Below are 117,455 nucleotides of genomic sequence, written 5' to 3' on the forward strand. Positions count from 1 at the left end.
TTGAATGGACAACAATGTGTCTTGTGTCCAGATTTGCAACAAAAGTTGCACTTGGTTTGGCGTTGAACGTGTAAGGTGGGGCCTTTTACAAAGGTAGTTGGATTTCGGTGAGGACTCCTCACAAATCCAATCCCACTTCTTTTGGGAGCATGACCCTTGTTTGTAAGGATCATGTTTAATGACTTGCTACCAACCTCGAATTTCTTCAAGGTGTCCTTAAGCAGCAAGTTTTCTTTTTGTATAGTTTCTAAATCATGACATTTGATACATGAGTTTAAACTATCATGATGTTCGACTTTTAACTTATCAAACTCACAAGTAAGATTATCATGTAGCTTTTTTAGCAACTTGTATTTCTTATTTATAACTTTGCATTCATCAAATAAATCATGGAAGGCATTTAGTAATTCATCGAAAGATAAATCAGCATCTAATAAATCCGTTACCTCCCCTTCGATGGCCATAAAGGCGTAATGAGCAACTTGCTCGGTGTTGGATTCTTCTTCCTCGGATGCGCTCGAATCATCCCATGTTGCTTGGAGCGCCTTCTTCTTTGTTGTTCTTTTCTTGACTTGGGGACAATCACTTTTGTAATGTCCCGGCTTTTTACATTCATAGCAGATCACCTGGTCCTTCTTAGGTTCAAGTTTATTTTTCACATCATTTTTAAACTTGTTTCTTTTGAAGAATTTTTTAAACTTTCTTGTCAAAAGTGCCAAGTCATCGTCACAATCCTCATCACTTGAGTTTTCTCTCAAGTGGCATTCAGAAGTCTTAAGTGCCATATCCTTCCTGTTCTTTGGAAGGATGTCTTCCTGCTCTTCATGAGCTTTGCAGGTCATTTCGTAGGTCATTAATGACCCGATTAGTTCTTCAAGAGGGAAATTTTGCAGATCTTTTGCCTCTTGAAAGGCGGTGACTTTAGGATCCCAACTCTTAGGAAGGGATCTTAGTATCTTATTAACAAGCTCAAAATCCGAAAAGCTCTTTCCGAGACCTTTTAAACCGTTGACGACATCCGTGAAACGGGTGAACATGTCGCCAATGGTTTCACTCGGTTTCATTCGAAAAAGTTCAAAAGAATGCAGCAACAGATTGATTTTTGACTCTTTCACTCTACTTGTGCCCTCGTGGGTCACTTCAAGTGTGTGCCAAATATCAAAAGCAGTTTCGCACGTTGAAACGCGATTAAACTCGTTTTTATCAAGAGCGCAAAATAAGGCATTCATAGCCTTTGCATTAAGAGCGAAAGTCTTCTTCTCCAAATCGTTCCAATCGATCATTGGAAGAGAAGGTTTTGAAAATCCATTTTCAACAAGGTTCCACAGTTCTAAATCCATAGAAATAAGAAAGATCCTCATTCGGGTCTTCCAGTAAGTGTAGTCCGTTCCACTGAACATGGGTGGACGTGTAATTGAATGCCCCTCTTGGTTTCCGGCGTATGCCATCTCTCTTGGGTTTTAATCCTTTAGAGAGTTAACCGAGCTCTGATACCAATTGTTAGGATCAAGAGCACTAAGAGGGGGGGGGTGAATTAGTGCAGCGGAAATTTTATAATAATTTAAAAAACAAAAAGCTGCGTTCGTTCAAAAACGATTATGATGCAAAAGCAAATTCTCAGTTTGTATCTAAGTGCAGTTTGCGTCTTAAGCGCAGATTGCGTCTAAGCGCAGTTTTGCGTCTAAGCGCAGATTGCGTCTAAGCACAGATTGCGTCTAAGCGCAGTTTTACGTCTAAACGTAGTTTTACGTCTAAACGCAGATTTACGTCTAAACGCAGTTTTACGTTTAAACGCAGTTTTACGTCTGAACGTAGTTTTACGTCTAAACGCAGATTTACGTCTAAACGCAGTTTTACGTTTAAACGCAGTTTTACGTCTAAACGCAGATTTGCGTCTAAACTTTGAAACTCGTTTGTATATTCGCAGAAGGCAGTATGCAGTTGAAATCAAGACGTAAACGTAAACTGAAATCTGATGATTGAGCGAAGAAAGCCGATTTACGTCCGAATGCAGTTTTACGTCTAAATGTTAAAACTCGTTCGTAAAATCGTAGAGGACAGATTGCAGTTATTAATAGGATTAAAATGCAAGCGTAAACTGCAAGGAAGCTCGTTCGTAAAAGCGCAGAAAACAGTTCTGCAGAATCAAACGTAAACGTAAACTGTAATGTACGAAAATGCGAGTTTACGTCTGAATCCAGATTTGGAAGAACAGCACTTAGAACTTGTTCGTGAAAGCGCAGAGAGCAGTAGTGATGAGGGAGGTTTGCAGTAATGATAAAGTGCTCGAAATTAAACGCAAACCAGAGATTTATAGTGGTTCGGTCAGCCTTGACCTACTCCACTTTTGGCTTCCTCCACCGATGAGGTTGCCGACGTCAACTAGCTGCCTTCCTTCAATGGACGAAGGCCAAACTTCCCTCTTACAGTTTCTCTCCTTTTGACAGGCTTAGGAGACAACCTTTACAGACCTTTCTCTCCTCACTTTACAGTTGAACACTTGAAGAACAGAAGGAGGAGACTCAAGGATTTACAACACTTTTGAGCTCTTTAGAATCACAGAAAAGATCACAATTTCGGTATAGGTCTGTGTCTTTTCAGTGCTGAATGGGTGGGGTATTTATAGGCCCCAACCCAGTTCAAAATTCGAGCTCAAAACGATCAAATCGATCTAATCCCAGAATTTCTGGGATCAGGCGGTTGCACCTCTCGACTGGAGAGGTGGCACCGCCTGGCAGAGCTCGAAGACTGAGCTCTGCCGATTGCTTCTTCTCTGCCAGAGCTCGAAGACTGAGCTCGATGGTTGCATCACCTGGCAGAGCTCGAAGACTGAGCTTGGTGGTTGCATCACCTGGCAGAGCTCGAAATCTGAGCTCGGTGGTTGCATCACTTGGCAGAGCTCCAAACTGAGCTCAAGCTGATGCACCATTCTGCCATAGCTCGAAGACTGAGCTTGGTGAATTCATCACCTTGCAAAGCTCGAGACTGAGCTCAGGCTGATGCACCACTCTGCCAAAGCTCGAAGACTGAGCTTGGTGGTTGCATCGCCTGGCAGAGCTCGGAACTTGAGCTCTGGCGGTGCAACCTCTTGGCTGGAGCGGTTGCACCTCCCAGCCGTGCAGCCCTGGCGGTTGCACCTCCTGGCTGGGGCGGTTGCACCTCCCAGCCCCTCAGCCCAGGCGGTTGCACCTCCTGGCTGGGGCGGTTGCACCTCTCAACCCCTCAGCCCAGGCGGTTGCACCTCCTGGCTGGGGCGGTTGCACCTCTCAACCCCTCAGCCCAGGCGGTTGCACCTCCTGGCTGGGGCGGTTGCACCTCCTGGTGCAATCAGGGTCCGAATGGTTCACTCCATTCGACCCACTTGAATCTTTTCAGGGGCCCAATTGCCCCAAGATTAAGCTAATGGGTTCACCTCCCATTTTCCTGCTTAATCATCGTGCTAACTACGATTATCTCTAAGACAACTTCTGCAGCTTGCTCCGATGCGTCAATCGCTTCTTCCGGCGAGTTTCCGGCCAACTTCCGTCGATCATCCGACAACCCTCGGTGATCCTTCTGCGGACATCCGGCATACTCCTGGACTTTGCGACGATCCACTTGGCGAGTTCCGACGAGCTTCGCTTGGCAAGATTCTGGACTTCTCGGATCTGTTCTCTCTGAACCTCCGACGACCGTCCGAACTTCCGTCGAACTCCCGAACTCCCAACGTGATCATGATCTTGACTCCGGGGCAACTCCTGCTGCTTGTCTTAATCTCATCGTAGTTAATCCTGCACACTTATCTCAACACATAGATTAGATAACAAATGACAATTGACTTCATCATCAAAATCCGAGATTCAACAGTATTGTATCCCTAGTGTCCCCACACGAGCAGTTATAAGACCAACTGCATCCATCATATAGACGAGTATACAATACATCAGTCTGTCCGATTATCATGGTGTCTCTCTTGAGTAACCTATGACCGGGATTATTTATGATCTATGTTTAAAGGTGAATCGATCTCATTATCATGATCTCATCATGATTCGATTCCCATTGCACAGATCCAAGAATATCACAATATATACATGTATATATGCAATAGTTAATATAAAGTGATAAATGTTAAAATATAATAAGCAAAAAAAGATTTTGTGTCAAGTCACACGTGTCATCACTCACGTGATTGGCTTGTTGGGCACCTATGACTAGCAGTGGTCTCATCCGCAGTTCTAAGGTACCATTCGGAGCTCTAGTTCTCTTCCAAAAGAAAAAAGATGGGAGCCTTCGACTATGCATCAATTATCGAGCCCTCAACAAAATAACGGTGAAGAACAAGTATCCAATCCCACTCATCATGGACTTGTTTGACCAATTGGACAAGGCCAAGTATTTCTCCAAACTTGACCTCCGGTCAAGGTACTAGCAAATACGCATTGCTAAAGGCGATGAAGCGAAGACTACATGTGTGACCAGGTATGAAGCGTTTGAGTTCTTAGTGATGCCTTTTGGCTTAACCAACGCTCACCAACGCTTCGGCCACATTATGTACTCTTATGAACCAATTATTCAAAGAATATTTGGATAAGTTTGTGGTCATCTACTTGGATGATATCGTCATCTACAGTCAAACGCTCGAGGAGCATGTCAAGTACTTTCGGACAATTTTCAAGGTTCTCAAGGAGAACACTTTATTCGTGAAGAGGGAGAAGTGCTACTTTGCTCAAACGAAGATCTTGTTTTTGGGGCATCGAATCAGTAGTGGCTCCATTCGGATGGACTAATCAAAGGTGCAAGCTATTGCGGAATGATGAACTCCAAAGAATGTGCTAGAGTTAAGATCCTTCATTGGTTTCGTCAACTACTATCGACGCTTCAAAGCGGGGTATTCAAACCGTGCAACTCTACTGATGGAGTTGCTGAAGAAGGAGTAGCCTTGGAGGTGGTCAGACAAATGCGAAACTGCATTCCTATATCTGAAGGTTACTGTGTTGGAAGAACTAGTGCTTAAATTACTGGACTATGGGGAGCCCTTCGAAGTCCATACAGATGCTTCAAACTTCGTTATTAGGGGAGTACTCATGCAGGAGGGTCATCCGGTGGCCTACGAGAGCCGCAAGTTCAACGAGACCGAGCGACGGTATCCGGTACACGAGAAGGAGATGACAACGGTGGTCCACTGCCTACAAGTTTGGCAACACTACCTTCTTGGATCACGATTTGTGCTGAGGATAAACAACATCGCTTTGCGCCATTTCCAAACTCAGAAAAAACTCTCTCCAAAGCAAGCACGATGGCAAGACTTCCTGGCTAAGTTTGATATGGAAATGGAGTATAATCTTGGAAAAGCAAATGTCGTGATCGATATATTGAGTCGGAAAGTGAAGCGAGTGAATGTCATACAGTTGGAGGGCAGAGGCCAAGCAAGTCAATTGCACTCCAACTTCCTTTCCAGGATCAGGGATGGATTGTATAGTGATCCCCAAGTAGTAATCTTGATGTAACTCATCAAAAAAGTTAAGACGTGATGATTTTGGGTCTAGGAGGGACTCGTTTACATTAAAGGGAATAGGGTTTATGTCCCTCGAGTGGATAATTTAAGGCGTGAGCTCTTAAGAGAGTCTTACGATTCCTTTTGGGCTGGACATTTGGGCATTCACAAAACTTTGGCTCTCGTGGAGAGGGCCTTCCATTGGCCGAAGATGGGGGCTGATGTGAAGAAATATGTTCGAACGTGCCTCACTTACCAACAAGACAAGGTGGAGCAACGGAAACCGGTGGGACTTTTGGGGTCATTGCCCATACCAGAAAGGCCGTGAGAGAGCATTTCCTTGGACTTCATATCAAGCCTACTGGCAGTCGGGAGACTCGAATCGATACTTGTGGTGATCGATTGATTTTCAAAGTATGCAACTTTCATTGCTGCACCCCTACACTGTTCAATAGAGGAGGCGACTAAGCTGATGATGAAGAATATGGTCAAGTATTAGAGAGTCCCACACAATATCATTAGTGGTCGAGATGCTCGGTTCCTAGGACGATTCTTGACCGAGCTATTCAAATTGTTGGGGTCTAAGTTATACTTCTCCATAAGCCTCCAACCCCAAACGGATGACCAAACCGAAAGGATAAACTCGCTCCTAGAGTAATATCTTCGGCACTACATGAGTGCCAACCAACGAGATTGGGTGAAGCTATTGTACATAGCTCAATTCTCCTACAACTTACAGTGGAGCTCTGCGTCCAACAAGAGCCCCTTCAAGATCATTATAGGACATCAACCGTCAACTCCTCACACCTTGGCTATTGGATATACTGGGAGTAGTGTGTCAGCATATCACTTTGCAAAAGAATGACATCGAAATGCAGATATTGCGTGGGCTTACTTGGAGAAGACAACCAAAAAGATGAAGAAGTGGGCTGACTTGGGAAGACGACCATAGGAGTTTAAAGTCGGCGATTTGGTATTGGTAAAGCTCCAACCAGCATCACTCCAATTCTTTAGGAACAAAGTACACAAAGGATTAGTGCACAAGTATGAAGGGCCCTTCCCAATTATCAATAGGGTAGGCAATGTCTCCTACAGGTTACAGCTGCCGGCATGGCTCATAATTCATAATGTTTTTCACGCCAGCAACTTGAAGGCCTACCACTCAAATCTGCAAGATGCTTCCCGAAGTGTTCCAACTCGGCTACCCCCCACTAGAGCCTCATATGAGAAGCAAGTTAAAACCATTTTAGCATATCGCAAGATAAAGTTACCAAATGGAGCCGAGCAGACCGAGTACTTGGTGAAGTGGCGAAAGCTTCCTTGAATCGAATTTAGTTGGGAGCCCAAAGACGCCCTTCAACATGCAGTCATCAACGACTACCAATAAGCGTCGATAAGGCCGTCGACAGTTTAAGTGGGGGAGAATGTCATGAACGGTCGGCACGCACCTGCAACAACTTCGTTCAACGAACTGTTCGTCGCTTTTGTTTACATGTACAGATGCTTGGCAGCATGTTTTGCCTTGGTTTTGTATTCTTTTGCTTGTAAAAATGCAAGTTCAAACGGGTTGCAGTGCTATAGTGCGACCGCCCACCGCACCAAGCAAAACAGCCCAAAATGGCTCCGTTTTTGCATGTCATAGGCTGTTTTCTACAGCCCGCTGTCGCGCGCAAAACGTTAGTCATCTCAGTACTCTGGAATCACCCGGGTGGCACCATGGGGGATAGGGCTTCGGTATAGCGTCGGGCGTTGAACAATCTTCACAAATTTGTACGTTTTCTTGACGGAAACTTGTATTCGCGTCCGGCACCCAGTGAGCAGCTGTTTGTGGACTTGCAGTTATTCGTTCGACCTTCTAAAGACCTTGTTTTCCTCCTTTCTTTGTTTTCTCTCATGCATTCAAGGTGCTCGCTGAATTGCTTGTAAAGCTTCCCTCTTCACGAGACGTCGGGACTTGTCTGTCGCTCGTTCTTCGAATTAATCAACTTTCTCTTTTACAGGTCCTTCGGGACCTGAGTGAGGTTGCAAATTAGCTAACATTTGCTGACGCACAACGCAAGGGCACGTCAAGACTTAGGCAATCCCAACTAAGTCCGAGAAGTTGGCGCACGGGTGCTTCGCGACTTAGGCAACGCAAGCTAAGTTCGCGTCTTGACCGCAATGATGCCTCACGGCTTAGACAATTCCAGCTAAATTCGTGACAATACGGTTCGTATTCGTTGGTCCAACAGAATATCGATATCAAAATATAAAGGTACTTAAATCTTTATTGTTCGATTCGATAGTACCAAGTGGTGTAAGTTTATTAATTCTATTGTACTCTACCAGTAATGTAAGCTTATCAAAATCGGTATCAGAAAGAGACTTAAAATCCTTAGTTGCAAGCAAAGGATAGTCAATAGACATAGGAAAATATGAATATGAATCAAGCTGCTAATTGAGACAAGTCATCAGATACGTATGCACTCTAACGCAACAGAATAGAGTTATCTGAGTTCTTGGGATCAACTAACTACTACACCAAGCAAATCTATTGCTCAAAAAGAGAATAAAGCCCTTAAAACAGATGAGAGTTCAAACTACACATCCACCAACCCAGATTTAATTATGAGAGAGGAGTTGAATTCTTCATACTGCAATGAATTTTCTCACTCCATCAAGCTTTTCCCCTACTGGAAGTTACTTTAGATCCACAATATCAAGCAAATCATCTTCACCAGTGACAAGAGAAAATACTAGGCAAACACTCATGATCACACAAAGAAAAATCTCACAAGGCACATTCAAACTAGGTGCCCTCGGATGACATGGAAGTGAGTTGAATGCTGTAAGCCTCCTTGAGCTCAGCCAGCACTTCTGCTATCGTTGGTCTATGTGATGCATCCCTCTCCACACATCTTATAGCAACAGAAGCAGCCTTTTTCATGCTTTCTGGATTGAAGGCTCCCTTTATGTTTTCATCCACAATCTCAAATGAATCAGCTTGCAAATAAGGCTTTGCCTGAAAGTCGCCAATGGAAAAAGGGAAAAAAAAAAGAAGAGGATATCATAAGAGTCAATATAAACTACAAAAATCTAAAAATTTCCTGTTGCTTTTCCATTTCAAAATATGAAAGTGAAAAAAAAAATCAGAATCACAGATTTGCAGCTCTAGTGAAAATTTGATGAAGAAAAAAAAAAGTGTTATGAATTACTAAAGTGAACTTCAACTCCATGGGAATATGAATGAGGCGATACATAATGAATGATTAATGATGTTAACTGCCAAAGCTACAATTTTAAAATTAACTCAAATTTGTAGCACCGGCTACTCCATTGTTGTTTGATTAGATGTGTTCAGTAGCTTTTCTTTATTGTTTTTACTTTTTATATTTGAGGCAGAACATATGTTGTGATTAGCTTTGACCGGTGCAAAATTTGTGCATGCCTCTATTCATTTTTGTTTTCTTAGAACCGATGCACTACTTCCACATTCTACCTCTGCAATCAACATATGAACTTCATGAACCTGCAATATTTGTAGAAATTGATAATTATATTTATAGCTCATCAAACTTTACGAGTTCATGGAATGAACCACCTGAAATTTTATTTGTGTTCGCGTTATACTCATCCCATCTATAGTATCATATACTACTTCATGCTCATTTTTTAAAATCCAGAAGTAGTGGAAGGTCTTAGTAGTACTCATCCCATCTATAGTATCATATACTACTTCATGCTCATTTTTTAAAATCCAGAACTAGTGGAAGGTCTTAGTAGACTGCCTTTTGGACATAATTCACTGAAGAACAGCATTTTCACACCTTCTCTACAAAGAATTTGCTACACATTCAACCTTGTTTTAGTACTATGTCAGTATCTGTTACTCAAATGGTTCCTTCTAAAAATCCAATTCAGCTATAACTCAACTTTATTACGTTCTCATTAATAAATGGAGGTAGAATCTGCATCCATTGGCCATCACAAGATCTCGCATTAGTGGAAGTCTCAAGTAATAGATGTGTCCTTTTTAATCAGAAATCATTTCTAGCCTAGCAGACTACCACAAGTTATCAAATTCCCATCTACTAGTTATTTGATGTAATACATAGGCCATCCAAGATGCTCAAGTATTATCATTAAAATCCTTCTTGTAGCAGTTATTTATAAAAAAAAAGTTACAATAACAACAAAGCCGTAAGTCCCAATCATATGGAATCAACTATATGTATCTCTTGCCACCTTTGAGATCAGTAAAAAGCCATATGTTTAATTAAGTTTATAGTACTTAAATTCTATAAAAGTCTTTTTATGCCTTCCTCTATCTCTTATTGTACCATTAACATTAATTATTTCACCTCTTCTAACTGTCGCATCCGAAGATCTCTTTAACATATGTCCATATCATTTTAAATAATTTTTCTTTCATCTTATCTTTTATCGAAACGATACTCAGTTGTTCATGAATGTATGCATCTCTTTTTCTATCTTTCCTAGTAACTCACACAACCATCTTAACATTCTTATCTTAGCGATACAAATTTTTTATATATATTGTTTCTTAATTGTCCAACACTCAGATTCTATCAAGAAAAAATCCTTTATAAATATATTTATACAATAATTATTATTTTTCTAATAACAACGTCATGTAAAACAAATGCAACTTCCCACTAGTATAACAATAAAAAAAAGGTTCAAGATGATAACATGTAACTTTTTATATAAAATCATATCCAACACATCCAAAAGTAATATAGTCAATTATCACTGTAAACCTAAGCAAATTTATCTATCTAAGCTTAGTTAAATTGACAAGAGTGAAGATAGAGTACCCATAACACCAAATTGTAAGTATCTGGAGGTCCAACATGACTTAAAGGTTCACGTCCACAAATCATTTCCAACAACACGACACCAAAGCTATAGACGTCACTTTTCTCAGTTAATTGCTGGGTGGCATAGTATCTGTGCAATAAACCAATTGTAAGGATTTCAATAGGAGTGAAAATGAAGTGCCAAGTCGGAGACTTACTCAGGATCTAGGTAACCAGCTGTGCCTTTGACAGCAGTAGTAACATGAGTGGCATCTACTTGAAGCACCTGCTTTGATAGCCCAAAGTCACTGACCTTCGCATTAATTTCTGCATCTAGAAGGATGTTGCTGCACTTTACATCACGATGAATTATTCGTGGATTGCTCCCATTGTGCAGATAATCCAATCCTTGGTCAAAAGAATGATGTGAAGATGAGGTTTATATAAATTTTTATGTCATACTCATTGGTTACAGTTTATAGGAACACCACTATACCATGGAAACAGCACAATGATATCTAAAAGAGAAGAATATTTTGCAATAGTAGCATGGATTTATCAGATATTTTTCTTCCAAAATTAAATTCTGCTATCAAATTGTAAATCCTATGGTGCATAAACATGTGCAGGCATGCACATGCTATAATTTAAAGAGACAAGGTTTTGCAGCTAATATCTAGCATTGAAATAACTGGTTATAATTCAGCTATTCTTTGCTAATGTCTTTTGTGTTCTGCATTGTCATAACTTATAACTCTCCTGATAAAAGATGTAATATTTGCTGAGCTAATCAACATTGTTCAACTAATACACCAAAGTTTAAACAAAAATAGTAAGAATGACTATAACCAGTATTAATTTTGATAAGAAAATTAATCTCAGAATATCATGTTCAAGCACTCTGTGTATATATGCTTGAGAACAAAGAAAACATGTCATTACTCAAATTTCACTAATGTACAGTTCTAAATATCGGTTCATACTAATTCTGTTTAATATGAAACAATCTGAAAGGTGGGCTACATGAACGCAATATGTTAATCACTTTACTTTTGAATTAAATACAGAACTTAATACGCATAGTTTAATAGGAAAATCTACATTTTCAAAATAAATTACCAGAAATAAAGTTGATTAAGAAAAGAAGACCTTCCAAGAGTACATGCAGTATATTACATGAGTTATACTGTTTAGGACATAATGAAACAATCTGAAGGGTGGGCTACAGGAATGCAAAATATTAATAAATTTTACTTTTGAATTAACTACAGAACTTGATATGCATAGTTTAATAGGATAATCTTCATTCAAAATAAATATACAGAAATAAAGTTGATTAAGAAAAGTAGACCTACCAAGAGTACATGCAGTATATTACATGAGTTATGCTGCCAACCAAAATCTTGTATAGAGGACATAATTCAACAAAGAAAAGCCAACAAAGGAACAAGTCCTACCAAAGTTGCAAAGGTAAGGTGTGCTTGATGAGAAAAATCTTCTACAAGAAACTAGGACTGCAAAGTTCCCTTAGGTATATCCAAAACAAGCTTAAGTTTTTATAACCAGAAAATGTACTTAAATAAATAACCCAACATTATGTATACAGAAAATGTTCCACAAGTGAAAAAATATATTAAATCCTCGGTTCCTCAAGTTCTTCAAAACAAAGTTATACCAAACAGGTCCATATTGATCCATGAGGGTTCAAACTTCAAACTAGTCAGGCACACACTAATATGGACCTTGGAGGAGTAAGTATTACTTGCACTTTTTTCCTGAAAAAATTGATCTAATGCACAGATTTTTTTGCTGCAAAAATATTACAAAAGCCAAAACCAGGTCTACTCATCAGAAGGTCGTTGCACACCAAGAGTCAGTAAGCATCAACCACAAATGAGTCAACAGGCTTGTTATATGGCACCCTTATACTTGCTCATATGCCTCTTTAATTTTCTAATTCCTCACAAAATATTCCTACTTTACCTTCTTGTATTAATTGTAGACATGACTTAAAATACTGGTCAGACTAGTATGTATCCACCGATACTTACTGGTCCGACTAAACACTAGTTGTCAATTATGCAAGTCAGCACTGCTTGGTAATAGTTCATTTTAATTTCTTTTATTACTTTTTCCCATGATACGAGGAAGTATAAGCCAGTATCTTGCTTGGTGTCGTGGTACCCTAAGAGTCCAACTTGGTTATTGAAACTGGTATGAAATCTTTATTTAAAAACCTCGCATGTACATATAGAATCATATTATCACACAATCATATTATTGCATGTACAAATAGTCCAACTTGCTAGATGTGTGACACACTAACCTACTGTTGGACCTTTTTTCCACTGGAGCAAAAGTTTGGTTGTGCACTAATGTACCTTCATGAATATTCCAAATGTGCCACTTATGCAATAAAAGTGGAGGAGAAAATGTATGTAAAATTATGTCAAACAAATAAGCAAAATAGTTCCCTTAAGGATACATAATTCAACAACACATGGATTAAGAGATTCAATACCTTTTGCAGCATCCACAGCAATCTTCAACCTGCGGGCCCAATTTAAGGTTGCCCTTTTACTGTTTGAACCTGAAACATGATGAGATAAATTGAATAAAGTTATAACTGAAAAAAATCTACAGAATAAGATTCTGTAGGTTTTTCACCAACTAACATCACATTATACCATATAAATTATCAGCCAATGATCCACCAGGTAAGTACTCATAAACTAGGATTTGCTGCTTCGACTCATGACAAAATCCTTCTAATGAGACAAGGTTTTGATGCCGTACTTGAGATAAAAGATGCACCTGTAGATCCAGTGAATAAAATTTCTTGATTAAGCATGAAAATTGAAGTCCAAGAAATCATTTCGATACAGAAAAGAAAACTAAACAGATGGTGGTTTACTGTTGTGAATTACGAAGAAATGAAATGTGAACTTAGAATAAAATAACACCAGTAGTTTGATCTCAATTTAACAGTATATAGAGATCTCTATTTGAATAATAGGAAAATATCAACAAGACCTTAGTTGTACATTATTAGGCTGGTCTATATTAGGCTGTTTGAAATTAAAACGTTCTACAGGGTAACAGCCCAACATAGTCCGCCTTTGATAGGCATAATGACATATTCTACTTAATGTTCGATAGGAAAACAACAGTAGTTTACCACCAATAGGTGTAATTAAATATTCTTGATAGACAACACCAGTGCACTTGAACCCGAGACTCCTGCCAATTTGGGATTTGGGGAGTATCAATATACACAATCTTGCTCCTACAAGTAGAGATATTTCCATGAATTCAAACCCTGATCACTTATATCATAAAGAAGCAACCTTATTGATGTACCAAGTACCAACTACCAAGATCCATCCTCTGACTTAAAATGGCCTAATGAATTCTAAATGTCATTGGTAATTCATTGGAATGATTATGTAAGCATCTAAACAGTGTTCACGCAAACATGGATTTAAAACATCATGTGATACTCGATTAAAAAGGGAAAAACAATAATACGAACAAAAAAGAAAAAGACTCATAATTGATAGCAATAGGAGATTTTAAAGTGATCATGCTCAAGATTTTATGAATATTGACCTCATTGAAGAATGAATCAGCACCAAGCTGTGTTTTGTCAAGGCGTACTTTCACAGCTACTAGTTTTCCATCTGATATCTTTCCAAGGTATACAGATCCAAATCCCCCACTGCCTATCACATCCCTGAAGTTGTTTGTTGCAGCCTTGATCTCTTTATATGAGAATATCCTTGCTGCACTCCATCGTTGCATCTCTCTTGCTGTATCTCAATTAAGATTGGCAAAACTTAATATCTTAATCATGTATGAAGTCAACAAATTGAATATAACATGCATACATGTTCTAGATATCACATCATCTTCTTTTCGCCGTCTCCTTTGCACAATCATAGCAAGTAAAATAAGCAATATTGCAAAGCATACACTTCCAATGGTGGCAATGGCAATTATTACTGTTTTGCGGTTGGAATGCAAAGGCCTCTCCATGTCAAAGACTGTCACTTGTGGAGTTGGAATGGAGGGGTGGTCCGAAAAGTTATTGCACATTGAAGAGAAGGAAAGGCACAAATTCCCTGATGTTCTGAAAGAGAGAAAGAACTTTAAAAAAATTCATTTTAATTCTTCAAATAACAGTATGAACTGTCATACCTAACTTCTAATCTTTCCTTTTTCAAAGACTGAGGTAGGACACCATGAAGCCTGTTGTTTTCCAAGTTCCTGCATAAATTGAACTTGAGACATATTGATTCAACAACAATAACAAGGGGAAAAAAGAGTTTACTTACAATAAGTGAAGGTAGTTTAAACTTCCCAAACCATCTGGTACTGCTCCCTCTAAACTATTGTTGTGCAAATCCCTTCAGAGAAAGACAAAGAAGGAGATCAACCAAGGTTACAATACCCTTTTGATTAAAACAAAAAATAGGTAAAACTTGTGCATGTTGAGTACAGACTAAAAGGATGAAAAATTCCCATTTGCACTTTTACATGTACAAAATAGAAAAACATTTAACAATTAAGTAGAAGTTTACAAGTATGGGAACTATCATTAAGGAGACCTTTGTGTAAAAATGGCCTAAAATGGTCCAGCAAATCAGCTTCCAGGAAGAACTCCTGTGCATCTCTGAAGTATTTGGTAGAATAAACAAACTACATGAAGAAAGAGTAATAGAAACATATATTATAATATATTGTATTGTCCAAAAACCAGAAATGTTGAAATTCATTTCACACAAATGGAATAATAGTTACTCCATAGACAGCTAGATGGAAATGACAGCCAATCCTTATAACATATGGCAATAGCAGAGAAAATGAGTTCCTCTTGACCCAAAAGCTTAGGAAATCTTGAGACCCTTTCTAGGACTGCTGATCCTGCATGAGCGGAACGCCATCAGGTGGTTATGTGACTAAATCCTCAGCATTAGACGAAACTTCATTAAAGAGCTCTTGATTCCTAGTTTTCCATACTTTCCAGCACAGTAGGGTATGAAACAATCCAAGATTCTTAAACGAGAAGAAAAGCATACCCATAAGCAACAAGAGAAAGATGCACCATCGGCTACAAATTCATGAAGTGTCAAACTGATACAAGTTGAAATGGGCTGAAAAGGTTTAATTGAGTTTCGAAGCAGAAGATTCAACTAAAGTACAAACCTTTTTTGAGCCATGCTTCTATCGCATTTGTTTCATGGCTCAAATCAGATGCCAATACTTCAAAAAAAAAAAAAGAGGACTAAAAGTATGTTTTCAAGCAATTGTTTCTCCCTACAAATTTCAGATCAATTTCTGGAGACATCTACTGCCACATATTGACAGATCTTATCTTATTCCTAGTCTAATATTTGATACAAGACTCGTGAGCCAAGACATAAACTCCTTTAACTGATGTACAACCAAAGCAGTGCAATATTCATGCCACTTTGACATTTCTGAAACAATCATGAATCAGTCAATATTCCAGCCACATAGGTTTAAGTAGCTTAAAGATCATACAGAGGTTCCTAAAAACCTCGAAGGGTCTCACCAATCTTAGGGAAAAATAATAATCAACAGCTGGAAAATATTATTTTAGCTTAAAATGGTATTTGAATAGCACGCAATCTATGCCATAGGAATACTAGTTAAGCTCAAGACATAATTCAGGTGGTGGCGTATTCTACTCGAATTGATCGCTTACGTGATCTATGATGTCTTCTAGATGAAAAGATTACCAAACTAACAATGTCCATAAAGTTACCTTCTCCAATCACATATGGTACAAAAAACTTACAGTATCTGAAGGCTGACCATGGTGTTGAAGTCAGAGCCAAATGAAGTTAGTTTGTTGAAGCTAAGGTTCCTGCAAACATGTTTCCTATATCATATTTTATATAATATAAAGATTAAAAGGCAGGAAATAGAACAAACAAAAATGTGTAGCTCAATCTGGAAGAAAAAAGAAATTACAAGATTTCCAGCTTCTGCAGGGTTCCCAAATTTGTAATTTCTCCAGCAATGGATGTGTTATGTAGATCTCTAGAATAATTTGTGACCAATTAGATAATAAAAAAGAAAAGAAAAGGACTGAAAATAGCAGGTTGATCAGTATGTTACAATATTTTAAGGTCAAGGAGATCCCCAAATGTTGGTGTGATTGCTCCCAAGTCCATATCAGAAAGCTTCCTGAACTCATCAGCAACAAGATTACAGATGAACAGGAAACTCAAGAAATTTCATAAGCTGGATATATAGATAACTCACAATGAAGTGACCAGGTTTCCGTCACAGCCCACATGCATCCATGGTTTCGGAGAGCACGGATCATCTTCCCAACCAAAGTCGAAACCAGTCGATTGCCTAATTACCTGAAGCGCAGAAACTGCGCTGCAGAAGCTGGAATTACATCCTCCATTACACATTCGTGATATAAACATAACAATCAGGTGCTTTTGAAACCACCTGTGGTTGTGGAGCATTCCACGGGCACCTCCAAAACTTCATATATTTCAATTCCATTCACTTGAGGGTAGAAGCTGTTGTTCCGAAATGTGATGTTCAAGCTTTCAATCTTCTTCCCCATGAAGAAGATGGAACCAACTTCCCCATGTTCGACTGTATAATCCGAGTGGACCACGTCTCCATTGATCAAAACATCAAACGAGGACGAAACAGGCATGATTCCGGCGAAGTATAGGGCGACATAGTAGTCACCGAGCTTGTCAAGTGGGAAATTGTAAGTCAAAGCAGTCTTTCTTGCCAAAACCCTTGCGGTCTGGAGAACAGAAGCAGGGGGGTTCTCCTTAATGCCTGTGAGATCGAAGGAAACTGGAATGTGGAAGGCTGCCGCCAAATGGGATGGCGAGAAGCCCTCATCAGCATCCCACAGCCGGTCATGGTAATCGAGTGGATACCTGTTTGTCCATGAAACAGCAGAAATTGACCTGAAGAGCACAGGAGGCCTAATCGTGGGCAAGCAACAGGGATCACATAAAGCGCCATGGAATTACCTCAATGGTTCATCGTCGACGTATCCACAATTTATCCTGAATCGCTTCCTCAATAGATTATCCCCAAATTCTTGCAATCGAGTTCCATAAGCACGCTCAGGAAGCGGGCGGACTTCCAGAGAAGAGATAACAGGGGAGCCGCCGCCAGCAACCGAGTGCAAACAGAACGGCAGAGCTGCACCCTTCTCCCTCCTCCACACGAACTCCTCCACCCACGGATCCGCTTGGCTGAGATTCACAAATCCGGCGATGGCCCTGCCGAGCGACACGGCGAACACCGGAGGCCGATGCATCCCGTCGTAGTTCCCGTAAACGAACCGAGGCCTGACCAGAACGAGGGGCAGATTGCCGACCGGCAGCCTGAAGCAGGCACGGCTTCCCGGACCGGAGTCGGCGAAGAAACGCAACGGCAGCTGGGACGTGGAGCCACCCTGCACAAAGTTGGCCGCGGTGGCGTTGCCGGCGGTCACGTAGGGGCCGTCGGGAACCCATGAGATGTTGTTGCCGGAGTCGACGAAGCTCGTCGATCCTCCGCAAGAAAGGCTCAAGAAACCTGGTCTCGTACAGGCAAGGTATGAACTTGTCAGCATCAGCCAAGAAGGCACAGTAAGAGATGGAGTTGGAGCTCACCGGGGGGATCAGCAGAGGCCAACAAGACAGAGACAGAGAGGCCATGGACGAGGAGCAAAGCAAGTGAAGGGGAACAGCGAGTCACTGTCATCGCTCACCACCTTGAGCAAGTCGGCAGTCGACTATCGACAGGCATGGAAGTACGAGTGAGAGGAGCGGGATATAAGAAGCAGGAGAAGAGTGGGATGCATTTCTTTCTTGCTTTTGGCTTGCTTTCCTTGAGGAGCAAGGGTTCAGGTGAGGGAGCGGAGAGAGGTGGTGGGCATAGCCGCCATGATGGCAAAGGAAGCAAGCAATCCATGCATGCGAGGAAAGGGAAGGACACGCGTGGTGGGAACGTGATAATATGAGGCGGAATAGACGGTGGCGAGATTGGAGGAGAGAAAGAAAGGTTCAGGGAATTGCAAGAATTCTTCCAAATCATCCATCGATCGCTCAATCCATTTCATTTCTTATCTGACCAACATCATCATCATCACTGCAAACACCCCCTTTCGATCGAAAGGACCATTAGACTGCAAACACCCCCTTTCGTATGGCCCATTCCATTGATAGTGCTGTCACTTGAACTATGGTCTTCACCCTAAACCTTCTGAAACTTCTCATCATCACCCTCTTCAATCCAGTATATGGTTCTGAGATCCAGTGCTGCAGTAGTTGAGGTGCCGAATGGGCTCATCAATCTCCTCCTGCTTGTTCGTCACAAAGCCCCCAAGACCGACTATTGGCTCCCCTAGTGGCTTCACGCCCACCAGCACAAAGCTCAGAGGCTTCGCCGACCAGTTCCACACGCTGAGACCGTAAGGGTCGCCGAAGCCGGGGTGATGGACTTGGGCACCGGGGATGAGCGTGAAGTCCAGGTACAACGTTGGAGCTCCGGTGTGCACCGGGGAGCTCATGCTACTCGGACGTCGACTCCGTCTTTCTGCACCCTGCTGTTGTCTTGGCTGTCTATCTTCTGGCATCGAGGTTCCGTCCTTGTAAATGTTCAGCACAAAGAGAAGATGAGAAGAAGGCGGAGAAGAGGGAGTAGTGAGGAAGGTGTTACAGTGTGTCTTTGAGGAGAGATTGATCGATCCACAGCGTGAGTCCAACGTTCCTCGCCTCTCCCATCGTTCCTCTTCCAGCAGACATCCACCGAGGAAGAAAACACAGCAGACATTTCGTCAAGCACAGAAGTGACATGGGCTAATGGCAGCCTGAGAGAGTCGTACGTGCACGTCGCCGGCTCTCACAATGGATTTGTGCCCGGTGAAACCTTGGAGATGCCATGCATGTTATATCCACATTTCACGTAAAGCTTTAATCCGATGAGTACACATATATAGCAAGCTTAAAACTTAATTAGCATAATAAGTGATTGATGAGAGGTTGATTAATCTTACCATGTTAAGTATTTAAAGATATTTTGAATTAGAATATAAAGATGCAGTAACCTATTAGGTGATAGTGGATATTTAAAATATTAATTAATATAAAGATGCAATAAAATATTATACACTATTATGTGTTCATTATTTGATAGTAAATAAAAATATATATACCAAAATTATTATTATTATTATTATTTAAGTTCAGTGTGTATGGAGAAAAACCTACTATGGAATTGAATTACTTCAATTGATGTCGGATCTCAAAGAGAAGAGATCTTTGAAAAACAAGTTCTAATGATCCAATATGTAATCAAACTTATTCAAAAGTTCATGCTTTTCTATATTTCCTTGAAAAGGAGATAAAACTATCTATGCCATTTTAAATAAGGCAAATTACATATAAAAATAAATATAACAAATATTATTTATATCTAGAGCAAAAAAAAAATCTAATATTAAATTTATAGAGAATTAGAAACAAAACAAATTAAACACGATACCATTAATATGTTAAATAATAAAATAATGTGTTTTATTAGAAATAATATACCATTATTTGCTATGAATAATATTTTTTTAGATAATATCGAGAGGCAGTGTAGAAAATAAGTTTTCGCGTGAAATAATATATTGCAAAAAGTTTAAATAACTATAGGCTTATTATTATTTTTAAGTTCCAATAATTACCGATATCCCTCTATATATATTTTCTATCACATAGGTGTTGTTATAGGTTTGACGTAAGCAGATCATCTCATGACATGTTATTGCTAGTGCTGCTGTTCTGAGACATCATCTCCACCAAGTCCATCTCCGGCTTCACGTCCTCGTACGACTGCGGTGTGGCGACGATGTCATCCCAGTACTCCATCTCCATCTCCAAGCTCTTGTCAACGCCTAGACCACAGCCGAGCTGGTCGAACAGGTGGCCGACATCGTACCCCTCAGCCGGGACCTTCTCCTCGTCCTCAAACAGCAGGCTGACCATGACGTCGCTGAAGTCGCAGGCAGGGACTAAGTGGTCGTCGCCGTCCCGGTAGGCATCTGCGGCCGTGCTGGGCTCCTCGGCGGGCATGGCGCTCACGGTGGATTTGGAGCTGTTGCCGGGCTTGCGCTTTCTTGTCGAGGGTGCGGGGCTGAGTGCCAGGCTTTTGATGTAGTTCTGCAGGAGCATGCCGGACTTGGGGTTCCTGGTGTTGCGGCACCGCCGTCTGGCGAACTGCCTACGCTTGGTTGCATTCCAGTGGTTCTTGATGGAGTTCTCAGTCCTGCCCGGGAGCCTCTTGGCGATCTCAGCCCACTTGTTGCCGATTTCGGAGTGAGCTTGGATCAGTATCTTGTCCTCCTCCTCGCACCATGTATCCTTCTGCATGAAGGAAGAAATAGTGCATTTTTAGGCACTGATACAGATTATTCAGTAAAAAGGTCCCAACTAGATCATAATTAATCCTCATTTAACTTAGATATAAAATATATTTTCTTGATTTTTTTAGGTTGATCTCTTTCATAGTTAAAGCTATTTAAAAATATCATCACAAATAGAAAAGCAAATTATGGCTTTTTTTTCTGTTGCCAAATAAAAAGAGTTTAGACATTATATTAACTAAACCTCTTAATTAGGGTGTGTGTAGTAGTTCTGGTGGAATATGAGAGAGAGAAGAGAGCTCACAAATGTACTTAAAGTTGAGTACTAAATACTATACCATTTTAATGAAGTCAACCATAAAGATGGGGGTTACAATAGCAATTTATGCTTGTTTGACCCAAAAATTGATGTCATTCATCAACACATTAACTCACTCCAACGTGAGAAAAATCCTTGTACTCTCTCCCTAGTTGGTAAAGCAACCTTAATTTAGACTCATTAATTCATTATAAATTGAGTAGAATCCTAATACTGTTCCTATGTACTAAAGCAAACTTATTTTAATATATTTAATATATATGAACAGGGAATATCATCTTTTTTTCCTTGAAAATAGCCTAGACCTCTTTGATGAAAAGAGTGAAGGTGATGAAATGTGTTGTTTTCATGACTAAACTATAAAAAGAGTAATATTAGTACAGCACCAAACCCATCCTCTACTTAATTTAATGTTTATAAAAAAATATTTTCAAATTACTATTCTACCAGAAGAATTGAAGTAACAATTTTGATTTATGAATTAAGTAATTTATATATAGATCATATATACAAAAAGGGAAAACAAGAAAGATACATAACACCACAAGTTTCTAATGATGCATACTAGAACAACTGGGACAAAAAAAATGCAGATGGGTAGTGAAAACCTTGATGTTAGGCCTCAGATGGTTGTGCCATCTCTCTCTGCACTGCTTTCCTATTCTTCCATGTAACATCTGAGCAATGTGAGACCACTTTTTCAGTCCATACTGTTCCACTAGTCTTATCAACAACCTGCAAGAAATATCCATGTTGTAATCTTTTACAAAAACAACGAGACATACTCTTTGAGAAAGAGAAAGGAGCAAAAAAGGAAGAAAGAATGCCTGCCTGTCTTCTTCGAGGGTCCATTGGCCTTTAACCACGTTGGTTTTCTTCTGTGCTTTACCACCATTTCTTCTTGCGGACATAGACTTCCTATTCATCTCGACTTCCATCTGAGGATGATGGTTGATGACACTGAGCTCGCCGGGGCATCTGCAAGCAATGGGAGGCTCAAAGGTGTGAGCCATCGAAGCTATGCTAAGATTAGGCTGTGTGACACAGAATGGCAACACCACATCCTGGATGTCTTCAGTTGGGACCCTGGACTCTATGCTGTCATATGGTGGAGACAACTTGTCAGGGAAGTAGCCATCAAAACCATAGGGGAAGCCATTAGCTACTTTGTCAAATGGATCAGCACAAGCTTCTGGGAAGAGTCCGTTGCTCATGTTGACTTTGAAGCTCCCAAAATCCATTGGAAAGAGAGAAAGAGAGCGAGGGAGAGATGTCTTCTAGGACATGGATAGCATGTATCCAAAGGACAATGAGATTAAAACTAATGCAAACATTTGTATGTGGTGTAATTAGGGTGCAGTCAATAAAGGATGTTACCTTATCTGGAGAACAAGGGAATTAAGCTGATTTAATAGCGTTGTTAATAGCACAAATTAGTTCATTAAGAAAGTTAGAAGACCGTGTTAATTAGTTGTCAGTTATCCAATTTACTCCAGAAAACATGAGAAACTGAGGGAGGATAGCTTTCATCTTGCTTGAGACGACATCAAAATATGCAGAGAGTAGTCTCTTGATAAGCAAGATGACTAAATCCAAGCATTTACAACCCTAAAAGGAAAGAAATCAAGTAATATTCCCTCCCTTCTTGTGAAGTCCTTCAAATGACAATTCAATTGCTTTATTCTTTTCAGCAGCATCGACAAACATGAACACAGGAGAAAGTTAAAGCATCATCTACACATCTTTTTTCTTTAGGTAAAAGGAAAATGTAAGATAATAAAACTTGATGGTAAGTGTCACACTCACAAAATATTAGAAAATCAATTTATTTTCTTATCAAAGAAAGATGAGTTCAAAAACAATATGACAATAACATCTGGTAATCTCAGCCAAAAAGTGATTAACTGTATCAGGCCAGCAACACTTCACTATACTTGCAAATTGTAACAAAGCTAATCAAAAGGTTTGGATAATCTCATGATAATCTATAAAAAGGAGAATTTTCCACAAAAACTTGCAATAGCTAGGATCAACACAGATAAGTGTCAGTATGACAATTAAGCTAGAGACAAGAAGGGGTCTTTACACAACAAAGGATAAATACACCAAACAAAGATTTACATCTGTGGTCTCTCAAATTAAATGAACAAATCACTTCCGGATATGAACAAATTCTGTAAGGATCATGTCTTAAAATTCAAGTCATAACATAATTAAGAATCTTTAGGTATATTTTTGGTCTACTAAATGCACTCAGAATATGAATGTATAATGTTATAGCTAGTGTTTTGCTATTTATGCACATGAAGGATTAAATATACTGAAACCATTATTAAATTTAAGCTCAAAATGGTCACTAATGTATATCAGAATTGGTTTTTAACCAAGGGTGGGGTCACATTGGATCCAATATTTTGTTGAAGAAAGTGAACCAAAGAAGTTCTATTATCCCACAATGACCTAGTTTTTATACTGAATTATATTTGAACATTCAAGAGCCATTAGACTCCTTTCTGCATATACCAACACTTCAGAAGATTGAAAATATAAACAAGTATAATTTACATAATATGGGTAATTTCATTCAACATCTTTAATCAAATAAAAAAAATGGAGTACCAACATAATTAAGAATCTTAAGGTATATTCTTGGTCTACTAAATGCACTCAGAATATGAATGTATAATGTTATAGCCGGTGTTTTACTATTTATGCATATGAAGGATTTGTCGAAGAAAATGAACCAAAGAAGTTCTATTATCCCACAATGACCTAATTTTTATACTGGATCATATTTAAGCATTCAAGGGCCATAAGACTCCTTTCTGAATATACCAACACTTCAAAAGAATGAAAATATAAACAAGTATCATTTACATAATATGGGTAATTTCATTCAACGTCTTTTATCAAATAAAACAAATGGAGTACAAACAAAACAAATGCAAAACCATCTATTACCATCTTAGATCTTTTTTTTCCTATTTCTAAAATTATCCTTTCTGAGCTATCAGTTTATAAGCAGACTTTCTTGTGGAAGATTATCCATTTTCTCATAAAAATTGAAAGTGGAGCAAAATATATATATTTACTCATACCTGAAATCAAAACCAAGCACCCAATGTTTAAAGAAAACAAATTGAACTAAACTGAACTCTCCAGTTCAGTTTGATTTCTTAATTTTTCATGTTGGTTGCATAAACCTAAACCATTCCCTGGAATAAATAATCCAACTTCATGGTCTAACAATTGACCAAGACCACATACAATGTCTGATCCTCTCCAATCTAAATGAGTGACATAAATAATGTATTGGGAAGGTGAAACTTATTGAGAATAATAAGGAATACCCTGTTTCATTGTCTTGCAACCTTCCTCATTTCAAAGGCTGCATGTAACATTTCATTCCTCATAGAATCAAGGTTTGATGGACTTGTTCATTCTTTCATCAACTAAATAAAAGGTTATGAGCAGCATCTACAGATTTCATGGACCAAAATTGCTCCATAAGTTCAACTATCATCCTTTTTTAAGTTGGATGCATCTGATTCTGCATAGCATTGCCATTCGTTTTTCACTACATGATGCTTAGGCTTGAGATAATGTCTTTAGCTAAGCAAATTATAACATATAAGTCTTTCTGTTAAATTTCATATTTACTTGTAATTTCATTTAAATCAAGCCAGTGTACTAGATAATTTCAGTATATAAATGTGTGCATATCCACATGTGTAATATAACATTTTTTGAATTGATGTGTATCTGTAGTATAGGCACAAATCAGATAAAAGTTCTAAAATTTTAGAATCCAGGGTTTTTACTGGGCATGATTTCTGAATTAAAAGAATAAACCATCTTTTTCATCCACTGAAACAAATGTAAGTGATTATTTACAGAATGATACCCTCACCTATGATTGTTGTGCACTACTAGCCTCATGACAATGTACCTGCAGAAGATTTCCAGTACCTTGAACTTAAATATCTATGATTGTTGTGCACTACTAGCCTCATGACAATGTACCTGCAGAAGATTTCCAGTACCTTAGAACTTAAATATCTTTGAAATATAACTTCAACTTATTTATCCCATATGAATTGCTTCCTATTATTACCCTGTCATATATATGCGCGCACGCACACACACACACACATAAGTTTAATGATGCATAGTGCTTTCTTTTCCCAAAGTGATCAACATTCTAGTTGATGTGACCCAATTTAGTCAGCTTTTCTTAGGCTGTCAAACCAAGTATATGGATAGACCAAATAGAACATTCCTCCAATTGTGAACTCTTTCAGTAGCTTCAAATCCAAGAAGACTGATTTAGAAGACTTTCCCTTGGGATCACCATTGCAAAAAGCATTTTGAACATCAAATGGTATTACTACCAGGAAAAGTAAACTGCTAACAGTAAGATAACTCTTTTAGTTTATTTTGACAATAAGAACAATGGTTTCCTTATATTCCATAGTAGATCAATCATAATCCAAGCTGGCTTTATACCTCAGAAAGAAAAATCATGGTATAGATCTATCGAGTCCCAGGTCTTGATGAACAGAAAGAAAACAAGATAGCCCATAAAAAAGAAGTGGAAAATATATAAGCATAACAGTTATATAAAGAAACATGATGCTTTGTGCATGTAATCTTCCTAAGAGTAAATATCTACAAAGTAAGAGAATTATACTCCCTGATAGAGGATTGTGTAACCTAACTAATCTGGCAAATAAATATTAGGTTGTTCAGAGGAATTCATAACCTAAATCTGGCAACTCAGCATTATGCTAAGATACATACAGCATCATCATCACCAATCTTCTTCTGGAAGACTGGAACACGCTAGGAATTTCCACTTTAGATGCAAGCACAACAGTACCAGTAGTATTTTCTGATGGATCACTTATAGCATTCTCATCTCTAGGCACATCTAGATTATGAACTAATGATGGTAATGAGACAACATGATGAAGAGAAGCTTGAAACCAGAGCTACCAATTGTTGTAGGAGAAGGAATGCATCCACAATCCTTCTCTCCTGAAAAGGACATGGAATTGAGGAAAAATCAAAACCCAATTAAAAAATTATGCCCTCAAAAGTTCTTGGATTAGGGTTAAGTGCCAGTATATACAAATGTAATTAACCATAATTGGCTATCTAAAGTTTGAGTTTGCTACTATAAAATTATACTGAGAAATTGGACACTTACTTGATTCTCCATCATTTATTATGTGAATATTTTAATACCAGCCATGTTGTGCAGTCAAATATACTCTAAAACAAAAACTTTGCAATTCCCTTATCAGTATTTGGTGCTTTCAGCATGTTACTCTTTCTAAAAGATAATGCATATTTTATGAACTAAAGGCTCGTCACTCCAATTCTTGTAACACTGATCTCAAAGTTTTATGCATACACAAGTCCAAGTTGTTTGCATTGTATCATTATCATCAATAAATTGTCTCATAAGTAATCCATTTGTCTAGAAGTGCTAATTGATTCCTCCAGAACTCTCTATTTAGTTTTACAGAACCTCTTAAAAATCAGTTATATATTTTATTAATGAAACATGTTCTGTTATTTAGTACTGCATCAATGTGTGTTCATGTCATGTTCAAATCAGTGTTATGAACAGAATTTACATATTAACTACAGGGAACATGCTTGGCAACTTCAGTAGCAAATATTAAATATGTGGAGAACATTGACTAGCGTGTAACTAGATGTGAAATTATCAATTCCTACAGTATCCTTCAGAGACAACAGATGTATTCATTAGCCACTATATCATAATACTTAAGAAATTGTGTATAAGGTAATACTTCTATTCTCATGATCAAAACATTTTTATGAATATACATTTCTTGCAGTTTTCATCTTGAAGTTACTACTTCAACGTACAAAAATAGGAAACCAAAACTAAGGTATAGATCACAAAGTCCATCCAAAACATGTTTGACATATGACATATGTAAAGTTTATTAGAAATATTAACCAGTACAAGCATAAAATTCTAGATTATCCAAAAAGAGTACAATCCAAAATAGTCTCATGGATTGTGAAGCTTGTATTTTTTGCAAAATAAAGATTAGACACTTGTGTTCATGTGATTTGCGTGCACAAAATATCTATGGACAGAAATAGGAAACCAAAACTAAGGCATAGATCACAAAGTTCATCCAAAACATGTTTGACATATGACATGTGTAACGTTTATTAGAAATATTAACCAGTGCAAGCATAAAATTCTAGATTATCCAAAAAGAGTACAATCCAAAATAGTCTCATGGATTGTGAAGCTTGTATTTTTTGCAAAATAAAGATTAGACACTTGTGTTCATGTAATTTGCATGCACAAAATATCTGTGGACAAAAGTACACACCTCCATCCATCAGAAAGAAAATTTATAGAATTATAGGAAAAACTTGGAAAAAAAAGTATGCCTCAAATGAGGATGCTAAAGAAGCAATAATTAACATGAAGAAACATTTTGACCATTTAATCGGAGCAAAAAGTACTAGATAGCTAAAGCCAAAGTAGTGCAACAGCAGAAAGTCATATACACAACACCACGGATTAGAGAAGACAAATTCAGTTACCTAACGGCACTAATAGAGGACTAGTACACATGCTATGAAGTGAGGATCCATATAAGAAGTTTGGATCAGATGTAGATTATCCTTGATGTTTAATTACCTAAAAAGTAGACACGGTTTCTTATTAAGTTCGTATGCATCGGATATTTCCCAAGCTTCTTTCACCATTATCCATTATCCATTATCCATTTCATTACATGACTTAGCTTCGATCTGAAAACAATAGATGGATCCTTGGCTCATATCCAAGCACTGATTCAATATACATCAATTACGCTTTCATCCATCTAAATATCTATGAAACCATGGAATTCCACAAACCTTATAAAAATAAATTGGCATATACTCTATAGAGAGAATGAAGCTCCAAACAATTTGGCAAGCTAAGTACTATCTTCAAAATAACCCATGTGGATCTCTATTAGAGCAATGATCCCGAAGTCCAAATCTTGGATGTTAGAAAGAAGGCCTGAAAGAATTCATGAGAAGCAAAAATCACATGGACGGACGTATAGAATGCAACCCTAAGGTCTCAACTGCCACTAACCAAACATCCTACCGCTCAAGTCACAGAAACCTAATAAGTCCAATTTAATAACGACAAATATAGACCGACAGCGGGAGATAGATAGCTGCAGAAAGGTGAATCACGAAGCATCATCGAATAGCTAAAGAAGAAAAACCTGGAGCAGAAGAGGTCTCATGGCGAGGGCAAGCCAGCTGGGTGACAACGAGAAAGAGCACGCTGGTACACACAGCCATGGCCGCCCGCATGATTGCGGACCGGCGTGCTCTCTCTCGTCGTCAGCCAACCATGCGCGCATCAACTCCCAACAGCAGGAACAAGCAAACGACAGCATGATCCTCTTGGGCGAGAATCAGAAACCAGCTACGGAAGACCGCTCAAAATCTGGAACCCTTGGGCCGCGAAACAACCGGAAGCCGATCGAAACCCTCGAAATTCTCAGTTGGAACCGACGAAGAATCGCAGATCGAATTCGAATCAAGATTCCGAGGAAAAAGACAACGACGACGACGATGATGAGATGGAGACGAAACGGAGAGGCTCCGCTAACGCACTTGTCGTCCTTTCAACGAGGGCCGGCGTTACGGAGACGGTAAAAGTAAAAGCGAGAACAACTAATTCCACATTACAGATCGCGACGAATAAAGAGCGAGGAAAAAGGCCATAAAACCAGAGGACAGAACAGTACGCGCGTCCGCCACGTGCCCATATGGCCCGCCGTGGGCCCCACGATCTCGAGAGGTACGAAAGTGAGTGCGTTCGATTGAGGTCCTTGGGTCTGAGGTAGCGATGCGGTGTCCCGCGAAGGCAGGACGGCACTGCGTCCGATCAAATGAGCGGTCGAAACGTGTCCCAACTCGCCTTGCGAAAGGTGGGCGACGGGGGTGGGGATTGACCTATACGTTGGCGATAACTACGGGAAAGCCACGGGGTGGGGCCATGGTGGTCGACTTGACGTGGTCCTCTCGGGTCACATCAGGACACGCTTTGTGCTGTTTTGATCACGGAAAAGCTCGTCGAGATGTACAAGCTCTTTTACTTCCCTTCCTTGGTATGCGGAGTGGGTCGATGCCGGGGGGCGTGGTCGAGTTCAAGGCTCCGAGACTGTCTACGGATCTGGTATGACCCGATCCGGTCAAAAGTTGTACCCGTCTGTGGCAGCTCCAAAGCTGTCTACGGATCCGGTATCACGAGATCCGGTCAACATTGTTAGTACCCGTCAATGGGGTGGATGCCATCGTGTTGATGCGTTTACTGTTCACCTGACTCCGCTGACACTACTGGAAGGGTTTTCAGTATTCTTTTTGTTCCTAATTCTCGTTTGGATGAGGGAGAAGATGTCAAGTATATGCTTGGGATCATCATGTCTTCTAAAGTCTATTTTGGGTCTACAATGTGATTTCGATAATTGCTTTTCGTTTCGGTTAGAAAATGAATCCTATAATCAACAAATTTTACCAAGCATTGTTCACAAATTTTTGGACATTTTCTTAGTTGCAATTGCTGGATATTTCCACAAGATTTAGTGATCCCATGTTCTACAACCAAAATCATAGTTATTAAACCAAGGTAACACAAGGATACTTTGAATTGAAAATTCAAGAATGGGATCCTTGGTCAGTCCAATTCAATGATTTGATTAATTTTTTATACATACTGATCATAATGTTATATCTTTAATCCACCATTTACTTAAATACAAGTATCTTTAATCCACCATGTTATATATATATATATATATATATATATATATATATATATATATATATATATATATATATATAAAGTTTTGATCGGATCGGGTCATACCAGATCCGTAGACAAATACGATAAGTATGACAAGTATAAAAATGATGAGACCTTATGATGAAAGCAATAAGATAGAGATGAAAGCGAGCATTGGACAAACGCAATGAACTTATTGATTAAGGAAAAATAAAATATTTTATAAAATTATAAAAAATAAAAAAGATACTATATGAAAATAATGAAAATAGTGACACCATTAGGGGAAAAAAAGGGAGCTTTTTAAGAAAATTTGCCCAATTTTTTTTAATCCACCTAAGAGTCTTTTGTTTAATAAAAAAAGAAGAAATGACTCATCTAATCAAAATAGTGAGAGAGAGGTTTCTTAGATCATGATAAAAAAAGAAATTAAGCTTTGAGATTAGTTGTCTATATTTTTATTTGCTTTTATTAATTGTGTTCTTGTGGGGTGCAACTAAACTGATTCCCCTTTACTCTAGATATAATATGCAATATGAAAATATATATCTTAATAATACTTGCCCCTTGGAAAGTTTGATATTATGACAAAATAAAAATAAAAAATCATTATATGATAAAAAAATATGATGTTTTGGTATGAACTCAAACCTCTCCACCTACGAGAATGCATGCATGTGAATCAAAATTAAGCAATAACATCAATTTTTTTGTGGAAATAGTATTTGAAAAGCATTTGTCATATATGCCTATAGAGGACTGTGATCATACATGGTGGCTTTTATATGTTGCGCAGTATACTGTAAGGATATATATATGGCAATGAATAATTAATGCAAACTCATTTATTGAATTTGTGACCCAAAAGACAAATGTAAAAAACATCATAAAATTTTCATGCATCATCTTGATATTATTTACTAGCGGAACTATGGATAATTCTAAAAGGATTGGAATTACCTATAATAAATCTCAAGCCATGCAGGTTACATAGAACAGGCCTGTTGCCAGGGAAAGCACAGATAAAGATTGTTAGATACAAGGAATGAAACACATCCCACACTTCTCTGTGTAGCCAACAAGAATAGCACAAATTACTAATGGCAGTAGTTTATGAGATGCCCACCATTCTAAGCTTTGGACTCCAAGGCCAACAGTATCTTCTTTCTTGGACCCTGGGGAACCAACAAAAAACAAATCAAATTAAGAAGAGCTAAAAAGACGAGCAGCCAGAAATTGACTCACTGCTGACAACACCGAGTGGTCAAGAACAATACAGGCATTTTGAAATAATCCAGAGACATTACAGAAGTAACAAGCTTCTTGCTGTATCAATAACAGAGCAAAATGGAAGAATGAATTTTTCATCTCATCCAATCTTTTATTCTCAAATAACCTTGAAATTGATGCATAGCATTAATTTTAGACAAAGATATAGAGCATTAGCCAGTGCAGGTAGTATCATATAAGGTCCTACTATGCTATTTTATTTCTTTGACAAAAAATGATATAAACAACAAGCAATGACGAAAGAAACTGGGAATACCATTGGAATTCCTAGAGCCCTGAGATCCTCATCATTCATATGCTTGAGAGCAGCCATGTCAATCTACAGTTATTGAAGTAAACATTACTTTTTAGTTTTTATCCATGTATATTCGGGAGAAATCAAAATAAATATATAATATGATGAAAAAAGAGTACCCAAACCTCATACCTCCTCTGCTTGGAATGTGATTAAATATTTTTCTAGACCCAAAGAGTGCAAGAAGCCATCTACTGACAACTCAGACTGCAAAATTACAAAAAAGTGTTACAAAAAAGAAATCCAGAGTGATGGCAGTATAGAAAATCAATAACTTAACAACAGTAATAGAAATATCATGTAATAGTAGCATGTAATGAAGCCCAAAATCTAGCAATCATTCGAGATGAAAAGAGGGAACAGTTATCAGAAGTGTGAAGCCATAGTCTCAGAGAACTAGCAGAAGTTATTGAACTTTGGCTACGATGAACTCTGCAAAAATAACTATATATAGCACCACAACTTAAGCATCTGAGTGCACAGATAATATACAACTTGTTATCGATAATTTTCATATTAAATGACTTGCTAATTCTGTGGTATATTATGCAGGAGAAAGAATACTAAATAAACATATTATCCAGGATAAAGTATTACCAATGAATAAAACACTAGCTCATGCACCATGACTGATGAGTGATTATAGCAGAGGTAGAGATGTATACCTTGTGCTGTGATGGCTTTGTGGAAGCTGATTTGGTTGGTTTCTTTGCTTCTGATACTGGTGGATCATGCCGGAGATCTTTCTTGGTAGTTTCAGAAATTTCTGACACTCGTCTAGCCTTTGATGGATCAGTATTTGGTGGCTGTGAGTGCATCATACCAGATAGCTTGTCACGAAGATCTCGAACTACAGACACCTTCCCACTTCGGTAAGCTTGTTGAGAACTTTTTTTCTGAAGCTTCCATCTAAGATCATTGGGATCAACAGATTCTAAAAATACAAAGCACGGACAGCAGCTATCATTAAAAAGTCACAATACAGTGAAACAAGGAACTACTGATCGCAAATACTAGTAGGACATAGATCTTTGTACTCAAACGTTCAGGTTCCATGTTGTCCTCATAAAGATCATGCTTCCATTTGTCATCACTTTGCCGTTGTCTGTAAAAGAGCAATAACAACTAGTTAAGTGGGAAGTCCAAAGCAATGTTATAAAAGATAGAGCTATGCTCATAACATCAAAATAGAAACTACATCAACCTATAAGAAGAAGAAACCATAATCACGAAAAAAGAACATGACAGAAAAATTAAAACAAAACAAAAAATAAGTAAAAAAATGTGAAATCTATAGGATTGAAGAGAGTGTAAGATTTTAGTTACACCTTCAATGCACTCTGTTTTAGCATAAAAGTAGGATCGACCTACTGATTGTCATTAAGCTTTTTTATTATATGCCCTGGAGAACAACAATAAAATAGTCCAATTTATCTAATCACCATATCCACAAAATTCAACCATGTTGCTCAATAGTATGCCAAATAGAATTCAAGTAGTTGAATGTATCTAATCACTACCACCATGAAACACCAAACCACTTTACTTATTATTTTGAAGTACTATGCCAAATAGCATAGGATCATTTTATATATAAAGGCTTGAACTGCATCAACACAATCTGAATTGCAGGTCAGTTACACATGAAAAAAAAGGACGAGTTTTCTTATTCAAAAAAATGAAATAAAATTATCAGTAGGGCTATGACTTGGGCTGGTTGAGCTGAACCTGCCCAACTTGGGCTGAATGAGTTTAGATATCTTAACCCGACACCAATAAGAATCTGTATTGAACATTTGAACCAAACCAACCAGAATCCAAATTGAAGAGTAGAAATTCTGGACCTGGCCCAAGTTGGGTACATGAAACATATGCTAAATGTTATCACAAGTACTACTAGTATCCATTTACAAAAGCTAATAACTAGAGTAATTGTAGTATAAGTAGCTTGACTACCGATATCCGACCTAGCCCAACTGGACAGGACTCGTAAACCTGAGTTGGGTTCAGTTAAGATTGGAAGATCCTAACCTATGGCAACACTAAATTAGGATATGGTTAGAAAATTTGTGTTGGATTTTAGGGTTAACCTTCAACCTGATCCTGTTTGACAGTGTTCCAGCATAACACACATAAATTTGGATTGCATATCATAAAAGCAATCTGATAATCATCCAACTCACATAACGTCAATCATATATGTAAACAAATATATCAAAATGTTTCGATGCAGATAGTGTAAATATAAGTCCTGTTTCATTCATCCAGTATGTGAATAAGGTATATAGAAAGTGGATCAACTTTAGCACTATTTACATCCACAATTTACAGTTTTCATTTAACTTTTCACAATGTTTCAATGAATTTGGATTTGAAAATCTGGCTGGTTGGAATCAAAACCAATACTAAAGAAAACAGATCACTACAATAGTTGCTGTCTATATTTGACTAAGGAGAGGAAGTGAGAAACCTTTTCACTAGACCAATGCAGGTCTAGTGGTGGGAAAACTCTAGCCACGCATATCACTTCCTTCCTATTGTCTATTATCTTCATCATACTTATCAGTTATATTTTGTTGTAGTTCACCATTTACATATACAAGGCGACTATAAAATCATACTGGGGTTGTTATTTAACCCATCATGTGACTACTGTGCCATCAAGAATGGCCTAAATGCTCAATTTGTCTAGCAACCAAGTCAAATTACACGCTGACCAGTATCTATCGATTTGACCAAGTAAGGGTATCAAAAGATATAGCTCAATAACAATAAGATACCATTCATTTAATTTTTTTAATATTTAACAACCATATCAAGTGGTACAGGTCAGTATATTGCCTAGTATATAAATACCAAACTGGACCATCAGGTTACCAAAATCAGTATTGGACTGATAACTAAAATTAGGTACAAAATTTAAAATTTGCATGTTAAAATGCACTATCCACACTATTGTGAAATAGTCACTTTTGTTTCATTGAAAACAACTTTTAATTTGATGCTAAACTAGTTCTCTTTAGGTCAATAACACACAAGTGGAAATGTGTTACAAGGGTTTGTGATATTAACCTTAATAACAAAAAAAAAAAAAACAGAGGAACAGTCTTGATATTGCACTCCAATAGATACCATGAGGCATGATTACAAGTTAAAAAAAAGGAAAATCTTTACCAGTCCACGTATACCCAGAAATCATAAACCTAGCTAGGCTAGTTAATTTATCTAATTGTTTAAACAACTTAAAGCAATTAATACTACGATACGATAAGCCAAACATCATGTAAGCTGACATGGAATAGATGGATAGAAATAAGATGGTAGACAGAGAAAATCCATTCACATTCAAGCAAATCTACCTGCTATACCATGAAAGGAGCTGAGTTAAGACCCAACTTGGAGATACTGTTTCATTTTGTTCTTTGATAATAGTATAAGAACAGAAGTTTATACTCCTCATACCCACAAACCACCACGTTAACCCTAAGCCTCCTATTCATTCAATGCATTCAATGACTCATCAAACCATTGCCTTATTATAGTTCACTAAGACTGCAACTCTTACCTTGCAAGTGCAGCTTTGACAGTGCAATAAAAGATATTGTGTGCCCTACACCAATCCAAAATCTCCCTTTAAAATCCAGAAGATCAAGGGGCTACACCAAAGGAAATAAAAAATTGCAAGATCATCACAGGCATAGAGAGATGCAAGAAGGACGACAAGTATCAACTTGTTGACACAACCATGGTCCTAAAATCAAGTATAGTATGCTTAGAAATAGTTTAGTTTGTTTTTGGTTATATTTATGTTCTTGAGTCAAGGCTATCAGGGTCCAAATGTAACTTTACTAAAATTATTTCCTAACCCATTGGATTTGAATCTTGACCAGTCAAATTCAAATCATCAGGTGACTATCTGTTCCCTAAATGACCAGTCAAATTCAAATCATCAGGTGACTACCCTTCTAACTCGCCTTCATGTGGTGCATCATCTCCAGTCAAACAATCACTGCACCGAACTTGCGCCCATAAAACTACAATATTTCAGAAAATAATTGAAGTATCTATAAACTGTTTGATTACAAGAACACCACGCGCACAAGAATACCTTCCTAACTGATCACCTACTAAAGAAGATCTCAAAGATAGATATTATTCATGCTGCAGAAAACAGTAAGGTGACGACAAAATCTCATGGAAGGCTCGTCACAGTAAATTCTCTTTTCCACTGTCTATAACCTATAAAATACTCCGATCCGATCAAGACCACAACTTTTTGCCCTTGCAGAGAACCACGATAAATAAAAAAATCTACTTCTCTTAGAGCCGAGCCAGTCAACCATTTTACCACGCAAGAAATCGAACCTAAGCATAAAAGCTTCCTACTTACCGCAAAACCAAGCGTCAATCGACGAACAGCATATCAAACAGAAAAAAGGAACGCCGGTGGCAGCTCGGATAAGAAATTAAGAAGTTACGAACGCACCTTTTCGCCGCAACCACACCAGAGCGGCCGACGTCCCCGCCGAGATCGCCGTGCAGGCGCTCTTTGATGGACCGTTTACGTCCCGACGCTATCTGATCCGCGTACATCGCACTTCTGGTGCAGAGATGCGAGGGGCCACGAGAAACCCCCTAGGGATGAAGGCAGGCGTGGAACCAGAGGAGAGCTACTGTTTGCGGCGAAGGAAAAAGGCGTGTGGGGGCGTCCGACGAGCAAAACGTTGGCAAGAGGGCAAGCCTGCGACCGAGAAAATTTTCTAGGGATTGAAGGGTGAAATAACGCAGTAGTGATATCTTTGCGTTGATCCGAAAGGTTCACGTTGATTTAGAGGGGCATATATGTAATAATATCATAATGGAACTGGATTCCCGTTGGAAGCAAATGGGCTAATTACATATTACCATCACCTTACTATTTCGGTTTAGATTTTAAAAATTTATATTAAAATCTCTATAGTTATAAAAATAATAAATATAAGTTTATTTATTCTAACATCATTAATTTTATAGAATAAAAAAAATTAATATTTAAATTGATGATGACAGATAACATAATGATGGACGACATAATTAAAGATCTCGAGTGATTATTGTGAATGACGGTTATTCAATCATTCTGTATTGGTATTAATGTAATTATCAAGTAATATCATTTTATATCTATATCGACGTTAATATAAATACCAAAGAATCCTTTCGTTACTCAACAATTACGTTAATATATAAAGCGATGAAAGGATCGTTAGATAATTATGTTGGCATCGACATATATATATATATATATATATAATAGTTTTCAATTCTTACTTTTACTCTTCTTAATTACAACAGTCATCCGACCCTTAGTGATATTATCATCTGTCATCGTTGTATCATCAATTTAAATATTAAAATTATTTTTATTATTTTATTATTTTTTATATTTATATTAATAAAATCGATGATGTTAAGATAAATAAATTTAGATATTTTATTTTATAATTATAAAAAAAATATAAAATTTTGAATTCTATACTAGGAAGGTATAACCGAGGGTTAATCTGATAATTTGCCCGGAGCAAATTCAGCTTATCGTTAGGACGGATTATATATATATATTTCCGACCAACGGCATGTCGAGGGTTTCATGTTAGAGGGTCTTTTTGTAATTTTGTCTTCCAAGGTGAGTGAATAAAATGCCTTCCTCAACGCACCCACACCATTTGCGGTCCCGTCAAAACCTATCTAAACCCCAAACCCCTCCCCTTCTCGGTAAACCGATCATCGGGAGAGAGAGAGAGAGAGAGAGCGAGATGGAGGGGAAGAAAGGGAAAGCAAACTCAGAGATCTTCGAAACCCTAGGAGACTTCACGAGCAAGGAGAATTGGGACAAGTTCTTCACCCTCAGGGGCACCGGTGACACCTTCGAGTGGTACGCGGAGTGGCCGGAGCTCCGAGACCCCCTCATCTCCCAGCTCCAGTCCTCTTCCGCCTCCGATGGCGCCGCCGACCTCCAGATTCTCGTACCGGGTTGCGGGAGCTCCCGTGTTTCGGAGTACCTCTACGATGCCGGATTCCGGCGCACAACTAACATTGACTTCTCCAAGGTCGTTGTCTCCGACATGCTCCGCCGCTATGTACGGTCCAAACCTGAGATGCGGTGGCGCGTCATGGACATGACTGACCTCCAGGTACTTGTGCTCTTTGCTGGGAGTGCCATAGATTGTGGTCTGTAGTCTATTTACCGTGGGTTTAAGGTTTGATTCCTAACAGAAAATTTTGTTTTATCAGAGCATTAGGTGTCCTGCCCTTTTTCAAATCTCAAGATTTAAACTGTCGTTCCATTCACTATTTTTTCTTTGTTGTTTGCCTCAACCCCATCCAATTTGCTGTTAAGCAACATGATACATTGTTATACATTATCCATTTCTGCAATGAATTATACTGGAGAATAGTCTGTATTTAATCTTCTCTTGAATCCATCACTACAGGTAAATGAGGGTTCTGCGGACAATCTTGGCCATGTTATGTACCATGCTTTTTAGCTAACATTGCACGATTGCACCCTACCAGAATTCCAGTTGCTCACTATTGTCATTTGTGAAAACTATATGATGTTGTACCATCCAATTATTAATTTACCATCTCAAATGCAAGTCTAGTCAGTATGATGTTTTATACGTTGATCTTGAAAACCTTAATCTTGGAAACGTTAACAGATAACCCTAAACCCTTTTGTTCAACACTTCCACCACTGCTGGCTGCCTCCTCCTCTCTCATCAAGTAGGTATGCCTCCTCTTGCCATTTCTCTTCTTTCCCTTTTTCATCTTCACATTACTCCCTCCTCTCTTTCTTCCCTTTTCTTCATCATAGGTAGTAACCTATCTGCTCTGAATCTCGTATGTGGTCTCTTTGCCTTTCTATTCCTTGCTTTAATTCTTGATAAAAAATTTAACAGTTAACATGCCCTCTTTCACTTAGTAACCCACATTATGGATGCCTAACTCCATGCATATAGTTGACATGATGTTGATAGTGTGTCTCAGTACACACTTTCAAATATTATTTCTTGTTTCTTTGGTTGTTTCTCATTTCTAACATGAAAGATAATTATGTAGTGTGTCTCACTACACACTTTCAAATGGTATTTCTTGTTTCACTTGTTTCTTGGGTTGTTTCTCATTTCTAATGTGAAAGATAATTATATATTTAGATAGTTTTTTCTTATTTTCCATCTTTTGTCAGTTATAATTTTTTCTGTTGTGAATTCTCACTCTCTACCATTATTGTCTTTAATGAACTAATATGCACTAAAATTCTTAAGATTACCCCTATCATTTGTCATTTTTAGACTTTATATTGGCTAACACTGATAACAACCAGTTTGCAGATGACTTCTTCGATGCCATTCTTGATAAAGGGGGATTAGATGCTCTAATGGAACCCGAGTATGGTTCAAAGCTGGGAATTAAATATCTTAAGGAGGTAACATGTGCTAACATCTGTTCTACCATCTGTCACATGCTTTTAAGTTATGCTCTGCATCTTCATACAGCATTATTAACAACATGAGCTGCATGATCATTAGGTGAAGAGAGTGCTTAAATCAGGAGGAAAGTTTCTCTGTCTGACTCTGGCAGAATCTCATGTCTTGGGTAAGGTCAATCAAACTTAACTGAAAGTGTTGTTCAAACTTCATTAATTGTTTAATTACATGGTAGCTACCTTGTGATGGTTGCCGTCTGATGAATAATGCATTTCTATGTCTTCTTCTCATCCATGAATTTTTTCATTTTTGCTCTTTTTGTGATAGTTTCATAAACTAGCCTGAAAAAAATTCTATGTTCTTCTGTAGATGTGCTATTCACTGAATTACGATTCGGATGGGAGACAAGTATACATGCCATCCCTCAAAAACCTGGTAGCAAACCTACCTTCCAAACCTTCATGGTAGTTACTGTAAAGGAGAAGCTGGGTGCACCAAACCTGATTAAGTTACTATTTGACCAACATTCCATAAACCATAAAGGAGGGCAGGTGTAACAAAATATTTTGTTCTTCTTAAGATGATATGACTTAAGATATCCTAGAAAGTTCAAAAAAACAGCAACTGAATTCTTAGTTCTTTTTTCAGGTGCATGCTTTACTTAATGCAGTTGAAAATGAGAACAGAATTCGCAGTGGCTATACTGCCGGTGCTGATATTGTCTACTCCTTAAAAGACCTACAACTAGGTGCCAAAGGTGCTTTAAATGAGCTTGTCCCAGGACGCAGGTGTCAGACTATTCTCGGCGAACAAGGAAGCTCATTTTTTCACTACAAAGCTGTACTGTTGGATTCTCAGCAACTATCTGAACCATTCTTATACCATTGTGGTGTCTTTATTGTGCCAAAGGTGGGTGAATTTTTGGTACTATTTATTTCTTTTCAGTTAGAACTGCAATTTTGTTTATTCAGACTGCAGAAAAACCAATGGTGTCAAATGATAATCTAGTTTTTGTACCTATTTTGGAGTGTCTCCCAAAATTAATAGGAACCTAATAAAGCTGCCTGCAGAGAAGGTAAAGACATTTTGGTTTTGTTTAAACTTTAAAGACAATGTTGTATATTAATGAACAAATGTTACAGTAAAAGAATACTAAGTAATGAGCTTTCAGAGGCTGAAGGAGTTTTGTTGCTAGATCAGACAGAACATAGTATTTTATGAATCTTTGTATTTGTTAGCCAGGGCCGTTGCTTAAGTATATGGTGATTTGACTAAGCACTGTGATTTCATTTCCATCCTGAGATCAGATATGTAATGTTTTATGTATTGGTCAGTCTAGGCTATAACGTAACAGAGTCTACAATGATGTGATCAGGAAGTTTGATTTAATTCCTATTGTGAGCATGTGTTTAACTGTTATTTTCTTTTATCTAAAGATCAGAATATTTGTCTGCTATTGTTCTCGTATTTAAATATTAAACTCTTTATTCCCGAGGATCTTGAACTACTAATTTGTGACGGTTTTGTGAATTACTCTCTAATGTTAGGATAATTCATCTGCCAATAAATGTTTTAGCTCTCTGCTTGAGATGTATGACCATAACTTCATTTCTAGGCTCGAGCTCATGAATGGTTGTTTACTTCAGAAGAAGGACAGTGGCTTATTGTGGAAAGTTCAAAAGCAGCTCGCCTAATTATGGTACCTTTACTAAGGATGGGCATGGAAACTAGCTCTCTTTGCATTGTTTAATTGAGTTGATAGCATTCAATTCGTGCTTGATTCCATTTTTTTGTAGATTTTCTTGAACTCAAGCCATACTGGTGCCAGCATGGATGACATCCAGGTAATGTTATCAAAATCATGTAATTGTGTGCTGATTTTTGGGCTGTATAATCATGACACAATTTGTTCTTTTCCAACTTTGTCATTTGAGTTTTTATTTTTATTTTTTTCAGAAGGATTTATCTCCTCTTGTAAGAAACTTAGCACCTGGAAAAGCAGATGACGAAGCTCGGATTCCGTATGTTTGCCCATTAAAGTCTCACTTTGAAGTATATTTTTTTGTAAATTGGTTTTATTGATTGCCTTTATTTTTCAGATATTGTGTATGTTTGATTATATATTTATAACTTTCTATCAGAATTTATTCCTGGATGTTTGCCTTTTGCCTTATATTAAGATCTGGCAAAATTTTGAACCTATTAATCTCCAAAACAGCATAAAGGACCATTTCATCTGTCTGCAAAGTGTTCTATCTTTATGCTGATAGTTCCTAGCCAAAAATTATTATTATCATGTTTATTTTTTTACTGTTTTGTGTGTGGTGGGGATGTGAACTCCTTGGTGAAAGGTAACTAGCTTTTTTTCTCTTCTATCGAACAATTAGATACATGGATTTTTAAGAATTTGCACTGAAGTAGCCTGTTTTTTTATGATTGTAATTAGATAATCTTGAGAACAATGCCCTTAACATTACTAAATGGAGGGAAGATATATATATCTGTCATAGAATAGTTGGGAATTACATAAACGACCTGTAATAGAAGTTGTTCTCTTCTACAAGCAATAGGACATATTTGTAGTGCCAATGCATCTAACAGATTATTATGTTGATACAGTACTTTTTGCTGAAAACATGTTGTACAATCGTACGGCTGACAATAGTTATTGCTGCTAATTTTCGATGAGTTTAGTTGATAGGGTTAAATCCCTGATTATTTGACATGTGCTAACAATTGCACTCTTAAAAACATGTCAAATTCATACTGTCCAAAAGCATCCAACTGTACCATGATAGAATCTGCTGGTTGTATGGTAATGTTACAACCTGAGGGGTTTGACTAATGAATGAACTTAGGAGCTCTTGATCTTATAGTGATTATGTAATATAAATTCTTAGGTTCTCAAGCCCTAGTTTTGGCTCTAAGCCCTGCAGTTTTTCTGATACTACCAATACCGCTTTTCCATCTGTTCCTTCCTGCTTGAAGTACATTTTTACTTATTTTTGTTCCTCCTTTGTGCTTGTCATCATCTTCTTGCTTGTCATCATCTTCTTCCTATGACTAGGGTACTTAGTTTCCAATTGCTTTTACTTTCCTTTTTTGATATCACAAGTCCAAAAATGTGCATAATGAAATAATGCTGTTGATTTTACTTTAATTTTGACCTTGATATTAGACCTTTTGTCAGGTTGTATGCAATTTCTCTAGGGCAAATTCCTTTAAAAACAAGCCCCAACTATTCATTATTTTTCCCAATAAAGCACCCCTTTTTGGTTTATTTCCACAGAGTGCCTCTTATTTTCTAAAAGACGAGATTACCCCTAACTTTTGTCCCGCCATCTTCGTCCCTTACTGTCTCCGTCCCTTGTCACTACTTCCATCCTATCACGAGGACCCTCTACCTTCGTGTGGTTGCTTTTGCCCCACCGCCCTTGTTCGCCTTCCATTGTGCCATCTTTGAGCAGGGTGTACTCGGCCCCCTTTGCCTTGAGGATTTCGGACCACTACGCTGAAGGAGTGCGCCCTGCCCACTGCTTTCGCCCCTTGTCTCCACTCGATTAGGAGAGCAAACTAGCTTGGGAAGGAGGCACGGTGGGCCATGCGAGGGAGGGAGTGGAAGCTAACTCTGCCACTGCCGTCTCCTTCTCCTTTACCGAGGTTGACGATAGGGTTGACAGGGCGGAGGCGGACCCTTGGCTGTGCCTTGACAATGGCGGACGAGGGCAGCGGGTGGCAGTGGCCATGACAGGGCGGAGGTGGCGACTGGCATGAAGCTAGGGGTAATCTTGTCTTTTAGAAAATAAAGGGTGTCATACAGGAATAAACCAAAAAGGGGATGTGCTGCAGGAAAAAGTGAAAACTTCGGTTTTTTTGGGGAATTTGCCATTTCTCTATCAATTTCTTTCGAGAATCTCACCATGATGTTTTCTCTTTGTTAATAATCCTCATCTGAAATGCTTGCATGCTTTGTAGATCAATGTTCGGCCATTTAACAACCCTAGTTCCTACCTAGCAAAAAGGAACTCCTTGTGCTGCATAATTACATTTTACTCTCATGAATTATCCAGTATTACAATGTAATGATGGTACTCAAACATTAAAAGCACTAAATTCGTCTAAGCTATATAATTTTTCTGTAACTGATTGAGTTGTGTATCAAAGCTTTATTCTTCAATTTTTTTTTGTGAGATTGGTTGTTGGTATTTTATAGTTAACTATGAGATTGTCTGCAGAGGTCACACCAGGTAAACATCTTTTTTCTCCCTATGATTAATGCCAAGGTATATATTATTCAACTAATGTAGTTTTGTGATATTATTTTATGAAATTTCATCATGAAAACAATAGAAAATAATCTCTTACGAAAGAACCAATAGATCATGAGCTGGCTGCAAAATCCTTCCCTTGGTTTGCTTCCATATCCTGTGTGTGGATCTTCCCTTGGGCTGCATTTAGACAGGCTGTAACATCCTTTTCTCACTGTGCTTCCAAATGCCTTGTGTGGATCTTCCTCAGTAGGTTTCAAGTGAACATATTGTGACCTTATATCTCTAGTGCTTAATTAATTTAATTGAAATAAAGTATTGATAGAAAAAATCATATATTATTTTTAAAGGATATGCATGCATATGATTGATCTTCAGTTTCTAATCACTAATACCTTTATCCGTGAGTCATGTAGGGATTGAACTGATCAGATTATCATTTAGTAAAAGCAACAGCTGATTCATTGCTTTTGAAGAGAAAATGAATAACTTGACAGTTGTAAGCAGTACATGTAATATTACTTTATTCAATGAAGATATTGTTTATAAAGTTCAATCAGGACGGTTGGTGGAGAGGTGGTGTTACAAGTATTGGATGATTACCTTGTACCTCTTGGATCAGAAGAACTGTATAAGATTGTTCCTGACTTGCTAGGCTTTATATATAAGAATGTTGGGCATTTAGGAAATGTGTGCAAAAGCTAGTTCACTGTAATAAAGTTGAGATGAGTTTATGGGGATATTAGAAAAGACATAATATTAAAATATTATAAATATTTTTACTGGTGAAAGGTTGTGGTAACTACAATTTGAGAATACAATGGGGAAGAGCTTTCTTTGGTGGTAGGAACATGTTCAATGGAAACATATAGATCCACCCATTAGATGATGCAAGTCACTTAGGATAAGTGGTGTGAGGAGAGGTAAAGACCTAAAAAGTCTTTATCAATCATCCTTACCAATAAAGAGAGAATTAATGGCCCATAATTTGACTAATGATATTACCATCACGAGAGCATAGTAGGCCTCATAGTGTTTACTAAATTGCCTTCCGATGCTCATTGCTGTCATGCTGTGGAACACATGTTTGTTTAGTCTCTTCTATGTGTGCATGCCTTTGTGGCCTTTGTTGTTTGAGTTGAATTGTGGCCTTTGTCACTAGCCTGTTCTAGTTTACTATATATTTGGTCATTCATTTATTTGCAGCATGAAAAAAAATGATAACCAGATTACTCATGCATTTGAAGCATACTTTTGTTTATTTTTTTCCTTAGCATATAATTTTGTTCTATTTATTTTTTGGAATACTTGCAAGTTATGACTGTTTGGATTTGGTTCCAAAATATCAGGTTCATGATGGCAGGTGATGGCATCAAGCAGAGAAATATTGTCCATGAGGTTAGGAGTTGAAATTTTGACTTCATATCTAAATTACTTTGTTTTGTTTCCTGTTAATTTCATGCATTATGTTTGTTGTGGCTGTCTACTGGAAGAAACCAATGCCGCAAAAATAAGAGCAGCTATGACTTTTCTTTCTTATTATTCCTCTATTTAATAACCATCTTGCAATATATGTTGCAGTTGCACACTCTTTGATATCAAATTTGTGAACGAATGTTGATTGTTCACATGGGTTTCATTCACTGAGACCTCGTATCCTTAGCTTGAAACTTATCATGTTTCTGAGAAATTTTACTGAAACGAATTAGGAAGCATGAAGAAGAAAAATACAATAATTTTTTATTGTGATCCTCTCTAAAACAAGAAATTGTTAAATGAACTACCTTTGAGGTGGAAGTCAGTAGCATGGCTTGATTTTTTTTACCATACCTATCAGTTCTCAAAGTTATACGAGTGTTTATCTTTATGTTTGTCTCAATTTCATTAGTTACTCTTCAACTATTTGTTCAATTGACGTTTCACAAATGCAATTTGTGATGACATGTAGGTCCTATTAATGCCTTCACTTTTATCATAACCAAAGCAACAGGCACTTATATGTTATATGTACATCTAAATGAAATTTGCAGACACATAAATGAAATTGCAAGAACTTCATAGACACTGTTGGTGGACTAAAGCACAGTTATTATATGTTATATGTACATCTGACATTCTCTGTGGATTTGCCCCTCATCAGATCCTTGCGGATATGATATTTCATGTGTGTTGTCTTCATATACTTTGGTTTATTACTAAATTCTAATTTCTTTCTCTGGATGATGCTTTTTTCTATTTTTAGGAGATGGATGCTCCTCTACAATTACATTTATAGTGCATATTAACTATTTATCACTTCTAGCATATTATCTTATCATACTGTCTTTCCTCATTTATGTTGCTTATTGTCACTAGGCTACATCTGCCATTACTGGGCATATAATTGTTGAAGATGTGATCTATGATAATGCTGACGGGGATCCATCAGAACTGAAGTTGTTTCGTAGGCTCACATTTGGGAGAAGTTCGAGCATGGTGCAATCAGAGGCATTGCTCTCACAAGAAGAACATAGCAAAGAGGCTGACACAGATAGGAAGAGAAATGTTCCATCTTCAAGAACTAGGACAAAGAGAGGTCAAAAAAGAAGTGATTCATACAAATTGATTGATGGTAATTAAGTATGTTGTTTACTTTCTTAACATGTGCAAAGATTTGAAGGTTATGTTAGCTTGAGAAGATAATTTATCTCTGAAAAATGATGCCTGAATGATACACAGTGATCAGCCTGATGGAATTATTTGCATGAGAGTACATATTTTGTCCCCAAATCTTCGTCTGTTGCATCTTAATTATTAAGAAAAATATGACTCCCTTTTTTGAAATGCACTTTTAATTTAAGTACAATCTTTAAAATACATCTTTTTTTTTTAAATCTAGGGTCAAAAGTTACCAAGGTTGACCATAGTTGTCTGGCTAGTCTTTACCACAGTGGAATTGTTTCTGGCTTGGCTCTTATAATTTCTGCTTTGGAGCTTGCTGTGTCATCTGGGAAAAAGGTAATACACTGTTTGACATTTGACATGTAAGACGATGAGAACAAATGACATTTGGGAATAAACTGATCCTTTATGATATGACATAATAGTTTATTACCAACTTATGATGTCATCGGGAATGTTCTATGTTCTTGTTTCTGTAGCAATAGAAAAGAATAACTTTTTTATTCCAAGTGTGAAACTGATTTATGTGCAGATTAGTACATACATAGTTGGGCTTGGAGCTGGGCTTCTTCCTATGTTTCTTCATGCTTGCCTTCCTTTTCTTCAACTTGAGGTAGGAACTTCATGAGCAATGGGCTATTGAGAGAAAGAATTCATGGTTGCTTATTGTTTTCCCATTGATGAAGGTGGTGGAGTTGGATCCTGTTATGTTGGATTTGGCGAGGCAATATTTCAGCTTTGTTGAGGATGACCGAATGAAGGTTGTTTTATATCTCTCTTTTATGTTTATATTTATATGTTAAATATATCCCATCGATCTTTTGCATTTTCTGTTCATTTTATGCACACGACTATTGCAAAATTGATTATTTTTAAATGTGCATAACTATTTGTTTGTGTAGATTATGATTAATAGTACTGGAATGATGAGCTGGCTTTAGTCTTTGTAATTTAATGAACGTTCATATTTGTCCTTTGTTTTTATGGTTCTTGATTAGCTTCTTGATTTATGATGTGTTTGACTGACCAGTGTCAAATTCTTTTTCTATGCTATGTGTTAAAATTTACAGCAATGGGTGGCCAGATGCACCAGTATTTTTCACTCATGTTGATGAAGTTAATCCAGATGACTACCTTGTCAGGCATGCAGCTGTTAAATTTTGGCTTGATCCATATGCGTGCCTAATTGCATATGTTCATGTCATAAAAAGTTGTGACACCCCTCCTGAACTGTTAGTTGGTGAATGTCATTGCAGCATATTCAAGCAATGCACTCATCAACATGGTTCACTGGAATCCCCGAGTTTGATTCTCAAATCCTTGATATTTTCTTTTCCTCTTTCTCGGATCTGTGTGGTCAGTTGATCCCAAGTCAATCTGACTGATTGTGACCATCTTTCGGCTTGGGTTAGCTAGGTCCCCTTAATCCAATCACCAATTTTCCAATTTGCGGAAAATTGAAATCTGATGTTTAACTTCCTCTCCAGCCCCTCCCATCATTTGGAGGCAAACAGACATTCAAAAAACATATGATCCTGCTCATCAGAATCACCCCCCGAAAAATAACATTTATGCACCGAACTGAACAGATATTAAGCTTAGTCAATCGCATAGTGGAAAGAAGCCCACCTATGAAGCAGCTTCCTACAAAAAACATGAACCCTAGATATAGCAGGAATCTTCCAAAGATTCCATCCAAACATCTCTTTGAGAATTAAATGGTGTTTTTTTCCCTGTACAGGGAAGTTCATGATAGTCTTCTTCACAATTAGAGAGGGAAATACAACGTATATTGACTTTTGTGTTAGTATTTGACTGATATAGAAAGGATTTGACTGTCTTTGGAGTCAAGTGTGAGCCCTGTGTGGGATCGATAGTGGTTTGATATAGTCCGTTAATATCCTTTTTTTGGCCGTTCTTATTCTCTTAATGGTAAATTCTTCTCTATTCAAGGTTCAAAATTCAAGAACTTTAATGTCATATCTTTGAATTGATGTTTTGTCCAAAAATCAAAAACTCCAGAATAAAGAAAAAAAGTGAAAATTAGAAAGAAAACTTCAAAACTAATATAGGAATGATATAATTAAGAAAATTGAATATCTTTTTGTTCAATTTATGGTATATTCAAGTGCTTGAATATGGTTCAGATTATTTCAAATAAAATGTTGATTAAATATCAAAACTGTTTGGAAAATATATAGATGTGTTATGGATTATCTTAGAAGGGTAAGAAATTGAGAAACTAGTTCCGTATTCTTCTTCCTCTTTTCGTCTTCTCTACTTTTTGTTTTCTTCATCTTTATAGTTCTGTTCACCAGTAGCAGAATCTGGCCGGTATAAATTGATAGGCCAAGAGATCACCCAATAGGATAGGGGCTCAATGATCCCAATTCAAATACATTGTTTTTGAATTTGATTAGCCAATTTGGCAGAGTATTTGATTCAAGGAAATATAAAAGGGTCCAATATACAACATGTAAATTAGCTGGACCAAAAGGAGACCATGTTCTATAATCTAACTCAGTTAATTGCTTTGAACATCTGTCCTTTGATGTTGTAGTCATGATTGTTATGATACAAAGTGATATAAGATGAACTTGGTCATTTCTGACTTTCAAAAAGTAAATTTTTGATAAGTGATTTAAAAACAAATTTTATATCAACCAAAACTTGACATGGGAATCTTAACGTTTTCTTTTTTTCCTCTCTATATCTTTGATGTATCACTTGGAGACTATACATATAGACTGTTATTATCCCTAAATGATGGGATGCATGACTGCTATGTTGGCTAAAATACTATACACTGCAATTGTCCTTTTAAATATGCCTTATAGTGTAACATTCCCAGGTTAGTCCCACATCAGAAGTGGAAAGAGATTTGAATTGATTTGTGTATTGTCAAATGACTCAGGCTTAAGCATTTGAACTAGTAGTTTAGACTACTAGGTTGATGGATCAACCATCCCTAGTCAGGGCATGATAAATGGTATTAGAGTGAACACAGGATTGAGTATGGTGAAGGGCTTGAATAGAAAAGGATTACTTATGGATTCGGCTAGAATCACTGCTGGGCTGATTAATCGGATTTGGTTCTAAGCTATATTTTAGTCATAATGAGGATGTCAAGCTCCCAAGTAGGGAATACTGTAACACCCATAGTTTAGTGATGATCAGAAATGGGAGATTTGGACTAGTTTATAAGGGTTTAAACATTTTGGGTTATTAATTAAAGCCTATCAAGTTAATGAATTAGTTATCCCATCAAGCCAGATCATGATATGGAATGCATGACTCTCCTTTGGTGGCTCCACGAATAGCCTAACACAGGGACATGTGGACTTTGCGATGCAGTGTAGGTTATAACAAGGCCTCACAGGAGCCTAGTTTGAGCCAAGAATTATCAGACTTTGATATCTTTTCATATAGGATTTCATGAAAAAAAATAGAGGAAGAGTTTACTACTTCTGAAAGATTTTTACACCATGAAACCCTTTCAAGCGTATGAGAGTGAAGTACTGGCAGGTGTCGGTCTCACTGTATTTAGGATTGAGATTTACTAGACAATCCCTCTTTATCTTCTTTTTTTTATTAATAATTGCTATTTATTTACATTTATTGCATGTTCAATATTCTAGTTATTTGAATGATTTTCTTGATTTCTTTCTTGATTAATTGATGTCAAAGTTGATTCAAAACCATAGTACATTTAGATGTGAATGCAATGATAGTATTTGCAAATTGATTTATCATTTATTTTATTGTCTTTGCATGCACATTTCATAATATCTCTGTTACCAAATTTTACAGTGAACCCATGCATCATTCTTTCATATATGGTAGTCTATTTGACTGCCATTAGCTGCCTCACCTCAAATCCCACTTTGTTGGCCTGCTATGGTGAAGCTTTATGCAATACTTCACCAAGGAGATTAGCCTGAACACTGGATGCTTTCAGGATCACTAGAATCTGTTAATGTTGGCACGTTTGTTTTTTCAATACCAAATTTGATTATTCAGACCACATGATTTTTCTGAATATACATTTTTCTAGCTTGACATCTAAACTTTTTACTGATGTACAAATTGTGTATCTTAAATTACTTGTTTTTGTCTTTTTTTATTAGGTCCATATTGGTGATGGTATCCGGTTTATTGAAGATGCAAATGTCATCAAGTCACACGAACAAGAAACTGATGGAACATGTACAGAGTCTCTTGCGAATGGAAACAGCAGTGGAATTAAAATTCTCATTGTTGATGCAGATTCATCTGATTTGAGGTGGAACTTATGATTACCTATGTCCACTTTCAGATTGATATTTAAGATTGAAAATTTTGATATATGAAGACAACTTTGTGTTTCACTGCTTGTAGCTCTGGGTTATCCTGCCCTCCAGATTTTGTTGAAGAATCCTTTCTTTTACAAGTGAAGAATTTTCTCTCAGAAGGAGGTCTGTTTGTCATAAATTTGGTGTCGCGATCTCCAGCAATTAGGGAGAAGGTTGTTTTACGATTGAAGGCGGTAAGATTCAAACTGCACAATTGATAATCATATTGAGTTGTTTATGGCTAGTTGTTTATTCCCGTCATGACTGTTAACAGTATGTTAAGAAGACGTCAATGACTAATTGGTATATGCAGGCCTTCAGCCAATTATTTTCACTTGAGCTCGAAGAAGATGTCAATGAGGTTCTTTTTGCTTCCCCTAGGAACATGTGCATTGACGTTGATCAGTTGCAAGAAGCTGTAGCTAAATTATGTAGCTTGATGAAATTTCCTTTGCCAGACGGGCAAATAGAGCCTGGTAAGTTCAAGCGTCTGAAGTAAAACAGATGAATGCTGTGTAGTAGGTTCCATGCAACATGGGTTGGTTGATGCATCTTCTATAATGCATCCCTCGTTGTTGACTAGAATTTTGTAGAACAGAAGAACCATCTTTATCTTTTTCTAATTGATTGCAAAATGCAGTTTTAAATTATTTAAGACTTCCATCTCATTGTTCAAAAAAGATCAAAAGTCTTACCGTTGAGAAAAACAAGAACTTGTTATTTGTTCTTTTTGGCATGGATGAACTCTTACGGTGAACCACTTTTTTTTTTTTTTTTCCTGTGGGATATGTAAATGGTGGTTATATGGGAATTGTTTGAGTTTTGTTTTCCATATATATCTTCAGTTTTATAATATTTGTTGACCATTTGTTTCTAATGAGAGTTTTTTTTTTTCTTTTTGAGATGCTGTGCGTCATATCAATTTTGTTCAGTTTGATTTGTTTCGACAAATTATTATTTCGATAATAAAAAGTCAGCATTTTGCTGGTTTGTCTCGATTCTGTCCAAACTCTTAAAAGAGTTTTGTTATTTAGTGCAAGCGTTGTTAATTTTTCTTCCAAGTACCACATCTGTTCTTGAGTTTATGATTGACTACTACTTTGTTTTCTACTTGCTTTTTTTAAGGATAAATTCTCTTAAAAATATTTTTTTTTTCGATCAATGTTTTATTTTTTATTTATTCTCATGAAGTATTTTTTATTTCCTAAAAGATGAAATTATTTTTGGCTTTCGTCTCGTCAATCGTTGCCTTTGCTTTATAATATCATCTCCTTTTGTCTCTCAGTCTGTCACCTTTGCTTTCGTTCATCTTGTGGTAGATCTCAATACCATTGGTTTCCGATTGAGCCAGTAGTAATCACAAAAGGATTCGTCACCACCATCGGTGCTCTCATTCGTCACCACAAGAGGAAAGAGGGGTTTCACGGATGAGTGGGGGGCGTGATCACTATTGTAATGATAACCTCACGATGGGTGATGGTAGGGCATTTGTGATCGAGTCTCGAAAAGAGTTAGGCAAAAGGGGGGGGGGGGTAAGGTGTTTGAGAGTGGAGGTAAGGGATGTGATGACTTTTAAGACTAGCTCACATAGGCCCAAACCATCGTCGATCACCTGTAAAAGCAACATTTGAGGGACGAAGACAGTAGACAAGCAATGGCATGAGACGAAGACAGTGACCAACAGCACAATAATAGAGGCAGTATGTGACGAGCGATGGCATGAGACGAAGACAATGACTAACAGGGCAATTTCATCTTTTAGGAAGTAAGAAACATCTATGAAAATAAATAAGTATTATCAATGAAAAATATTAGCTAATTTAGATGATAAACATTTTGACCCAAAGTTTCAAACATAAATAAGTCAATGTGGTCTTCCCCTTGAACACAATCACAAATTATAAAGCAGCAATATTACCATAGTATGAAGCTTGCAATCTATATATTAGCATGGAAGCAAGTAATAGTCTATATTTTCCAAGAAAATTTAACAGGCCAACTGTCTGATGAGCTCAGGAGGCCAATTGGCATTTGCATATGCACCACTTCTGAATGAAGAGTAAATTTTCCTCTGTTGATAAAAGCCTGAGGCAGAAGATTCGTGTCTGAATCCTGTCAAATAATAGATCTCAACATAAACATACTTCACCCAAGAGTTGCCACTACCTAAAAATTGCCACATTTTGGCAGTCCCAGTGAGAATTTTGATGCCAAAGACAACAACTACTACATGCTGAATCAGCACTAGTTTTCATCCTTTTTCATTCCTATACAGTCTGACTTCCTTTCATATCCCATTTCCTTGCGTGCAAAGGTTAGAAGATATCAGCTCATCAGACTCCGTCCTCTGTCGTCTTCTAAGGTGTCTGTGCCCTCAGACATGATAATCTCCAAGTCCCTCATATCCCGCTTCAAGACATTCCCCAATCTGGCAATTGCTTCGGTTTCCTGTTGCAGGACCTAATGACAGAACATGTACAAATTATGAGAAAAGGGAAGCGGGAAGACAATGACTACATGCAGCCTACACGCCAGGCTTTCCTTACCTCCTGCAAGTCAGCAAGGCTTTGCTCTCTTATCTTTGCTGACCCCGGAATGTAGATTGAACCATTGAGCTCACCAGTATTAGCACGCGCACGAGATATTGAAACCAGATTGTGCACCCTCCTTGATAACTCTGCTCCAGGTCCCTTCAGCTGAAGTGTGTCACATAAAAGCACTAACTCAACGAGAATATACAAAATGAGACCGGAGATGGGATCCAAAATAGAGGACCAACCTGTTTTGCTATTGCAGCCAACTTTTCAGTCAGTTCAGCTTCACCTTTCATCAGAGGCATCCTGTAACCCTTGCTCTCCAGAGCTTCCACTATCCTCATTATCTTTTTGACACATCATGTTAGAGAGTACGGTCAGAATTATAATGACATTTACTAATACCGATAAACACTTCTAGATTTTAACACTAACTACTAGAGTAGCATTTCCTACCCTCAGTAGACGCCTTAGAAGCACTTGTTCTTTCTGTTTCAATCTTTGGGTCCACTGGAGAGTGTCTACTTGAAAATGTCTTTGAAGCTGAAATAAGGTAATGTATTAGATGAACAAGTTAGATTGTACTGCTTGTAGCAGAATTGCTAAGAGAGACAAACCAGCTTGACATTAGCTTGGGTCATCCTCAGCCGCTCAGCATCTGAAACAAGAACTTCATCTTGAAGCTGCAGGAACATTAGAGATGGTATTACTGGACAAAGCAGGCACATCTCTGGCCAGAGTAATTTTAGTTTGTCATGACAAGAAAGTAGAGCAAAGTTCTAGATGGTAACTAATATTTGAGTAATTTAAACTCTCGTAGTTACATGATTGAGAACTTCTTCATGCTTCTTGCTTAGATATGTAATTTAACTCTCATAATTCATTCTTCAAGATGGTTCACACTTAACACGGACAAATTTGATTGATTGATTGATTATGCTACAACAAAACACATCAAATGAGAACAAGAAGAAAGTTAATAATTAGTAAACAGATATCATGCAGACTATGGAAGCAATGTAGTTGGGAAGTTGATGAAAACACCAGTGATCCAGCAAAAAGGCAGAGAAATCAGCTAAAATTAGGTTCACACAGGCCACTCTACATTAGATCTGGCTCAGCAGTGGCCAATCAGGGAATTCATACATAAATAAAGCTTTCATTTTAATCGTGCATAATTTTATAGCTTGGAATGCAATAGTAGATTGAGGTTAGCAAAAATTTGAAAATCAACTGTTATTGGTGGACAACCAACTGATGGGGCATAGGGAATGATATCTTCACACAAAGGTTCAATAGTTATGCCAGTGCATCGCAAATAGCAAGAAAGCCATAACACAAGGATTTTTTAGCAACATCAACACCCAATAAACTAAGAAACCATGATAGCATTAGCATTGGTATTAACACTAGAACTATAGTGAGCTGTACAAGTAGAATAGTCATTAAACCTTAGTACGACTAAATCATCCTGTAATCAATAGGAATAGGACTCCGTAACTCTTGGGAACAATTATAATCTTGGTATAGTTGATTATCTGCTTGTCATTGACTGCTACATCTGCATTCTTATAACATCCAAACTTCTACCGACATCCATCCACAATGGATCAGCCAAGAAAGTCTTTGGAATCAACCATAGCACTCTCCAATGAAGCCTTTCAGCACTAAAGCATTCAGCACGAGCAAGTCCTCTGACATGATTACGGGGACAACCTCGTTTTGTCAAGCAACTATCCACCATTGAGCAAGGCATACCTCACTCTCAGCTTGGTCGACCAACTGGTCTGATTTGAAGCACAAGAATATCCAGCATGGAGAAGCCAAGGTGTGTCCGAGCACATAACACAAATTTAAGTCATTGTCCTTCCATTTTAATACGAAACACTTAATCACGGAATTTTAACCACAATTTCTGTATGTTTCTTTCTTTTCCTCTTTCTGATTATGACAAAAATACTTCTTATTCATCTTCTGTATATATTCTAATAACTCCGCATATTTATTCTAAAATTAAAATCCTTCAAATTATTAGCAAATTAATTTTGAAAGTCAACATATCATGATCTTAAGCATCCTAGATAAAACTGTCTCATTTTAAGAAAAAAAACCTCATATTTTAGATGCATCATGTAGGACATTCACATAAAAGTGTTGTTAATAGAAGGTGTGTCAAGTGTGGTTCACGCCTATTTGCTCTTTTCAATTTATAGGTGTAGATTTTGAAGAAAATTGTGTCAAAGTACTGGATATGTTCAAGCAAGATATTGTTTTCCAGCAAATACCTTATATATTGATATATGCAGGTATATACTAATAACATACTGAAGAAATATTTCAAACAGGTAACAGTACACTAACCAGCCTCTATAAAGATGAGTAACAATGCCATGGAAGATTTTACATCTCAAACTAATGCTAGATGAACAAAATAATGTACAATTTTAAAGTCATCAGAACTAGGAATGACATTACAGAGAAGGATTGAAACTTCGTGTAATTTTTCAGAGCAATCATTCACCAAATATAAGAACACTATATCATGAGTTCCTTTCATTAAGCTCAATAAGTATATTCTGACTCATAAGTTAAAAGCGTAGGAAGCTTGTTCATCTAATTGTATCCACTAAAAAATGGTTAGACATTATCTACAAGGAACAAGAATATTCTGTATCTACGTACACCTAAATGAACACACCACAAAACAATACAAATACGGAACCTTGAGGATCTGAAAAAGGAAATCAAGATAAATGGTCCTTATCAAAGCTTATAACATATTTGATATTTGTCAACTAAAATTCCCAATGGACATTCAATGAATTTACTTATAACATATTTTGCAATAATCAAGGAGTTGAACCGTTTGACTAATGAATAAGCCAGTGTTGTCAAAAGGTGCTAGGCCATGTGCTTAGGCACTAAAGCAAAGCAAGGCAAGTCTTAAGCGCCTCAACAAAGTCCAATCAAGGCGCATTCAACTGAGTGCCACCTAAGCAAGAGCCTCAATTGGAGTGCTGTATGTCCCAGTAGCTCACCTGAGCCAACCCAACCCTCGGCCGAACCATACCCGTACTTACCTCGCCAAGTTCGCAAGCTAGGCATGGTTCGAACCAGAACCGAACCAGATCGAAATCAAACAGGCCTGACGGTTTGCCAGTTTCAAACTGAACTGGAACCAGGCCTAGGTGGTTTGATTTTGGTTCCAAGTTCCAACTACGTAGAATTGAAACCTAAACCAGAACCAGCAATTCTGATTTGTTTCCGATTCCGCTTCGAACTGACCAAATAAAAAAAAAACAAAATTAAATAGCCAACGATCAAAATTGATCATTGACCATTGGACAAAAGGTGGGAAATGACTAATTGCCTCAGTCAACAATTAGACAGTATTTTTGGGGCATTTTGGTCATTTCACAACTCAAAATAAATAAATAAATTTGCAAAAATTTTACATATTCATTTTTATGTTATTACATGTATGGAAATACATCCACTTGTCAAAGTGGAACTTTGATCAAAATTTTGAAATAAAATATGAATTTTTTTCTGCTTTAAATTATTTTGTATTAAAATTTAAAATTTAGAAAAAAAAATATAAATGGAACTTGAACCGCCAAAATCAAATCTGAACCGAACCCGGAACTGCTCGGATACAGTTCTAATCCCCAAAAACCTGGACCCGAAACCATCGGTTCAAGAACAGGGGTCATCCCTATGCACAGCAGGAGCCAAACTCACGTGCGCCCAACTTGGCACCACCCGACCTGGTTTGATGCCTAGTCCAAGTGCATGAATCTGTAAACAACGCCCCCACCATGCAAGAACGAGACATTGTGTTGGCCCAATTCGCATGGCCCCATGCAGCAAGTGCCTAGCTCACGAGAGCCTAACCTCGTGCCCACATGATTGACTCTAGTGTCCGTCCCTGCATGGCCTGAGATTGCACGTGACATTGTCTAATCTACTGTTGTCAATAGACTCAATACATAAAATGCTTATTTTCAACCTATGGCACCTCACATATATCATCAAAGACTATTATATTGGTGCTTAAGTTGATTTTTAGGCAGAAAACATGCCCTAAAGTATCTAGGATATGCTCATCTACATCTTACATAATACATATACAATTACCTAAATAACCATATCCAAACATACGCAATAATGTATATTAATATTTGTAAATGCATATATTCGATGTAGGAAAATATCAAATATTATGCATAATTTTACATAGTGTGGATTGAGATCAAGATTTGAACATGGACCATTACCTACCAACTGATATTTATAGGTCCAATCAATTACCAATAATGGTGTTTTGTCATTTTTTATTTGATTACTTTACTGAATGATAGTGGGTGGCAAAGAATTGTATATCATCTAGTAGTCCAGTAGGTTGCCAAAACCAACATCAGAGTGATATTTAAAAACCTTAGTTGACATGATAATGTCATGATATTTCTGTAATCATGTTCTTAGCATATAAATGCTTTGACAAACTGCAGTGCCATAATCAAATTCTTTTCTATCTGAATGATATTAGGGTGCATTAGAAAGTTATTCTAAAATTAGTAGGCAACTCTCATTACTATTTATGTATTAGATAATAAAATGGTAAATTCTTCTTGAGATTGTGGTGTTTTCACTTGATATATGATATGTCCAACCCTGAGGGTCACCTAGGTTATCCAACAACAAAGACTTATTTTATTTAGAAATGTAATACTTAGTAAAATCTTGGTTCTAACTATAAATGCAAAAAAAGCTAGTACAGAATCTGAAAGCTAAGTAACAACAACTAACACAAATGGTATTGAGAAGCTGGTGATAGCCATATATTGATCCACTATAACTTGAAATTTTGGAACTTGTGGGCATAGTTCAGTCAAATATAATAAAAAAAACTCAATTAATCATTATACCTGATTAACCAGAACTTGAATCAGATCCAACTAAAACTGATAACAGCTAAGACCTAACCTAAACAACAGACACACAAGTTAAAGCCAACTGATTATACCTATTGATTTGATTGAAGCTGACATATGTCTCAATTAACTAAATTTTGGAGACCCTTTTGCCACATAAATAGTCTTTTAGGGCTATAACAGCCAAGGATCGCTAAGTTACATTTCAGGGAAGTGCCACCTCATATCAGTTGCAAGCCAGCCTGTTAGCAATAGAAGCAAGGCTATGTTGGCTTGCATCTCTTCTTTTTCCATCCCACATCACAGTGGCATGCTTCACGACTCAACATGATTCATCAGCACATACACATGGTCGCATTATGTTTAGTGTATGTAGCAACATACATCAACAGAATCTTATCAGGTAACCGACAGAATAGAGTACAGGCAAAGTCCAATCTCAATTGGATCTTGATTCTAAGGCCTTTAGGTCAATTTGATTCACATCAAAATGATTTTAAAAGGTTTCAGTCTCTCTATACGTAAGAACTACAATAAACCAGAAGGTGAGAAGAAACTGAAGTCAAATTCAGATTTGATTTAGTCTGGTTTGCTGATGCTAACATAAAGAGAACAGAAAGAAAAACAAAAATTTAACTTAGTCCAATGGTGGCTTTCATACCACCAATGGAGATGTGCTCAATAACCACCTTGAGGCAATGGTGACAAGAAGACACAATTCTCAACAACAACAACAAAAAGGTGATGGGATGCTACGAACGAGAGACAATAGACCACCTCATTGAGAAGTGTAGCAGTGCTATAACCTACAACATGAGGTCAGCCAATGAAATGATGAATTACATCATTAGGGAGCTCTTGTGAGTTGTGACAAGTTCATTGATAAGCTTGACATGATATATGGCCTCCTCAGGCAGAGAGCATTGACCCTAACGTGGAGAGATGAAGGGGGAAAATGAGGAAATAACGAGAGAGTGAGGAAGGAGCTTTAAGTCATCATGATAGAAATGTGTGCAGCAAAGAAATTGATGGTGAGGACTGTTTATCAGAGAAAAGGGAGAATGAGAATGGAAACAAAAGAAGGACTAGAAGAAGAGAAAGTAGGAGAGAAAGGAGAGGAGGGACAAAGGAGTGAATGGAAGGAGAGTGAAATTGATGGTCAGGAATTTGCCAAGGTGGGTCTTTTACGAGTCATCTGAGCCACCCCGACCCTGATAACATCGCTTCAAGGTCAAGGAAAAACTGCCCAAATAGTTGACATCCATGAGTTTGGGGTCCCATTCCCATCCTTGATGCATGCATGAATTTCTGGTTGATCACATTTAAAAATAACCAGACAAGCCTATCAGTTCAACATATCTTGTGATTCCTTGACCTCCTCATGTCAATAAGCCAAACAAGTGTATCACTTGAAAATGTCCAACTATCATTTTATCAATGACATAAAGAAATCCTTGAAGCACCTATCACTGGGCTGCGATTTAAGAAATATGGCAGCTCTATCGTATCATCTCAATAAAGTCAAATTACTGAAATTAACCTAAAACTATAATAGCTTTTCTCACATAGCCACCATAGCATCACCTATTATGATCTGTTCTTCCAAGTAAACAGAGCCTTAAAAAACAAATGATGCTATTAAAGAAATCAATTGTCCAACACCATAAGGAGAACTCCTACCTTGGATATTTTAATGTGTCCTTCACCTAAAAATAAATGTGCACATTTACTTACTCCCAAACCACCACACAATTCTAACACAACAACATCAAGGTTCATACCTATTCATGTAGCGTGTTTCCCAATTTGTTGGGACGCAAAGCAATTAACAATTTACAGTCTCTCAAAGAAATGGGATGTGATCTCAATTTAGTAACAACTTGTCATCAGAATAAAAGAAGAAATGGAAATTAAGACTCAATAATGAAGTGAAATAGTCCTAACTTCGTACAAGTATCACAAATTTCATGTATGAGGTGGATGATGGATCGTATGATAATCAAAAGAAGAAAAAAACAAAAAGTAAGAAAACAGAACCTTGAGTCGATTGGAGAGATCTTTGAAGCCCTGCACAAGCTGAGGCCATAATCGATCTCTGTCTGAACTATCCATTCCCTCCAGCTTTGCCATTGCCTCTGCCCACATGATCTGCAACTCCAAATTGAGCATTTGTATCAATATCAAAATCAACAAACCTAAGGATTTTCCAAGAACTTAAGACAAAAAAATCAAAGAATTGGACAAAAGCAAGAACTTACATCAGATGCGCCGACAGGCTTCACACGTAATGCAGGATCTGTCACGCTTAACAGCAAATGCTGAAAATAATAAATTAAGAAAAAGGAACTCATTAAACACAAAACCCAAAAAATGAAGGGCAAGCCTCATAATTAAATCTTTCAACTGGAAAAAGAAAGGAAAGAAAAATCAGACCCTGAAGGAGTACTTAGGGTTCCCAGGCTCCTCTTTGTAAGCATCAAGAATGGCCTAAATACACCAAAATCCAATCCTTTTAGTAGAATCCCATCACCAACATTCAATATTTATACGCATTTGATAAAGCCCTATTCGCTCTATTAGAAAATAAAGGAGTTCTCGGAGAAAATTCACGAAAGCACTGACATGAATGTCACGATCGGCGAGGGGAAGCTGGAGGGCAGCGACGGGGGCCATCTGGGTGGTGATCTGAGCATTTCCGAAAGGCGATGGGGTCGGCTGGAACCCAAACGGTTGCAACTGCTGCTGCTGCTGCGGCTGCTGTGAGAAGAAAGGCGAAGGGGATGGCATGGCAAACGATGGAGTCAACGAAGGCGCTCCGAATTGCGGCGTCAAGGAAGGGGTGCCGAAGGGCGGAGTGGACGAAGGGGTGCCGAAGGCCGGGGTGGCGGAAGGGGTGCCGAAAGCAGGGGATGAAGAAGGGGTGCCGAAAGCCGGCGTGGGAGAAGGGGTGCCGAAGGCCGGCGTGGAAGACAGGGCGCCGAAGCCCGGAGCGGAGGACGCCGACGGGGTCCCGAACATTCTTGCTGCTCCGAGGAGTAGCCTAGCCCTTCCTTCGTGGGGGGTGACGCTTCGCAAGGGGTTGCGACAGCTCGATAGATGGTTTTTGAGCGGGGCTTTTCTTTTTTTAGGGTTATTATTATTATTATTATTTTTAACATTATGATAATTTTTTTAGTTATTTAAAATACGATAAAATTTACATTTTTTATTTTTATTTTCTAATATATTAATTTTAAGATTAAAAAAAATATTTTGAGTTTTCCTTATGTAAAAACTGAGTTTTTAGTTCTCATTAAAGTATTTCAATTTAAGCCTCTAACACATTTGATGTTGGAAGTCGACAAAGGTTCCTACGAAAATTACAAGTATATCTAATAAAATTTCATTTGAGTTAATATTGATATTTATAATAAATTATTATAAGCTTAGTGTTGAGGGTTGATTGAGTTCTATAGAAGATTCTACAAAAATTATGTTTAAATTAGTAATTTAAAAATAATAATGATGTATGATTTGTAGGGTCTTTATAGAGACTTTTGGTAATCATCAAAATTAAATTAGGAGTTATTTTACAGAAATAATTTCATTTTTTTATTTTTCATATTTTATCAAAATATTTTTTTAATAGTATCCATGAGTTTTATATCTTTAACCTAACATACAAAATATATATATATATATATATACTTTCATTTTTTATTCCTAAACTTTAATAGGAACTCAGTTGATTTTGATGCACTGAGGTTTTATCCAAATAGCAAACTAATTACAAAACCTAATTATAAAGTAAAATTAAATAAAATATCCAAAGCAAACTTTTTATGACATTGTGGACTTCCACCCTTCATGTACTTAAGCTTATCTTTCTACATCATCTATTCTCTCTCTCTCTCTCTCTCTCCTGGGTGAAATTTGCTTACAGTAAGTATTGAGTATCACAGAATTGGAACCCATATTTTGTGGCTTTAGTGTCAGCCAGAGATGCTGGTGATCTTTCAGCAAACAAAGAGAGTGTGCTATGAATGCATATATTGTAGCCAAAATAAGTTCTCCCAAACATTTGGTTCCTCTTCTGAAAGCAAAGTCCTTCAAATGCCTTCCATGACTGCATTATTTGCACTTCCTTTTCCCTATGCATGAAAGGTGTTTCTGCGTTTGCACTCTCCCATCCCTTTCTCACTCAAGTCACTGATCTGAATCAATCATTGAGCCAAAACAAGAAAGAACATTACATGTTTTAGTCCAAGTTCTCCTTGGTCGCCCAAATCTAACAAGATTGGTGGATTGTCTCATCACATTCATTGATCACACTTTTCTTATGTACATATGTATATATATATATTTTTTTTAGATGAGACAAATTTCTTCTTTTTCTTCCCTTCCACACATTGAAGTCTAAGAGGAAGGCAAGCTTCCAAATCCTCCTTCTCAGTTCAGACTATCGAATCACTTTAGACAGTGATTGAAGTGATCTTTAAGCTGCTTGCCAGTCTATATACATCATATGTTCGTGGCAATTAAACATTAAAAAAAGGAAGAGAGGATGCAATCTTTGCCACTAATTATTTTGAAGGTGACTTAATTAGCAAACCAAAAAATTGTGTATTTTATCACCAAAAGGAATCATGGTTTTCAAAAATATTAAAAAGTAAAAGAAAATGTTTTTGATTTTATTTTTTAGGATTAGATAGAGGTATGTATCCTTCTCATTGAATTGAATTGGCCATTCCAATCATAGATTACAAACATTGTTTTAGTTGATTTAGGATTAATCATGTAAAATTTCAAGGGTTCCATCTTTCTCTTTCTAGCATTTGTTTGTTGATTTTTTGTTTCCTTGATTTATGACCCTGAAGAAACAAAAACATATCGAAAGGCATGCGTCTCCCCCACTGTAATTATCCAATGCCTGTTGCCTAAGTCGTGTATGGAGTCGGGGTATCAAGTAGCCGACCTTTGACTGAGGTTGGATTTGGGTACTCATGGATTGTCTTAATCAAGTAGAAATGGTAAGTCTCATACGGTGAGACTTGTCTTAGTCTCACCGTAATTTCGATCTCACACGTCGGATGCCTTCGTCCCCAAGCAACAGTGAAGCGTCGAGCTTTTCCCACACGTGTGGGCGCCGCAACTCTTGCGCCCTACTCCCACGTGCAGAAAGAGTGCCACTTGGAAATCCCCCCATGTCATATATGGCAAAAAAGTCTTTACCCCGCCGACACAAACCGAGCCATATCAGCCCGCGTGCGATAACAACTCGTTTCCACGTGCCGCGTGTTCGATTGGTACTCGCCTATATAAACCGCGTGTTCGATTGTGTCGACGTGCATCTCGATGGCCGTGATCTCCGTCTCCTTCCTCAACTCTCTTCCTCTGTCATCTCTTCTTCTGCTGCTGTTGTTCTGTGTTGTACTTTGGCTGCGGTCTTTCGCTGGTTCTTCTTCCTCCTATGGCCCCAAGATGCACCCTGTCATCGGATGCTTGGTCCCGTTCTACAGGAACAGGCACCGGCTACTGGATTGGTACACCGAGCTGCTCGCGTCCTCCCCGACGCAGACCATCGTGATCGGGCGCTTCGGGGCTCGCCGCACAGTGGTCACCGCCAACCCCAACAACGTGGAGCACGTGCTCAGGACCAACTTCCCCAACTACCCCAAGGGGGAGGCCTTCACCGACATCCTCGGAGACTTGCTGGGCTGCGGCATCTTCAACGCCGACGGCCAGCTCTGGCACACCCAGCGCAAGCTGGCCAGCCACGAGTTCACCACCAAGTCGCTCCGGGAATTTGTGGTCGAGACTCTTGAGTCGGAGGCTGAGGAAAGGCTGCTTCCGATCCTAGCGTCGGCGTGCGCCGACCGCAGAGCCGTGGACGTCCAAGACTTGCTCCGCAGGTTCGCCTTCGACACCATATGCAAGGTCTCGCTCGGGACGGACCCCTGCTACCTCGACGCGTCGTTGCCCGAGTCGGAGCTAGCGAACGCTTTCGAGGTCGCCTCGGGAATCAGCGCGAGGCGCGGGGCAGCGCCGATGGCCGCGGTTTGGAAGCTCAAGCGGGCGTTCGACGTAGGGTCGGAACGGAGGCTCCGGGGCGCGGTGAAGCTAATCCATGAATCGATAATGGAACTGATCCGGACGAGGAAGACGGAGATGGAGAAAGGCACGGAGCACAACGATCTCCTGACGAGGCTCATATCCGGCGGCCATAGCGAGGAGGTGATCCGCGACATGGTAATCAGCTTCGTGATGGCCGGGAGGGACACGACGTCCGCCGCACTGACATGGTTCTTCTGGCTCATATCCCGCCGTCCGGACGTCGAAGCGGAGATCGTCGACGAAGTGAAGCGATTCAAGGGACGACTGAGCTACCAAGAGCTGAAGGACATGAAGGTGCTCGAAGCATGCCTCTGCGAGAGCATGAGGATGTATCCGCCGGTGGCGTGGGACTCGAAGCACGCGGCCGGCAGCGACGAGCTCCCGGACGGGACCAGGATCAAGAAAGGCGACCGGGTGACCTACTTCCCGTACGGGATGGGGAGGATGGAGAGGCTGTGGGGAAAGAACTGCAGGGAGTTCGATCACAGGCGGTGGTTGTCGGAGCACGGGGAGGTGGTGAGGGCGTCGCCCTACAAGTTCCCGGTGTTCCAAGCGGGTCCGAGGGTGTGCTTGGGGAAGGAGATGGCCTTCGCTCAGATGAAGTATATTGCGGCCGCGGTACTCGGCCGCTTTGAGTTGAGGAGGGATCACAGGCACAGTCGGCCGCCGGTGTTTGTGCCGCTGCTGACCGCTCACATGGCGGGCGGGCTGCAAATGGTGGTGGAGAAGAGGAAGGGTGAAGGTGCGCAAAGCTCTGAGTCATACTGGTTGTAGTACATGATGATATGTGGAGGAAGCGGTGTCTTTTAGCTGCTGCAGTCTATGAAGGATTAGCTAATTTCCTCTTCTCCCTCTCTCTCTCTCTCTCTCTCTCTCTCTAAAGATTGTTTTACAAATAATAAATCATAAAAGTAAAATTCAAGTTCAAGGTTTATGGTTATCTAACAGTAAATTTTAAATATCACTGAATTAGAATCAATTATTAGAGCTGGGAACAGGAAATAACCTGCAACATGAATCAAGGAGTAGCTTTTGGAGATTAATATTGAAGCAGAGCATAGAAGCATTCGACAATTAGGAGCAGTTTTCTGAGATCGATCACCATTGAATCTGTCCATTTGGGCCAATACTCCCAAACTAAGTACAACAAATGATGAGCTAAGCAGAAGAGTGGCTTTTGTACAAGGAGATGGAATTACAAAATAAGGTAAGCGATACAAACAGTAGTGTGCCAAAGTTGCAATAAGACCAACTTACAATCTACAAACAACAGATTCTATTAGGCAATAGAATGAGTTGATACAACATGCATATGCGTGAAACAGAAGAAAGCAGGTTTAAACGACAGAACGACATGGTCAATCTCAGAGTGTCGAGTTCGGAGTTATCTTTCACACCCTACTACTCTCCGGCAGCGGAACCACTCCGTAAAAGAAATCACCGAAATAACCATGTGGTTCATGGACTAGTTTGGAGATTATGTCCCGAAGTGTGATTACTCCCTGCAGATTCTCCTCCTTGTCGACGACATAGATTCGATGAATCTTCTCATGGTCTAATCTCAAAATGATATCTTCTAGTGTATCATCCCTTTTGCATGTAACTAGATCTCGTAACATGGGTGAAGCTTCGTGGTGTTCCTCCAAGTAACTTCGTACAGCAGTTAGGAAGTTTTTAACTGTGATTGACCTGCAGAAGAAGCTTGCAGATGTTAAGTCTCCATTCCCATAGCTTTCATTGAATCAAATAGCAATAATATTTTCTCCACAAAAGAATAGTATTGGAAATGCTAAATAAAAAGATTGATGTAAAATAAGTTCAATAGAAAAGATGAAGACATATTTCATTCTCATTGTGAAGCAAAATAACAAGAGCATAGGGTGACCAGGTAAGTTTACATTTGATTGCGTCGGCTCAAGATGTTTGTTTGGACTCTTCTGAGTTTTTCTGTTTTTGTTCGTTTCCTTTCTGTTTCATCCTTTGTCTGTATGTTTGTTACATAAATCTAACTTTTGAAAAGAATGACATCAATGTTTATTTAAGCAATCGATTTACGTGGTTTCAAGCTTATTCTTTTGGACGGATATAAACCAATTTCAAGAAATGGATTAAACAAGCACAAGTTTAGGGTGAAGATCTGAGACATATTAATGGAAGTAATTAAATTATAAATGTAAAAAAAAAATTAAACCTAACCAATTGCAACAAAAAAAAAAAAAGCTGCTAGGGGCACCTGTAATCTTTGTATATCTCAGGGGCAGTTAAAAGATACTGGACATCTCTGATGCTTATGTTTCCTATAGCCCTCTCCCCACTTTCGTTGACTACTGGAAGCCCGCCGATTCCTTTTTTTCGCATCAATTTGAAAGCCTTTAGAACTGGCTCCTCCTCATTTACCTGCAGATGATCAAAAACGAATTGCAGGAATCATAACAGCAGGTAGGAATAAATTTCACTATGGTTAAACTTCGATACACACCATACAAACAACATTAAGGTCATTATGGATAACTTTCAGTCGCCAGTCATATTTTATCTCTGCTTTTGGACCATGTATGGAGAAACATTTATCCTTAAGTAAACAGAGGATCAAACTATAAACTGCTATTGCCATTTGTAACTTGCAATAGATAAATGAAGATAAAGATCCATGGGAGACAATAAATAAAAATACTAATATTATATAAAATACGAAAGAGTTGTTCCATGAATGCTAGTAAAAGCCTCAACAAGAATACAAACAACTAATTCAATCTCTTTAGAAAATATTTCTAGTAAAGCAAAATCTACAAGGAAAGACGAAGACAGATAATATATAGTCTGCAAGATGTCAGAAACAGCCCAACTATTTAGAAGATCCAGACTCATCATTCTTGCAAACTTGAGAAGACATGACATGAGGAATTTTCAAAATAGATGTCCAACTAATCTAATGCATCACAATCAGTACAAACAATTGGTTCTAAAATGACTAAACCAAGCACTCTTAAGTTCTAAACAACTTTCTGAAAAAGAATCTATGAAGTGCAACGAAGGTTTTGACCTCATGGAATAATAGCAGAATGAAAACACCAAGCTTAACAGACAAGGAGACTCCCAAATAAATGACACCACAGGTGCTCCTACTTTGTTAAATGAGCAGACAAGCATGAAAAAGAAGGAATGTCAGTGATAAAGACAAGGCTTGATCAGAAGGGTGGTCAGGACACGATAAATATAGTGCAAACGAGAATGCAGAAAATGTAAAGATGGAAATGATAAGGTAATTAATTGCCCACAAGCAATCATAGAAAGAATTCCAATTTACAGCAAAACCAGAGAAACTGATATCCTAGTCGTGCTCCACAAACTTATGAGAAACCCCTATATGATGCAGAGGATTCTCCTTGACTCAAGTATAATACAAATAATGCTAGAATTTATTAATACAACCTACTTACCACACCTTTTAGGTCGATGTAAACTTCAGAGATATCTAATTCTTGGGACTGCCTCATTGTACCAGACTACAACAATATTTTTTTGTTCTAAAAAATTGGGATTAGCTTAGATTTAAAACCACTAAGCTATATGAAGTGAATGCCATTTAATATTTCCAAGTCCAATAAATTTTAATTAATAACTACCCATGTCTTTTATGGTCTTCATCCCCTGCCTAGAAACTTTAAATAACACTGACTCATCTCCTTATTGTTAGTTATGATAGAGTTCCTCGAGGCAGATTAATCAATACATATATTGGTTAATTAAAGGCATAAATGTGATTAGTTACTGGTGTCAGAATAACAAGCAGTAACACAAGTGAATCTTTGGTCATGATAGGGTTGATCCAAGGGCCACATTCCAATCCTTACCATAGCCAAGAAAATCACCATTATTTATATCCAAATTCTCCAATGATGCATGAATATTGTAAAAATATTTATATATAATCATGTTTGTCCTCAATTCTTCAAGAACTAGTTCTCTCATGATTCTTTCTGACATGTTGGCAGGCACTGGAAGGTTATTTTTCATTCTAGCATGGTTGGATAATCAAAATGTGGTGCAAGAAATATTTTTGAAAAAATGATAAAAAAATAAATAAATAGCAGATAATCACCTTAAGAAGTCTATTAGGCTTCATGATTGGAAGGCCCAACTCATATAATTTTTTAGATCCCCAGTTCTCGAACCAATGAAGCCCTACACATTCTGCCAACATGTGAACCACGGCAGACTGTGTAATGACATTTTCAATCTTCCCTTCACCAAGATCAACTACAGGAAGGCTCTTCATTCTATACTTCGATAGCAGTAGCAACATGGTTAGGAAAGAGTCAGAATTCTGCAAGGCGAGAAATGGGGCCCAGCGAAAGGACCCTGCAATATCTTCAACCTATGGAGACGTCAAGTATTATATCAACATTAGACAAACATAAGACAAAACACGTTTATCAAGAATCAAGCAAACACAACCTTTGTATTTTTGTAAAATTCTGATGATGTGAGAGTTTCAAAGAAGCAACCGCCCATTGAGGCAGCAGCTTCCGGGTTTGAATTTGCAATTTCAAACTGCAAAACAAATAATACAAAAGGTTAGAACCCTATCGGGTTTCAAAATATTTTGTTACTGTAACTAGAATGTGTTGAGCAAAAAAGTTCTCTTGAACTAAATGTGCTAATGCAATTGTGTTATAAATAACCATATTCTAGCAAGTTCAAACAACAAGCACCAGTGCAGCATCAAGAAACTCATTGAGCACACTTAATGTCAGGTATAAAGGAAGGACCATTTGCAAATTAACTGTAAGGGAATCGCTTGAAAAATTGTCTCACAACAACAACAAGCTATGATGTCCCAATTACTCGAGTTTGGCAGTTCTGTAGCAGATTAGTAAGCATAAAACCATTGAGAAAAAGAGATGGCAAAATACCTGCATAACAAGTTAAATTACACTTATAAAGCTGTTGGATTTATAAGTGTAATTCTTTATTGGCTCAAAAAGCATAGTATCAAGGAGTAGGTAGGTTAAATGTTGAGGAGAAAACCTCAGTTGGTGGAAACTTGATTTGTTTCTTTAAGCACCTGGAAGTCCCAAGGCTCTGACAAGTTTGAAGATGGGATGATTCACAAATTTTCCAACTATACTAGGAGCTGACTTATATCAGAGTATATGACACAATTCTGCAAGAATCACACTTAGTGATATATTTTCTTATATCAAGACAAGACGATGTCATGGAATTATATGGAAGAATTACATAACCTGGTGGGCGGTAGAGGCAGACAGGTGATCAGTGATGAACAAACAACAGTGGTATGAGGCAGAAGGAGCCATAGACTGTGCCTTTAAAAAACCTATACTGTAAGATTGACTGTCTTAGAAAGGGATGGTCCGCAACCCAGTTTATGCCCGAACCAGTATACAATGGCCAGCACAAATCAATCAAGGCAAAATGGCAAACCTTTAGATTCATTTATGTCCTTGTTGTTTGGATAGACGAAGCTGGAGCACTTAATTCCCTCTTAGTATTCCCACGATGGCAATAATGATTATCAGCAGTATTTGATGTGCAATAATAGTTTTCAATATTGAGATAGTATACTGTTGTTCCTCAACTCATGTCTTTCTGTCTTTTTCTATACTTAGTCAAGTCCTATTGGATCAACAAACATGCATTGTGATATCTTATGACTACTATTTATGTTTTTACAGTATGTTGATAATTTGTGATATTTAGGTATCTAGTATGCCTCTGTTTTGGACAAAACCACGCACCATATATGTTTTATTGATTTTACAGTTAACTTCAGCATCAATTATGTTGTTTTATTATATTTTTAATTTTTAGTTTTTGTAATTTTCTGAATTATATTAGTGTTTTATTGATTTTACAGTTATCTTCAGCATCAGTTATGTTGTTTTATTAACTTTTATTTTTTTTAAATTTTTTTCTGAATTCTATTAGTTTCCTATTTCTATTTTCAATTCAGTTTTTGTTGAAACATCAATATGCCAATCTATCACTCACACCAACCCAATTCCACTAAATGATTAACCCAAATCTAAATAATGATCTTTTAAGCCCTAAATCTGGATAACTATAAATAATAAGGCATTTATTATGATAATTTCGCTTCTCTCTCTCCTGAGAGGGCAGGTGTGCCTAATGATGACCTGACGTAGAAACTTGAACTTAATATGGCCAAACTATAATTTAGAAGAGTTGAGGGAATTTTTTAAGAGAAACGTTACCTGTTCCCACCTGTCTATCTCAATTCTTTATCTATTGAGAAAAGTGCCAAGGCCTACTTTATCCTTGAGATAAAAAATATGTTTGCATACCATAACATAACTTAATAAATAAGGAAGCAGACAAGTATGCCTCTGAATATTTAAAGGCTAAATGTTGGTGAAGTTTCATATTCAATCATTAGCCACAATACTCAATGAACTAATTCTCATTAGTAGCACTACTTGGACTATAGGCACTGATTTCTTAAGGAGTTTAAAGAATTTACTCAAAATTCCAGAATAGGAGATAAATTTCAGTACTATTCCTCAACAATTAATATTATTTTTTTATCAAATAGTAAGATTGATATAACAAAATGATGCTCTAAATAGCAATTTTTTTTACTTATTAATATAAAAGCTTGTTTTCTCTTTAGACCAAAAAAAGAAAATTGAGGATTACATTCCAACTAAGTGAGAAGTTTGCACAAAAGAATTTTGGTATTTCAGTATGACCAATAAAGACAGCAGAAAGAAGAGCACTTTATTCAAACCTGATGTAGAAGCCATACAGCAATTCCAGGAAACTCTACAATGCCAATGTACTTATCTATCCAGCTAGCATCTTCTGGTGCATTCACATTCCTGACAGGTGCGCTTAATATCTTGTGTTTGGATAAAGTTTCAACAGCATCAGCTAGACTTGCATCTGAAGGTATATCAATTACTGAAAAGAAAAACCTCCAAGGAAATCAAAATCAATGTTATCCTAACCATCTAATTCCGGACTTGCGCTTAAACCATAACATGCTAGATGATCAATGCTACTTAACATGATGGGTTTTTTCATCAAATGACCAGAAAATTTAGTAAGGCCACTACATCTCTTAACAAGATTTCACATATCAGATGCAAGTAAATTAAGATCTACTGTAAAAAAGATGAAGACAAGTTCCTTTAGCAGAAGTGCCTAATGATATGAAATATGATTTTGGTAGAAAAGCTTCAAAATATTGCTGTCTCATCTTATTCATTTGCAAGAGATGCAAGAGAACCAGAACAGAGAAGAATTGCATGAATCTTCTCTCACCATTGAGTTCCATGTAGCACATTTTACCTAATTAAATTCGAGCAATTAAATTTGCTTTTATTCTTTTTAGTAAAGTCTTATCAGATCTTCCTCTATCTCTCCTTATATCACTAATCCTAATCAACTCAATGAATCTAACGAGTTTCTATAATTCTCCTTTGAACATGTTCATATCATCTTACATGATTTTTCCTCAATTTATCTTGTATCAAGGCTGTACCTACTTGTTTGTCAATGAGAACATTTCTAATTCTACATTATTTTGGTAACTTTACAATTTATGGCAATATTCACATCTTGATGACATTAGCTTGTACATGTTGTTTGATTCATAATTGACTATAATATAATTCAGATCAAGAGATCTGAAGTTGGATTCAGTTAGTAGTAATCATGCAACTACTTGAATAAAACTTACTTTCGCTTCATCTTCTGGAATTAATTATTATATCATTTATTAGTTAAAAAAATATGGCAATGATTTAAACTTAATTTATGTAAAAGTCTTTTAAGATCAATAGAGGCAATTATTATATACTATTTCACAATTATCATATTTACTAAAGCCACCATAATAATTTAACAAACTCCGAAACTTCCAAGTCCATCATAAGCCTATTATAAAGAGTAATTAACAGCTACAGGATGGCCCATGTTCCATTGTAACAAGCTATAACAATTATAATGGGCAATAAAAATAGTAGAACTTGGTGTTAAACACATATATCACCATCTATTTCATGAACACTTGCGAACTTGAAGGAAAATGATTGAACAAAGTGAAATCTGTTAGATATACGAACATGGAAGTAAATAACGAACTTCTGTCAAGAATTCTCCTTTGTTAGAAGTCCCAAACAACTTTCAACAAGTTCAATAGGGTCCTAGCCTACTCCCCAAGTAACTGTTAATGTTACGACCAAGACCATCTAGCCTCACAACCAATTGACTTTACCAGATTAATAATCCAATACAGCGAAGTTATGCATATTTGGGTCAAGAATAGGAAAACAATAACTCCTGATCAAGAGGTTCCAGTTATGCCAAACTTCTGGACACACAAGGATGTATCAGCTCCTCTCACCAATCGCATCAAATTCCCCAATCACACATCGATCAGTAATCTAGAACGTCAGAACAAGTTCAGAAATCACACAGAACTTCAAACACATCCAGGAAAGTTCCGCCCATCTGCGTATTAATAACTGCCACCCTTTGTAATCAAATATATGGGTCAAACGCCTGCATCCTAAGCCCAGCTACTCCAAGGAGGCATTTTGATTTCACTCATCAACTAAATCGACCCAGAAATCCAGCATTCTTAGCTAATCTGACGCTTAACTGCAAATTATTGGTACCAAATCAAGCTTGTTAACTAAGAGAAGAAAAACGAATAAGAACGATCGAAAGAGCTGCTGTGGAAACTAAAGAATTAGGACTAGGATAAGACAAGAAGCGAAGATGGAAGAAGGGGGACAAGAAAGGGACCTTGGGAAGGCGGGGCGGCAGGGAAGGAGGAGACGGGGAGGTCCTCGAAGCAAGAGTTGAGCTTCTGGGAGGGACTGAGCTGCGGCTGCTGTACGTCCCATAGATCCTCCAGTCGGTGCCCGATTTCCGCCTCCGGGGTTCGCGGTGATCTCCCCACCGGGCTCTCCATGCCTCCATCCATGGCTTTCGCGCGTCGATCGCGGGCAGATACAGAGAACCAACCGGCAGCGCCCTGGCCGGCGATCGCGACGCTCTTATCCGATATCGACCAAGACAACAATAATTTTCGTACCCATGCACCTATCACCCGTCGGACGTACCTGATAATGGACCCCAGCGATGGACACACGGGCTGGGCCCTCCCTGCACGGGACAGATTCTCGATCAGAGGCAACTGTTTCTGCCCACTACTTACGGTTGTTAGGCGACCAAAACCTTTACATCATAATAATAACAATAATTTCTCTATGATTAATTTTGATCGTCAATTACATATTAATTTTAAAAATAATAATAAATAGTGAAAATATAACTATCAGAGCCAGGTTTCGATCCTGGGACCTGTGGGTTATGGGCCCACCACGCTTCCGCTGCGCCACTCTGATGGTTGTGATAGTCAACCAAATTTAATATATAAATATAAGACATTTATGAAATCGGATTCATTTTCATGGCAACTATTGGATCAAATCATGAATCGGGTCAACCCGAAGACTATCCATTCGAAACCTACTTTGCTTGACTAATATACGTACGTAGGTCAACAGATCCCAGGACTACGGATCGCTGTTTGCTTCACGTCGTCTGCTTCTCATGCACGTAAGCCTCCCCGCTTGCCTCCCTCCCCAAGCAATATGCATGCACGTGCCATCACGCAGCTCTCGAAGAAGCAAGCAGGCGAAGTCCGTCAAGCAACATCCAAATCTGAGACCGAGACAGCTTCTCCCTCTACTTGATTCCCACATCTCCCCATGCATACTACTGCTGCTACGTCAAGCAACTGCACCGCTCAAAGCTTCAGCAACTCTACGAGTTAATTTGGGCACGAATGTCTTATGAATCACAGCGATCACTAAATTGCTATTCACCGAAACGTCAACAGTAGAAAATTGTCCACTTGCGTTCGACTTCGAACGCTTTCGGTCCGTCCCATCTGCCACCTTTCGAGAACAAACAAATCGACCAATTAAGTCCCGGCCATTCTCCCTGAGATGTCCACACGTGTGTCTCGGCACGGCACGTGTAGCGACGCAGGGAGGACACCCCAACCTGAGTCGACGACGCCGGCGTTCTTCTTCACAGGAAGCCAACACGAGAGCAAAAAGCCAGACGGACAATAATACTGACGTGAGTTCATCCAACGCTCAGGATTCTTCATGGCGCTCATCGCTTACGTAGAACACCAGTCCTTGACGTCCTTCAAGTGTGGGTGCAGCTGCCTTGTCCAGTTGGTATATGGCAAGAGTGCGTCAAAGTTCGAAATGGTTTGATCATCTTCGCTACCCTCTGGTAAATTATGGAGAGGGAGAGAGAGAGGAGAGCACTTTATTCTAGCCAGCCGCAGAGTACCACAAGCTTAACCCCAACGCAAAGGTGACTTAATCTGGTCCACCGCGTGTGACCATAAAAGGGTTGGTCACGGGAAACATTACACGAAGCATCATCATCAATAATACCAAAACAAAAGCTGCTCTCGAGTCACGCACGCACGCGTCCTTCTCTCGACACGCATATTTTACGTGTGCATTCATACCTAACCACATCCCATTAAACTTTAATTGAATATGATCGATATTGCATTATGTTATTTTTCTCTTTTTACTAAAGAATTGTGAATTTTGAAAATTATTATTATTATTTTGTTTTGGCCTAATGTACAAAAACGGAGAGGAAAACAGTAACGAGAGACCCAACAAAAAAAGACCGGACCTTTGAAGCGCCGGATGGCACTCAATCCATCACGACCGCCTCCCCAGCACCGCCAGCGTCAAGCCACCGCTCCGTGGGAGCGCACTCCGCCTTGTGGGCCAGCTTCCAGTGGAGCGCCTGGCACGCCCTGGAGCAGTAGTTGACCGCGCCGCATACGGAGCAGCGGCGGAACTCCTGCCGTCGCGTCTCCGGTCGGCCGCATCCGCGGTGGGAACAGAGCCTCAGCCCTTCGTCCCCCGAGCCGCCCCCTGTCCCATTTGAGGCGAACCACTGCACCATGAACCGGTTGGCCGGGTGCGCCTCCGGGGCCGGTAAGCTGCAGCCGAAGTCGCTGAGGAGGGAGCAGCCCGACGCCAGCAAGTGGCGGTGGTGGTGGTGCCACGCGGAGGGTGGGGCGGAGGAGGCGCTGAGGACGGCGGCGAGCTCTCGCGCGTTGGCCTGGACGAGGAAGCGGCGGCCCTCGGCGACGTTGCGGCGGACGCCGTAGCCGTCCTGGAGGCAGTGGCCGAGCTCCCGCAGCGCGTCGATGTGGCCGAGGAAGGCCGCCCGGGCGCACAGGGCGACCCCCGCGCGCAGGTCCTTGTCCCCCTTGGATCCGCCGCTGCCATTGAACTGGATCACTGCAAGGGAGTACAGAGCCGCCGCGTGGGAGCCCATCGCCGCTTGCGCCATCAGTGACGCACCGCTCGCGCGGTCCTGCAGGCAGTAGAAACGGATCTGCACGAAACCAAGTACCCACAAATCAAAACAAAGATCGAATCTTTACACTCGGATCTGTTCAAAATCTCTCCTTTAGCCCCCCGCCCCCCCCAAAACAAAAGATGAAACAGGGGAGACGAGGCTTACCATGCCCAGGATATAGCGAGCTTCGAGGTTTCCGGCGTCGGCGCACCGCTTGAAGAACCTGTCCGTGGATTCCGACCAGTTCTTGGCTCTGATTGCAAGCGATTTCGCCGAGGCCTTGGACAGAACCAGCGGATTCGTTCCCAATCCGTGCAGTCTCTTGCATCTATCACATCCAATTCGACTTTATCACGAAAGCCGAAGTAAATGAGCGGAAGATCTAGCCGACACAGGAAAAAGAGGAGGAGTAGTACGTTATGAGCACGCTGACGAGATCGGAAGGGGAGGCGGCCGAAGCGCTTAGTTTACAGAGGATGGAAACGACGAGGTCGTCGGGGAGGCCGTCGAAGAAGTCGGTCCTGTCTCCGGCGGGGTTCTCCGCCGCCATCCCCGGCACGGAGTCGTCTCCTCCGACCGGGAGCCACCGCCTCCTCTTCCTACTCCTGCCCTCCTCCTCCTCCTCCTCCTCCTCCTCTACCGCCCACTGCGGCCTGGGGTAGCAGAGGCCTCTCCTCGTCCGCATGCCTCTCTCTCTCTCTCTCTCTCTCTCCCCCTCCAATCAAGCAGCCTTCCACGCGAAGGCCAAGTATGCGTCTCAGGGCAAAGCGAGGTAGACGCAGTTGCCATTCACATTTATAGCAATAGGGAGCCGAAATGACGGTTCGACCATCACGTAATTACGGAAATGTCCGCGTAACGCACGGTCAGCGATGCGTTGACCGGTCGCTTCCCGCGGGAGCACGCTTCAACCAAAAGGCTTCAAAGCTCCCAAAGCCTCACGTCACATGTAACCACAATATCATATGCCTTTGGCATCCCACCACCACTGTTCTTCCTCTCCTTTTTCCTTCATTTAGTCTCTCCACATCATAATCATAGTTATTGTAAGCTTGAGAGAGAGAGAGAGAGAGAGAGAGAGAGAGAGAGAGAGGCTTCGTTTTAGGAGGAAGAGGTTGTTAGACATCAGGTTTTGGGCTACAACAGCGGTAGGACTTCCAAACTGGGGTGGTTCTGTAGCTGTTCGATCTAAAATAGAAGGAAAAATAGAAGAAAAGGAAGGCATGCATGCATGCAGGAGGGAATGGTTGCGACGTGGAGTTTGTGAGCACAGATCATTAATGGCAGTCTAATTTGGGCTCAGGTGCATTGCTACCTCCTACCAAGTGCACTTTTATTAGGGTGTCTCTCTCTCTCTCTCTCTCTATCTGTGGCTGCTCTATTTTGTAGACCATGACAGCTCCATTGTAGCAGGAGAATTGCAGAAGAAAGCCATGGAAGGAATAGACAATGGCTTCTCATAAGCTGGCTAAGTTTGTGTTGTGCTTTTAGGGTTTCATAGCTTCACGAGATTGGCAAGTGTGGAAACTCTTCATCATGTTTTCCCAACACAAAATATAGCAACAAGCATGTCTAGTGTTCTATAGATCGATTATATCAATATATCATTTCAAGTAAAAGCTTCATTCATAGACACTTTCATATCATTAATATTTACTTATTATATCGAAGAGATACGATTATCTTTTGTGTCAAAGCAAATCAAAACTTCCTATTTATGATATCACATCATATGAATTTAATATTTTACTATGTGGTAAGATAAAACTTATAATCCAAAAAAATTTAAACTCTCAATCCGTAGAAATACGACTGATTGATCGAATATTAACTTAAATTTTACGATAAGTAAAATCCATATACTCGATCACATTTGGTTTGTCTTCTTCGAATGAGAAGAGGTAATTTGAGCATAGGAAGTCATCTAACACACGTCAATCACATCAGATGTGATGACCTCCATTTTTGACTCCAAAAAAATAATGATAACGTGCACGTCACATCAAAAAAACAATGTTTAATTCGTATACGTCTTCCATGGTAGGAAGATTTCACCCAATATGTGTTCATTCCACCCCCTACTAGCTAATAAAAACCTCAAATTAATTACTATTGTTGGTGTTGCATGTCATATAGCCTCTCTCTCTCTCTCTCTCTCTTCTTACATGACGGCTAGTTTTCGTGTCACCTCAAGCTTCCTATGAACACTAGAAGAGATACATGGTCGAGAAACAACATTAAATAATCAAGGATTAGATTGCATTATTACATCCTCTAGAAAGTGTGTCGTAGATGAAGAGACGTGGAATCCTTCATGAGCGTTAGTGGGAAGAACTAAGCAAGAGAACGTAAGAAACATTATTATAGGGGACATCAATTCTAGTGAGATGTGGATGGTGGGTAGTGTCCTAATGAACCAAGTTATCGCCATCTATATGTTATTGCAAGGCAGATAGAACAATCTCGTGTATTGACATGTCGTTAGGCGCCGGCATTGTGTCACGTCGGCCTAAACAAACAAAAGGGTCATGTCATGATGTGATATAATGTATGGAGTTCGTCAAACATGTCACATCGAGGGAATAATTCAGCCAAAACAAGTAATCTTGTGAGAATAATATCGTGATTGGTACGTAAAATTCTCCTCGCATAAATCTAGAATCTGTATAAAATAATATTTTAAAAGTACAATACTTTTTGTAAATATAATTTATATTTAAAAACATTTGTTTGATGCCGATACACTATTATCAAATTACATATTAGTAACATATAGGTTGTGTAACTTAAAATTTAAATTATTAGTAATTATATGCCTATAAAATGTGAATATATAACTCTAGAAAACCTAAAGAAACAAATGTCGGATAAGTATGGATTAGATAGAGGACCGAGTAAAGGTTTAGATGTCTCATAAGATAGGGATTATGGGGTGGCAATTTAGATGGCTGAATAGTCACTACTGACCCACCACGTAGGCTATACTCCTCTTGGTTTATCACGGGGCTCTTTATGACCATAGCCATGTCATCATTTTTGTAATATCTAACTACTCCATGGTGTTTGATAATCAATTATATTTTTTTAAAAAAACAAACAAATAATGGATAAAGATGTAACCTTACAAGTGTTAATCACTGACATGTTTTAATAGTGAAAATAGACTCTCTACTTATTGATCGTTCTTAGATCTTACGACCAACATAAGTTATATTTGGACTTGTTCTCATGTGGGGATATAAGGTATGCTTTCTTGGATAATTTTAATGTTAGTAGCTAATACATTTAACTTTGATCCAATTTAATAAGATTAACTTTACCTAACCTATTTTTCAAGTATTATCATATCTGAATGAGAAAAAATTCTTTTTGAAACAACTCTATATGAGAATCACTTTCTCTCTACGACAAAGGATACTCGTATACCATATCTTCTATTTTATTTTAGCTTATTCCTATAAAAAAGTCAAGATTGCATTTGAAAATATGATCTTATTAATTTTAGTTATTTGTGATCTATAAGAAGTTCGAGAATTTCGATTTAACTCGATGAGTTTATAGTGAAAATATGCCTGGAAGAGCCATTTTATATAGTGTTTGTTTTCTAAGATTGATTGTGTTAACAAATACCTAAACGTATTATCATATTCGGACCGATTAGATTTTACGTGTCGAACTCCAACTATCAAAAATATCGATGGTATCAATAACATAGTTACTCGATTGGCATTGACATTAATCATGATTAGAGCTCCATTTTACCATCATCTCTCTTGAAGTTGATTGCTTGATACCTTCAATGATGCCTGTCCTCTTATGCATCCACACTGTGAATGCTAAAGTTCTCAAGCAACCCAAATGCAAATCTTAGGGATGGGGATAAAATTGTCGCATCTCATTATAGTCAATAATAGATAACACATGTTTTGAGGAGAGTCATAATCTAATACAATACACTTTCCCTATTGTAGGCAAACCATATATTTTAACATGCTATGGGATCTCGTGGCACCTTATCACCACTTTGCTGTCTTCCTTGACAACTACATGCTACTAATTCAATCATACATATAGAAACCATTTGCCATTACATCAAACCAAGGTTGACCAAGCTATCCTATCTCTTAGTTGAAACACCTCTTTCAATTGGGAGATTGGAGTAGTTGGCCTCTTTAATTACAAGTGGTTTAATCCCATCTCAGTGACATTAAACAAATGCTATCATTAATGCTTAATTGAGTCAAATGTTCTCCATCTGTCCAAGATATACACAAGATTTTGTCCCACCTTTCTTCTCACCTTGATTGAGACTTGCATGTATAGGCCTTGCCTATTCTCTCAGTTCATCTTTATTTTTCTCAGCTATGGGACAAGAAAGCCAATCCCACTTACACTTTTATAAGTCCATTCCATGTACATGGAAATATATAGACATCTTTTGGATAGTGGGGTTAGGATAATTTTCCTTTTATTATATTTGTAAGTGGAAGAGTTTTCATTCCACCATGGCATGAGTATCTCTTGCATTATTCAATATTAAGTTGGTTTTAATATTATTTATTATAATTCAATCCAGTGCGAGAAATGATTCATTAAATCTAAATCATCGATCAAAAATATTTAGGTCATAGTTAATGATATATTATGTTCACCGAGTGTTCGTAAATCAATTCAAATCTTTTTCTAATATTCGATGTCGGATTAAACATGTGTTACATTAAAAGAAATCTTTATATTTTCGCATCTTAAAAATGATGTCTTGGGATGGAATATTCCTGTAATGGCTTGTTTGAACTCGATGTAAGATAAGTAATATTTCTTTATACTGTTGTGCATGTCAACTTCATCTATGTTAGGTCATTTGAATTCAAGCATTACACATTTCTTATCAGCATGATAACAATGACTTATATTAGATGTTCTTTTAGTAATGCTAAGTAACAAAATAAAGTTGTAGATAAGATGAATAAATAATAAATTCTAGTAAGCAAAAGTTTTATAATCAATTATTTAGTATAATGAAGAGATTGATGACTACATCATTGATAGAGAGAGGCATCCAATGTTTTTATGTGATCATTAGGTAACTTTTTTACTTTTAGAGATTATTATAGGATAGTTGTCAATTTATGAATCTTAATTTAGGCACCTAAAAGGCAAAATGTATATAAAAAAAAATCTTAGTTAGATATTCCAGTGGATATGTGAAGTTAACTGAGAAACATAAAAAAAAAATATTTTTATTCGGGAACAATCATAATAAAAGAAGTGAGAATCAACTAAAATGGTATTAATATATTTTGAGGAGATATATAATCCTTGTAATTAAGATGAGGTGAAATTACTAATGAATCAAGAATTCATGTAACTAAAACCCATTTAATGCCACACAAACTATACAAGATGGAAGAACATATTGTTACTTTTTGTTAACCACTTGAAGGTTTATTATGGTCCTAATCCAAAATTACAAGATGAAGGAACAAAATATTGTTTTGATTAACATCTTTGAAGTTCTTTTATTTTCTTAACACAGGCTAGCTTGGTGATGGTGTACCAAATACACTTATCAAATATTTAAGATTCAAAACCTCATCCGATAAACTTTTACAAGATGCTAACCAATTTAACCGATAAAGACGATAAAATCACTACATGATACTAAGATCAAGACTTGCTTTTCGTACTATTTGGAGGAAAAGAAAGAAAAGTTCACGATCAAAGATCAAGCGATTAATCTCTATTGAGACATTTGGCCTTAGGTTCGAGTTCATATGTGAGCATCAACATTATTTGATGTAATATAATTTGTTTTTAGATTACCTACAAGGGGTCAAAAAAGAACTATTGCAAATACGATTATTTCTTCTAGTTAAGTAATATCGAAAAAATTCTTGATCCCTCTTCATCCTAATATGAATGAGGCTCGATATGGCCATCAATCGATTGTTTTATGCACGTAACAAAATGAATCCATTCTAACATGTCATTATTTTTACTTAATAAGATGAATTAAGTGAAACTAAATGGTGACAACAGCTTCGATGTACATTGATTTTGATGCCATTAAGAAATCAATGCATGCATGCAAACTTGTAATCTCGTCATCATGCACGCGAGAGTGCAAGTAAAGTAAAGGTTCGCCTCGAGATTCCACATCAGTAGCAGTAGTAATGGTAATCCTTATTCCTTCATTCCTTCAATCTCATTCTACATTCTACCTACTGACAAGATTCAATAGTTAAACATGTTCATGAAGACTTTTACTCTCTCTCTCTCTCTCTCTCTCTCTCTCTCTCGATGCATGTTGCTTAACGCATTTGGCCTGTCAATACTTTGCATGGGAGTGAGTGCATGCACGTGATTTCATGTACTTCTCGGTGCCTTAGATTCCAAGCCACCATTCATTCTCTTCTTATACAGTCGTCGTGTTTCTAAGTAGCCAACAAAAGAATGAGAAGAAAAGAAGACTGCATCGATCGAGTCAACCCTTTTCTATTTGGTACGCTTCAGGAGTTCGTATTTCTTCGAGAAAACGCTTCACTAATTTGTTGCGTAAAGATTTGAACTACATTTAGTTTTTATGTTTCGCTAATATTTTGTTGGGATATCTCATTAGAACCAATAAAGGTAAACAATATATAACATGATACAATAAAAAATTAAGGAGCAAAAAAGAAGGAGAATAATGTAAGCATAAAAATCATAATATATTATTATTATTATACGAAAAAAAAATTAATATCAAAACTAAAATCAAATAATAATATATCTTTAATTTATAATCTGTACCTTTTTGATGTTTCTTAGAAAGTGTCTATACGATTTGTAAGCATATCGTCGTTGAATCCGAGATCTATAGTAAACTGATTTGTAAGCTTGAGCCCCCCCCCCCCCCCCCCCCCCGAAATGAGACATTCTTCGCCTTCCACCTAAGTTACACAAGAAAGGCCCAAAGCCAATCCTAGGGAATAGTAAAGCTTCGTAGGATCTTTTTATCCAAGTGCGGGAAGTATGAATCTTCACATATATGTCTATTTCACCAAGTCTTTCTTCGAGATAGTACTTAGATCGTTACATCTTTTGTATAGGTCAAAACTTACCAAACAAAGAATTTCGTTACCATAGGACCATTATAATTACGATCGCTATTCATCGAGGCTTCCGTCATTAGTTCTCCAATCATCAAGTCACTAACTTCCTGAACCTTTCGACACTTGGTAGGCGTCAACCCCCATACATGGTCTTATAACTTTGCGAAGACATATGTTTTTGGTAACCAGTCGCCTGGCCCTTGTCATTACGACCCCCTTTGTGAGGAAGCACCCCTTCTCCCAAAGTTACAAGGCTATTTTGTCGAGTTCCTTAGAGAGAGTCATCTCATGCCCTTATATATTCTCTACCTACTCACCTGTGTGTCGATTTTGAGTATAGGTACCATTTTGCTAAAGGTCATTCGAGCTTTTCCTAACCGTATCGGCAAGGAGAACTAAACTTATATTCTCCTTTTATTTCTTATCATTTACATATATGTACAATATATTGGTTCACGTGACTCATAAATAAGATGATAGAATATGTTATCACTCAATTATTAATTATTTCACTAATATTTTGATGGGATATCCCATTTGAACCAATAGAGATAAATAATATATAATATGATATAATAAAAAATAAGAAAAAAAGGACTATCATGTTGGACAAAAGAAAAAAATATTATCTCTACATCTTTATTCTTTAAAAAGACTAAACACGATTCCAATTCAAAATCTTACGATAAATTATTACAGACTTGATATATTTGATTATTTTTTACTTAAATAAATATTATTATTTTAGAGAATATTCTGTCAAATGTCATACATGACAACTTCTCTAATATTTCTACTTCAATTTCCTATATTATCCAAGGAGGAAAAAAAGAAAATCAATAAAAAAAAGATAAATTAAAGCTTTTCTCTATCTCTAACACTATCCCGATTATATACAAAATTACGATGATGATGTCACATCAGCATCAATGACGATCCGACCATTAATGATCTCGTAGCCACCTAAATCCCTATCTATTAATAACGTATCCCAATTGACCCACCCATATGAGATGCCAAGCCACATTTCCTTTGCTAATCCATCCGTATGCTGTTCGTATGGCATCTTATCATTGTACATTTGGTCATATTGACCGAGAGGAATTTGGCTACGAAATATATCCAATTTAATGAGATCATAAGAAGCGGTATTATTACTAATATGCAATGCATCGATTTTTTTCCTTATTAGCGGACGTTAAAATCGGTAGGGAATTATGGGGACCGGTGATTGGCATCAATCACGAGATCGAAGGGAACCACGTGTCCTGATCTCACTCGTCCGTTCAAGGCCCCACCGGCTTTTCGCATCCAGGCGCGGTGACCCGATCCTCCCGGTGAACGAGGTGCGTTCTCCGTTTGCGGCCGGGAAAAGCTGATCTCGTAGACTTGACTTCCGCTGCAGTAGATGAGCACATAAAAGGGCGTAGCAGTGGCAGCAGAAGAAGAAGAAGAAGAAGAAGAGGAAGCATATCCCTCTTCGTTGTTGTAGTTGCATGGGTAAAAGATCGATCAGGGAGGCGATGCGGGCGTTGCCGGAGAAGCCACTGTTCGCCGCGGCCGCGGGGGCTACCCTCGTCGCCAGCGCGCTCCTCGTCTCCAGCTTCCTCGACCGCGGCCTCCACTGCTCGCTCAATCCCGGGTTCTCCCGCTCGGCCGACGCCACGTCCGAGCTCGCCAAGGCCCTCCTCTACTACGCCACCACCACGGTGGTGCCGCAGCAGTCCAGAGACGAGATCCGGCTGTCCTTCGACGTGCTCCAACGGCGCTCCCCCTGCAACTTCCTGGTCTTCGGCCTGGGACGGGACTCCCAGATGTGGGCGGCCCTGAACCCCGGCGGCACCACCATCTTCCTCGAGGAGGATCCGCAGTGGTACGCGGCGGTAAAGAAGGACTCACCCGAGCTGCGGGCGCACCACGTCAAGTATCGCACCCAGCTGTCGCAAGCGGAGCAGCTTCTGCGGGGTTACCGCAAGAACGCGGAGTGTCGGCCGGGCCGGGTGGACGGGGTGGAGGGCCTGCAACACAACGGCGGGTGCCCGCTGGCGCTGGTGGGGCTGCCGGGGGAGGTGTACGAACGGGAATGGGACGTGCTGATGATCGACGCGCCCAAGGGGTACTTCCCTGAGGCACCGGGGCGGATGGCGGCGATCTACTCGGCGGCTGTTATGGCACGGGGGCGGCGCGGGGAGGGGGAGACGGACGTGTTCCTCCACGACGTGGACCGTCGGGTGGAGAAGTCGTTCGCCATGGAGTTCCTCTGCGAGAAGTACCGGGTGGGCGGCACGGGGCGGCTGTGGCACTTCAAGATCCCGCCGGCCAACGACACGTCCGCCATTGCTGCCGACACCTTCTGTTGATCTCTCTTTCTCCTCATCTTTCGCCTTCTTCTATATTAATGTTGCCGTTGTAGTAGTAGTACCGCGTGCGCCTTTCTTGAAGCCGGAAGGGGATGATTGCTTGCTTTAAGATTCACAAACTTTCTCCGATCGGACGGACGGGTATCGTTGGCAGGCGACTTCTTACAGTGTTGGATGATGAATTAGGAGGTTGAATAGGTCATTTAGTGGCATTATTTTTCTTTATTTTTTCCCCTTAATTTGTCTTGAACATGGTTTAATCTGATGAATAATATATTTATAAATTTAATTTAGTAAACAACATTAATTAAACTTTGGATTCTTAATGTCTTTATGGTTACATACACTCACGGAGACGTATTTTTACATAAAAATGTATAATAATATGTATTTATAAAACAATGTAATTGATAAAATCTATATCAATTCTCAAAAATTTATGAATGAGCCGAATTTATAAAATAAACAAATTTTAAATTTTAAATTAAAATCCTATTTTGTATCTTAATTATAAAAGTTACAAGCATTATATATTAAGGGAAAATAAAATAAAATCACTTTACATTATTTATTAGCCCTTTTCAGTCAACTCATTAAGTTTGAGATACTAAAGATCATTAAAAATCATTACAAAGGTAAATAAACTATTTTTTTAAAAAGTAAATAACTAGTCAACGCATAAAAAAAGCCAAATGGAAGTTGTCCGCATAAAATCTCCCAATTGTGATGCATTTGAGTATCATTTTGAAAAACTTACACTTTTCCATAAGATTAAGCATGAAAACCTAATATGTCAATATATATGATTCAAAGTTGTTGAAACTTTAAGGATTGCTACTGTATATCAACTAAGATCACCTCAGTAAATTTTAGATTCTAAAGGTCATTCATTATACTCGAAGGATCCTCAAAATAGTGATGCTCTTTGGTCCAAAGCCAAAACCTATGATTTTTTTAGGTAATTAGCCTAAAAAGTAATATGGATAAAACTAATTACTTTATTAAATTCTTTCATAATATTAATAATATAAAAAATGCCAGAGCCAAGTCTAAGTTAGATACTTTGAAGAGACCTAATATAAGATTCCTACCTAACTCTATTACAGGCAACCAACATCTCAATACGACTCACCACAAAATAAAATAGATCATCATTATTATTTTTTTTTTCAAAGGATAAATATGAAGACGAGATTCGATTCTAAGGCCTCTAATACACTATCATCAAACCAATGTTTAAGATGTAAAAATATATTGTACGATCTACCCTAAGGAAAATGTTGGAAAGGTTATCAATCATGAGACATGCAGTTAGGATAACACCTTAGCTGCGTTTGGTCCAATTGTCTTGGCTAGTCATACATTGTACCCGTACACACACTTCAATTAACACAATCTAACAAATGTTTTTTTAAAATATTATGATATCTAAAATATTGATTCGATGTGGCATCCAAAACTCACTTCTCAAAGATTGAAAGTTCAACATGATAATGACATTGTTAGAATGTCGCAAAGTCCTGGATCAATTCTCGCTTCCCATTTATAAAAAAAAAAAAAAAACATAAACATGAAGATATTATTATTTTCTGCAGTTTAGTCATCGTCATGCTATAACATAAATTTTAATAAAGACACAAGTAAATTCTGTATTCAATCTTCAAGCAGCAAATAACAAGTATGGGATTGACCAACAGATTTCTAAGAAATAAACATGATTTTGGTACTTCACAAAACCATAAAGGCTAGAAAATATAAAAGCTGGAAGACCTACGTGGATGTCTTGGCAGCCATTTGTCTTCTGCTAACAATCTCTTCAATTTGATCCGATGTCAGAATTGCAGCACTGCTGTCAAAGTTAGCCTTATCCAACTGTTCATGGAGCTGCACCAAAACGAAATACATGAAATATACAAAAAATGACCAATATATTGAGTGGCAGCATATTAGATGCACAAACTTCCTGTAATATGTTGGTATGAAGTTGACATGTTCAATATCAACATGCGAGTAGTGAAGCAGGCAACCAGTGCAGTCCAACTGGCCTTATGAAAGTATGATTGCAGAGAATCGTCTGACTGTCCAAACATCTATCACTACATACGTATTTGCAGATGTGCACACAGGCATACTAACATGCACATGAATACTGCAGAGAGAGAGAGAGAGAGAGAGAGAGAGAGATCAGTATTCACATACAGCTTCAAGAAGTGCAGATTGAGCATCTGGATGATACTTCCTCATTTGTTTCAGCATGTCGAGTTGCTGAGAAGGAATCATTAGCATGCTGTCAGTATGCTAATGATATGCATACTTTAATTGATATACATAGATGAACAGAATTGATATACGTACCTGCTCTTGCATTGACTGCTGAGTCAGCATTTTTTCTTCAAACTCACTACACTCAAGTTCAGCCTCATCAATGGCTATCTCTTCCCTGTTGTATTTTGGTTACACCAAATATTACTAATCAGCAAGTTATTAAAATTATTATCCGATGTCTGCTGCATAAATCAAGTTATCATGCTTGCATGTCCATCATTGAGTTTCCAACAATTATTTCAATAATTACATATCCGATTTGACGATGGACAAATATGCAAATATACTTTTCGTTCTTGTTTGAGTTATAGCAAATCAGAGATACTCGAACCAATTAATGAAAAATTCAACCAGAGGAACAGGATGTTTGAAACAAATTGACCATAGGCTCGCAATGTAATCTAGCATTGTGTATGGAAAGAATTAATTTATGACAAAATGTGGAAGCTTATTTGTTGAATTACTTTTACCTATGGAGTCTATTTGTTGACAAAATGAGGATTAATTTACTTTTGCTTTTTGTAAGAAGGAAAGATGATGTGACATGGGTGGTTGAAACCCTACACCTTTCACTAACCACACCACTTTCCAATTATGAACAAAAATGATATGTAATATGTAAGATATATGATGCTGCCAAATTATTCATGCCTCAAGCTTGCATAAAGGTTACTGAGAAATATACTTCTTAAGCCTTATCTCAATTAAATCAGAGCCATATGCAGCATTAAACCTTTGTTTACTTAGTTTTCTAGACACCAATGTAGAAAGCCAGGAAAATAAGAGCAGAAAAAAGTTGATGATTTTCCTGCAATATGACATGATGTATCTAAAAGCCTCTGTTGTAGAAGTGATATGAGCTTTCTCTAACATGTCAGTTGCAACATTTTAGTGCTTAATTGTTGCCAATGTCAACTAAGTAAAACAAGTGAAGCAAAAAAAAATACCATTTCACCAAATGAATACTTGGAACCAAAGAATCTAAAATTCATGAAGAGAAATCTGGCTTTCAAATAGTAAGAGAATGTATTTATGAGAATTCATACTTTGCAACAAATCGATAAAATTGAATCATCAAATCCATGTCATTCTCATACATGGCATTCACCTTCCCTAAGCAAGTGATTCCAAATCGTGGATCTGCATCATGTTAAGCTGGTATGTCAAAACCTTGTGGTTGTGGAAGAATTAATTGTGCAAAACATGGAAGTAACAACTACGAAAAAAAACCACAAACCAGATAAACTCATTTCTTCATAACAAAAGATATAGGCTAAACTTTTACATAAATGAAAACATTACGACAAATAATTCTAGCTAAACACCAAATTCTGGGAAGACAATGTATTGCAGAGAATCCATATCAACTACTGCACCTTCTCATAACTCATTGGTTTAACTGAAGTTGGATCAGAAAATGTACAAAATTATAGGACTGATATGCATGACAGCAGACTATATGATCGAGTTAGTTATATGAAGTACTAGCTATTGGAGAAGTATATGCAATCAGTACTATTTCAAAGACTAATGTGCATATAGCCTAAAAGGACAATGAAGCATGAACAACATACATACACAAGTGCATTTGCAGAAGTGAAAAATGACAAAAAGAAGAAAAAATCATACATGTGCTATGAATTAATTTTCCATGGACCCAAAATTAGATACCTATGAAGGTTCCAGTCCATCATACTATAATAATAACTTTTCAAAGGTTGCCATACTGATATAAAAGGGCAGTATCTAACCAATTCCCATTTCAAGAAGTATTTCCTCTTGGATTGCGGTCGTCACAGCAACTGCCTCCTGAGAAAATAATCATGCTTGTTATTTCCTAGTTCTGCCTAAGTGATGAGATACGTCGGACAATAAAGATAAAGTCACTACATTATTCAAACTCATAAAGAGCATAATAAGAAAAAACCATACATGATCCTCTATCTTAGAGAGTGTGCACAGGCTAATAGTATGAATTGCATGTTGATGTCTAATTAAGTATAAGAAAGAAAATCTTGTGCAATATAGTTTTCCCAAAATGACACAACTTCAAACATAAAGAGGTTAATCAAACATTGTTCTAATATAGCGATTTAACTTGGCCATCATAAGGTTCACTAGATCTAAATTACTTAGCTTACAATATGAAAGTCCATAGGTCTAGCACATTCTCATGGACTGTTTCCACTGATGGACCATAAGCAGTTCATCCATCGGAAACAAAGGGAGAAAAGGGATGTCAATGCGAGGGTAAAACAACAAGATTTGGAGACAAATAAGCTATTTCTCTTCAGTAATGTGAAAAAATCTACAATTATTAATACCTTTTAAACTGCATATTTCCAGAAGTTCAATGTGCTACTTCAAAAAATGACAATTAGTAGCTTTTTTTTTTTGCAAGGGAAAAAGTAGTCGTGAGCAATTAGGAATTCCATTCTCTCCACAAACGAAAATACTATTAGTCCTAAACATAACATATGATCTCTGATGCCCTCAAGCACATCAATAAGCTTTCACATATGATTGGGCACCAAATAGACCGAGAGTACGAAACTGCAGATGTTAATGACGTGCAGGAAAAGAGAAAGAAATTGGTCCTCGAATCAATGATGATGGGATCAATCTAAAACAAGAGAGAGAAAAATATATACATAATTTTGGCATCCACCATGACGAGTTTTAGCTTAGAATAGCAATTGGATCAGTGTTGGAAGAAATAGGTTTCTATTCTGAACAAAATGGTACAGAATTTAAAAGATGGGTCGAAAAATTAACAGGGAAGGAAGCAAATGGCTGCGACAAATTAGCACCTGCTTGTCCTTCACGGCATCTGCGATCCGTCTCTTGACATCTGAAGAGCCAAATCGAACAGGAAAAAGAAATTAAACGGGCGATGGGAAGGGCACGAAAGCGGTACGAGTAAGAGGCGAGACGCACCAGGTTGGGAGGTGAGGGAGTCAAAGCGGGCGAAGAGGTGGAGAAGCTGATCTCTCGAGAGCATTTCTGAGCTCTGCAGCGCCATCGCTGGAGGGCCGGAAGCGCTCGCCATGGCGACGAGCCCACAGCAGACCCGGCAGAAGAAATCGCAGGATTCTGGTTGTACAAAATTAGAGGGAGAAATGAGCCCAAGCGAGATAATATTATTTATTTTCGGTGTATTTTTCTTGTTTTCAAAAATTGTTTTAAGTGTGCTGCACTTTCCTGACCAATAAATCATATTTATTGACATTTTAAATAGCTCAAAATTTTCCATTTGCCGCATTATATGAGATAATGTAAATATTAAATAGGATGAGATGCAAAATAATTCTTTAGATTAATTTAATATTTTTAAGACTTAAAGACGTCAGGCTAACTTCGAAGATATTCCTGACAATTATGAATGTTATTTTCTAGGTCAATTTTATATGAATATAGAAAATATTATATTTTGGGCAATCGAGGGGTGTGAGAAATAAAGAGTATGAGTAATAATTAAGGATTTATATTTAATAAATTATAAAAAGTGCCCACAGTAATCTCCTAAAAATATTCATTATGATTTTACTAAGATAGGTTGTGAGCCCTCCAAAGCCCAACCCAAGCCATGGGCCGACACACTCTGTCTGAACCGGGCTCCGGTTCATGGCACATTAAAGACCGGCGTTTTCCCACCACATCCTCGAACCGAGCCGACCCGGGACGACCAATCTCTCGATGTGAACGAAGCATCGGACGAGGTCGTAGACGCAATAGATAGGGAACAAGACGGCGGTGCCCGTCTTCGTGTAACACCGCCGATAGTGGATCGTTGGGGGTCTCGCCATGGACGACAGCTTCGACGCCCGGGTGAAGCGGCTCTTTGGGTCTCGCCTCTTCGAGACCGTGCCGGATAGCAACTTCCCGGAGTCGTCTTGGTCGGTGGTCGGCGGGGAGGTCGAGCGGCAGCGCTGGAACAGGGAGAGCGGCGATGGCCGCGACCGAGAGGGCGATCCCTGCGCCTCCGCCTTCGAGGAAGGCGGGTGCTTCGCCAAGAAGATGAAGAGCGCCAGGAGGGACCGCGAGAGGAGGTTCGAGGACGATCTCGACGAGGTCGATGATGACGAGGAGGACGAAGAAGGTGGCGGTGGAGAATACGATCTTGAGGATGATGGAGATCGAGAGGAACGGGAGATTAGGGCTTCCGTTGGGCTCGATCCAACCCTAGACTACGAGGTATCCTCTCTTTTCACTTATCCCCCCCCCTTTTTTTGTCCCGTTTCGTGTTTACCGCCCAACTCAGCTTGCTTCTGTTGGTAATCATTCTGGAGTTTCTATAGCTATGCTGCTGGTTAATCTTAAACTATTACTGTAGTTTAAGGTTAATTGTCATATCCATATTTTGTTTTGGTTAGGAAGATATACGATTAAGGTTATGTTGGATGTTTTGCTTCCTTCTTGCTTCGAGCATTTCTTTTCCCCACTGCTGTTTGGATTTTAGCTGGTTAGTTAATGGTAACTGTAAGAGATGATTCCATTTTGACGCTCAGGTTTGAAGTGGTACCATCACGCAGAGCATTTATATATTGCCTGTTAATATTTTCTATATTCAAAACCTTTTTTACCCCATGTTAAATTTTCATGCACATTAATTCGAGTATGCGATGGACAATGATGCAATGATCCTTAGCAGACATCCTTACTTGAAAATCCTTGCACCTGATGCTCCTACTATATCACCCCATGCCAAATTTTCATTGTTGAAACCAATCTATCTTCTGCATTTGACATGTTAGCAACCATTTGTCTCAACACTCATTCATTTAAATCATTGATATCATCGAAGTCAATGGGATCAATGTTATCCCGCAAAATACAGTGATCCTTGATTGAACCAAACCAACTGGGCTCAGTCAGATTGGCTTGTCAGATCAGGCTCGATTCACCTGAGCCGACCAGTAGCAGGCCCAAGCGCATGCCTAAATAAATAAAACTCTAGCTTTGCACATGCAAGAAAGAGGATTGAAAAGATATGGAGCTAGATTCATAACAATTAAAGCCTAAGTGACCCATTAGAACAGAAACGTTGAATTATATAAGTTTAGCTAAGTATGAAGTTGCCTTGGCAAATTTGTTCATATAGTTGACAACAAAGAAAGGTGTAATGCATGCTTGTGTAAAAATAGCACTCGCAAGAAGATATATAACAAAAGCAAAGAAGTCCAAGTAATGTTATAAAAACAGATTAAAGCAGCTACAATTGATCCAGGTCTTACCAATCTTAGTTAACAACTGATGATGTATCACATATTTATAAGTTCTAACTGTCTACTTAATACATAGTACCATTTTATGTTTTGGCAACCAGCTTTAGTAGGGTGACTCCAGAAATTTCATGTGGGCCCAAAAACATATTATTTAAAAATGTTGTGTATAGAGATAAAAAATTGAATTTTTTCGATAATGAAGCATTGTAAACCATGATAACCATCATATATCTGTAACTGACAGAGAATTTTGAACTGAGCTTGACTTCATAATTTGTGATTACGTAAAAAGAAATGATCCTTTTTCAGTAACCAAAAAAGTCATGACAAATGAAGATAAGATAAAGAGGGACTAAGGAGATATTGTAATTATGAAACCAATCCAACATTGCGAAGGGAGCTTATCCTTAAAGATGACAAACAAGGAGCAGTCTTTAGATTTAAATGAGCTGCACATGATGATGTGAATTTTGTGGAGGATTAAAATGCCCTAATGTTGGGTTACTTATTATGTTTTGAATACATTATTGTTGATATCTCAAAGAGCTTGATAACTGGTGATGATTCACCACACATTTATAAGAAGGCTTGAAATAAAAAATATGTATGAATCAAGTCAGAGGGGGTCATTAGTCAAACATCATGTTTGTGCCAAGCAAACATACTAGGACTGAAAAAAGCAAGATAGAGAGGATAAATACACACATTTGGTGAATTATTGCGATTGTCTAACAAGCTTATGTGCATTCACTTCAACAGATTTATTTGTGTTATTTCCCGAGTCTGGTGTACCATATAAAATGCTTTGTGCTTATTGACACTTGATACCTGTTTAGGTGTCTTACCTGCTAGTTTGATGAGCTCTTAATGCATTTAACCTTTACAGAAACAAGTGAATGTTAGCAATGCCAGCAACCTTGTCATACTTCTCATGGTGCAATGATGTGCTATAAATTTTTATTTAAGACAAGTATCGGCTCTAATGATGATTGAAGATTTGAAGTTTGAGAACATGGTCCTTTAACTAACATCTAATTTGTTGATTGTTGAGCATTGTCATTGAGACTATGAACATGAAGTACCATTGCAAAACTATTTCCTCCACAAAATTCAAGTGCAATTAGAGAACTTTGTGTTCTGCATGAGAATCATCTTTGTTATAATATTTATACTTAAGTTATCAGACTGATAATTGACAAATTCCGACTTTGATTATATTTTTATATATTTTCATATTATTTCAGGCAATTTTGGAGGTTCTGTAGAGTTTAGCTTAGAATTTTTCTTAAAAAACTGAATATATATAGTATGCATTAGAATGGCTATCTTCCTAACAGGATGTGTATTCTATTTCTGAGGGTTATAGAATTTTATAGTAGATGCATTTTGTGGTGTGACAAGATCAGATTTTCCTCAACAATTCTTTCAAGTGTATGAGTATGTAAAACCTAAATCATATAGTTAGAATTAATTTTCCGCTTCAGCTCTCTCTGTCTATGTGCTCTACTTATCTATCTGATCTCTCTTTTTTTTCTCACTTGTTTTATTCTCTATTGGAGGTTACTACTTTCTTCAAAGTAAGATGACACCCAAAGGTGGCACACATACTGTTAATTTATGAACTTCATTAAGACCTGATGTGAGAGTTTACCACTGGCTTAACCTAGACCCACTAGTTCAACATCATCACAATTGTAAGTGGCATCACAAGTAAACACAGATTAATGTTATTGGTGATAGTAGCTTTGCTCTGAAGTCTTTCATGTCTTGGACCTTATAACTTTTAGCTGACTATGCTACCTAACAAACTGTTTATGATCAAACTTGGAGAAATGGATAAATATGGGCTTTATATTGATTTTGTAGAGTCTTCTCTGTATGAATACTGTTGTTTTGGCATAAGCACTTTTAAAGGTCCTAAGATATTATTATCCTGTTCAACATGAAACATTTTTTTGTTCTTCCTATTAAGCATGTGAACTCTCTGTAAGAAGAATAGGGGAGAGTCTATAAGAGGGTTAATCTATTGTTTCTTAATGATTAAGAATTTGCATGTGCTTAAAACATGAGAAGGCAGATGGAAGTACAAAGAGGTATGTCTCACAAAGGAAGTAAATAAGAAAAAAGAGATTGGTTTCAAAGATGACCTGGGCCATGCATGGTTTCAGCAACAGAAACATATGATATAGTCTCCATATCCTGTTTTTTTCCCCTGTAGCTAATTGGTTTTTTTGGGTTGCTTTTAAACTTCTAGATGAATGTCACCTTTTTCTCTTTCCCTCTCATTTGAGTCGTTTCTCAGGAAGTACTTTAAGTGGTCATTTGGTTGTAGAGTGATGGAATAAGGATTGGACCCATAATAACTTGCCAAACAATCTTATTCTATTGGATTCCCCTTGACAAGTCAATGACAATAAGGATTTGTCCCTTAATAACCTGCCAAACAACTTGTTTTATTGGACTCATCTAGACTAGTTAAATGCATATAATTATTGGTCTAGTAGGATAACAGACAAAAGAGTATATTCAAACATATGATAGATAGTGGCTATCGATTTATTTGTTCTGCTTGCCTTGTCAGAGACAAAAAAGGTAATACTTTCTTGTACGTTATTCTTGTTAAAATTTTGATCATTTATCATTATTTTTGACTAAAACCAAATAAGAAGACTACTGCTAATTACCTTGCACTATATTATGGAGTAATATTCTCTTATCTGTTGTTATTTAACCAAAATATACTCCAGCCGAAATATCATCTTTTAGAGTAGCTATAAACCAAAATATAACTGGTGCTTTTCTAAGAACACTCTTGGCTTTATGAGAGTAACATACGAATGGGTGACAAGTAATGTCTAGAAGTCCTTATCCTTCAGATAGATAATGCTCATGTTAATTTATTGTTTATGCTATTTAAATTCAGTTGCATAATACATGCATATTCATCGAATGGTGGCTTTTCTTCACTTGCGCTTTACATGCTTTGCTATGTCACTGACTCAGTGACGAAGCTGTTCGATGTGGTTGTATTTGTCCATATGGACCTGTGAGATAGATCAGTAAGGTTGATCTATTTAGTCTTAATATTTCAGCACTTTCAACTTCTGAGATTGTATTTTCTTTTTGAGAAGCTTTGAGAGGCTTAAAGCCTTTTCTTTCTGAGATAGTTTGATGTTCTAATATCTTATTTCTGAATGCTCTGTTAATGGCAGCATGAATTTTGAAACCAGTACTGTTCTTTGCTTAGTTGCCGGGTAGTCTCTGACTAGACAATTTTTCTTTCAGGAGGAGGAGGATGAATATGACAGGAGAGCACTAAACCATGACAACATGGGGGATCGTGTGTATATGAGAGATGTCAAGGATCATGGCCCTCACTTGAACTTCCACACTGTGGTTCCCGATTTTATTGATGCTTCATCTGAAGAGACCCATGATTTTAGTAGAGATCCACGTGCTGACCACTTTGCAGCTGGTGTAAGGCTTAAAGAAGACAAAAAGGCAGTAGAAAATGGTCATTCTTCTTTGACTTGTATTGATGAAGAACATCCAGAACAACTGCCTATCAAAATAGCTGATGCTATCAATTTGAAGCCTATTTTGAAAAGGAAAGAGAGTCAGGTTGACCCAAAACCGAAGAAACGTGTTAGGTTCAATCCTGGATGCGAAGGTGATCAGTTAAAGACTATTGAGGAACACAAAGATTCTCACATGGTTCCACAGGTTGTGGAGAGAGGTTATGGTCCTGCAGTAACAAGGGAAACCAATTCCGACTTGTCCGAAATCTCACAGGGGATTCCTGATTATTTGAGGAACCCTTCCAAATATACTTGCTATACTCTTGACTGGTCGGATAAGGATGATGATGAAACTAACAAACAGGCATTTGAAGACTTCAGTAATTTGGTAAAGAGATCAAACCTTGATCAGATGTCACTTGAAATTCCAGTGGAGATTCCAAAGTCTATCACTTTTACACCTCAGAGGAAGCCACGTGATGCTATGTCAATCGATACTGGCTCCAGAGATATTCACGAAGACTCTGTCAGTGAACCTGATTTGTCGGCTTGCTCGACAGGCATAGCAGCAGGTTATTCTCCTGAAAATGATGTGCATGAAATGGAGGAAGATGGAACTTCTGTAGCAGAAGTTAGCATTCGCCCTAGAAGAGCTGGTCGCAACTACCGATCGAAGTCATCATCAGATGATTGTTCATAACTGTTATGACATGATGCAATGCTATTGGCTCACGTGTTCTAACTTTGTGAATCTGGTTAGTATTTGCTTGTCGCCTATAAATCTATAGTAGTATGATACCAGTCGTATGTTGAAAGATAGTTTCTGTACGCTAATCAAACTGTTATTTGGGTGCATGTTGCATTGCATGTGGGACTCCTATTTCTCATGCAAAACCCATTCTACTCGGGATTCGGAGCTGTTTTGAATGTACTTTATAAGTTGTACGATTAGAAAGAATGTTCACTTTTTTTCTATAATGATGCGATTATAAATCTCCAAGGAAACACCTTTTCTCTACATGCTGCATTTTCCGAAGTAATTCTGGTGAGGGTAGCTAAAATGCATCATGCCAAGGTAAGATTCAATCAGCGAAGATGTGTTTTCTTTCAACTTTTGGTTAAAAACTGCTGTTTATTCATTAATCCAGGATGATGATCAAAATATAGTGAGAAGCATTCGAACAAATACCCACAAGGAAATCATTTCCCCGGGTACATGCAAATATTTGATGAGTAGCATGATTTGGATAAGGTCAGGCTCGATATAAACTAATATATTCTTTTCATGTAGATTATTTGGTTTGCAAGATTGTCGATCCTGAAATGATATGTAAATCAAACTGACGCAAATTTATCTGGAAGACCAGCCTTTTTTCCTGACCTTAGCTATCAACAGATGAACATTACAAGAACAAAACATGTTTATTTCTTGATTCAAAAGAAAATTTCGTATAATCTACATTACTTAATTAACTCTAGTTTATCTGTCGTCAGAATATTTTTTCTTTTCCAAGTTGTTATGTCTTAATATCATATAGAGCAGATGTATAACAAAATTCAAAATATATGCATACTTCACATTGATTAATCAAGTGTTAATTTTTTAAAGAAGATATGGAGTGAGGTAATTATAATTAAATTTTGAATGCCAAACTTTTCTCAGTTTTTGCCTTGGCAAAGATATGTTATCACCTATCCAATGTTTCCTTTTTTCAAAGTAACTTCCAATGAAGTAAAATAAAAGAGATCCAAAAAGAAGTGATGGAAAAGAAAAGTGATCAAGAATCTAAGAGATAGTATAATTCAAATCATATAATTTTCATTGATAATTTTTCATTGTGTATTTCGAATTTAATTAAAATTTTTTTTTTTATTTTTTTTTATTATAATCAAAATAAAATTCAAACATCGGAATCGAATCGATGATCACATGGTTAAAAAGCTAGGCTCTACAGGCAAGCTAATTATATATTAACTATGTAATTAATTATATTTAATATCTTAATTTATATATTTTAAAAATTTATATTGATACCTTATAATTACAAAAGTGAAACAATCTAAATCCATTTACTCTAATGATGTTAGTTTTACTAACAGAAATATAAAAATTTATATATTATCATCGCTCTTCTTATTCACAATAGTCACCCGTGACACTGCATAATCATCATTCACCACCATTATCATCATTTGTATCAACTAAAATATTAAAATTATTTTTATATTTTTTTATTTGGTAAAATCGACAGCAGGAGAAATAAACTTATGTGTTTCGTTTTTATAAATATAAAGATATTAATATTTTTTTATAATCATAAACATGTAAATATTTTTTTTAAATATAATAATTAAATATTAAATATAACTAGGAGTAATATATAATTACGAATCTTTAATCAGTGCACAGTTGCGTAGAGCGAAACAATTTGATGTTCACTTCTGAGCCACTCGTTGTAGCCGTCCATATCGGTGGCATCAGCGGCCAGCTCGATCAACCACGTTAAATATGCCACATCCCTCGAAGCGGTGATTGCTTGGTCTTACTCCTCGCGTCTTCGTCTTACCCTCGTGCGAATCGTATCCCTACCGAAATCAGACGAGAAGAGAGGAGATTGATTCGATGCTGAGGGTCGCCGGAAGAAGACTCGCTGCTTCGCTCTCTTGGAGGCCCAGCTGCGCCTCCTCCACCTTCCTCTCCCGGACTCCGATCCCCGGTGCCGCCTCTTCCGATGACGATTCCAGATCTCACGTCGTGCCTTCCGCCGGCTTCCACTTTGAATCGGTTCTTCTCCGGTCTATCAGAGGTTTAGTATTCCTCCTTTCTATGAGATCCTTTTTCATATTTGCTTCAAAAGATTCAAGACCCGTAGCTAATGAATAGATGGCGTTATTTCTTCGTTTTTGTTGTTGGAAGAGGGAGATATGTATGATCGACGGATTTATGTGTGTATTTTGGAAAACAGAAAATTTTTTAGGCTCCTAATTAACTTTTCGATTAAGGATTGACTGATTTGTGTGAATAACACAATGATTAACACAGATTAATAAATGAATCCTAAAAAGCCGATTGATGTGCACATTTATTTTGGCTTATGGCGTTCCGTGAATGGACCAAGGACTTGAAAAGGGCTGCTGTTCTTCTCATGAAACTGTTCCTTTCTTGCACTTTGGTGATGCTCTGATGTCCTGATGGCAGAGTCTCTTGGTTTCTCTGTGATAAGCTCTCTTATGTGGTTTAGAAACTTTGGCCCATCATTTATTATTCTGTGTCAGCCCACCTTCTGTCTTATCGTGCAGCCAATTATTGTTTGAGATCACTTCTGTAGGCTTTTGTGGAAGGGGGAAATAGCAATTCTTAGAAATAGGAAGTAGTAATTTTGTCATATATATAAGCAAGCATTGTTTGATTGATGATAATTTAGTCTTTGGTTGAGGCAACTGTTGGAGCCGTAGGTTGGTATTTGTAGATGGGGTAAGATAGGGGGAGGGGGGGACATATTGTTGTCTGGAGATGTGATGAAAAGAGTAAAATGTAAGTTGTGAAGATTTTTCTAGAAATAAAAGGAAGATTTATGTAGTTGGTCTTTCTTCTTTTATAAAGTTTTTATGTTAAGGTTTGTGTTTTATCTTGGGGTTAGGTGTTAGGCGACGGTAAATTTTGGGCTGTGATAGTCATTTAAGGTGGTAAAGAGAATGCTGAGATACATGGAAGAAGAAAAGGGAGCCCAATGCCATGCCAGGATTGGCCCTTATTAAGAATAGCATTGTTTATATAGTAAACACGAAGATATGATCTTCTACATGATCATAACAATTATATTTGAACTTTTGAGGTGATGCTCTTCTCGATAAGATAGACTTGTTACTTTTATGTAAATAGCTAAATGGAGGAAGATCCCAGTACACGAGACTTCCCTAAATGCAGGGACTTTAGGTTGGAAAGGACTGGTGTTAAAGTAGACAACATTTTCTTTCCAATCAAAAATGTTGTTTCCATGACTTGCATATGGAAGTCTTGCCATGTTCATGCTAATGCTAAGGTCAATAGATCATGACCTCCAGTATGGGACAAGTTGACAATTGTCTTGGTGGCTTTCTTAGGACTTTTGTTCCTTTTATCACATGTTGGTTCCCTCATTTTCTGTTGTCATAAAAAAATTTAACAACATTAACTGATTCTCTATTAAGTATTAGTATATTCTTTAATTGCCACTATACACCATTAGCTATATAGTAATCCTTAATAATCTGCTTAGATTGAGAGAATTTGAGGGTTGACGACATACAAGGAGAAAAGAACTACAACTTTTTTAGTGACAAGTTTGGGCTAAAGGATGGAAACAAAATTGTGATTTTAAACCCATCCTACTTTCGACTTCCTTCCCCTCCGGTTATGTTATTGTTCCGGACGGCATTCCCAGTAGTGGTGTTGGTGGCGCACGAAGTCGGCGGTGTACCAGAGGAGATCTGGGCACCACCTCCGCTGTGAAGCTCTTCCCCTCTAGCTTTGCTCCCCTCCAATTATGCTATTGTTCCGGACAACATACCCAGTGGTGGCGGCGTCGGTGGCATTCCAAAGGAGATCCGGGCGTTGCCTTCGACCTCTTTGACGCGCTATGTATCCCTTTGTTTAATCCAATGTTCCTGTGCACTTATTAAGCTTTACTTGATGATATCTTAGAGCAGCATAACATTGCAGGTCAAGAAGAAGCTTTTAGCACTTCTTAAGCTTTACCGACCTCTGCAAAGCGCTATCCTCCCGGACGGCCTATCCGACGATGGTGTTAGTGGCGCGCGCAAGGCTGGTGACTCTTCTGCTTCTAATTTACGATTCGAGAGAGTTAGGGTCTACGATTGATGGTATAGATGAGAACTAGGCGTCAAGGCAAAGATGCTATTATTGAGTTGTCGAATGATGAAGACTTCAGTAAGTGTTTAAATTTTTTTTATTTTGAATCACTATGTTGAATGCAGATTTGTTGAATCATAGTTTTCAACTCCTGTTTTATTTGAATCACTATTTTGAAAGAGTGATTGTTTAATAAGATAAGAAAAGACAAATTCAAGTCAAAAATCAACTAATTAAAGGTCCAACAAAAGAATCAAACATTTTAAATAAGGAGCAAAATTACACATACCAGAATGTTTCAATAGATAACATATATGTTTTGATGGCATATCTAGCCTTTTACTATATTTTGAATATAAAAGCTAGGAAAATGCACCCCACGTACTTGTATTTGAAACACAACCAACAAGCTTATATTGTATGATTAAATAAGGGTAACATGTGTTGCATTTTATCTTAATAATGTAAATTAATAACTTTTTTAAAATACTAGAACAAAGTATATAATTTGTCGAAGATCCTAAAACATTGTCAAAGTATTGATAGGTAATGCAATTCAAAAAATGAATTAACTCTTTTCTTTATGTCGAATATGTCAAGGACTACTTGATCTGTCACTATCGAGAAATACACTTGATATGAGCCATTGTATGTAATAAAAAGGCTACTTATAGAGCATCAATAATGAAGCTCAATGCATTTTGATCAAGTTTGTGCCAATGAGAAAAAAAGGCCTTCTAGACAAGTGGTATATTTAATGATTAGATGTATAAATGATAGATATTGTGATTAGAATTTTATAATTTATAGCTATATCTTTCTTATAGAATGTATAGAATTTTTATTTAATGTCAGTTGAGTTATCTGTACTTTTGTTACGTTTATAGTATTTTTTCTTCTTATTGTAAATGGTTTTTTTGTTGACTATGATAGTGGTTTCAATGAGAGAGAGAATGAAGGGGATGAAATAGAAAAATGGTTGACAGATGCAATAGTACAAGGGGAGGTCGAGAAAACTGATTAAGAACATATGATTCATGAGGCAAATCTTACTCGAGTTATATATGCATTGGACTAGCTTAAGCAATCTGCTGCCATACTATCAAAAGAATAATAGTGATGGTGAAGATATAGCAGTTGGTGTCAAAGTGGATGACAAAAACAGAAATAAAATACAATATCCATGTTTTGATATTAAAGGTGACAAGAATAATCATGATTTTTAATTTGGAATATGTTTTGCTGATGCTGAAGAGTTTCGTGTTGCGATCAAACAACCTGCCATTTTTATGGGTAAACAACTCAGATATATAAAAAATGATAATGATAAGATTATGGTGGTATGCTAAGCTGGATGTAACTGGATGATATATGCATCGAAAATATAAGGACAAACAACTTTGCAAGTAAAATCTTTGAATGCAGAACATTTATGTGGGAGATCATTTGACAATCCTCTAGTTACAGTGAAGTGGTTGGCCGATAAATATTGTGATAGGATTAGAGTGAATCCCACTTGGCCAGCTAAGTCTTCGAAGGCAACAATCCAACAAGAGTATGTTTTGAATATTCATATACACAGTGTATAGAGTGAAGAATGAAGTATTGTCAATGATCACAGGTACTGAAAGGGAGGAATATGGTTTGTTATGGAATTATTGCCAAGAGATATATAACAAAAATTCGACGAGCATATGTGTCATCAAATATAGATCTGACAGGAAAAATGATATATTTTGTAGAATTTACATTTGATTTGCTGCACTGAAGGAAGGATTCTTACAGTGTAGGCACATTATAGGCATTGATGGATATCATTTGAGTTCTACATCGAAAGGTGTATTATTGATTACTGTTGGGATTTACCTAAATAATCGAATGTATCTATTTGCATATGCAGTTATTGAGAAGGAGAACAATGATACATTGGAATTGGTTCATCAGTTTCTTGGTCAGGGATTTAAATTTCTTAGTTAGCAGTGCAGATGAGTGGACATTCATCACTGACAAATAAAAAAGTATATTGGAGGTCATTGCACATTTGCTTCCTGGCGCTGAGCACAGATTCTGTTTGAAACATTTCTACAATAATTTTAAGAAGAAGCATAAGGGATTAGCACTGGAGAAATTATTTTATAGAGCTGCGAGAGCTACAAGGTGCATGAATTTAAGCAAGCAACTTTATACACTTTGTGTATATGAACATTCAAAGCATACTCTTGTTGGATTATTGTCTTCAAAGACTTAACTGTAGCTAGAAGATTGTCAAATGATCTCCTACATGAATGTTCTGCATTCAAAGTTTTTACTTGCAAAGTTACCTATCATTGTATTTTCGATGCATATATCATCCAGTTACATCCAGTTTGGCTGACCACCATAATCCTATCCTTATCATTTTTTACATATATGAGTTGTTTGCCAATAGAAATGACATGTTTAATCGCATCATGAAACTCTTCAGCATCAACAAAATATATTCCAAGTTGAAAATCATGGTTATTCTTGTTACCTCCAACATCAAAGTATGGATATTGTATTTTATTTTTGTTTTTGTCATCCACTTTGACACCAACTGCTGCATCTTCACCATCACTATTATCCTTTTCATCTTTTGATAATATGACGGCAGATTGCCTAAGCTGGTACAATGTATATATAACTCGAGTAAGGTTTACCTTATGAATCATAGGCTGTTGATCAGTTTACTCGACCTTTCCTTGTATTGTTGTATCTGCTAACCATTTTTCTATTTCATCCCCTTCATTCTCACTCTTAGTGAAATCACTTTTACAGTCAACAAAAAAACCATCTACAATAAGAGGCAAAAACATCATCAACGTAACAAAAGTAAAGATAACTCAGCTGATATATTAAATAAAAATTTTATACATTTTATAAGAAAGATATAGCTATAAATTATAAAATTTTCATCACAATATCTGTCATTCTATACATCTAATTATTAAGTGGACCACTTTTCTAGAGAAGGCTTAGTTTAGGCCTTTTTTCTCATGCCCTGGCATAAACTTGACCAAAATGCATTCAGCTTCATTAGTGATGCTTTATCAGTAGCCTTTTTATCGCATATGGTGGCTCTTATCAAGTGTGTTTCTTGATAGTGGTAAATCAAGTAGTCCTTGACATAAAGGAAAGAGTTAATTCATTTTTTGAATTGCATTACTTATCAGCACTTTGGTAGTGTTTTTAGGATCTTTGACAAATTTTATACTTTGTTCTAGTATTTTAAAAAAGTTCTTAATATACGTTATTAAGATAGAATGCAACACATGTTACCCTTATTTGATCATACAACATAATCTTGTTAGTTGTGTTTCAAATACAAGTATGTGGGAGACATTTTCTTAGCTTTTTTGTTCAAAATATAGTAAAAGGCTGGATATGCCATCAAAACATATATATTGTATATTGAAACATTGTGATACATGTAATTTTACTCCCTATTTGAAATGCTTGATTCATTTGCTAGACCTTTAATTAGTTGATTTTTGACTTGAATTTGACTCTTCTTATCTTATTAAACAATCACTTTTTTAGCACAATGATTCAAATTAAACAGGTGTTGAAAACCATGATTTAAACTATGATCCAACAAATCTGCATTCAACATAGTGATTCAAAATAAAAAAATTTAGACACTTACTGAAGTCTTCATCATTTGACAACTCAATAATAGGATCTTTGTCTTGACACCTCATCCTCATTTATACCATTAATTATATACCCTAACTTGAATCGTAGATCAGAAGTTGGAGAGCCACCAGCCTTGTGTGCACCACTGACACCACCGTTGGATAGACCGCCTAGGAGGATAGTGAAGCCGGAGGAGAGGATAGCGCTTCACAGAGGTCGGTAAAGCTTAAGAAGTGCTAAAAGCTTCTTCTTGACCTGTAATGTTATGTTGCTCTAAGATATCAAGTAGAACTTAAGAAGTGCACAAGATCATTGGATTAAACCAAGGGATATATAGCACTTCACAGAGGTCGGAGGCGGTGCATAGAACGCCACCGGCCTCGTGTGCCACCGACATCGCCGCTGGGTTTGCTGTCCAGAACAATAGCATAGTCGGAGGGGAGAAGTTTATGTGAAAACCCTTTTTATCGACGCCGTTGAAGTATATGTGAAATTAATAATTTGAAACAGATGAGGATAGTGAAATTATTTTTTTACCCCTTTTATTCGTGCTCTTTTTTCACATGATAGCATGTGCAAGCTTTTTCATCGATAGTGTTGATGATGTAAGGAGAATTAAGGTTAAATGTTTCAGTTTCGTAAGTATAGGAATCTCAACTTTACATTTTAAAGTATAGGAATCGAGATGCTAAACATAGTTAATACATGAGGTAATCTGTAATTAGCTCGGCTTTAGATGATACAAGCTCTTATTTTTGCATATGTAAGGTTTAAAGTATATGTCAAACCAGTCTGTACCAAGCAGTATTTATTATGCGAAAAAGCAATTTCATTTAGTAATGGTTCACCGCTGGACATTTGCTTGATATGCTTACCATCCATTGTCTACTGCTCAATGCAAACTAGTATTCATCTTGTACCCACACCCTATTAGCTCTTTTCTCCCCCCTTCCCACCAAATTTCATATCATCTTTTTGCCCAATTTCATATTAGTCTAGAGATTGATATCCATACTCAAAATAGATAAGGTCGGTATTCTGAGGGATTGTTCGAACTTCGAACAATTATGATTTAGATGATTAAGTTGAGTGAGCACCAGTTCACGATTGGTTGTTATAAAACTATGCTTTAAGGCACTAATCCTTTGGGTATGTCGTCCGGAACAATAGTGCAGCCGGAGGGGAGGAAAGTTGGAGGGGAAGATAGCGCTTCACAGAGGAGGCAGTGCTCGAATCTCCTTCGGAACGCCACTGGCCTTGTGTGCCACTGACGCCGTCGCTGGGTATGTCGTCGGAACAATAACGTAGCTGGAGGGGAAGATAGCTCTTCACAGAGGAGGTGGCGCCCGGATCTCCTCTGGAATGCCATCGGCCTCGTGCACCATCGCCACCGTCGCTCGGTATGTCGTTTGGAACAATAACACAACCGGAGGGGAGGAGAAGATAGCGGTGCTTCACAGAGGAGGCGGTGCTCGGATCTCCTTTGGAATGCCACTGGCATTACACACCACTGATGCCACCGTTGGGTTTGCTATCCAAAACGATAGCGCAGTTGGAGGGGAAAAGTTTATGTGAAAACCCTTTTTACCAACTCCACTGATGTTTATGTGAAATTAATAATTTATAACGGATGAGGATAGTGAAATTATTTTTTTACCCCTTTTATTCGTGTCCTTTTTGCACGTGACAACATGTGTGATTTTTTTCGTTGATAAAATTGATGACAGAAGGAGAATTGAGGTTAAATGTTTCACTTTTGTAAGTATAGAAATCCTAATGTAACTTTTTAAAGTGTAGGGATCGAGATGTTAAATGGAACTAACTACAAAAAATAATCTGTAATTAGCCCGGCTTTAGATGATACGAGCTCTTATATATGGTTATATAAGGTTTAAAGTTTGTGTCAAACCAGTCTGTACCAAGCAGTATTTATTATGCAAAATAGCAATTTCATTTAGTAATGGTTCTCCACTGGACATTTGCTTGATATGCTTACCATCCATTGTCTACTGCTGAACGCAAATTAGTATTCAGCCTATACCCACATCCCATTAGCTCTTTTCTCCCCCCTTGCCACCCAATTCCATATCATCTTTTTGCCCAATTTCATATCAGTCTGGAGACTGATATCCAGACTCCAAATAGATCAGGCTGGTATACTGAGGGATTGTTCGGACAATTATGATTTAGATGATTAAGTTGAGTGAGCACCAGTTCAGGATTGGTTGTTATAAAACTATGCTTTAAGGCACTAATCTTGGTTCATCTAGGGGGACCGTTGGCCAGAGACCTTGACTATCTTTTAGTCTCTAGTCAGTACTTTCTAGCTTATGTACAAGTGAGCTGTTGGGATTTCCTATGCAGCTAAAATTTCTGAATGCAGCTATAACTAATTCGTTTGGGCTCCTCAAATCTTATTTTTAAGCCAACATCCAGCTCTTGGCATTTCATCTCTGTGCTACGCATTTAAATTGTGATTATGTTTGCACATGGATCTAGTCATTTGATGGACCATATCTGTGTGCTTTGTGCCCCTTGTGATGATGTATTTTATTTCAACCGATATTTCTTCAGCTCAGTATTGAAGTTTCTTTTATAACTACATTATATTGTGGCCCAGAAAATATATGACATGGAAAAGTAGGCAATGTGCAGTATTTTAATTCTGACTAAATGTACGAGCAGCCTCTTTTTTGTTCTGTGATTTTGTTCATGAGGCTTTGAGTTGCTTAAATCCTTAAGCAAGTTATACATTGGCTTGTATACACTTAGAGTTAGCTGTCAGAGATGAATTTCTTTGCCCTCTTTTTTTCGTTTACTTTCGATGCTTATCAAGGATAAAAGACACTCATCTAGGGCTTTGTAATATGTCCGATTTGATCAACAATGGCATCTGATGAGTGTGTGGGACTGAGCAACTGTGGTGCACTTGTTTGATGGTTGAGCTATGCGAAAAGCGTGTTTATTTTCTGCATCATTTCACTGGATCATGAACTACTTGCTATATTAGAAGCAGAAAGATTAATTGTAATTTGAGAATTGGCTGACAGCTGGTGAAATAAATTACAATAACACTTCTCACATATGTTCTTGTAATGTTCGATGAGCATCATAATACTTGTATTCTTTCCTTACTGGGTAGTAAATGTCCTCTTTTTCGAAGCTTGTAGTAAAATAGTAATATTAGTCACTGTTGCATGACACTTGAGTAATCTTTTTAGGAGCTGCAGTGTCTTCACTTTTTGCTTATAATCATAAAGAATTGCCTAGATTTATCTGATCCTTTTATCATCCAGGTCTTGCTACTCAATCACTTACTCAAAATCAAGATCTGGGGTTAGTGGATCTTCCAGCCACCGTAGCAGCTGCAAAGAACCCAACCTCTAAGATTGTCTATGACGAGTACAATCATGAGCGCTTCCCACCAGGCGATCCTAGCAAACGAGCATTTGCATATTTTGTTTTGACTGGTGGGAGATTTGTTTATGCCTCTTTGCTTCGCCTCCTGATTCTTAAGTTTGTTTTGAGCATGTCTGCCAGCAAGGATGTACTTGCCCTAGCATCATTGGAGGTTGATCTCTCTAACATTGAGCCTGGGAACACAGTGACTGTTAAGTGGCGTGGCAAGCCAGTTTTTATTAGGCGACGAACTGAATCTGATATAAAGATGGCAAACAGCGTGGATGTGTCATCCCTTCGTGATCCACAGGAGGATTCGGCCAGGGTGAAGAACCCTGAGTGGCTTATCGTCGTTGGTGTTTGTACTCATCTTGGTTGCATTCCTCTGCCCAATGCCGGAGACTTTGGAGGCTGGTTTTGCCCTTGCCATGGCTCTCACTACGATGTCTCTGGCAGGATCCGCAAAGGCCCAGCACCTTTTAATCTAGAGGTTCCAACATACACCTTCTTGGAAGAGAACAAATTACTCGTCGGATGAGAGTAGATGATGTGGTTCTCTAACTTTTCATCCTTCAAATAAATTTTTACTTGTTCAATGTCCTATTAAATAAATTGGATGCCTGTCGGCCAGTTTTATTCTGGCTTTGAACTGTCAATAATTGTTTGTTGCTACTACGTAAAATCATGTTATGTTACCGTATGAAATGAATTGGTATCATGAGCAAGAGTTTGGTATTGTTTAAATTACATTTATAATAATTTCATGTTTCAGGAAGTGGACCATAGAATTCTGAGTCATTGTGCTGGTAAATCTACTGTGTTCTTTGTGGATTGTTGGGCGTTTGTTTACTGCACCATAAAGAACTCCAAACTCCTCGAATGCTTAAGGTATGAAACTTACTATGCATTTGAAGAGAACTCAATAAGCTCAATCAGGACATCCATCTGTTCTGGAATCCAAATGCAACATCGAGGACTAAAACCTATGAATCACTCAGCTCTCTATAATTTAGCTTTGAACGAGTCTCTTGATTTCTGTGCTAATCTTTTCTCGATCAACTCACTACTACCTTTTAAATTCACAATAACCTCATGGTAATGAAACCACAATTATAGCAACAAAAATTGATGACACTATATAATTTTTTTGAAGATAATATATCGTCATGGAAGATGTTTTTTTTGGGGGGGTTAAAAAATGAATGATGAAGATGAGATTCAAGTTAGAAACTTATCGGATGATGATCTGATCTATCAAAGTTTTTATCTCATTTAAACACGACACTTGTGTCATCACTAAACCAATGTTTTAGGTGTGGAAAAAAATAAATGAACTTGAGTCCACATTCTTTGGTTGATGATTTTAATGAGCAGTAAGATTCTTAAAAGAGAAACCACACATGCTTAAAAGATTCTCAAAATGAGTATTAGAGTAGAGTTGGAATTGGACTTTCTTTGACTTCACAGCAAAAGATAGTTGCAAGTAATGCTAATTTATTTTGAGATCTCCCTGTTTTCCCCAACTTTCTATGTAACAACAATGAAATTAATGTCAACTGTTGGCATTTTGATCACACACAATCTGTAGATTTATAGTTGCACAATACAGAAAAAAAATATGGATGGATGATGCTAAAAAGGGCCTGTATGGCAAGTTGCAAGGACAAAAGTATTTACAACATAGGCTTAGCAAAATAGAAGCTAACTTCCACCAAAAGTATTTCCTCAGAAAAAAAAAAGGCAGGAAAAAATATACAATTCTGCTGAAATATCCTATATATCTCTATTCCACCGAAATCGATTAAGTAGAGATCAATTTCAGATCTTCCATATGACAAATGAGCAAACATAAGACAACACAGAAAGACAACCAAAAAAATTATGGCAGGCACCTTGTACTTCAAGAAATTATAGAAATTTCATGATTTCAAATTTTACAAAACATAATCCTTCCCTTCAATTGTGATTAAAATATACTGTTTCAGAAAAATACTTAACCAGAAGGCAAATAAATTGCCTGACTCTAGTATTGTTTGGGTTAACAGTTGCAACTCAAGCAAAGAGCTAAGATTTCGATTTGGACATTTTTTGACCAACTCATAGGATCCCATATAAGAGAACAAAATTTTGATATCATATAGGGAAGATGGAGAAACTATCTATCATGAATAATCGGCAGACTTGGGAACTTCTGATAATCAGCTAGCCCTCCAGTTATACACACCGCATTGTGCATCTCAGCTGTTGTGCATTATTTGTTATTTTATACACTGCAATGTGTCTCTGCTCATGTCTGTGATTTGTAATTGCCAACAAGAACTTGTTGTCAAATCAGTTCATTCCTCCTGTAAAACAAAATGGAAATTCAGTGATAAAAGATGACACTGGCATATTAAACTTAGAGAGGATGAAATATGAATGCAAAAGAGATCCAGCAATTTGATGGCATTACCTAAGGTATAGGGAAATCTCGAAAGATGTGCATTGGATCCTCAACGTTTTCTCTTGAGGCTTGTGCCTACAAAGTTTAAGTTTTCTCTCGAGGCTTGTGCCTACAATGTTTAAGTACTAATAAATATCGAAGCAAAGAAAGATCAATCTTGTATCTCATTCACTGAGTAAAGAATGCAGCACTATTACACGGACCTATCTAAAAGAGTACCTGAAACATAAGCATGTTTTCTACACACAAAATTCTATTTAAGATGAGGTATAGATAAATCCAGACAAATGAGCCCTAGTGCACCATAATATTCAGTGTCTCACATCAGAATTGTTCTCATGAATGCCGTTCCATTTTCAAAGGCAACATCCATATGAGTTATTTGGCTCATCATGTTCTTGACACATAAAAACATCACTAATGAGTGTTTTATTTAGAAAAAAATTTTGCATCCAAGATATATATAGTAATAAATTGAGTTCAAATCCAATCACCATGGTCCACAAAAGAAAAATACTAAACAAATATGAACTTATGATTGAAAAGTCACCTTTGATGGCCCCAGCAGTTCACAACCTCACTGCCTACTCAGCATTTTCATTGAAGATGGAAGATCAGCAAGGACAACTGTTAAATAACTTGGAATTCATCTAATTATCATGCTGCAAATCAATGCATTTGAAATAGCAACTAGCAAACGGCGCTAATGCTGGTCCCAAGCCCCGATGAGAAAGATGGATGATTGCATTAGGTCACTGACAGCCAGCAAGCATAAGACCATGCCAACCATTTTCAGTATAGGACTGGGTCATCACTCAGAAATAACACGAGGCACCTTAATTGGCTGACTCTGATTGGTTGAGCCATTATGATTTTTTGTTTTCTAGTTGTTGTAACTTGTAATAATAGCAACTAGCTCTTCAGTTGTTTTAGTGTCAAAACCACCTGCTTCATTGATGGTCGAACAGAAAGAGACTCCACTGTACAGGACAACGCAAGCTTCAACATCGATACCAACTTATCTTTTGGTCCATTCTCCCAAAGTCCTTGAGAGAACAGCTCACCAGCACGGTCCTCCTGAATCAATAATCTTCCCCAAGCAACGATGGTAAAGCCATTCCCATATTCTGAGAATGATGGATCCAAAGATCTCTTTCCAGACATCAACTCAAGAAGCACAACACCAAAGCTGTAAACATCAGCCTTATCTGAAACCCTACAAGTAGTTGCATATTCAGGTGCAACATAACCAAAGGTACCTGCAACATCAGTCGTTGCATGTGTCTGTGAAACTTCTAGAAGCCTTGCTAAACCAAAATCAGAAAGATAAGCATTTAGCTTCTCATCAAGTAGGATGTTACTTGGTTTGATGTCCCTGTGAACTATCCTGGGGACACAGGAGTAGTGGAGGTAAGACAGGGCCTGTGCGACATCTAAAGCTATCTTATGAACCTCATACCAAGTTACATTTCTGTTGGACATATGGCGGATGAATGTCTCGAGGTTCCCACCAGAGAGGTAGTTATAAATTAGAAATGTGTTGATTTCTCCCATATGATACCCAATGAGAGTTACGAGGTTCTTATGTCGAACCCGACCAAGTGTTCTGATCTCAGCATCAAACTGTTGGAGACCTTGGAACCTGCCAATGGAAAGCCTCTTTACGGCTACTAAAAAACCTGGAACCAGTTCTCCCTTATAAGTGGCCCCAAATCCACCGGTACCAATCAAGTTCTGGATGCTGAAATTACCAGTAGCTCGGACAACATTCTCATAAGTCAGCTCAGCTGGAACATCTGTAAAGGTCACGACCAACTTCTTTCTTAAACTGGTGATTCTGACAAATTTCCTTCTTCCAGAAACCAATACAAAAGTTAGCACCAAAAGAACAGAGACTAAGACAGAGGCTGAAGCTACTGCTGCTATTGTGAAGTACTTTAACCTACTCTTTCGACGACCCTGATCAGGTATTTCAGTCTTAAAAGGAATTCCGGATGGTGCGCTCATACTTGGATCTTGACATGGTTTAAGAAATGAATTGCCTAAGAAGAACTTACAGTCAGTAGAATGTTCCAGATGTGGAATATCTCCCGAGAGGTTGTTGAAAGAGACATCGAGCTCAATAAGTCGGTGAAGTGCCGAGAAAGATGGAGGAATAGTGCCTGAGAGTTGATTATTATTGAGCAACAGCACTTCAAGGTTAGTAGCATTTGCCAAACTTGGAGGGATACTGCCTGTAAAAGAATTTCTTGACAAGTCCAGCACAGTTAGAGAAGACAGTCCATCAAACTGAGTTGGAATTCCCCCAGAAAAGTTGTTCCCACCAAGCAGAACTTGTTCCAGAGCCTTCAGTCCCCTCAGTTTATCTGGAGTAGAGCCATTAAAGTAGTTATTTCTCAAATCAAGATGTCTGAGTAAATTTAAGTTTCTGATTTCAGAAGGTATGGAACCATGAAGCCGGTTGTTAGCTGCCTCAAAGCTCTTCAGCAGCCAACAATCTGTAAGAATATCATTGACACCACCAGACATCTGATTAACAGTGAGATTAACTGCAAAGCCGCTGCCTACTTGACATGATCCAAAGAGCTTACCAGAAATTGATCCATTGAACCCATTGTTGTTCAAAGACAACCCATAGGGAAAGCTATCATCAAGCGGCATAACAAAAGATGGCAATGGCCCAATAAAGTGGTTCTGGCTAAAGTCATGAAGAACAACAAAACTATCGTCAAGAACTAACGCAAAGGGGTTGTCTCTTTGAGTACTCTGAAGAAGATCAGCAGAGTATGCAATCAGAAGATTGTCCTCATCCAGCGGGTCGCCGCTCTTACTCAATGATGCCAAATTATATGAACAATCCATGTCAAAGAATCCTGGCAGAGAACCAGTCACAGAGTTCTGGCTGATGTTGAAGTAAGCCATGCAGGGAATTCCTAATGAAGCAGGAAGCAAACCCTGCAAATAGTTTGAGCTCAAATCTAAGAATGACAGGTTTCTACACGTTTCAAGCCATTCTGGTATCACACCAGCAATGTAATTCTGTCCAAGATTAAGAATCCCTAGACTACACGAACCGTTCCGGCTATCTGGCAAACACCCATCAAGATTAGCTCTTGGAGCCCAAAGAATCTCAAGACTTGGAATCGAGAATATCTCTGCTGGCATTGATCCAATGAATGCATTAAACTCCTCGACATTGCTTGAACCACCAGTGGAATCGAAGTCCATCAAGTTGGTGAGCCTAAGAACAGAGAGCTTCTGGCAAAGGGCGAGCTCCCTTGGTATTCTGTCAGTGAGACTGTTCCTTGAAACATCAAGAACCCGAAGATCCAATAACTGACCAATTGCAGCCGGAATCCGACCTTCTAATATGTTCCGATCCAGCAACAAAGTTTGGATTTTGGTACATCTTCCGATCGCCGGGGGGATTCTGCCCACCAAGAGATTACTAGAGAGCCTAAGATGCGTTAGACACGAGCAAGAACCGAGGGGGTCAACAGTAATCTTCCCGGAGAGCTGATTGAACGACAAGTCTACGGATTGAAGGTTGGAGGATCCAATGAGGCTCTCCGGGATCGCGCCGGAGAGCGAGTTATGACTAAGATCAAGGACACTGAGGGACGGAAGACGGCTTATCTCATCAGGAATCTTGCCGGAAAAGTTGTTGCGACGGAGGTCGAGCACCTCGAGGCGGCAGAGGCTCCCGATCGCCGCGGCCGGAATGTCGCCGGAAAAGGCGTTGTGGGGGAGGGAGAGAACGCGGAGCTCGGTTAGATTCCCGAGGGCGGCCGCCAGCCTCCCGGAGAGCGGCGACGACGGGGTGCCGGTGAGGTTGAGGGCGGTGACGCGGCCGGAGACGGCGTCACAGGTGACGCCGCGCCAGGTGCAGTGGCGGCGGGCGACGGGGCTCCAGCCGGAGAGGAGAGAGGCGGGGTCGAGGGCGACGGAGCTTTTAAAAGCCAGAAGGGCGGCCTGGTCGGTCGAGGCGGGGCCGGGCGAGGGGGACGAGGGGGCGAGGAGAGAGAACGAGAGCGCGAGGACGATGAGGAACGCCATTGTGGCCAAGGGAGAGGTAGAAAGAAGCAGCGCGGCCGAGGTGGCCACCGGGGCGGTGGTGGCGGAGGTGGCGAGGCTCCGCAAACGCTTACTACAGAGAGAGCGAGCGAGCGAGAGAGAGAGAGAGAGATGTCATTTGAAGGTATAGCTGGTTTGATTTCAGGGTGCCATACCGAGATCGGACGGCTGAGACGAAGGGGTGGGATAGATCGGACGACTGAGGAGAAGGGGTGGGATAGATCGGACGGTGAGATGTATGGTTAGGCCATTGAAGACCTGCAATAAGAGGGAAGGGCCTAACAAGGGGGACCCGACGATGATGATGATGATAGGAGTAGTCAAAGATAGATGAGACTTGAGGAGGAGAAGGACAGTAGGAAAGGTGGTGTTTGTGATTGCGTGGTGTATTGGCTTTTCATGACCAAAGGGAAAAGAGGAACGAGAAGAAGATTGACGGATGGATGCACGACTTACTACACTAAGGTATTTTATTTGCACTACAAATTCCCCTCTCGTATTATTTTTATATGTTTTCAGTGTTCCTCCATAGGTTGAGCGGACCATGAATTAGCTCACGAATTCTTTTCTTTCCATTTTTATTATTTTTATGTAATAAAAAAAATTAGATTAACATATTTAATATTTTGTTTTAATTAATTTTCTATATTATGTTTTAGTATTAAAGTCTTTTTTCTAAAAAAAATATTATCAAGATATGGAAAGGCTTTTAATTTTAAAAAACCTTGTTAAATATGAGGGTAAAAGAGTTCCTTTCTCTTTATTTATTAGATATAGAGATGACAGAAAAAAAAAATGAATCTTCAAGTGAAATGATATACAAGAATTTGATTTGAGTTAAGAGATTTATAATGAAAGAACATTTGACTCAATATAATGTTTATTATTATTTTTATTTTATTAATGATTCATCATTATTTTTGAAGGTATGTTGCGAGCTAATTATATATTATCCTTGTAATTAGTTATATTTAGTGTTTCGATCTCTATATTTATGAAAGTGAACTATTTAATTATATTTATGAATATATCATATAATTTATATGTCAATTTTATCTCACTTTAATTTATGACCAAGCACTTGTGATATTTTCATCAACACAGTTGATAATATAAGTAAAAAAATTTAATATAATTTAAAAAAAATATATATAAATCGAGATGCTAAAAAGTATCTAATTACATGTGATAGTCTATAATTAATCTGTCTATTGCTTCCACAATGTTTATTAGATTGCTGCAAACTGATAACAAAAAAATAACTTAATGCAAAATAAAATCCAATGACCCAACTTAACATGGCACCTAATGCAACCTTAAGTTGTAATTAGTGTCGTTAATCGTGTGATGCTTTGTTGGGAATGTACTGATGGGCAATTATATTTGCGGTGGAGACCGAGGCAGGTGTTGGTGAGGAGCCATGGGATTCCTTGTTTTGTAGCTTCACATGACCTACATAAAAACTAGAAAAGGCCATTGTCCTGCCACTCATCAGTAAACAAGTAGCCTTGGATTCAAGTGCACAGCCTTGTTATACAATGCATTGTTATGGGGAAAAGGCTCCCCACTTTGATCTAAGCATCAGAAGCTTGCTCTCATTGGCCTCTCCCTCCTCCCCTGCCAAACCCACCTCTCTCTCTCTATGTGAGTGATGATGTCTTATGTCATAACAAAGGTTTGGTAGCAGCTCCATGGGGGTAAAAAGAGGATAGAGAAAGAGAAAGAGAAAGTACTTCAGTAGATCACCAAATCACGATACTTGAATCAGCTCAAAGTGACTGCTGCTGCTTGATTCGAGTGATGAGTTGAAGAAGAAGAAGAAGAAGAAGAAGAAGACTCTTTGACATTGATGTTCTTGCACTCAGGTCTTTTTGTCCTTGTCATGATGGGAAATATCAGGAATATATATATATAATAGGGATTCTCTTTTACCTTTTAATCTTTCTTTCTACTTCATTGGTCTTTCCACACTTTAATGCATGAGTCAGATTCATTTCCAATTTCAATCTCATCCTCTGGACCATGATAAAAGGATTCTAAATTAATTATGTGAAAAGTGAAGTTTGGCTGTCCCATGAATCTCTGCAGCACTTTTTCTTAACAGGTTTTCAGATCCTTGCAATTACTTTGTGATGAATCTGTTTATGCATCTTATTGTTCTATATAACTACAAACCTAAGCTCCTCTCCAAGCATCAAAATCATCTTTTAAATAGCTCCTCTAAGTCAGTTACTTACAAAAATATCACTGATACCACAACACCAATAAGGTCATAATTATTTAGGATCAGTTGAATTAATCTTTTATCACCATCCAAATATGTAAAAAGTCTTGGTTCCTCGTTAAGAGTATTTAGATGTTTATTTATAATTTAAAATATATCCATTAGTCTCTTCTGACTATATAATATTTATAGATCTTCTTAGTATATATTCTATATCACATATAAATAATTTATTTATAATTTCTACTTAGATATTCTTTATATTTTTTCTTATATCTTCTTTTAACTATCATATTTCTATAAATAATTCTTTTTTTATTTTTATCAAATATCCAAACTACATCTACAAATTTACACATAGTTTATATAGTGGAAGCACTATATAGTGAATGCATATGAATATATTTCTGAGTTTATTACATATTATCCCGTATAATTAGTTATCTCTAGCATCCCGATCTCTATACTTTCAAAAATTATATTTGATTTTTTATATTTATAAAGATGAAATATTTAATCATGTTTCTCCTTACGTCATCAACTTTGCTGATAGAAATATCATAGGACTTACAATTAAGCATGTGTTGATTTTGACTGGTTTACAACTAAGCACGTACGTACAGTATTTTCGTCAATAGAATCAATGACATGAGAAGAAATGAGGTTAAATATTTCACTTTCATAAATATATGGATTCCAATATAAATTTTAAAAATATAAAAATTAAAATATTAAAAATAAATTAAGTATAAGAATTAATTTATAATTAATCTTAAACTCAACAACGGTACATTTTAGCGGCATGCCGAGGGAAAAAAAAAAGAAAAAAAAAAGAAAAAAAAAAAGAGAGAGAGAGAGACTGGGAAGCAAATCATTGGGAGCTGAAGCCAAGCATGGATGTGGTTACTGAAACCAAAGCCTTAACTCAGGGGCAAGTCATTGGGACGTGGGAGCAAAAGCCACACATCAAGCTGAATGTGTGTGTGGGAAACCCTCGTCTGTCGGCAAACCTTCTCTAATAACTAGAAAAGATTCCTTCGTTCCCAATGCTACATGAAGAATCATACATCTGATTACTATTAAAAACGTGACCATTGGATCACCTTAGCATCTCGCGACAGATTTTTTCCAAACGGAAACGATTCGTATAGGGATTTAG

General features: G+C 38.0%; 13 protein-coding genes and 1 non-coding gene across 18 annotated transcripts; 5 read left to right on the plus strand and 9 right to left on the minus strand.

The window, feature by feature from the left end:
- Positions 1-7,891: 7,891 nt before the first annotated feature.
- Positions 7,892-18,453, minus strand: LOC135633447 (probable LRR receptor-like serine/threonine-protein kinase At5g48740). The gene is made up of 16 exons (XM_065142900.1): positions 17,943-18,453; positions 17,313-17,865; positions 16,765-17,216; positions 16,567-16,684; positions 16,420-16,488; positions 16,273-16,341; positions 16,097-16,165; positions 14,610-14,681; positions 14,473-14,541; positions 14,163-14,404; positions 13,885-14,084; positions 12,963-13,089; positions 12,797-12,865; positions 10,494-10,683; positions 10,294-10,426; positions 7,892-8,477 (listed from the first exon to the last, which is right to left on the minus strand). The coding sequence occupies exons 1-16, from the start codon at positions 18,031-18,033 to the stop codon at positions 8,265-8,267; spliced, it is 2,736 nt and encodes a 911-aa protein (XP_064998972.1). The 5' UTR covers positions 18,034-18,453; the 3' UTR covers positions 7,892-8,264.
- A 1,499-nt stretch (positions 18,454-19,952) lies between these two features.
- On the minus strand, positions 19,953-28,708 carry LOC135586797 (transcription factor MYB98-like). 2 transcript variants are annotated; one of them, XM_065141706.1, is made up of 4 exons: positions 24,910-28,708; positions 21,831-21,977; positions 21,608-21,734; positions 19,953-20,681 (listed from the first exon to the last, which is right to left on the minus strand). In XM_065141706.1, the coding sequence occupies exons 1-4, from the start codon at positions 24,936-24,938 to the stop codon at positions 20,070-20,072; spliced, it is 915 nt and encodes a 304-aa protein (XP_064997778.1). In that variant the 5' UTR covers positions 24,939-28,708; the 3' UTR covers positions 19,953-20,069. The 2 variants fall into 2 exon arrangements, with proteins under 2 accessions (XP_064997778.1, XP_064997777.1); XM_065141705.1 differs by having other exon boundaries at positions 21,831-28,708.
- A 2,075-nt stretch (positions 28,709-30,783) lies between these two features.
- Positions 30,784-36,234, minus strand: LOC135633009 (uncharacterized). Its single transcript, XM_065142002.1, has 6 exons — positions 35,919-36,234; positions 32,470-32,537; positions 32,098-32,366; positions 31,565-31,639; positions 31,394-31,456; positions 30,784-31,022 (listed from the first exon to the last, which is right to left on the minus strand). The coding sequence occupies exons 1-6, from the start codon at positions 36,023-36,025 to the stop codon at positions 30,978-30,980; spliced, it is 627 nt and encodes a 208-aa protein (XP_064998074.1). The 5' UTR covers positions 36,026-36,234; the 3' UTR covers positions 30,784-30,977.
- A 918-nt stretch (positions 36,235-37,152) lies between these two features.
- Positions 37,153-50,829, plus strand: LOC135634414 (uncharacterized). Of its 2 annotated transcripts, none has more exons than XM_065144883.1 (16): positions 37,153-37,605; positions 38,799-38,900; positions 39,004-39,070; positions 39,271-39,452; positions 39,550-39,810; positions 40,517-40,600; positions 40,698-40,745; positions 40,858-40,922; positions 44,519-44,567; positions 45,525-45,780; positions 46,048-46,166; positions 46,363-46,443; positions 46,517-46,591; positions 49,958-50,112; positions 50,208-50,355; positions 50,475-50,829. In XM_065144883.1, the coding sequence occupies exons 1-16, from the start codon at positions 37,228-37,230 to the stop codon at positions 50,658-50,660; spliced, it is 2,256 nt and encodes a 751-aa protein (XP_065000955.1). In that variant the 5' UTR covers positions 37,153-37,227; the 3' UTR covers positions 50,661-50,829. The 2 variants fall into 2 exon arrangements, with proteins under 2 accessions (XP_065000955.1, XP_065000956.1); XM_065144884.1 differs by having other exon boundaries at positions 37,466-37,605; positions 38,806-38,900.
- Positions 50,830-52,214: 1,385 nt separating this feature from the next.
- Positions 52,215-60,718, minus strand: LOC135632337 (nuclear pore complex protein NUP54-like). The gene is made up of 9 exons (XM_065140826.1): positions 60,252-60,718; positions 60,063-60,116; positions 59,888-59,947; positions 59,667-59,777; positions 53,313-53,378; positions 53,152-53,238; positions 52,941-53,042; positions 52,708-52,857; positions 52,215-52,621 (listed from the first exon to the last, which is right to left on the minus strand). The coding sequence occupies exons 1-9, from the start codon at positions 60,645-60,647 to the stop codon at positions 52,487-52,489; spliced, it is 1,161 nt and encodes a 386-aa protein (XP_064996898.1). The 5' UTR covers positions 60,648-60,718; the 3' UTR covers positions 52,215-52,486.
- A 2,153-nt stretch (positions 60,719-62,871) lies between these two features.
- Positions 62,872-64,650, plus strand: LOC135632709 (cytochrome P450 94B3-like). The gene has a single exon (XM_065141412.1). The coding sequence runs from the start codon at positions 62,964-62,966 to the stop codon at positions 64,494-64,496; it is 1,533 nt and encodes a 510-aa protein (XP_064997484.1). The 5' UTR covers positions 62,872-62,963; the 3' UTR covers positions 64,497-64,650.
- A 226-nt stretch (positions 64,651-64,876) lies between these two features.
- LOC135634259 (SNF1-related protein kinase regulatory subunit gamma-1-like) lies at positions 64,877-72,784 on the minus strand. Its single transcript, XM_065144604.1, has 6 exons — positions 72,519-72,784; positions 70,495-70,667; positions 68,181-68,276; positions 67,825-68,100; positions 65,956-66,119; positions 64,877-65,411 (listed from the first exon to the last, which is right to left on the minus strand). Exons 1-6 carry the CDS (start codon positions 72,697-72,699, stop codon positions 65,114-65,116), a joined length of 1,188 nt encoding a protein of 395 aa, XP_065000676.1. The 5' UTR covers positions 72,700-72,784; the 3' UTR covers positions 64,877-65,113.
- Positions 72,785-73,051: 267 nt separating this feature from the next.
- Positions 73,052-73,123, minus strand: TRNAM-CAU (transfer RNA methionine (anticodon CAU)). The gene has a single exon. It is a non-coding gene; the product is annotated as a tRNA-Met (tRNA).
- Positions 73,124-74,344: 1,221 nt separating this feature from the next.
- On the minus strand, positions 74,345-75,884 carry LOC135633327 (F-box protein At1g67340-like). The gene is made up of 3 exons (XM_065142666.1): positions 75,545-75,884; positions 75,294-75,456; positions 74,345-75,164 (listed from the first exon to the last, which is right to left on the minus strand). Exons 1-3 carry the CDS (start codon positions 75,811-75,813, stop codon positions 74,469-74,471), a joined length of 1,128 nt encoding a protein of 375 aa, XP_064998738.1. The 5' UTR covers positions 75,814-75,884; the 3' UTR covers positions 74,345-74,468.
- Positions 75,885-83,396: 7,512 nt separating this feature from the next.
- On the plus strand, positions 83,397-84,898 carry LOC135632918 (arabinogalactan O-methyltransferase 2-like). Its single transcript, XM_065141788.1, has one exon. It carries the CDS (start codon positions 83,719-83,721, stop codon positions 84,580-84,582), a length of 864 nt encoding a protein of 287 aa, XP_064997860.1. The 5' UTR covers positions 83,397-83,718; the 3' UTR covers positions 84,583-84,898.
- A 1,243-nt stretch (positions 84,899-86,141) lies between these two features.
- Positions 86,142-90,029, minus strand: LOC135633254 (uncharacterized). Its single transcript, XM_065142518.1, has 7 exons — positions 89,845-90,029; positions 89,718-89,758; positions 88,659-88,716; positions 87,954-88,047; positions 86,938-87,022; positions 86,782-86,847; positions 86,142-86,466 (listed from the first exon to the last, which is right to left on the minus strand). The coding sequence occupies exons 1-7, from the start codon at positions 89,954-89,956 to the stop codon at positions 86,353-86,355; spliced, it is 570 nt and encodes a 189-aa protein (XP_064998590.1). The 5' UTR covers positions 89,957-90,029; the 3' UTR covers positions 86,142-86,352.
- A 535-nt stretch (positions 90,030-90,564) lies between these two features.
- On the plus strand, positions 90,565-96,668 carry LOC103979357 (uncharacterized). Its single transcript, XM_009395475.3, has 2 exons — positions 90,565-91,101; positions 95,418-96,668. The coding sequence occupies exons 1-2, from the start codon at positions 90,712-90,714 to the stop codon at positions 96,348-96,350; spliced, it is 1,323 nt and encodes a 440-aa protein (XP_009393750.2). The 5' UTR covers positions 90,565-90,711; the 3' UTR covers positions 96,351-96,668.
- A 1,503-nt stretch (positions 96,669-98,171) lies between these two features.
- On the plus strand, positions 98,172-108,330 carry LOC135633747 (cytochrome b-c1 complex subunit Rieske-4, mitochondrial-like). Its single transcript, XM_065143611.1, has 2 exons — positions 98,172-98,457; positions 107,453-108,330. The coding sequence occupies exons 1-2, from the start codon at positions 98,274-98,276 to the stop codon at positions 108,091-108,093; spliced, it is 825 nt and encodes a 274-aa protein (XP_064999683.1). The 5' UTR covers positions 98,172-98,273; the 3' UTR covers positions 108,094-108,330.
- A 1,128-nt stretch (positions 108,331-109,458) lies between these two features.
- On the minus strand, positions 109,459-114,283 carry LOC135584445 (LRR receptor-like serine/threonine-protein kinase RPK2). Of its 3 annotated transcripts, XM_065141541.1 has the most exons (4): positions 112,590-114,283; positions 110,549-112,496; positions 110,008-110,107; positions 109,460-109,900 (listed from the first exon to the last, which is right to left on the minus strand). In XM_065141541.1, exons 1-2 carry the CDS (start codon positions 114,052-114,054, stop codon positions 110,911-110,913), a joined length of 3,051 nt encoding a protein of 1,016 aa, XP_064997613.1. In that variant the 5' UTR covers positions 114,055-114,283; the 3' UTR covers positions 109,460-109,900; positions 110,008-110,107; positions 110,549-110,910. The 3 variants fall into 3 exon arrangements, with proteins under 3 accessions (XP_064997612.1, XP_064997613.1, XP_064997611.1); XM_065141539.1 differs by having other exon boundaries at positions 110,549-114,283; XM_065141540.1 differs by lacking the exon at positions 110,008-110,107 and having other exon boundaries at positions 109,459-109,900; positions 110,549-114,283.
- Between the last annotated feature and the right edge of the window lie 3,172 nt (positions 114,284-117,455).

Source organism: Musa acuminata, chromosome BXJ3-3 (assembly GCF_036884655.1).
Source record: "Musa acuminata AAA Group cultivar baxijiao chromosome BXJ3-3, Cavendish_Baxijiao_AAA, whole genome shotgun sequence".
Classification (NCBI taxonomy): Eukaryota; Viridiplantae; Streptophyta; class Magnoliopsida; order Zingiberales; family Musaceae; genus Musa; species Musa acuminata.

Coding starts and splice junctions, on each gene's coding strand:
- LOC103979357 (XM_009395475.3), top strand. CDS start 90,712: ATGGACGACAGCTTCGACGCCCGGGTGAAGCGGCTCTTTGGGTCTCGC. Junction 91,102..95,417: donor ATCCAACCCTAGACTACGAG/GTATCCTCTCTT, acceptor TTTTTCTTTCAG/GAGGAGGAGGATGAATATGA.
- LOC135633254 (XM_065142518.1), bottom strand. CDS start 89,956: ATGGCGAGCGCTTCCGGCCCTCCAGCGATGGCGCTGCAGAGCTCAGAA. Junction 89,759..89,844: donor CTCCCTCACCTCCCAACCTG/GTGCGTCTCGCC, acceptor TTGGCTCTTCAG/ATGTCAAGAGACGGATCGCA. Junction 87,023..87,953: donor TTTTATCGATTTGTTGCAAA/GTATGAATTCTC, acceptor AAAATACAACAG/GGAAGAGATAGCCATTGATG.
- LOC135586797 (XM_065141705.1), bottom strand. CDS start 22,240: ATGGATTTTGGGAGCTTCAAAGTCAACATGAGCAACGGACTCTTCCCA. Junction 21,735..21,830: donor TGGACCCTCGAAGAAGACAG/GCAGGCATTCTT, acceptor TATTTCTTGCAG/GTTGTTGATAAGACTAGTGG. Junction 20,682..21,607: donor ATCTGAGGCCTAACATCAAG/GTTTTCACTACC, acceptor TCCTTCATGCAG/AAGGATACATGGTGCGAGGA.
- LOC135633009 (XM_065142002.1), bottom strand. CDS start 36,025: ATGTACGCGGATCAGATAGCGTCGGGACGTAAACGGTCCATCAAAGAG. Junction 31,457..31,564: donor TCACATTCCAAGCAGAGGAG/GTATGAGGTTTG, acceptor CAATAACTGTAG/ATTGACATGGCTGCTCTCAA. Junction 31,023..31,393: donor GGGCTCTAGGAATTCCAATG/GTATTCCCAGTT, acceptor TTGGTTCCCCAG/GGTCCAAGAAAGAAGATACT.
- LOC135633747 (XM_065143611.1), top strand. CDS start 98,274: ATGCTGAGGGTCGCCGGAAGAAGACTCGCTGCTTCGCTCTCTTGGAGG. Junction 98,458..107,452: donor TCTTCTCCGGTCTATCAGAG/GTTTAGTATTCC, acceptor TTTATCATCCAG/GTCTTGCTACTCAATCACTT.
- LOC135632709 (XM_065141412.1), top strand. CDS start 62,964: ATGGCCGTGATCTCCGTCTCCTTCCTCAACTCTCTTCCTCTGTCATCT.
- LOC135633447 (XM_065142900.1), bottom strand. CDS start 18,033: ATGACAGTGACTCGCTGTTCCCCTTCACTTGCTTTGCTCCTCGTCCAT. Junction 14,682..16,096: donor ATGGTCAGCCTTCAGATACT/GTAAGTTTTTTG, acceptor CTTTCTCTGAAG/GGATTTGCACAACAATAGTT. Junction 14,405..14,472: donor AAGGAAAGATTAGAAGTTAG/GTATGACAGTTC, acceptor TCTCTCTTTCAG/AACATCAGGGAATTTGTGCC.
- LOC135634414 (XM_065144883.1), top strand. CDS start 37,228: ATGGAGGGGAAGAAAGGGAAAGCAAACTCAGAGATCTTCGAAACCCTA. Junction 40,746..40,857: donor CCAGCATGGATGACATCCAG/GTAATGTTATCA, acceptor TATTTTTTTCAG/AAGGATTTATCTCCTCTTGT. Junction 44,568..45,524: donor AGAGAAATATTGTCCATGAG/GTTAGGAGTTGA, acceptor TATTGTCACTAG/GCTACATCTGCCATTACTGG.
- LOC135632337 (XM_065140826.1), bottom strand. CDS start 60,647: ATGTTCGGGACCCCGTCGGCGTCCTCCGCTCCGGGCTTCGGCGCCCTG. Junction 60,117..60,251: donor TCGCCGATCGTGACATTCAT/GTCAGTGCTTTC, acceptor TGGTGTATTTAG/GCCATTCTTGATGCTTACAA. Junction 53,043..53,151: donor TTCTAAGGCGTCTACTGAGG/GTAGGAAATGCT, acceptor TGTGTCAAAAAG/ATAATGAGGATAGTGGAAGC.
- LOC135634259 (XM_065144604.1), bottom strand. CDS start 72,699: ATGGATGGAGGCATGGAGAGCCCGGTGGGGAGATCACCGCGAACCCCG. Junction 70,668..72,518: donor TGCCGCCCCGCCTTCCCAAG/GTCCCTTTCTTG, acceptor TTTTCTTTTCAG/TAATTGATATACCTTCAGAT. Junction 66,120..67,824: donor AGCCTAATAGACTTCTTAAG/GTGATTATCTGC, acceptor GATCATCTGCAG/GTAAATGAGGAGGAGCCAGT.
- LOC135584445 (XM_065141540.1), bottom strand. CDS start 114,054: ATGGCGTTCCTCATCGTCCTCGCGCTCTCGTTCTCTCTCCTCGCCCCC.
- LOC135633327 (XM_065142666.1), bottom strand. CDS start 75,813: ATGCGGACGAGGAGAGGCCTCTGCTACCCCAGGCCGCAGTGGGCGGTA. Junction 75,457..75,544: donor CTCGTCAGCGTGCTCATAAC/GTACTACTCCTC, acceptor TGGATGTGATAG/ATGCAAGAGACTGCACGGAT. Junction 75,165..75,293: donor CTCGCTATATCCTGGGCATG/GTAAGCCTCGTC, acceptor GGTTTCGTGCAG/ATCCGTTTCTACTGCCTGCA.
- LOC135632918 (XM_065141788.1), top strand. CDS start 83,719: ATGGGTAAAAGATCGATCAGGGAGGCGATGCGGGCGTTGCCGGAGAAG.